The following is a 144,179-nucleotide window of genomic DNA, read 5'->3' as shown; positions in this document are numbered from 1 at the left end:
CCCTGCTTTGCTGAGGCAAAGTTTAAAGAAGACAGGGATTTAAACATTCAAAGCAGCCAGAGATAATCGGTGTTTATCCTCCCTCCCGATTGCAATGCTGTCTAGCCTCCCCAGTCGCTGGTCGTGTCAACTCACAGGGGCAGGCAAGTTAACAGAGCAAAAAAAAACTGGTGGCTAGTTTCTAGAAAATTCCTCCACAGCTTCCCTGAGGCGATGAAACATACTCCGGGAGACTATAGTTACCAATAGCACTTCACCAAGCATACTTCAGTTAACCCCATCCTCTCCCCACTTAACAAGAGAAGCAAAGAGGATAGAGACTTGCATTTCTATAGCGCCTTTCACAACCTCATAAGAACTAGGAGCAGGAGTAGGCCATTCGGCCCCTCGAACCTGCTCCAACATTCATGGCTGATCCGATCATGGACTCAGATCCACTTCCCTGCCCACTCTCCATAACCCCTTGTTCCCTTATCGGTTAAGAAACTGTCCATCTCTTGTCTTCATTTTATTCAATGTTTCAGCTTCCACAGCTCTCTGAGGACTACAATAAGATCATGGCTGATCTTCTACCTCAAATCCACTTTCCTGCACTGTCCCCATATTCCTTGATACACTCAATATCCAAAAATCTATCGATCTCTGTCTTGAATATACTCAAAGACTGAGCCTGCACAGCCCTCTAGGGTAGAGAATTCCAAAGATTCACCACCCTCTGAGTGAAGAAGTTTTCCTTCATCTCAGTTCTAAATGGCCAACCACTAATTCTGAGACTGTGACCCTTGGCTCTAGACTTCCCAGCATCCATCCTGCATCTACCCTGCCAAACCATGTAAGAATTTTCTTTGTTTCAATGAGATCACCTCTCAATCTTCTAAACTCTAGAGAATATAGGCTTAGTCTCCTCAATCTCTCCTCATAGGACAATCACCCCATCCCAGGAATCAGTCTCATGAACCTTCGTTGCACTCCCTCTATGGCAAGTATATCCTTCCTTAGGTAAGGAGACCAAAACTGCAAACAATACTCCAGGTGCGGTCTCAGCAGGGCCCTATATAACTGCAGTAAGATGTCTAAGGATAAGGGGTAAGCCATTTTGGACCGAGATGAGGAGAAACTTCTTCACCCAGAGAGTGGTGAACCTGTGGAATTCTCTGCAACAGAAAGTTGTTGAGGCCAATTCACTAAATATATTCAAAAATGAGTTGGATGTAGTCCTTACTACTAGGGGGATCAAGGGGTATGACGCGAAAGCAGGAATGGGGTACTGAAGTTGCATGTTCAGCCATGAACTCATTGAATGGCGGTGCAAGCTCGAAGGGCTGAATGGCCTACTCTTGCAACTATTTTCTATATTTCTATGTTTCTATGTCTTTACTCATACTCAAATCCTCGGGACGTCCCAAAGCGCTTTTCAGCCAGTGGAGTACTTTCATACTGTTGTAATGCAGGAACTGAGCTTCAGACTCCTGAGCTAATGTCCTTATTTTGTGCTCGATAACTTTTTGCAGGGTATTTGTTCTCCTTGGAGCAGAGATGGTTAAGAGGAGATTTGACAGAGGTGTTCAAAAATCCTGAAGCGTTTCGATCGACTAAATAAGGAGAAACGGTTTCCAGAGGCAGTAGGACCGGTAACCAGAGGCTGCACAGATTTAAGGTGATTGGTAAAAGGACCAGAGGACGAGATGAAAAATCTTTTTCTTTTTAGGCAGCGAGTTGTTGTGATCTGGAACGTGCTGCCTGAAGGGCGGTGGGAGCAGATTCAATAGTGACTTTCAAAAGGAAGTTGGATAAAGACTTGGGGCCTGACTTTTGGCTTCATTGTCGGTGATTTTCTCAGCTGGTACAGCTGGTTTCCTGCCCGGCGAGAGTTTCCACGTAAGTTCTTGAACATTATCGCCCACATCTGAAGTCGCCCGCCTGGACCAAACCGCCCGCGTGCAAAGCCGAGAAAAACCACCAGGGGGTAAGTTTGGGCTCAACCGCCGGTTGTCCAGATCGACGAGAGATCCGCTCTGTAAAAGCTGCTTAAACAGGGCGGTAAGGGGGAACACTGCAAAGAAAGGTCAGTGAAAGGTTCTCTATTTATTTTTTTTTTAAATTTTAACACGGCAGTTAAGTTTAAAACTGTCTTGGGAATGCTTTGTAAGTTCTTATTTGTTTTTAATGAAATCTTTTTTTTTTAAGTTTTCCCCCCTCCCTAGGCCCAACCGCAGCCTCGGACTAAATTTTACTACTTACCGTCCATTCTGGTAACGACCGCCCATGTTGCTAACTTTCCACTTACCCGTCGAGAAAACCACTGACAATGAGTGTGCAACGCCCATTTCCAGCTCTACTTATTGTTACCTTCAAAATGTAAATTCTCGCCAGGTTTTCCGGCCGAATGTTAGCGATCCTTCTCAGCGGGCAATCGGGCGTTGAGGGCCTTGAGGGAACGTCAGGCCCTTGAAGGGGAAAATATGCAAGGCTATGGAGAAATAGCGGGGGGGCAGTGGGGCTGATTGGAGAGCTCTACCAAGGTGACAGCACAGGCCCGATGGACCGAATAATCTCCTTCTGTGCTGTGTCATTCTATGATTCTATGATTTTAAAACCATCTCCACTTCCTGTCCGGACAGTAATGGGTCGGATGTCGTGGGAGCTGTAAGATTGCACAATCAACCCAGAGATAGCCAGCCATCGCTCTAAGCGGGAAACACATCGAGCGCATACATAATGTTAATTGCCCATCCAGCCCGCATGGAAAACCCAGGCCTAGGCAGACATCGCAAATACCAAAACTAATTTTCCCGATCAAGAAACAAATTCGACAGATTGACACATCCGAGACAGGTTACCATTAACGAGCCCGCCAAAGTATGACAAAGAAATATCAAGCCCGCCAAAATTAACACAAAGAATCGGGGCTGATTTGGCGCATAGATTAGAACGGCTCCCAAAGTATAACCTGTTTTTAACGTGTTAGGAGAGGAAAAGGAGAGAGAGCAGTTTTAACGAGCCTGCCAGAGAGCTTGCTACACAGCCTTCTATGCAGCTCTTCTGAGCATCAACACCTTCAGCCTCGAGGCACTCATGGGCTAGGAAGAACATCATCAAGGCAGAGAAAAGCAGTTCCAGTGACTTCGGACATCGCCATCGCGGCAGCAACTGACCACAACCAACGTGGTAACATCGAAACCACCGCGATCGATAAATTCTAAGAACAAAACTCCTCGAGAATAAACCGAAGATTGGAAAGTTTCCACTCTACAATCTGTTCCTAGCTACCAACAGGTGAAACATTACCTAAAGAACTTTAAAACCTACTGCTGACGGAAGAAAAGTGGGTACTCACCCCATAAGCGGACACCACCCAACTGAAGACTATGCAGTCAGAAGTCTTCCACGATGTTCGGGGTACGGCAAGCAGAACCTACAGAGTTCAGCGAACCACCGCTAACTGACAATAAGAGGATTGGTGAGCATAATCCCTGTTTGCCCTGGAGTCCAACCTAGTCAGAGTTAGGCATTGGGAGGTGGAAGGTGTATTATTTTCTGTAACCCCTTGTGAACGTGTGATAAAGTGTTCTTTATTCTAGTGATAGCAAGCTTTGACATTGTACTTTCTTGTCCTTAATAAAATCAAAGTTCTTGGCACCAAAACCGTTGTCTCTTGCAATTTGTCACATCCCCAAATAAATCCAAAATTTCTAACCCAGGGAGTGGGAGCAATTCGAACCGCTCAGAAGGTCAGAAGTAAACCTGACCCCTGAGACCACCCCTACAGAATGGCGACCACGGCAGGACTTTGATACAAAGGATGTGATGCAGAGAGTGCTGTTTTGGAGGAAAGAACCAAGATGGAAGAGAGGATTTCCTCCTATGTGTATAAGAAAGTGAATGTCACTAAGGAATGGATGCTTGGTCTGTTGCGCACTGAGCATCCGGGAGACGCTATGGCCCAGTGGACTGCGAGCAAAGACCATAAGGAATCAGTAGAAAAGGCAATTTGGTTGGCCTGCTTACAATGACAGGTCCAGCTCCTACACTGCAGGCAGAACTATGGGAATGTGCAGTATGAATGGGCTATGGCAGGAGAAAGGTTGTGGGGAGAACTCTGTAAGCTGAAGCATGGAAAGGCGCAGCTAATGGAAAGGTTCAAGAACAGCCAGGACTATTTTCAGTGTCAGGCTACAGAGGCTAAGAATAACGAAAAGGTACTGCAGGAGGAAAATACCCTTCAAGTAAAAGAGCAGGAGGAGAAGTTAAGAGACGTACAGGCAGCTTACAAAGTAGCCAGCACATAGAAACATAGAAACATAGAAAATAGGTGCAGGAGTAGGCCATTCGGCCCTTCTAGCCTGCACCGCCATTCAATAAGATCATGGCTGATCATTCCCTCAGTATCCCTTTCCTGCTTTCTCTCCATACCCCTTGATCCCTTTAGCCGTAAGGGCCATATCTAACTCCCTCTTGAATATATCCAATGAACTGGCAGCAACAACTCTGCGGGAGGGAATTCCACAGGTTAACAACACTCTGAGTGAAGAAGTTTCTCCTCATCTCAGTCCTAAATGGCCTACCCTTTATCCTAAGACTGTGTCCCCTGGTTCTGGACTTCCCCAACATCGGGAACATTCTTCCCGCATCTAGCCTGTCCAGTCCCGTCAGAATCTTGTAAGTTTCTATGAGATCCCCTAACATCCTTCTAAACTCCAGTGAATACAGACCCAGTCGATACAGTCTCTCCTCATATGTCAGTTCTGCCATCCCGGGAATCAGTCTGGTGAACCTTCGCTGCACTCCCTCAATAGCAAGAACGTCCTTCCTCAGATTAGGAGACCAAAACTGAACACAATACTCTAGGTGTAGCCTCACCAAGGCTCTGTACAACTGCAGTAAGACCTCCCTGCTCCTATACTCAAATCCCCTAGCTATGAAGGCCAACATACCATTTGCCTTCTTCACCGCCTGCTGTACCTGCATGCCAACTTTCAATGACTGATGAACCATGACACCCAGGTCTCGATGTACACCCCTTTTCCTAATCTGCCGCCATTCAGATAATATTCTGCCTTCGTATTTTTGCCACCAAAGTGGATAACCTCAAATTTATCCACATTATACTGCATCTGCCATGCATTTTCCCACTCACCTAACCTGTCCAAGCCACCCTGCAGGCTTTTAGCATCCTCCTTACAGCTCACACCGCCACCCAGTTTAGTGTCATCTGCAAACTTGGAGATATTACACTCAATTCCTTCATCCAAATCATTAATGTATATTGTAAATAGCTGAGGTCCCAGCACTGAGCCCTGCGGCACTCCACTCGTCATTGCCTGCCACTCTGAAAAGGACCCGTTTATCCCGACTCTCTGCTTCTCTCTGCCAACCAGTTCTCTATCCACGTCAGTACATTACCCCCAATACCATGCGCTTTGATTTTGCACACCAATCTCTTGTGTGGGACCTTGTTAAAAGCCTTTTGAAAGTCCAAATACACCACATCCACTGGTTCTCCCTTGTCCACTCTATTAGTTACATCCTCAAAAAATTCTAGAAGATTTGTCAAGCATGATTTCCCTTTCATAAATCCATGTTGACTTGGACCGATCCTGTCACTGCTTTCCAAATGCGCTGTTATTTCATCTTTAATAATTGATTCTAACATTTTACCCACTCCTGATGTCAAGCTAACCGGTCTATAATTACCCATTTTCTCTCTCCCTCCATTTTTAAACAGTGGTGTTACATTAGCTATCCTCCAGTCCATAGGAACTGATCTCGAGTCGATAGACTTTTGGAAAATGATCACCAATGCATCCACTATTTCTAGGGCCACTTCCTTAAGTACTCTGGGATGCAGACTATCAGGCCCCGGGAATTTATCGGCCTTCAATCCCATCAATTTCCCTAATACAATTTCCCGCTTTATAAGGATATCCTTCAGTTCCTCCTTCTCACTAGACCCTCGGTCCCTTAGTATTTCCGGAAGGTTATTTGTGTCTTCCTTCATGAATGAGTTGCGGGGCGGACGGGGATAGCAGACCACCACCACTTGTGGTGCCGAGTTTCAGCTCGGTTTGGCAGCAGGAAGAGTTGGGCGAGCCAGAGCAGGAAGAGCCAGAGCCGGGGCCGATGTGCCTGGTCCGGCATCAGAAGTTTGGCCCGCCCACCAGTGCTGGGGGTCAGGGGCCCCTGGAAACTCAATTTGTGGTTCTCCACAATACCCAACAGCTTAGGGTTATTAAAGCTCATCCCAACGAGAGGCCCCTCGGTTCACTTTATGGAAGTGGAACAAGCAGGGGATATTAACGGGTGCGATGATGCCGAGGTAGCAAAGATGCTCCTCCTCTCACTGGACGGCAAGCTGTACCAGTCCTTCTCTGCCGAGAGCAAAAGGGGGCAGAGGATATGTGCTGCCATCCGGGAGAACATCCTGGAAGCCATGGGCTGTAATGACGGGAGTCCCTTCTCCAGAGTGGAGGAGACTGTGCAGCTCACGGGGGAAACCCCACAGGCCTTCGCAAACAGACTGTGGCCTGTGTACCAGAGCGCCTGTGGTGGGGACCTCAACCGGAATCTCCTACCCCGGGACGAAAGAGCCCGCTGACTCCGAAGCCTGGTGGCAAACAGTTCACCAAGAATCAAAGCAAAGGCTGAGGCTTGGTTTGACCCGAGAGATCCTAGGGTTGCATACATAACATCACTCCCTCATCAAGTCAATCGTACACTTATTTACAGGGTGAGACGATCTGGGGCTTTTCGCTCCCTTGTCAATCGTCTCGGTACAAATGCAGGTGTGGGTGAGTTGGTTGGTTCTTCGCTGGGCTGCTGGGCAGCTGGGGATGGGGAGTTCAGCTTCGTGGTCGACCGTGATGTCGGTTGCCACCTGTGTGTGTGTTGGAGGGTCGAAGTTGGTGGTGTCCTCTTCGGGTTGCTCGTGGCTGTTTGTGAATCGCAGTTTGGTTTGGTCCAAATGGTTTCTGCAAGTTAGTCCATTAGCAAGTTTGACCTGAAACACCCTACTCCCTTATTTGACTACGACGGTGCCAGCAAGCCATTTGGGACCATGTCCATAGTTGAGTACAAATACAGGGTTATTGACTTCAATATTGCGCGATCATGGTACATGCTTTGTTGATGCCGCCTGCCATCGACGTGATCATGGAGATCAGGATGGACAAGAGAGAGCCTTGTTTTGAGTGCCCTTTTCATGAGCAGCTCGGCTAAGGGAACCCTGGTAAGCGAGTGGGGTCTGGTGCGGTAGCTGAGCAGGACTCGGGACAGGCAGGTCTGCAGGGAGCCTTCCGACACACGTTTCAAGCTTTGTTTGATGGTTTGGACTGCCCGTTCTGCCTGACTGTTGGATGCAGGCTTGAACGGTGCAGATGTGACGTGCTTGATCCCATTGCGGGTCATGAATTCCTTGAATTCAGCACTGGTGAAGCACGGCCCATTGTTGCTGACAACGACATCAGGCAGGCCGTGCGTGGCGAACATGGCTCGTATGCTTTCGATGGTAGCAGTGGACATGCTTACAGACATTATTAAACACTCAATCCATTTTGAATAAGCATCCACAACAACCAAAAACATTTTGCCTAGAAACAGGCCCGCAAAGTCAATGTGGATCCTAGACCACGGTCTGGAGGGCCACGACCACAAACTCAGCGGTGCCTCTCTGGGTGCATTGCTCAGTTGAGAGCAAGTGTTGCATTGGCGCATCATGACTCCAAATCTGAGTCGATGCCGGGCCACCACACATGGGATCTGGCTATAGCTTTCATCATTACTATGCCTGGGTAGGTACTGTGTAGGTTGCGTATGAACATTTCCCTGCCTTTCTTAGGCAAAACCACACGATTGCCCCACAAAAGACAGTCCGCCTGTATGGACATTTTGTTTTTGCACCGCTGGAACGGCTTGATCTCTTCATGCATCTCCGCTGGGACGCTGGACCAACCCCCATGGAGGACACAGTTTTTTACAAGGATCCTGGCTGGTCCAGGTCCTGATCTGGCGGGCCGTAATGGTGACTTTTCGTTTTCAAATGCATCCATCACCAAGAGCAAGTCTGCAGGCTGTGCCATTTCCACCCCAGTGGTGGGCAATGGTAGCTGACTGAGAGCATCAGCGCAGTTTTCTGTGCCTGGCCTGTGGCGGATTACATAGTTATATGCAGACAGCGTGAGTGTGCATCTTTGGATGCGAGCAGAGGCATTGGTATTAATCCCTTTGCTCTCTGAGAGCAGCGATATGAGCGGATTATGGTCAGTTTCTAACTCAAACTTGAGACCAAACAGATACTGGTGCATTTTTTTCACCCCGTAAACGCATGCCAGAGCTTCTTTTTCAATCATGCTGAAGGCTCTTTCAGCCTTGGACAAACTCCTGGATGCATAGGCGACCGGTTGCAATGTTCCCAATTGATTTGCTTATTGTAACACACACCCGACCCAATACGAAGACGCATCACAAGCTAGCCCTATATGTTTACAGGGGTCATACAGAACAAGCAGTTTGTTGGAATATAACAGATTTCTGGCTTTCTCAAAAGCAGTGTTTTGTGATTTCCCCCATACCCAGTCATCTCCCTTGCATAGCAGCACATGTAAGGGTTCTAGCAAGGTGCTTAACCCGGGTAGGAAATTAACAAAATAGAAGAGGAGTCCCAGGAACGACCGTAGCTCTGTCACATTCTGTGGTCTCGGGGTTCTTGATGGCCTCTGTCTTGGTGGGTCTGATACCATCTGCCGCGATTCTTCTCCCTAAGAACTCGACAGGAAAACACTTCGAGCATTTCAATCTGAGTCCCACACGATCTAGCCGACTTAGAACCTCTTCCAGGTTCTTCAAGTGTTCGATGGTGTCCCGACCTGTGACCAGTATGTCGTCCTGGAAAACCACGATGCGAGAAACTGACTTTAGCAGGCTCTCCAAGTTCCTTTGAAAGATAGCCGCGGCCGATCGAATCCCAAACAGGCATCTATTGTAGATGAACAGACCTTTCTGTGTGTTGATGCAGATGAGGCCTTTCAAAGATTCCTCCAGCTCCTGCGTCATGTAGGCCGAGGTCAGGTCCAACTTGGTGAACGTCTTCCCTCCTGCCAGCGTCGCACATAGGTCGTCTGCCTTGGGTAGCGGGTAATGGTCCTGCAGTGAAAAACGGTTAATCGTTACTTTATAGTCCACACAAATTTTGACTGTGCCATCGCCTTTGACAATCAGACAATCGGACTGGTCCACTCATTGAACTCCACCGGCGCGGTGATGCCTTCTCGCTGCAGCCTGTCCAGCTCAATTTCCACTTTCTCCCGCATCATATATAGCACCGCCCGTGCCTTGTGGTGGATGGGTCGCGTACTGGGAACCAACTGGATCTGCACCTTCGCCCCCAAGAAACTTCCGATGCCTGGCTCAAACAACGACGAGAACTTGCTCAGAACCTGGGCACGTGAGGCGTCGTCAATGGATGAAAGCGCTCGGATGTTGTCCCAGTTCCAGTGGATTTTTCTCAGCCAGCTTCTGCCTGAGAAAAATCCGCTGGAACTGGGGGCCATCTCCTGGTACAATCCACAGTGGGAATTCGTGCATTGCTCCATCATAGGAGACTTTTACTGCTGCGCTGCCAATAACAGGGATCAGCTCTTTAGTGTAAGTTCTTAGCTTGGTATGAATGGGGCTAAGGTTGTTGCACCACAGCCTGTCGAAGGTCTTTTTGCTCATGATAGACTGACTCGCACCTGTGTCCAGTTCCATGAATACTGGAATTCAACCCACCCAAGACATATTAGCTTTTAACGAGCCGGCCAAAATATCAGAAAGAAATGTCAAGCCCGCCAAATTTAAACAAAGAATTCTGGACTAATTTGGCGCGAAGATTAGAACAGCTCAAACCGTATAACTGGCCCCTGTTTTTAACAGAGGTTAGGTTGCTAGGTAGCTACAAGGTTGCTACTACCTCAGGAGACACTGTATGCCATACTACACCAGGTGCTATACTGCGAGTATTCCATCAAGAAGGGAGAGAAACCAACGCGTCAGTTGAAAACTAACTTCTCCAGCCTTGAAGTTCTGAATTCCTCAAGGAAGGATGAGCATCACCATCGCAGCAGCAACCGACCACAGCCAACATGGTACCAAGGAAAAACCACCACAATCGAACAAACTCGAAACAAATTCCAACAGGAAGAAACCGAAGAATCGAAAGTTTCCACTCTACAATCTAAGGCCTGACAACCAACAGGTGAAAACCTTACCTAAAGAAACTTTGAAACTATTTCTAAAGAGAAAAAAAGGTACTCACCCCATAGATCCAAAACGCACCTTATCGCATCAGCGGACTCAACCCAACTGAAGATTGCACAGTATAAAGTCTTCTCCGACGTTCGGGGTACGTTAGCAGAACCTACAGAATTCAATGAACCCCAAAATCGTAAATTACCGCTAACTAACCAGAAAGGATTGGTAAGCATAGTACCTGCCCGCCCTGGAGTCTAACCTAGCTAGGATTAGATATTGGAAGGTGGGAGGTATAATTTTTACTGTAACCCCCCACTTTGAATGTGTATTGTATTGTTTTTTATTAGAGTGATTGTAAGTTTGACATTGTATTTTCTTGTCTGCAATAAAATCAAAGTTCTTTTGCATCAAACTAGTTGTCCTTTACACTTTATCACATCCCCCAAATAAATCCAGAGTCTAGAACCCAAGGGAGTGGGAGCGATTCGAACTGCTCAAGTAGGTCAGAGGTGAACCTGACCCCCGGGACCACCCCTTACAATTCCCACTTCCTGCCTGGCACTTTTCTCTAAATCATCGAAAGAACTCAAAGATGTTCTTCTATGAAAGAGCGATCCAATTAGTCCCACTCCCCCTGCTCTTTTCCCAAAGCTCTGCAAATGTTTCCTTTTCAAGTATTTATCCAATTCCCTTTCAAAAGTTACTACTCAATCAGCTTCCACCGCCCTTTTCATTCGAGGTCATAACAACTCGCTGCGTAAAAAAATATTTCTCTTCATCTCCTCTCTTATTCTTTTGCCAATTATCTAAATTTGTTTCCTTTGGCCATTACCAAAAACCTTCTGCCATAAAACACTGGTCCGGCCTCAACTGGATTATTGTTGTAATGTCTTTACTCAATGGCACAAAACCCACACGAGGCACATTCTATGACCTGAACCTTTATTCACAGGACCAAGAAGTGATGACCCTGCGTGGGACCTCCATTTATATACCTGGATGACCAGGTAAGGAGTGTCTCCCAAAAGTTCACCCCTGTGGTCAAGGTGTGCATTGCTTAAGTATATACAGTATTGCAGTGGTGTTACATAGAGGTTGCATACATGAAATTACCTCCCCCCCAAAGTCTTATTGGCATCATAGGTTAAGTCTTTCAGGTGGTCAACGCTCCCTTGTGGAGCGCCGCAGTTGGGGCTCTAGTTGTTGAGCCTTGGCGTGTGTGTCTGTCCCCTGTGGTGATTCCGGCCAGTCCGGGCTGGCCGCAGGGACTGTGCATGCTGCTGAATGTTCTTGTTACTCGTTCACTGGTGGTGGTGTGAGCACCATCTCATGATCTTCCTCGGGTTCCTCAGTGTCCATGCTGAACCTTTTTTTTACTTGGTCCAGATGCTTACGGCATATCTGCCCATTGTTAAGTTTAACCACGATGACCCTGTTCCCCTCTTTGTCTATTACAGTGCCCTCAAGCCATTTGGGCCCCACGGCGTGATTGAGGACAAATACGGGGTCATTTATTTCTATACATCTCCCCCTTGAATTTCGGTCATGGTACTCGTTTTGGGACTGATGCTTGCCCTCAACTATGTCGGCCAGGACTGGGTGAATGAGGGACAGCCGAGTTTTGAGTGTTCGTTTTATAATTAGCTCAGCGAGCGGGATCCCTATGAGCGAGTGTGGTCGGGACCTATAGGCCAGCAGGAGGCGCGATAGGCGGCATTGAAGGGAGGGTCCTTGAATCCTGAGCATGCCTTGTTTAATGATTTGGACCGCACGTTCCGCCTGGCCATTAGAGGCCGGCTTGAACGGTGCTGTCCTGACATGGTTGATGCAATTGCTCGACATGAACTCCCGGAATTCGTAGCTCATGAAACATGGGCCATTATCACTAACCAGGATGTCCGGCAGCCGTGGGTTGCAAAGACCGCACGTAGACTCTCCACGGTGGTGGATGTCATGCACGAATTCAAAATGATGCACTCGATCCATTTACGCATCTACCACAATGAGAAACATTTTTCCCATGAACGGGCCCGCGTAGTCTACATGAATACGTGACCATGGCCTGGTGGGCCAGGGCCATGGGCTGAGCGGGGCCTCTCTGGGGACATTACCCAGCTGGGCACATGCCGTGCACCTGCGAATACAGTGTTCCAGGTCTGAATCAATTCCCGGCCACCTAACATGTGACCGGGCAATGGCCTTCATCAGCACGATGCCTGGATGCTCGCTGTGGAGTTCCCTGATGAATGCCTCCCTGCCCCTCTGGGGCATGACTACCCGGCTGCCCCATAGTAGGCAGTCGGCTTGGATGGAGAGCTCATCCATCCGCCTGTGAAACGGTCTGACCTCCTCAGGGCATGCTCCGTGTGTGGGCGCCCAATCCCCAGTCAGGACACATTTCTTAATCAGAGATAGGAGGGGATCTCTGTTGGTCCAGATTTTGATCTGGCGGGCTGTGATGGGGGAGCCTGTACTGTCAAAGGCATCGACAGCCATGACCATCTCAGGGTTTTGTCCGCTGCCCCCTCAGTGGTGGCCAGTGGAAGCCTGCTGAGCGTGTCAGCGCAATTTTCGGTGCCAGGCTGGTGCCAGATGGTGTAGTCATAAGCAGCCAGCATGAGAGCCCATCGCTGTATGCGAGCTGACGCGTTGGCATTGACAGCCTTGCTGTCTGACAACAGGAATGTTAACGGCTTGTGGTCTGTTTCTAATTCGAACCTCCTGCCAAAAAGGCACTGATGCATTTTTTTTACACCATAGACACATGTGAGTGCCTCCTTCTCAACCATCCCATATCCCCGTTCTGCTTGAGAGAGCGACCTCGAAGCATAAGCCACAGGTTGTAGTTGACCCTCAGCATTACTCTGCTGCAACACGCACCCAACCCCATAGGACGATGCATCACATGTCAGAACCAATTTCTTACAGGGGTCGTACAGGGTCAATAACTTATTTGAACAAAGTAGGTTCCGCGCCCGATTGAAAACCCGTTCTTGACAGTCCCCCCAAAACCAATCGCAACCCTTACGCAGGAGCACGTGTAGCGGCTCCAACAACGTGCTTAAGTTCGGCAGAAAGTTCCCGAAATACTTCAAGAGTCCCAGAAATGAACGCAACTCCGATGTGTTGCCGGGCCTGGGCACTCGTTGAATCACCTCTTTTTTGGATTCGGTGGGCCGAATCCCATCTGCAGCAACCCTCCTACCCAGGAACTCAACCTTAGGAGCCAAAAACACACATTTAGACTTCTTGAGTCACAGGCCTACCCGTTCCAGTCGGCGTAGCACCTCCTCCAGGTTGTGGAGGTGTTCCTCGGTGTCACGACCTGTGATGAGGATCTCGTCCTGGAATACGATCATTCCAGGAATGGATTTGAGCAGGCTTTCCATGTTTCTTTGAAAAATCGCGGCCACTGATCGAATGCCAAACGGGCACCTGTTGTAAACGAACAGTCCCTTGTGCGTGGTGATGGTGGTCAGTCGTTTAGATTCGTCGGCCAGTTCTTGGGTCAGGCAGATTGAAGTGAGATCCAACTTGGTAAACAGCTTGCCGCCTGCCAGCGTGGCGAAAAGATCCTCAGCTCTCGGGAGCGGGTATTGGTCTTGTAGGGACACCCGATTGATAGTGGCTTTGTAGTCGCCACAGATCCTGACAGAACCATCTGCTTTTAGGACGGGAATGATGGGGCTTGCCCAACTGCTGAATTCAACAGGCGAGCTGATGCCCTCCCTCAGCAAACGGTCCAATTCACTCTCAATTTTCTCCCACATTACATATGGCACCGCTCTGGCTTTGTGGTGCATTGGTCTGGCATCCTGGGTGATGCGTATCACTACTTTGGTACCTTTGAACGTCCCGACGCCAGGTTGGAATAGTGATTCAAATTGTTGTAGGACTTGTGAGCATGAACTTCGCTCCACAGATAACATTGCGTGCACATCCCCCCATTTCCAGTTCATCTCAGCTAACTAGTTCCTCCCCAACAGTGCGGGACCATTGCCCGGGACAATCCAGAGCGGCAGCCGGTTCACTGATCCATTGTGTGTGACCGCCAACATTGCACTGCCTAGTACTGGAATGATTTATTTGGTGTACGTCCGTAGTTGTGTCTCAATGTGTTCTAGTTTGGGTATACTGGCTTTGAGTGGCCATAGCTTTTCGAATTGTTGAATCCCCATGAGTGACTGGCTGGCCCCCGTGTTCAGCTCCATGCATACAGGGATGCCATTAATAAAACCTTTATCATCATTGGTGGCGTTTTGGTATATGAGCTGTGAATGTTTGCCACATGAACCCGCTGAACTTCAGCGTCCATTGATTTGCCCCAAGAGTCATCCTGCCTCACACACCCTTCTTCTGGTCCATCCACCTCGTAAATTAGCCTGATTACAGGCTTCCTGCACATTCGAGCTAAATGGCCACTAAGGTTGCAATTTCTGCAGACAAATTGTTGAAACCTGCAAGTCCTGGCAGAATGTTTGCTCCCACAACTCCAGCATGAGCTGAGATTCCCATTGTTGTGAACAAAGGAGCTATGACCTGGCATTCCTCGCTGATTGTCCCTTTGACTGCTCTTGAGTACCCTGTTAGTGGGTGTCAATGGCCCCATCCTGGACAGCATTGTCCACTGTGATGGTGTAAATGTCCGTTCAGCCTGCCATTGTCTCTGTTGAAAACCTGCTCTGGGGTCTATTGCTGCCTGGGGTGTGTTGAACTGCCCTTGCCTGCCTGCGGGGCTCTGAGTCGCGTTTATGAAATTGACTCCCTGATCCCCCGCCGCGTTGGAGGCAGAATTGCGCGCGTATATTATTTTGGTTTCCTCCTCCCCCGCCATAAAAGTCTGAGCCATCAATGCTGCTGCTTCCAAAGTCAAGTCCTTGGTCTCAATTAACTTTTGGAAAATCCCCGCATGACCGATGCCCTCAATAAAGAAGTCCCTTAACATCTCCCCCCTGCAGGCGACTATGAGCTTACAGAGGCTGGCCAAACGCCAGAGGTCCGCAATGAAGTCCGGTATGCTCTGTCGATGTCGGTGGGTATAGAATCTGTGTCAGGCCATGTGTATGCTGCTCGCCAGTTTGAGGTGCTCACCGATTAGTTTACTGAGCTCTTCAAAGGTTTTGTCTGCCGGATTTTCGGGTGCTAGTAGATTCTTCATGAGCGCGTAAGTCTTAGATCCGCAGCTGGTCAGCAGATGGGCCCTTCGCTTCTCGGCCGTTGCATCTTCCAGCCATTCTTTCGTGACAAAGCTTTGCTGGAGCCTCTCAATGAAATTGTCCCAGTCCTCACCAACACAGCACCGTTCCTTTGTGCTACCGGTGGCCATTCTCGTGGGTCGTTGATTCCCGTTTCTCGTCGCCAATGTAATGTCCTTACTCAATGGCACAAACTGACACAAGGCACATTCAATGGACAAGGTCACTCTGTGACCTGAACCTTTATTCACAGGACCAAGAAGTGATGACCCTGCGTGGGACCTCCCTTTATATACCTGGATAACCAGGTGAGGAGTGTCTCCCACAAGTTCACCCCCTGTGGTCAAGGTGCTTAAGTATATACAGTATTGCAGTGGTTACATACATGACAATTGTGTCCAATTCTTGGCACTGCACTATCTTCTTCTTACACAGTCCCTCGGAGTCGAGGATGACTTGCTTCCACACTAATTTGCGTGTTAAGTTGACTGATGAGACCAATGCGCGCCAGGTCCAGACCTTCATTTTAAAGGGTAGAAGATGCCCTGTGCGTGAATTCTTTTAACGTGTGTTGGCCGGTGCATAACAGCCACCACACGGACTTGACAGAGCTAGGTCTTGGTCCAATGACAAGGGGATCTGAGACGATTGGAGACCAGGCTCTGCTGTATGGGCCTAACACAGACACACACATACGGACAAATACACAAGCTGAAAAACAGGGAGAGAAGACCCGAGGGACAGTAAATGGAAGATTGGGGAGGGGCTCCAGTAAATGGGGGAGATAGGGGAGGGGCTCCAGTAAATGGGGGATAGGGGAGGGGCTCCAGTAAATGGGGGATTGGGGAAGGGCACCAGTAAATGGGGGATTGGGGAAAGGCACCAGTAAATGGGGGGATAAGGAAGGGGCCCAGTAAATGGGGAATAAGAGAGGGGCCCAGTAAATGGGGGGATAAGGAAGGGGCCCAGTAAATGGGGAATAAGGGAGGGGCCCCAGTAAATGGGGGGATAAGGGAGGGCCTCCAGTAAATGGGTGATAGGGGAGGGGCACCAGTAAATGGGAAATAAGGGAGGGGCCCAGTAAATGGGGAATAAGGGAGGGGCCCCAGTAAATGGGGGGATAAGGGAGGGCCTCCAGTAAATGGGTGATAGGGGAGGGGCACCAGTAAATGGGAAATAAGGGAGGGGCCCAGTAAATGGGGAATAAGGGAGGGGCCCCAGTAAATGGGGGGATAAGGGAGGGCCTCCAGTAAATGGGTGATAGGGGAGGGGCACCAGTAAATGGGAAATAATGGAGGGGCCCAGTAAATGGGGAATAAGGGAGGGGCCCCAGTAAATGGGGGGATAAGGGAGGGCCTCCAGTAAATGGGTGATAGGGGAGGGGCACCAGTAAATGGGGAATAAGGGAGGGGCCCAGTAAATGGGGGATAGGGGAGGGGCACCAGTAAATGGGGAATAGGGGAGGGGCACCAGTAAATGGGGGATAGGAGAGGGGCACCAGTAAATGGGGGATAGAGGAGGGCACCAGTAAATGGGGCAATGGGGAGGGCTCCGGTAAATGGTGCCAACTTGCAATGATGTTGTGAGTGAAAGAAGATCAGAATGTTTTTATTGGTTAAAAAATGAAAAAACAAAAAAATGATGGCTAAGTTGGTCAGGCCCAGGCCAGCATCGAAGCACTGACTACACTCGACCAGCTCTGCTGAGCGGGTCACATTGTCCACATGCCCGACACGAGACTCCCAAAGCAAGCGCTCTACTCGGAACTCCTTCACGGCAAATGAGCCAAAGGTGGGCAGAGGAAACGTTACAAGGACACCCTCAAAGCCCCCCTGATGAAGTGCAATTAAAAAAGATATCAGGAAAGCAAAGAGAGAGCATGAAAAAATGTTGGAAAGTTAAATCAGTGAAAACCCAAAGATGTTTTGTAAATACATTAAGAGCAGGAGGATAACTAGAGAGAGTGGGGCCTATTAGAGACCACAAAGGAAATCTATGTGTGGAGGCAGAAGATGTGCGTATGATTCTTAATGAATACTTTGCATCTGTTTTCACAAAAGAGAGGGGCGATGCAGACTTTGCAATGAGGGAGGAGGAGTGTGGAATATTAGACGAGATAAGCATAGAGAGAGGAATTATTAAGGGGCTTAGCAGCTTCGAAAGTGGAAAAATCCTCAGGCACGGATTAAATGTATCCCAGGATGTTAAGAGAAGCAAAAAAGGAAATATCTGATGCTCTGACCATCATTTTCCAATCCTCTCTGGCTTCAGGTGCCAGAGGACTGAAGGACTGCTAATGTACCTTTGTTTAAAAGGGAAGAAAGAGATAGACCAAGTAATTACAGGCCAGTCAGCCTAACCTCAGTGGTGGGAAAATTATTGGGAAAAATCCTGAGGGACAGGATAAATCTTCATTTGGAAAGACATGGATTAATTAAGTACAGTCAACATGGATTTGTTAAGGGAAGGTCGTGTCTGACTAACTTGATTTAATTTTTCGAAGATGTAACCAGGAAGGTCGATGAGGGCAGTGTGTATGATGTAGTGTATATGGATTTTAGCAAGGCTTTTGATAAGGTCCCACAGGGCAGACTGGTCACGAAAGTAACAGCCCATGGGATCCAGGGCAAAGTGGCAAGTTGGATCCAAAATTGGCTTAGAGGCAGGAAGCAAAGGGCAATGGTTGATGAGTGTTTTTGTGATTGGAATCCAGTGGGGTTCCGCAGGGCTCAGTGCTGGGTCCATTGCTTTTTGTGGGATATAGCAATGACTTGGACTTGAATGTTGGAGGTATGATTAAAGAAGTTTGCAGATGACTCTAAAATAGGTTGCGTGGGTGATAATGAAGAAGAAAGCTGTGGATTGCAGGAAGATTTCAATGTACTGGTCAGGTGGGCAGAACAGTGGAAATAGAATTCAATACGGATAAGTGTGAGGTAATGTATCTGGGGAGATCTAACAAGGCAAAAGAATACACATTAAATGGTACAACACTGAAAAGTGTAGAGGAACAAAGGGACCTTGGAGTGAAGGTCCACAGATCCCTGAAGGTAGCAAGCCAGGTAGATAAGGTAGTTAAGAAAGCATATGGAATTCTTGCCTTCAAGGCATGGAATACAAGAGCAAGGAGGTTAAGCTTGAACTGTATAAAACACTGGTTAGGCCACAGGTGGAGTACTGTATACAGTTCTGGTCACCACATTGCAGGAAAGATGATTGCACTGGAAAGGGTGCAGAGGTGATTTACAAGAATGTTGCCTGGACTGGAGAATTTGGGCTATGAGGAAAGATTGGAGATGCTGGATCTGTTTTCTTTGGAACAGGGGAGGCTAAGGGGAGACCTGGTTGAGGTGTATAAAATTATGAGGGACCTGGATAGAGTGAATAGGACGTACCTGTTTCCCTTGACAGAGGGGCCAACAGATTTAAAGTGATTCGTAGGAAGTTTAGAGGGGATATGAGGGAAAATGTCTTCACCCAGAGGGTGGTGCGGGTTGGGAACTCATTGCCTGAGGCAGAGGCCCTCACCACATTTAAAAAGTACTTGGATATGCATTTGAAGTGCCGTAACCTGCAGGGCTACGGACCAAGAGCTCAAAAGTGGGATTAGGCTGGGTAGCTCTTGATCGGCCAATATGGTCTTGATAAGGAGGCCGAAATGGTCTCCTTCCATGCTGTAAATTTCTATGGTTCTATGATTCTATAGATCAAATTCCCTTTGGAAGACTAGTCGCTGAGAGTGAAACATCAGAAAGTGATCCCCAGGCTACCTGACCGTGAACTTCTTGTGCTTAAGATGAGGGATGGTACTGTTGGGAAAAGTTAGTTTGCAGGTACAGCAAGTAATCAGGAAGGCAAATAGAATGTTGGCCTTTATTGCAAGAGGAATGGAGTATAAAAGTAGGGAAGTCCTGCTACAATTGTACAGGGTGTTGGTCTCCTTATTTAAGGAGGGATATACTTGCATTGGAGGCTGTTCAGAGAAGGTTCACAAGGTTGATTCTTGAGATGAAGGGGTTGTCTTCTGAAGAAAGGTTGAGCAGATGGGCCTATACACATTGGAGTTTAGAAGAATGAGAGATGATCTTATCAAAATGTATAAGATTCTGAGGGGGCTTGACAGGGTAGATGCTGAGAGGATGTTTTCCCTCTTGGGGAATCTTGAACTAGGGAGCATAGTTTCAGAATTAGGGATCACCCATTTAAAATGGAAATGAGAAGGAGTTTCTTCTCTCAGAGGGTCATGAATCTTTGAAATTCTCTACCCCAGAGAGCTGTGGAGGCTAGGTCATTAAATATATCTAAGCTGGAGATAGATAATTTTTCAAACTATAGGGGAGTCAAGGGTTATGGGGAGCAGGGGGGGAAGTGGAGTTGAGGCCAAGATCAGATCAGCCATGATCTTATTGAATGGTGGAGCAGGCTCGAGGGGCCAAATGAGCTACTTCTCTTCCTATTTCTTATGTTCTTATACCTCCATTTCAGGATACCCAGTGATGGTATACCACGATTGGATGTGTTGTGTATGCAAAAACTCAAAAGACTGAATACTGTAAACTCCGAACAGGTATAAACCTGGCTCTACTTTATTAGGGCCCGAAGTGGTCACATTACAAGATGGCTGGCCTTTTATACCTGGGCCGCACACACGTGCACATAGCCCAATGACCTCCGACAGTGGTGCCACCTGGTGGCTAGTAAATCCAAGCATACATACATGACAATATCCCCCTTTAAGATATTAGTAACAGTCTTTTTACAAATTGAGACGGTCGGGGGCTTTCCGCTCTCGAGTTGATCGTCTCAGTTCAACTCCAGCCTTGGGCGAGCGTTCTGAGTCTGTTATGACTGGGGGCTGGATAGCCGATCTGATGGGAGTGGCAATGACCAGGTCAGGGATTGAAAGTCCAGATTCATTGACCAGGTCAGGGATTGAAAGTCCAGATTCATTGATGACAGCGGAGTCCTCTGATGACTGAGGGTAGGTTGGTTGGTCACTGATTGTGTCTTCCTCCGACTGTTCCGGTTCATCCGTGTGCCGCAGCTTTATCTGATCGACATGTTTCCTGCATGTCCGCCCATTCTGGAGCTTAACGATAAACACTCTGTTACCCTCCTTGGCCGTAACAGTACCAGCAATCCATTTGGGACCTTGACCATTCAGTACATACACCGGATCATTGATGGAAATGTTGTGTGACACAGTAGCGCGATCATGATACCCTTGCTGACTTTGACATCTGTATTTGACATGATTATTCAAGTCAAGGAGGACAAGAGAGACCCTGGTCTTGAGACCTCTCTTCATCAATAGTTCAGCAGGAGAGACCCCAGTAAGTGAATGGGGTCTTGTCCTGTAACTAAGCAATATGCGTGACAAGCGAGTTTGCTGTGAACCTTGAGTTACACATTTCATTCTTTGCTTGATGGTTTGGACCGCACGCTTTGCTTGTCCATTGGATGCGGGTTTGAATGGTGCTGACTTCACATGTTTGATACCATTGAGTTTCATGAACTCTTGAAACTCCATACTGGTGAAGCAAGATTCGTTGTCGCTTACAACGATGTCAGGCACACATGACACGAAGGCTCTCAATGGTAGCTGTGAATGTGCTGGATGACACGATTGTACATTCTATCCACTTGGAATAAGCATCCGCCACAACTAAAATCATCTTTTCCAGGAAAGGACCTGCAAAGTCGATGTGGATCCTGGACCATGGTTTAGAAGGCCACGACCACAGACTCAGCAGTGATTCCGCTGGTGCTTTACGAAGCTGCATGCAAGTGTTGCACTGATGCACACATGACTCCAGATCAGAGTCAATTCCAGGCCATCATACATGAGACCTGGCAATGGCTTTCATCATGATAATACCGGGATGCATGCTATGTAGATCATGCACAAATTTCTCTCTGCCTTTCTTGGGCATAACAACACGACTACCCCACAGTATACAATCTGATTGAATGGATAGTTTGTCTTTGCAACGGAGATAAGGTTTGGTCTTCTCACACATTTGCTTGTTATGGCAGACCAATCACCACTAAGGATACAATGTCTCACAACCGATAATATCGGGTCTTGGCTGATCCAGGTCTTAACTTGTTGGGCCGTGACAGGGGTTCATTCATTTTCAAAAGCATCCATGACTAACAGTAGGTCTGCCAGTTGTGGCGTTTCCACCTCCGGTGTGGGCAAATTCTCAGTGCCAGGTCTATGGCGAATGACATCATCATAGGCAGATAATGTCAGCGCCCACCTTTGGATGCGGGACGATGCATTGGTATTGATACCTTTGTTTTCCGAAAGCAATGAAATGAGTGGCTTGTGATCTGTTTCCAATTCAAAACTAAAACCAAACAGGTACTGATGCATCATTTTAACCCCATATACACAGGCTAGTGCTTCTTTCCCTACCATGCTGTAGGCTCTTTCCACCTTTGACAAACTTTTTGAAGCATATGCAACAGGTTGTAATTTGCCCGACTCATTAGCTTGTTGGAGCATGCAACCAACTCCATACGATGAAGCATCACAGGCCAATACTAGATGTTTGCACTGATCATAATGTACCAGCAGCTTGTTCGAGCAAAGCAGATTAGTAGCTTTCTCAACAGCTCCATCTTGAGATGCACCCCAAACCCAGTTGTCGTCTTTTCTTAGCAGCATGTGCAGTGGCTCTAATAAGGTGCTCAATCTGGGTAAGAAATTACCAAAGTAGTTGAGTAGACCAGGGAGCGAATGCAGCTCCATCACATTCTGAGGCTTGGGTGCATTTTTGATGGCTTTGGTTTTCGAGTCCATAGGCCTGATACCGTCAGCAGTAATTTTCCTCCCCAGGAATTCGACTTCCGGTGCCATGAAGACACACTTCGAGCGTTTCAATCTGAGTCTCATTTTGTCCAGGTTGTTCAGATGTTCGGCGGAGTCACGACCTGTGAGCAGGATGTCATCTTGGAACAAGACGGTTCTGGGGACGGACTTCAGTAGACTCTCCATGTTCCTCTAAAATATGGCTGCAGCCGAGCGAATTCCAAAAGGGCATCTGTTGTAGATAAACAGTCTTTTATGAGTGTTGATGCACGCAAGTTTCTTCAATGTATCAACTAGCTCCTGTGTCATGTAGGCCGACATCAAATCCAGTTTTGTGAACGACTTCCCCCCTGGCTAGTGTTGCAAACAGGTCATCAAGGTACGCAGAGTCAGAGGAAATGTATTAGCATGGATCGAGAATTGGCTGGCTAACAGAAAGCAGAGAGTCGGGATAAATGGGTCCTTTTCGGATTGGAAATCGATCGTTAGTGGTGTGCCACAGGGATCGGTGCTGGGACTACAACTATTTACAACATACATAGATGACCTGGAAGAGGGGACAGAGTGTAGTGTAACAAAATTTGCAGATGACACAAAGATTAGTGGGAAAGCGGGTTGTGTAGAGGACACAGAGAGGCTGCAAAGAGATTTGGATAGGTTAAGCGAATGGGCTAAGGTTTGGCAGATGGAATACAATGTCGGAAAATGTGAGGTCATCCACCTTGGAAAAAAAACAGTAAAAGAAAATATTATTTGAATGGGGAGAAATTACAACATGCAGAAGGTGCAGAGGAACCTGGGGGTCCTTGTGCATGAATCCCAAAAAGTTAGTTTGCAGGTGCAACAGGTAATCAGGAAAGCGAATGGAATGTTGGCCTTCATTGCGAGAGGGATGGAGTACAAAAGCAGGGAGGTCCTGCTGCAACTGTACAGGGTATTGGTGAGGCCGCACCTGGAGTACTGCATGCAGTTTTGGTCACCTTACTTAAGGAAGGATATACTAGCTTTGGAGGGGGTACAGAGACGATTCACTAGGCTGATTCCGGAGATGAGGGGGTTACCTTATCATGATAGATTGAGTAGACTGGGTCTTTACTCGTTGGAGTTCAGAAGGATGAGGGGTGATCTTTTAGAAACATTTAAAATAATGAAAGGGATAGACAAGATAGAGGCAGAGAGGTTGTTTCCACTGGTCGGGGAGACTAGAACTAGGGGATACAGCCTCAAAATATGGGGGAGCCAATTTAAAACCGAGTTGAGAAGGAATTTCTTCTCCCAGAGGGTTGTGAATCTGTGGAATTCTCTGCCCAAGGAAGCAGTTGAGGCTAGCTCATTGAATGTATTCAAATCAGAGATAGATAGATTTTTAACCAATAAGGGAATTAAGGGTTATGGGGAACGGGCGGGTAAGTGGAGCTGAGTCCACGGCCAGATCAGCCATGATCTTTTTGAATGGCGGAGCAGGCTCGAGGGGCTAGATGGCCTACTCCTGTTCCTAATTCTTATGTTCTTACGAATTACAGTCTCTGTCACAGGTGGGACAGACAGTGGTTGAAGGAAAGGGTGGCTGGGGAGTCTGGTTTGCCGCATGCTCCTTCTGCTGCCTGCACTTGTTTTCTGCATACTCTCGGCGACGAGACTCGAGGTGCTCAGCGCCCTCCCGGAATGCAGGCAGTGACTACTGGGGTGCCGCAGGGCTCAGTGCTGGGACCCCAGCTTTTTACAATATAGATCAATGATTTAGATGAAGGAATTGCGCGTAATATCTCCAAGTTTACAGATGACACTAAGCTGAGTGGCGGTGTGAGCTGTGAGGTGGACGCTAAGAGGCTGCAGGGTGATTTGGACAGGTTAGGTGAGTGGGCAAACACATGGCAGATGCAGTATAATGTGGATAAATGTGAGGTTATCCAGTTTGGGGGCAAAAACACGAAGGCAGAATATTATCTGAATGACGGCAGATTAGGAAAAGGGGAGGTGCAACGAGACCTGGGTGTCATGGTACAACAGTCATTGAAAGTTGGCATGCAGGTACAGCAGGCGGTGAATAAGGCAAATGGTATGTTGGCCTTCATAGCTAGAGGATTTGAGTATAGGAGTAGGGAGGTCTTACTGCAGTTGTATAGGGCCTTAGTAAGGCCTCACCTGGAATATTGTGTTCAGTTTTGGTCTCTTAACCTGAGGAAGGACGTTCTTGCTATTGAGGGAGTGCAGCGAAGGTTCACCAGACTGATTCCCGGGATGGCAGGACTGACATATGAGGAGCGACTGGATCGACTGGGCCTGTATTCACTGGAGTTTAGAAGGATGAGAGGGGATCTCATAGGAATCTATAAAATTCTGACTGGACTGGACAGGTTAGATACAGGAAGAATGTTCCCGATGTTGGGTAAGTCCAGAACCAGGGGACATAGTCTAAGGATAAGGGGTAAGCCATTTAGGACTGAGATGAGGAGAAACTTCTTAACTCAGAGAGTTGTTGATGCCAGTTCATTGGATATATTCAAGAGGGAGTTAGATATGGCCTTTACGGCTAAAGGGTATGGAGAGAAAGCAGGAAAGGGGTACTGAGGTGAATGAGCAGCCATGATCTTATTGAATTGTGGTGCAGGCTCGAAGGGCCGAATGGCCTACTCCTGCACCTACTTTCTATGTTTCTATGTTTCTATGCACTTCCTCCACTTAGGGCGGTCTTTGACCAGGGACTCCCAGGTGTCAGTGGAGATGTTGCACTTTATTAAGGAGGCTTTGACGGTATCTTTGTACCGTTTCCTCTGCCCATCTGGGGCTCGCTTGCTGTGTAGGAGTTCCATGTAGAGCAATTGCTTTGGGAGTCTCGTGTCGGGTATATGGACAATGTGGCCCGCCCAATGGAGCTGGTCGAGTGTGGTCAGTGCTTCAATGCTGGGGATGTTGGCCTGGTCGAGGACACTGACTTTGGTGCATCTGTCCTGCCAGGGGATGTGCAGGATCAACTCTTACAGCAAAGCTAGGAGCTGGAGAACACATCACGGCTAAAATCCAAGATTCATCTAAGCATTCTCATATCTTTCAGCGTGCTCGTGAGGGGCCCGTGAGGCACAAGGACCAAAACGTAAGAACATAAGAACAAGCCGAATAGCCTACTCCTGCTCCTAATTCTTAAGTTCTTATCTTATGTAACCACAAGCTCAGTCGATGCCAAGAATCCCGCCCTCCCAACATACTGGTTCCCTGAAGCCTTCTCTCTACACAGCTCACTTCACTGGCAATGCCAGTAGGGCTGCCACTTGCCCACCCTCTAGGATTCTCCTCGAGTGTCCAGTAATGGAAGCTTATCTTGGGTAACCAATGGCGGTGAGGTCCAATGATTAAGGAAGAAGGTCCTGTGATGAAACCTCCAGGAATACAGGCAACCAAGGTTGGCAACCCTTTTGGCCAGCCTTCGTGGCTCGACCAGCTCCACTGGGCAGGCCACATTGTCCTCATGCCAGACACAAGACTCCCAAAGCAAGCGCTCTACTCAGAACTCCTTCACGGCAAGCGAGCCCCAGGTGGGCAGAGGAAACGTTTCAAGGGCACCCTCGAAGCCTCCTTGATAAAGTGCAACATCCCCACCGACACCTGGGATGTCGCTGGCCAAAGACCGCCCTAAGTTGAGGAAGAGCATCCGGGAGGGCGCTGATCACCTCGAGTCTCATCACCGAGAGCGTGCAGAAATCAAGCGCAGGCAGCGGCAGGAGCGCGCGGCAAACCAGACTCCCCACCCACCCTTTCCCTCAACGACTGTTGGTCCCACCTGTGACAGGGACTTAATTCCCGCATTGGACTGTTCAGTCACCTGAGAACTCACTCTTAGAGTGGAAGTAAGCCTTCCTCGATTTTGAGGGACGGCCTATGATGATGACAATGATGGATCCCCATTGGATCAGATGCCAACTCAGTATAGTATAGGGCTTCCTCCAGAACCCAAGGATAGCCCAGGATACACTTTCGGTGGGGTTTGCCAACCCTCCATGGATGACCTGGAGTCTCCAGGAATTGAGAATCCATCTCCATGACACTGCTGGAACCAGGGACGGAAATCATAAGGGAGGCCATTTTGATTGAACACTGTGTTGTCTGGTCAGCTCTGTGGAGTAATGGATAGTGCATTGGGCTTCTAGTTAATGGTCGAAAAGCCGTTCTAAGGTTGTGGGTTCGAGTTCCACCAGAGTCGTTGTGTAGTCATGTATCGGTGGTAAACTTTAGTTCACTAGATTGATTCCGGAGATGAGGGGGTTGACTTATAAGGAAAGGTTGAGTAGCTTCGGCCTATACTCATTCAGAAGAGTTCAGAAGAATGAGAGGTGATCTTATCAAAATGTACAAGATAATGAGGGGGCTCTACAAGGTGGATGCAAAGAGGATGTTTCCACTGATGGGGGAGACTAGAACTAGGGGACATAATCTTAGAATAAGGGGCCGCCCATTTAAAACTGAAATGAGGAGGGTTGTAAATCTGTGGAATTCGCTGCCTCAGAGAGCTGTGGAAGCTGGGTCATTGAATAAATAGACAGAGATAGACAGTTTCTTAACCGATAAGGAAACCATGGGTTATGGGAAGCGGGCAGGGAAGTGGAGCTGAGTCCATGATCGGATCAGCCATGATCGTATTAAATGGCAGAGCAGGCTCGAGGGGCCGTATGGCCTACTCCTGCTCCTATTTCTTATGTTCTTATGTTCTAAAGACATTGGAGATGGGAAAAAGCTGCCTGACTATCAGTCAAGCATCATCCTATTGGGTAACGAAGCGTGTTTGTTTTCCAATTGGTGGAGCGTCGTGAGGTCGGGCATGTCTGACAATCAATGGTGGGCGCGTTGGGGGCGGGGCGATTGAAGACAGCAGGTCATGTGATGGAACCTCCAGAGACACGTCCAACCAGGCTTGCATCGTAATTTGGTGCCTTTCTACAGTAAGCCATTAGTCTGTGCGTCTGCACAGTTCAAGTTCCTTGCCCAGGGAGGTTTACTCAAAATGTGCCTTGTTTTTTCATTTTAATTAGGGCTAGTGGGATTAGGAGTAATGTACTAGCATGGATTGATGATTGGTTACCGGACAGAAAATCGAGAGTAGGAATAAACGAGTCATTTTTGGGTTGGCAGGCTGTAACTAGTGGGGTGCCGCAAGGATCAGTGCTGGGGCCCCAGCTTTTCACAATCTGTATCAATGATTTGGATAAGGGGAACAAATGTAATATATCCAAGTTATGCACAGCCAGGTGGGAATGTAAGTTGTGAGGAGGATACGAAGACACTTCAAGGGGCTATAGACAGGCTAACTGAGCGGGTAAAGACATGGCAAATGGAATATAATGTGGGGAAATGTGAAGTTATCAGGTAGGATATTGGTAGGAAACATATAGAGTATTTTTTAAATGGTGAGAGATTGAGAAATGTTGAGGTGTCCTTGTACACAAATCTCTGAAAGTTAACATGCAGGTACTGCAAGCAGTTAAGAAAGCAAATGGTATGTTAGCCTTTATTACAAGAGGATTTGAGTATAAGAGTAAAGATGCAATTATACAGGGCCCTGGGGAGACCACACCTGGAGTATTGTGTACAATTTTGGTCTCCTTACCTGAGGAAGGATATACTTGCCAGTGAGGAAGTGCAACGAAGGTTCACCAGACAGATTCCTGGGATGGGGGGATTGTCCTATGAGGAGAGATTGAGTAGACTAGGCCTATATTCCCTAGAGTTTAGAAGAATGAGAGGTGACCTCATTGAAACATACAAAATTCTTACAGGGCATGACACGGTAGATGCAGGGAGGATGTTTTATCTAGAACCAGGGGGTCACAGTCTCAGAATAAGGGGTCGGCCATTTAGGACTGAGATGAGGAGAAACTTCTTCGCTTATAGGATGGTGAATCTCTGGAATTCTCTACCCTCGAGGTCTGTGGAGTCTTTGAGTATATTCAAGACAGAGGTCGATAGATTTTTGGATATTAAGGGAATCAAGGGATATGGGGATAGTGCAGGAAAGTGGAGTTGAGGTAGAAGATCAGCCATGATCTCATTGAAGAGCAGGCACCTGGAGAAGTACCACCAACGCTGCCTCCGCAAGATCCTGCAAATCCATTACAATTGTACAGGGCCTTGGTGAGGCCACACCTGGAGTATTGTGTACAGTTTTGGTCTCCTAACCTGAGGAAGGACATTCTTGCTATTGAGGGAGTGCAGCGAAGGTTCACCAGACTGATTCCCGGGATGGCGGGACTGACCTATCAAGAAAGACTGGATCAACTGGGCTTGTATTCACTGGAGTTCAGAAGAATGAGAGGGGACCTCATAGAAACGTTTAAAATTCTGACGGGTTTAGACAGGTTAGATGCAGGAAGAATGTTCCCAATGTTGGGGAAGTCCAGAACCAGGGGTCACAGTCTAAGGATAAGGGGGAAGCCATTTAGGACCGAGATGAGGAGGAATTTCTTCACCCAGAGAGTGGTGAACCTGTGGAATTCTCTACCACAGAAAGTTGTTGAGGCCAATTCACTAAATATATTCAAAAAGGAGTTAGATGAAGTCCTTACTACTAGGGGAATCAAGGGGTATGGTGAGAAAGCAGGAATGGGGTACTGAAGTTGCATGTTCAGCCATGAACTCATTGAATGGCGGTGCAGGCTCAAAGGGCCGAATGGCCTACTCCTGCACCTATTTTCTATGTTTCTATGTTTCTAGGATAGGCGCACCAACGTCAGTGTTCTCGCTCAGGCCAGCATCACCAGCATCGAAGCATTGACTGTGTTTCACCAGCTCCGATGGACAGGCCACATCGTCCGTATGCCCGATACAAGACTCCCAAAACAAGCGCTCTACTCAGAGATCCGACACGGCAAGCGAGTCCCAGGTGGACAGAGGAAACGTTTCAAGGATACCCTCAAAGTCTCCTTAAAAAAGTGCATCGTCCCCACCGACACCTGGGAATCCCTGGCCCAAGAACGCTCAAAGTGGAAGAGAAGCATCCAGGAAGGCGCCTAACACTTCGAGTCTCTTCACCGGGAGCACGTGGAAGCCAAGCGCAAACAGCGGAAGAAGCGTATGACAACCCAAGCACCCCACCCACCCGTCCCTCCAACCACCTGTGACAGAGATTGTAGGTCCCGCATTGGATTCATCAGTCACCTGAGAACTCATTTTAGTGTGGAAGCAAGTCATCCTTGACTCTGGGGGACTGCCTAAGAACAGTGGAGCAGGCTCATAAGAACATAAGAAATAGGAGCAGGAGTAGCCCATTTGGCCCCTCGAGCCTGCTCCGCCATTCAATAAAATCATGGCCTACTCCTGTTCCTAATTCTTATGTTCTTATGTTATGTTCTTAATTGCGCGTTAGCTAGGAAGGGGTTAACCAGAGATTGTCATGTTAGCTTCTTCGATGGAAGACAATCCTCCGGACAAGGGAAGTTGCTGATAAACGGACAGGTTTTACTGCGTTCACCATGGCAACCAATTGTTCTGGCCTTCTGCCCTTTTGAACTTAGGGGGGAGGAGCCAGAAGGCTTTGGTGTTTTCAATATGTGAAGGGAGAAGTCAGATGTGACCTAAGTTGGAGCTCGCGGGGTTTTTCTTGGGACGAGTAGTTGGCTGGAGGGCGAAAGCATGATGTTTTATTTTGTTAACAAGAAGCTGACTTGATGGAAAAGGGTGAGAAATCTTGCCCCGGACTGGAGAGTATCCAGTGAAGACTACCTTGAACGGCTGGAGGCTGGGCAGCTCACACTGAAGAAGAAAGACTTGCATTTACGTACTGCCTTTTAACGACCTCAGGACATCCCAAAGCGCTTTGCAGCCAACAAAGTACTGTTTGAAGTGTAGCCACGGTTGCAAAGTAGAAAACAGCCAATGAAGTACTTTTCAGATGTAGTCACTGTTGTAATATAGGAAATGCGGCAGCAATGAGATAATGATCAGATAATGTACAGTAGGCACCTCAAGATACTGGAGAAATACCACCAACGATGTCTCCGCAAGATCCTGCAAATCCCCTGGGAGGACAGACGCACCAACGTTAGCGTCCTCGACCAGGCCAACATCCCCAGCATTGAAGCACTGACCACATTTGATCAGCTCCGCTGGGTGGGCCACATTGTTCACACGCCAGGCACGAGACTCCCAAAGCAAGCGCTCTACTCGGAACTCCTTCACGGCAAATGAGCCAAAGGTGGGCAGCGGAAACGTTACAAGGACACCTTCAAAGCCTTCCTGACAAAGTGCAACATCCCCACCGACTGCTGGGAGTCCCTGGCCAAAGATCACCCTAAGTTTTATCGCCGAGAGTGTTATGTATGTAAACTTTACTAGTGTATTAGACTTGCCACCAGGGGGGGCGCATCTGTGGGAAACCCAAGGGTCACCTGCACACTCCGGGCAAGCAGGTATAAAAGGCAGTCTACCATGCTGCATACAGCATACAGTCTTGTGGTATTATTCTGAACATAACAGAGAATATGCAGAGATCAAGCGCAGGCAGCGGAAGGAGCATGCGGCAAACCAGTCCCACCCTCCCTTTCCCTCAACGACTGTCTGTCCCACCTGTGACAGAGACTGTGGTTCTCATATTGGACTGTTCAGTCACCTGAGGACTCATTTTTAGCGTGGAAGCAAGTTTTTCTCAATTCCGAGGGACTGCCTATGATGATGATGATGATGATGACGATGAATGATCAGATAATCTGTTTTAGCGATGTTGGTTGAGACATAAATATTGACCAGAACACCGGAGAGAAGTCCCCTGCTCTTCTTCGAAATAGTGCCCTGGGATCTTTTACGGCCACCTGAGAGAGCAGGCAATTTTTCACACAGCCAGAACCCACAAATGGCAATGAGACAGATGACCAGATAATCTGTGTTTTGCTGATGTTGGTTGAGGGATAAATATTGGCCCAGGACATCAGGGGAGAACTCCCCCTGCTCTTCTTCGAAATACTGCCGGTGAATCCTTTAGCTCACATTGAGAAGCGGACAAGACAGGAAAAGGGGCCTTGTTTATTTAAAGGTCTCTGCCGTGGCTCAGTAGGTAGCACTCTTCTGAGACAGAAGGTCGTAGGTCAAGCCCCACTCCAGAGACTTGAGCACATAAACCAGGCTGACACTCCAGTGCAATGCTGAGGGAGTGCTGCACTGTCGGAGGTGCCATCTTTCGAATGAGACATTAAACCGAGGCCCCGTCTGCCCTCTCAGGTGGACATAAAAGATTTCGAAGAAGAGCAGTGGCATTATCCCCCGTGTCCTGGCCAATATTTATATCTCAACCAACATCGCTAAAGCAGACTATCTGATCATTTTCTCATTGCTATGTGTGGGAGCTTGCTGTGTGCAAATTGGCTGCAGCGTTTCCCACATTACAACAGTGACTACATCTCAAAAGTACTTTATTGGCTGTAAAGTATTTTGAAACGCCCAGTGGTCGTGAAAGGCGCTATATAAATGTGAGTCTTTCTTTTCACTGAACTTTCCCTGTTTTCCGAGCACACGGGGATATCGGACGGATCAGTCGCCCATTATACATCTCTCCCGGTTTTCAAGACAGATGTGGAACGGGCGGCTAAACGAGTGTCGCCCGTTTAACGGTATCACCCAAAGTCAAAATCAGCCCCATGCATTTCCGAGCAGGGGTTCCAACAGTGCAGCACCCCCTCAGCACTGCACTGGAGTATCAGCCTGGTTTATGTGCTCAAGTCTCTGGAGTGGGGCTTGACCTATGATCTTCTGTCTCAGAAGAGTGCTACACACTGACACTGTCTTGTCCTGTCTTGTCCACTTCTCAATATGAACGCAAAGGGTGACTGCTTCCACCCCCAGTCAGGCAGTCGCAAGTATCACCACCATCCTGGCCAAGATGCAGCCCAGCACTGAGCGGGTTTAATTGCCTAATTGAGAACGTTTACCATACTATGCTATCAGTAACCTCCGCCCCCATTTTTTTCAGAACTCACTGTTACTGATGATTCTAACATTGTCAGCTGTGGCTCAGGGGGTAACACTCTGAGTCAGAAGTGGTTTCGAATCCCACTCCAGGGATTTGAGCACATAAATCTCGGCTTACACTCCCAGTGTAGTGCTGAGGGATCGCTGCACTGTCGGAGTTGCCTTCTTTCGGATGAGACGTTAAACCGAGGCCTCGTCTGCTCTCTCAGGTGGATGTAAAAGATCCCATGGCACTATTTCGAAGAAGAGCAGGGGAGTTATTCCCGGTGTGCTGGGCCAATATTTATCCCTCAATCAACACAACAAAAAAACAGATTATCTGGTCATTATCACATTGCTGTTTGTGGGGGCTTGCTGTGCGCAAATTGGCTGCTGCATTTCCCACAGTGACTACGCTCCAAAAGTACTTCATTGGCTGTAAAGCGCTTTGAGATGTCCGGTGGTCGTGAAAGGCGCTATATAAATGCAGGTCTTTCTTTCTTTCCATTTACTCCTCCTCTAGACCCATCTTTTGTTTCTTAACTTGTACCATTACCATCTCCTTTATCCTCGCAACCTCATCCCTTTTGTCATTCAATCTCTCCTGCCTCCCACCCTGTCACAGACCTTCCCTTTTGTTCTTTTCTCTGCTCCCTACTTGGCCTGCCCCTGCACTTGCTTAAAAACCTGGTACAGCTCTAACTTTCCAGCATTTTCTGTTTTTATTTCAGCATGTTAACAGTTTAACAATAACTCCTCAGTATTTGTGCTAATCCAAACGTGAGTGAGACAATAGCAGACTATATTTTTGTTACTCCGATGTAACTGGAGTGTACAATTTGACTTGGTGGAGAATCATCACATAGTAATTCAGCAACAACCACGTGTACTTATATAGCACCTTTATCGTAGTAAAACGTCCTAAGGCACTTCACAGGAGCGTTATCGGACAAAAAACTGACATCGAGCGGCATGAGGAGACATTAGGACAGGTGACCAAAAGCTTGATCAAAGAGAAAGGTTTCACGAAGTGTCTTGAAGCAGAAGGGAGAGGTGGAGAGGCTTAGGGAATGAATTCCAGAGCTTTGGCCAATATGGCTGAAGGCACGGTCACTAATGGCGGGGTGAAGGAAGTGGAGGAATTCACAAGAGGCCAGAATTGGAGGAGCGCAGAGATCTCGGATGGTTGTAGGGCTGGAGCAGGTTAAGAAGTAGGAAGGAATGAGGCCATGGATGAGAATTTCTTAAATCGAGTCGTTGCCGGACCGAGAGCTGATGTCGGTCAGCGAGCACAGAGGTGATGGGATTTGGTGCGAGTTAAGGTAAGGGTAGCAGAGATTTGGATGAGTTCAAGTTTATGGAGGATGGATGATGGGAGGCCAGCCAGGAGAGCTCTGGAATCTAGAGTCAACAAAGGCATGGATGAAGGTATCAGAAGCAGATGAGCTGAGACAGGGGTAGAATCAGGCGGTGTTGTGGAGATGGAAGTAGATGGCATGATTTAGGATACGGGCAGCAGAGTTTTGGATGAGCTTAACTTTACGGAGGTAATTCCTAACCTGTATGAAACACTAGTTCGGCCCCAGCTGGAGTATTGTGTCCAATTCTGGGCACCGCACTTTAGGAAGGACATGAAGAGATTTACTAGAGGCGTTCCGGGGTGAGGGATTACTGTTACGTGGATAGACTGGAGAAGCTAGGGTTGTTTTCCTTTGAGCAGAGAAGGCAAAGAGTAGAGTTGATGGAGATGTTTAAAATCATGAAGGGTTTAGATAGGGTAAATGAAGAGAAACTGCTTCCATTGACTGAAGGGTCGGATAACGAGAGGGTACCGATTTAAGGTGATTGTCAAAAGAACCAGAGGCAACATGAGGAACAACCTTTTTTGGCATTTGGCAACAGGTTCAATAGCAGTTTTTGAAAGGGAATTGGATCAATACTTGAAGGAGAAAATGTATAGGGAAAGAGCTGAGGTGGTGGGACTAACTGGACTGCTCTTCGAAATAGCCAGCACGGACTACATGGGCCGAATGGCCTCCTTCTGGGCTGTACTATTCTATGATTCTATGAATTCAATGAAAGGGTATGGCGCTCCTTGGCGGGAGTGGTAGAACATGGGAACCACACGCAGTGAGTCCACTGGGCTTTCGGTTCAGTGGGTCATATCCTCTTGCCCCACTGTGGGGATTGCACATGCCTGTGAACTGGAATGGCAAGGGAATGCCACAGTGCTCAGGTTATCCCACCGTTCACTGCCATAGCAGGTACAGCAAGTAATCAGGAAGGCAAATGGAATGTTGGCCTTTATTGCAAGGGGGATAGAGTATAAAAGCAGAGAAGTCCTGCTACAACTGTACAGGGTATTGGTGAGGCCACACCTGGAGTACTGTGTACAGTTTTGGTCTCCGTATTTAAGGAAGGATATACTTGCATTGGAGGCAGTTCAGAGAAGGTTCACTAGGTTCATTCCTGAGATGAAGGGGTTGACTTATGAAGAAAGGTTGAGCAGGTTGGGCCTCTACTCATTGGAGTTTAGAAGAATGAGAGGTGATCTTATTTGAAACGTATAAGATTCTGAGGGGGCTTGACAGGGTTGATGTAGAGAGAATGTTTCCCCTCATGGGGGAATCTAGAACTAGGGGGCATAGTTTCAGACTAAGGGATCGCCCATTTAAAATGGGGATGAGGAGGAATTTCTTCTCTTAGAGGGTCGTGAATCTTTGGAATTCTCTACCCCAGAGAGCTGTGGAGGCTGGGTCATGGAATATATTTAAGGTGGAGATAGACATATTTTTGAATGATAAGGGAGCCTAGGGTTATGGGGAGCGGGCAGGAAAGTGGAATTGAGGCCAAGATCAGATCAGCCATGATATCATTAAATGGCGGAGCAGGCTCGAGGGGCAAAATGGCCTACTCCTGCTCCTATTTCTTAGGTTCTTATCGTGAAAGCCCTCCATTTAAAGTATGGCCCTTACAGATTTAATGGAAAACTTTTACTATCGTTGTAGATATTACAATAGCACCGACCCCCCTCCCCCACCCACCCACCATTTCCACCCCCCTTCCCCATTTGATGATACAAGAACTGAGAGGATATTCTTATCAAAAAACAGAAAGAGAGAGGGGTGACCTAATAGAGGTATTTACAATTATGAAGAGGTTTGATAGGGGAGAAATAGAGAAGGTGTTTGCACTTGTGGGGGGAGACAAAAACTGTTGGCGATAAATATAAGACAGTCACCAATAAATCCAATCGGAAATTCAGGAGAAACATCTTTACCCAGAGAGTGGTGAGAATGTGGAACTCGCTGCCACAGGGAGTGGTTGAGGCGAATAACTCGATAAACACATGAGGGAGAAAGGAATAGAAGGATATGCTGATAGGATGAGGCAGGAGGCTCGTGTGGAGCATAAATGCATACATGCATGGGCAAATGCATGGCAGATGCAGTATAATGTGAATAAATGTGAGGTTATCCACTTTGGGGGCAAAAACACGAAGGCAGATTATTATCTGAATGGTGACAGATTAGGAAAAGGGGAGGTGCAACGAGACCTGGGTGTCATGGTACATCAGTCATTGAAAGTTGGCATGCAGGTACAGTAGGCGGTGAAGAAGGCAAATGGCATGTTGGCCTTCATAGCGAGAGGATTTGAGTATAGGAGCAGGGAGGTCTTACTGCAGTTGTACAGGGCCTTGGTGAGGCCACACCTTGAATATTGTGTTCAGTTTTGGTCTCCTAATCTGAGGAAGGACATTCTTGTTATTGAGGGAGTGCAGCGAAGGTTCATCAGACTGATTCCCGGGATGGCAGGGCTGACATATGAAGAAAGACTGGATCGACCAGGCTTATATTCACTGGAATTTAGAAGAATGAGAGGGGATCTCATAGAAACATATAAAATAAAATTAAAAATGGCCTACTCCTGCACCCATTTTCTATGTTTCTATGTTTCTATAAACACCAGAACGGACCAAATGGCCTGTTTCTGTGTTGTAGATTCTATGTCATCACAACTTTCATGACCTCCAGTAGTACCAAAACACTGACGGATTCCACTGTGAAGAAAGAAAAAAAATTAGTGAAGAAAGAGGAGGCAGGGATAGAGTGAAAATGGAAAAGAGAGTAAGAGAGATTTACCTCAACACCACTTAACCCTGCTTGCCACCTTCCACCATATTTATGTTCTGTGGCCGACGCGGTGTCTGGGTTACACAGTTCCGCAGACTGAAGATCTCACGCTCAGGGCTTGTCCAGTGTCAAATAGTTTCGGCTGGAGGGGCACCTGGCCCTCAAGGCAAAACTATTTGACACTGGACAAACCCTAAGCATGAGAGAGAGAGCACAGCGAGAGAGGAAACGTCAGGAGCTCGTGTATACACCCGCTAACAGCGGGTTGCAGAGCTGTCTTGACTGAGGCTGGGGAGAAGGTTACATTGCAAACCCACACACAGCAGGGGAGGGTGAATGCTGCAAGGGGTGGGGGCCAGAATGGGGATGGTGGGGGGAGGGGGGGTTGCTTAAAGAGTGGGAAAAATAATGAAGGAAAGAATGTGAGTATTATAAAAGAAAAATATTGTGATATGGTTGGAACAGCAGGAATATTGATATTAAATGAGTATTGATGTCAGTCATTTTTCGTCCTTTCGCACATGCTGAATGGGATGAAGTCACTGTGGTTGCTCTGTGTGTGTAAGGCTCAACTTTAACCTTCTTTGCCCGCACATTGAGACCGGTACTCAGGATATTTTCCACAGCCCCAGCAAATGTCTGCCTTCGCCTGCTTGAATTAATACAACTCGGAACTCCTACACGGCAAGCGAGCCCCAGGTGGGCAGAGGAAACGTTACAAGGACACCCTCAAAGCCTCCCTGATAAAATGCAACATCCCCACCGACACCTGGGAGTCCCTGGCCAAAGACCGCCCCAAGTGGAGGGAGAGCATCCGGGAGGGCGCTGAGCACCTCGAGTCTCGTCGCCGAGAGCATGCAGAAATCCAGCGCAGGCAGCGGAAGGAGCGTGCGGCAAACCAGACTCCCCACCCACCCTTTCCTTCAACCACTGTCTGTCCCACCTGTGACAGAGACTGTACAGTCACCTGAGAACTCACTTTTAGAGTGGAAGCAAGTCTTCCTCGATTTCAAGAGACTGCCTATGATGATGAAATTACTAGTGATTCTGGACTCATCTTTTGTTTCTTTACTTGTCTCCATTAACCCCCTTTGCCTTGTATCATAGAAATTTACAGCACGGAAGGAGGCCATTTCGGCCCATCGTGTCTGCGCCGGCCGACAAAGAGCTATCCAGCCTAATCCCACTTTCCAGCTCTTGGTCCGTAGCCCTGCAGGTTACGGCACTTCAGGTGCACATCCAAATACTTTTTAAACGTAGTGAGGGTTTCTGCCTCTACCACCCTTTCAGGCAGTGAGTTCCAGACCTCCACCACCCTCTGGGTGAAAAAAATTCCCCTCAAACCCCTCTAAACCTTCTACCAATTACTTTAAATCTATGCCACTTGGTTGTTGACCCCTCTGCTAAGGGAAGTAGGCCCTTTCTATCCACTCTGTCTAGGCCCCTCATAATTTTATACACCTCAATCAGGTCTCCCCTCAGCCTCCTCCGTTCCAAAGAAACCCATTTGTCGTTTAATCACTGCTGCCTACCTCCCTATCACAGACCCTCCCTTTTGTTCTTTCCTCCCCCACCGTTTTTTTTACTGGCTCTGTAATTGCTCATAAACTGTGAAATTTCCAACTTCTTCCAGTTATGACGAAAGGTCATTGATCAGACACGCTAACTCTGTCTCTCTCTCTCCACAGGTGATGCCTGACCTGCTGAGTGTCTTCGGTATTCTCTGTTTATATTTCAGATTTCCAGCATCCACAGTATCGTGCTTTTGTTTCAGCGATTGGCCAGTATTGTGCTGCATTGTTTTTTGATTGGCCAGTGTTGTCTAGCAACCTTTTTGAATTGGCACTATTCGAAGAAGAGCACGGGAGTTCGTCCTGATGTTCTGGCCTACATTTATCCCTCAAACCAACATCATTTAAACAGATGATCTGGCCATTTATTCTATTGCTGCTTGTGGGAGCTTACTGTGCGCAAATTGGCCACCGCATTTCCTACTCTTCTTCTTAGGCAGTCCTTCGGAGACGAGGATGTCTTGCTTCCACACAAATATGAAAGAAAAATTGTTCAGAAATGCCCATTCCGCTTGCGGTTTATTAGCTCCTGGATCTCCTGGTCGTTCTCGTCAAACCAGTCTTGGTGTTTTCTGGTTGAGTGACCGAGCGTCTCTTCGAAGGCGCTGGTTATGGTGGCCTGGAGGGCAGACCAAGCGCTGTGGGCACTCTGCATCTCAGGGTCATCGAGGGTCACCAAGTTAGCAGTGAGGCGCTGGCTGTATAAGGCTCTCTTAGCTGGGTCTTTGAGTGTCCCCACCGTTGATTTTTCTGCGGCATTGCTTCTGTTGCCGCTTTGGGGCTATGTTAATACTGATGATGGAAAGGATCAGGCAGTGGTCCACTTGACTGATGAGTCCAATGTGGGACCTACAGTCTCTGTTACAGGCAGGGCAGACGGTGGTTGGAGGGACGGGTGGGTGGGGTGCTTGGTTTGTCGTACGTCCCTTCCGCTGTCGACGCTTGGCTTCCGCTTGCTCCCGGCAAAGAGACTCGAGGTGTTTGGCGCCTTCCCGGATGCTCTTCCTCCACTTTGGGCGGTCTTGGGCCAGGGATTCCCAGGTGTCGGTGGGATTGTTGCACTTTTTCCAAGGAGGCTGTGAGGGTGTCCTTGAAGTGTTTCCTCTGCCCTCCTCGGGCTCGTTTGCTGTTTTGGAGCTCGGAGTAGAGCGCTTGTTTTGGGAGTCTTGTGTTGGGCATGCAGACGTTGTGGCCCGCCCAATGGAGCTGGTCGAACGTGGTCAGTGCTTCGAGGCTGGGAATGTTGGCCTGAGCAAGAACACTGACGTTGATGCGTCTATCCTGCATTTCCTGCAACAGTGACTACACTTCAAAAGTACTTCATTGGCTGTAAAGTGCTTTGGGACATCCTGAGGTCGTGAAAGGCGCTATATAAATGCCAGTCTTTCTTTACTTACTTCCAAACTCATGCCTCTGAGCCATCCACTCCCTGTTCTTCTATCTCTCATTCTCCTGGTTCTCACCTCATTGCGCTTATCCTTCCCCGCCATTTGAAAACTGCCCATGCGTGGGTTTCTGGGAGGTGAGGCGACAATTGGATTTAGATTTAGTGCCAACAACCACCAGTTATGTTCCCCATTGAAGAATGGCCATTCGGAGGAGTTAAATAAAACCATAAGAACATAAGAAATAGGAGCAGAAGTAGGCCATTTGGCCCTTTGAGCCTGCTCCGTCATTTAGTAAGATCATGGACTCAGCTCCACTTCCCTGCCCGCTCCCCATAACCCTTCACTCCCTAATCACTCAAAAATCTGTCTATCACCACCTTAATTATATTCAATGACCCAGCCTCCACAGCTCTTTGGGGCAGAGAATTCCACAGATTTACAACCCTCTGAGAGAAGAAATTTCTCCTCACCTCAGTTTTAAATGGGCGGCCCCTTATTCTAAGACTACGTCTCCTAGTTTTAGTTTCCCCTGAGTGGAAATATCCTCTCTGCATCCAACTTGTCGAGCCCCGTCATTATCTTATAAGTTTCAATAAGATCACCTCTCATTCTTCTGAATTCCAATGAGTAGAGGCCCAACCTACTCAACCCCCTCATCTCCGGAATCAACCTAGTGAACCTTCTCTGAACAGCCTCCAAAGCAAGTATATTCTTCCTTGTTCCTGGATGCCAGCATTGATGATGCCATTCTCAATGTGAGTCAGAAACTGAGGAGGAGAAAATAAAAAGTAAAGTTCTAGTATTGTATTACTGCAGGGAATTTAATGGCCAGAGTGATCTTCTGGGCTAGTTTCGATGGCCTAGATGGGTTGGAAAGGAATTTCCCAGATTTTTTTTCCCAAATTGGCCTGTGTCTTTTTAATCTGTATTTTGCCTCTCCCAGGAGATCACATGGTTTCGGGTGGGGTGTAGAGCGTATACATTGTGACACACAAGGTTTTGCAATTGTGTGGGATAGGCTTGATGGACCAGATGGTCATTACTTGTCCATCATTGTCCGTATATTCGTAGTAGCCCATTAAGGCTTTTGTACCTGAGTCAGGTACACTTACCTGAGTTCGTCCAATCTTTTGGTTCCCGTGGCTGTTGTGCTATTGTTTTCTCTTCATTGCAAACATAAGAGTGATGGAGGTGGAGCTGTCCCAGCATCCTTTGCGATAGTGAAAGTCCCCTATTTAATCTACAGGGCTGATAGGACTTTCACTGAAGCAACAAAGGCTGAGATAGCTCTAGCTTCAAAACATTCTCTTGTCCTGTGTAATAAATACCCGAGATAGTTCAGCACTTTTTTTTTTAAACCATCCCCATCACAAAGAGACTATACTCTCGGGAAAATTAATCAAATAACCCTGGAATGCAACCTTTAGAGGGTTGGTAATCCGAGATGCAGTTCAGGAGCCTCCATGTTGAGACTGCTGCAACGTTGTCGCAGTCTAAGAACATCCACGGACAGCTTGCAGCTTTAGTCAGTCGTGGCGCAAAAATGTGCTCAGCCGAATCTTCAAATGTTTGGGCCCAATGCTCGCACTCTCGTCAGAAGGTCGTGGGTTCAAGTACCACTCCAGAGCACTGTGCCCCTATCCCAGGCCGGCACTCCCAGCGCAGTGTTGAGGAAGCTGTGGTGCCATCTTTCAGGTCAGACATTAAACCGAGGGCCCCCCCCCTCCGCCCCTGCCTCCACCCCCCCCCCCCCACGCACCCCCCCACAACTGTCTGCCGTCTCGGGTAGATGCAATGCATCCCACCACCACTATTTCGCAGAAGAGTTCACCTCGGTGTCCTGGGGGCCAACATTTAACCCCATCACCCAACATCACTAAAACAGATTATCTGGTCATTACCACACTGCTGTTTTCGTGGGAGCTTGCTGTGCGCAAATTGGCGGCCGCTTTTCCCACATTGACTACACATCAAAAGTACTTCATTGGCTGTAAAATGCCTTGCAACGTCTCGAGGTCGTGCCAAAGGCGCTATAGAAATATAAATTATTTCTTTAGCCACTCTTCCCTTCGTCCTGCAATCTGCAAGCCATCAAAAGTCAAGCTTGGCATTCCCTTATGATTTATCTCAAACTCTTTTCAAGCCGAGGATGTCCTCCACTGTGGATCTGAGACCTTTACTTAGTTTCTCAGTTGCATTCAGCGTTCCCACACCACATGTGATGATGGTATTTTTCTTTGCAGCTGCTTTTATCTTGCACACACGCACCCTCTGTCTCCTCCACTCACTGCTGAAAGCTATAATTCAAAAGTCATCAAGAAATAAGTTTTTTTTTTAAAGTACGTTTATAATGACATCCTTTTGCTTGCCAGGAATAATACTCCAAGTTTGAAGCTGTAATAAAGCACATAGTATTTGGGCAGATTCAGCAAAAAAAAAAAGAACATGTTTAAGCTGCCCTGGTATTCAAAACTGATTACTAGTGCTGTCTTTTTTACATCTTTTCTGTTAAAATACCAGGTTTAGCTCAACCACCAGACGCTTAGTGAATGCAAACGGCGCCCTCTGCAGTACCTCCAGGGAACAGCCACGCCAACTCAACAACCCGAGGGCTAGATTTTCGGGTTTCTCTGTTTCAGGCCGAAAACGGAGGCGTTGGGCACGGGAAATTTACCGCTTTTGCTCCATTAGCGATTTAAGGCCTAACTTTCGGTAGTTGGGGTCTGCGCCAGGAGTGCAGCGCAAATGGAGCCTTGTGCATGAAACACAAAAAGTGAGTGTGCAGATACAGCAAGTGATCAGGAAGGCAAATCGAATGTTGGCCTTTATTGCAAGGGGGAATAGAGTATAAAAGCAGAGAAGACCTGCTACAACTGTACAGGGTATTGGTGAGGTCACACCTGGAGTATTGCGTACAGTTTTGGTCTCCATATTTAAAGAAGGATATACTTGCATTAGAGGTTGTTCAGAGAAGGTGCACTAGGTTGATTCCTGAGATGAGAGTGTTGACTTATGAGGAAAGATTGAGTAGGTTGGGCCTATACACATTGGAATTCAGAAGAATGAGAGGTAATCTTATTGAAACATATAAGAAGATGAGGGGGCTTGACAAGGTGGATGCAGAGAGTATATTTCCACTCATGGGGGAAACTAAAACTAGGAGAACATAGTCTCAGAATAAGGAGCCGCCCATTGAAAACTGAGATGAGGAGAAATTTCTTCTCTCAGAGGGTTGTAAATCTGTGGAATTCTCTGGCCCAGAGAGCTGTGGAGGCTGGGTCATGGAATATATTTAAGGTGGAGATAGACAGATTTTTGAGCGATAAGGGAGTAAAGGATTATGGAGAGCAGGCAGGGAAGTGGAGCTGAGTCCATGATCAGATCAGCCATGATCTTATTGAATGGCGGAGCAGGCTCGAGGGGCCAAATGGCCTACTCCTGCTCCTATTTCTTATGTTTAACCCATTTACTCCCTCTTAGTGATTGGTGCCTCTGTTGATTCTCTCCCCTCCCTTGTTCTATTGCTCTATCGAATTTACAGCACAGAAACAAGCCATTCTGCAAAATTGGTCCAATGCCTGCGTTTATGCTCCACACATGACTCCTCCCACCCCCTCTTCATCTCACCCTATGAGCACAACCTTCATTTCCTTTTGCCCTCATCAACTCCCGCTCCAGAGAATTGAGCATAAAATCCTTGGTTGACCCTCCAACAACACCAACTTATTTATATAGCGCCTTTAACATAGTGAAACATCCCAAGGCGCTTCACAGGAGTTCTATGCGATAAAAATTTGACACCGAGTATAAATTAGCGCAGGTGAGCAAAAGCTTGATCAAAGAGGTAGGTTTTAAGGAGCATCTTGAAGTTGGAAAGGGAGGTAGAGAGGCGGAGATGTTTAGGGAGGGAGTTCCAGAGCTTGGGGCCGAGGCAACAGAAGGCACGGCCACCGATGGTTGAGCGATTATAATCAGGGATGCTCAAGTGGGCAGAATTAGAGGAGCGCAGACATCTCGGGGGGTTGTGGGGCTGGAGGAGATTACAGAGATAGGGAGGGGCGAGGCCATGGAGGGATTTGAAAACAAGGATGAGAATTTTGAAATCGAGGCATTGCTTAACCGGAAGCCAATGTAGGTCAGCGAGCGCAGGGGTGATGGGTGAACGGGACTTGGTGCGAGTTAGGACACGGGCAGCCGAGTTTTGGATCACCTGTAGTTCACGTAGGGTCGAATGTGGGAGGCCAGCTAGGGGTGTGTTGGAATAGTCAAGTCCAGAGGTAACAAAGGCATGGATGAAGGCTTCAGCAGCGGATGAACTGAGGCAAGAGCAGAGACGGACAATGTAACGGAGGTGGAAATAGGCGATCTGGTTCAGCCTCGGACAGAAGTTGGGTAGAGGGATGGAGTTTGTGACAGGGACCGAAATCAATGGCTTCGGTCTTCCCAATATTCAATTGGAAAAGATTTCTGCTCATCCAGAACAGGATGTCGGACAAGCAGTCTCCAGCGCAGTACTGAGGGAGGTGTTGCGTTTCGGAGGAGATGTTAAACCCTGGCCCTGTCGGTCTGTTCAGGGGAAGTATAAAAGTTCCCATGTTACTACTCAACGAAGAGCAGGGAGTTCTCCGAGTGTCACGGCCAATGTTTCATCATCATCATCATCATAGGCAGTCCCTCAAAAGTGAGGAAGACTTGCTTCCACTCCAAAAGTGAGTTCTCAGGTGACTGAACATCCCAATACAGGAATTACAGTCTCTGTCACAGGTGGGACAGACAGTGGTTGGAGGAAAGGGTGGGTGGGTAGTCTGGTTTGCCGCACGCTCCTTCCGCAGCCTGTGCTTGATTTCTGCACGCTCTCGGCGACGAGACTCGAGGAGCTCAGCACCCTCCCGGATGCTCTTCCTCCACTGAGGGCAGTCTTTGGGCCAGGGATTCCCAGGCGTTGGTGGGGTTGTTGCACTTTATCAAGGAGGCTTTGAGGGTGTCCTTGAAACGTTTCCTCTGCCCACCTGGGGCTCGTTTGCCGTGTAGGAGTTCAGAGTAGAGCGCTTGCTTTGGGAGTCTCGTGTCGGGCATGTGGATGATGTGGCCTGCCCAACGGAGCTGGTCGAGTGTGGTCAGTGCTTCGATGCTGGAGATGTTGATCTGAGCGAGAACACTGATGTTGGTGCGTCTATTCTCCCAGTGGATTTGCAAGGATCTTGCCGAGGCAGCGCTGATGGTACTTCTCCAGTGCTTTGAGATATCTACTGTATATGGTCCACATCTCTGAGCCATATAGGAGGGCAGGTATCACTACAGACTGTAGACCATAAGCTTGGTGCCAGATTTGAGGGCCTGGTCTTCAAACATTCTCTTCCTCAGGCGACCGAAGGCTGCGCTGATGCACTGGAGGTGGTGTTGGACATCGCCATCGATGTCTGCCCTTGCTGATAGTAGGCTCCCGAGGTATGGAAAGTGGTCTACGTTGTCCAAGGCCACGCCGTGGATTTTGATGACCAGGTGGCAGTGCTGTGTGGTGGGGTCAGGTTGGTGGAGGGCCTTTGTCTTATGGATGTTTAGTGCAAGGCCCATGCTTTCGTACGCCTCAGTGAAGATGTTGACGATGGCTTGGAGTTCGGCCTCCGAATGTGCGCAGACGCAAACGTCTTCCGCATACTGTAGTTCGATGACAGAGGATGGGACTACCTTGGATCGAGCCTGGAGGCGATGAAGGTAGAACTTTGGTTCCATAGTTTACTTCCATTTCACTAACCTGGGAAACAGCTCTCCAAGTGCTCCCTCATCTGAAGAAGCATCACTAATATAATAGCCTGAATGTGAAATCCAATCAAAATGCAAGCAACTTACATTAAAGCTAAATCATAATATTGTTATAAGAACATAAGAACATAAGAAAGAGGAGCAGGAGTAGGCCTTATGGCCCCTCAAACCTGCTCCGCCATTTAATATGATCATGGCTGATCTGATCATGGACTCAGCTCCACTTCCCTGCCCGCTCCCCATAACCCCTTATTCCCTTATCATTTAAGAAACTGTCGATTTCTGTCTTAAATTTATTCAATGTCCCGGCTTCCACAGCTGTCTGAGGCAGCGAATTCCACAGATCCACAACCCTCTGAGAGAAGAAATTTCCCCTCATCTCAGTGTTGAATGGACGGCCCCTTATTCTATGATCGTGCCCCTCTAGTTCTAGTCTCCCCTATCAGTGGAAGCATCCTCTCTGCATCCACCTTGTCAAGCCCCCTCACAATCTTATACATTTCGATAAGATCACCTCTCATTCTTCTGAATTCCAACTATCTCTGTTGATTAAACAGCGCATGTCCTGCAGTACCTACTGATCGCAGAAGGGTGATGAGTTATCTGTAGGGTTTTTTTTTTAATGGGATAGATGAGCCATGATGTCCTCCTATCCTTCTTCTTAGCAGTCCCCCGGAGTCGAGGATGACTTGCTTCCACACTAACATGAGTTCTCAGGTGACTGATGACCAATGTGGGATCTACAGACTCTGTCACAGGTGGGGCAGACGATGGTTGGAGGGACGGGCGGGCGGGTGGGCTGCTTGGGTTGTCGCACGCTCCTTCCGCTGCTTGCGCTTGGCTTCCGCGTGCTCCCGGCGAAGAGACTCAAAGTGTTCGGCGCCTTCCCGGATACTTCTCCTCCACTTTGAGCGGCCTTGGGCCAGAGATTCCCAGGTGTCGGTGACGATATTACATTTGTCCAAGGAGGCTGTGAGCGTTTTCTCTGCCCTCCTGGTGCTCGCCTGCCATGACGTAGCTCTGAGTAGAGCGCTTGATTCGGGAGTCTAGCATCGGGCATGCGGACAATGTGGCACGTCCATCGTAACTGGTCAAGCGTGGTCAATGCCTCGATGCTGGGGATGTTGGCCTGAGCGAGAACGCTGACGTTGGTGCACCTACCCTACCAATGGATTTGCAGGATTTTGCGGAGGCAGAATTGGTGGTACTTCTCCAGTCCTCCTATATCCATTATAGTGTCACAGAGTGACGGGATCAGAGTCCGTGCCTACAATTCTCCACGCAATAAGCTCCTAATTCCAATCACATCACAAGGGGCAGCTGCCATCTGAAGGATGGGTAGTTCCAACAAGAGGGATAAGAAACCATGGGGCTAATGAAGTATTCGGGGCCCTTTCTGTTGCTTATATGAAGGTTGGGACAACCCTGCCTCTTGATGGCATTCAATGCCAGGGGGAGAAGTGAAGGAGAGTGGACCTCAGTCGATGTCCGACAACTGGGCGTAAAATGAGTGGACTGCTGGAGGGACATAGTGCAGCAGTTCCAACAAGGTCCATGGTCAAAGGCAAGAGGGGCCACCCATGGACCCCTGGATATATTAGGAGTCCCCTTACCCAGGCCATTCAGGACTGAGATGAGGAAAAATGTCTTCACTCAGAGGGTGGTGAATCTTTGGAATTCTCTACCCCAGAGAACTGTGGATGCTGTCTTTGAGTATAGTCAAGACAGAGATCGATAGATTATTTTGTATTGAGGGAATCGAGGGATATGGGGATCGGGCGGGAAAGTGGAGTTGAGGTAGAAGATCAGCCATGATCTCATTGAATGGCGGAGCAGGCTCAAGGGACCGAATGGCCTACTCCTGCTCCTATTTCTTATGTTCTTATGCCTGTCCTCTCCTTTTAAGTAAGGTTAATCACTTCATCAAATGAGTTTGTCAAGCCTTTTATTTGTCCAAAAGAGAACACAGTGACTATTTGTACTGTGCTTTAGCTGTGGAATCCCCAGCCCCCGATCCTCCCTCCACCCCCTCCAATCCTCCCGCCTGGACTGGAAGTACGGCCCTGAACCTGAAGCAACACTGACCCTGCGGACGGCTGAGAGGGAGGAGGAGGGGTTGCGGGGGTGAAAGAGGGAGAGCCCTGGGGGGGTAGAGAGAGACTGGGGGGAGAGGGAAAGAAAGCATGATGGGGAAGGCAGGGAGAGAGAATCTTAGCGTGGGAAGAGAGAGAGTCTGGGGGGAGGGAGGGAGGGAGGGAGAGTCTGGGGAGGGAGGGAGTGAGAGAGAGTCTGGGGTGAGAGGGAGGGAGAGTCTGGGGGGCAGGGAGGGAGAGAGAGTCTGGGGTGGGAGGGAGGGAGAGAGAGTCTGGGGTGGGAGGGAGGGAGAGAGAGTCTGGGGTGGGAGGGAGGGAGAGAGAGTCTGGGGTGGGAGGGAGGGAGAGAGAGTCTGGGGTGGGAGGGAGGGAGAGAGAGTCTGGGGTGAGAGGGAGGGAGAGTCTGGGGGGTAGGGAGGGAGAGAGAGTCTGGAGTGGGAGGGAGGGAGGGAGAGTCTGGGGTGGGAGGGAGGTACGGAGGGAGAGAGAGTCTGGGGTGGGGGGGGAGTGAGGGAGGAAGAGAGAGTCTGGGGTGGGAGGGAGGGAGAATCTTGGGTCTTGAGGGGGGTACGGAGGGAGAGAGAGTCTGGGCGTGAAGAGAGAGAGTCAGGAGGGGAGGGAGGAAGAGAGAGTCTGGGGTGGGAGGGAGGGAGAGTCTGGGGTGGGAGGGAGGGAGAATCTGGGGTCTCGAGGGAGGTATGGAGGGAGAGAGAGTCTGGGCGTGAAGAGAGAGTCGGGGGGGAGGGAGGGAGCGTCTCGGGGGGGAGAAAGAGAGAGACTGGAAGGGGGGAAAGAGGGACACGGGTGGAGGGGTGGGATCGGACGGGAGAGAGGGAACTCAGAGAAGACGGATAAGAACATAAGAAATAAGAGCAGGAGTAGCTCACACAGCCCATCGAGCCTGCTCCGCCATTCAATACGATCATGGCTGATCCGATCATGGACTCAGCTCCACTTCCCTGCCCGCTTCCCATAACCCCTTATCCCTTATCGGTTAAGAAACTGTCTATCTCTGTCTTAAATTTATTCAATGTCCCGGCTTCCACAGCTCTCTGAGGCAGCGAATCCCACAGATTTACAACCCTCGGAGAGAAGAATTTCCTCCTCATCTCAGTTTTAAATGGGCGGCCCCTTATTCTAAGATTATGCTCCCTAGTTCTAGTCTCCCCCATCAGAGGAAACATCCTCTCTGTATCCACCTTGTCAAGCCCCCTCATAATCTTATACATTTCGATAAGATCACCTCTCAGTTTTCTGAATTCCAATGTGTAAAGGCCCAACCTACTCAACCTTTCCTCATATGTCAACCCCCTCATCTCCAAAATCAACCGAGTGAACCTTCTCTGAACTGCCTCCAAAGCAAGCACCATCGGAGCAGGCCAGGGAGCAGAAGGAGCAGCGAGGTGGCATACCGCTCCAGGGAGCAGCACATGCTGGAGCAGGAGAGCAACGGCAGTGAAGAGGGACGTCACCAAGATCCAGGTCGGTGATTGGAGCGTGGGCAGGTACAGCAGGAGCGGCGAGGTCGGGGCGAAGGAGCGGTGAGAGATTGTAGAGCGATGTGATCGGGCCCAGGAGAGGCCCAGGAGAGCCAGGGGCTCAGGGGCAACACGGGCCAGCCCACACTGCGATATGTGTGCGCACTAGGTCCGTGCAGCAGAGCTGGTCTCCAGTCGTCCTGGTTAACCCTGGCCACTGGACCAGACCTAGCTCTGTCAAGCCCGTGTGGTGACTGGTGTGCAACGGTCACCACACGTTAAAAAAATCCACGCACAGGCATCTTCCACCCTTCAGGATTTCGTTCGGGACCTAGAATATTAGGTCCTTCATTGGAACACCTGTGAACATTTTGACATGGAAGCAAGTCATTCTCGACTCGAGGGACTGCCTTTGATGATGATGATGATCCTTCCATAAATATGGAAACCAAAACTGTACACAGTATTCCAGGTGTGGCCTCACCAATACCCTGTACGACTGTAGTAAGACTTCCCTGCTTTTATACTCCATCCCCTTTGTAATAAAGGCCAAGATTCCATTGGCCTTCCTGATCACTTGCTGATCACTCTCTTACAACCCCCTACTAGGGACGGAGTGGATGAAATCCGGAAGTCACGACACTGTCATTATTCACTTCATACCCAATAAACCTGTTAACAATCTGCACACAATGCCCCATCTTTTGGGGGAGGGGGGGGGGGTAAGGTCATGTGCTGGTGTAAAGAGCAAGTTCGACTGGGGGATGCAGCACTTGTGCTGGAGGAAAGGGACTTTAGCTGGGGGGAGAGCGAGAGAGAGTCTGGGGGGAGGGAGGAGAGAGAGTCTGAGGGTGTAAAGTCCTGTCCCCTCAGTACAGATTCACACGAGGCATGTAGTGAAGTCAAGGTCACTCTGGACCTGCACCTTTATCACAGCTCTGGAATGCTGCACTTGCCTGAGACCTATCCTTATATACCTGTCTCTTGCAAGTGCACCCTTGGTGGTAAGGTATGCTGGTGGTTACAGGTCATATCTTATTACACACATTTATAGCATGTTAGGATACAGTTATATATAATAATGTAAGATACATGACATCACCCTCCCCCAAGGTCTTATTGTCTTTATAGGTCCAGTCTCTCAGGTGGTCTACGCTCTCGCGCGGAGCGTCTGAGTTGTGGTTCAGTTGTTTGCCTGGGCTGTTTGTTTCGATTGGTGTGATTGTTGTTGACTCGCCTGGGCTGTCTGTTGGGATTGCACTTTCCTCAGGTTGTTCCCTCTGTCTGTCCACCAGGTGTGGTGCGAGTTCCACATTGTAGTCTGCCTCTGGTTCCACAGTGTTGTTGGTAAATCTGCTTTTGACTTGGTCTACATGCCTCCGTCAGGTTTTGCCATTGTCCATTTGTACTACCAGTAGCCTGTTTCCTTCTTTGCCCATTACTGTCCCTGCAAGCCATTTGGGACCCCTGCCATAGTTTAGTACAAACACTTTGTCCCCTATTTCATTCCATCTCCCCCTCGAATTTCTGTCATGGTACTCAGTCAGCTTACGGCGCTTTACCTCAACGATTTTGTGCATGTCTGGGAGGATTAATGAGAGCCTTGTTTTTAACGTCCTTTTCATCAACAGTTGCGTGGGGGGAATCCCAGTCAGTGAGTGCGGACGAGATCTGTATGCCAGCAGCAGTCGTGACAGGCGACCCTGCAGCGTGGGACCTTGGATTTTAAGCATGCCTTGTTTAATGATTTGCACTGCTCTCTCCGCCTGGTCGTTGGAGGCCGGCTTGAACGGTGTCACCTTGACGTGATTTATGACGTGATCAATTATAAAGTCTTGGAATTCTGCGCTGGTGAAGCACGGACCATTGTCACTGACCAATATGTCAGGGATTCCGTGCGTTGCAAACATGGTTGCGAGGCTCTCCACCAGTGGTGGAGGTTGTGCTTGAGTTTAAAATGGTGAATTCGATCCACTTTGAAAATGCATCTACAACTACGAGGAACATTTTGCCCATGAATGGGCCCGCATAGTCTACATGCACCCGCGACCACGGTTTGGTAGGCCAGGGCCAGGGGCTCAGTGGAGCCTCCCTGGGGGCATTGCTGAGTTGGGCACAAATGGTGCACCTTCAGACGCAGAGCTCCAGTCCGCGTCAATACCAAGCCACCAGACGTGGGATCTGGCTATGGCCTTCATGAGAACGATCCTCGGGTGCTCGCGTTGGAGCTCCCGGACAAATGTCTCTCTGCCTCACAGAGGCATGACTACTCGGCTGCCCCACATCAGGCAGTCTGCTTGTAGTGATAGCTCATGCATGCGCCTGTGAAAGGGTTTTAATTCCTCGGGGCATGAAATCGCGAGCCTCTGCCCAGTCACCGGTTAGGACACATCTTTTTACTAAGGATAACGTGGGGTCGCTAGCCGTCCAGGCTCTGATTTGGCGAGCCGTCATGTGCGAACCTGTGGACTCAAAGGCATTGATTGCCATGACTATCTCACAGTCCTGTTCGTCAGACCCTTCCGTGGTCACCAGGGGTAGCCTGCTGAGCGCGTCGGCACAGTTGTCTGTGCCTGGTCTGTGCCTTATTGTGCAGTCATAGGACGCCAGCATGAGTGCCCACCGTTGAATTCACGCCGAGGCGTTGGCGTTTATTGCCTTGCTCTCGGATAGGAGGGACGTGAAGGGCTTGTGGTTGGTTTCTAACGCGAACTTGGCCCCAAAAAGGTATTGATGCATCTTTTTGACACCGTACACGCACGCGAGTGCCTCCTTCTCTAACATTCCGTACCCGCATTCCGCCCGCGAAAGTGACCTGGAGGCATAAACTATGGGTTGTAATTTGCCCGCACTATTGACATGTTGCAAAACGCACCCGACCCCATACGCTGTTGCATCGCATGTGAGAACTAGCTTTTTACCTGGGTCAAAGAAAGTCAAAACACTGTTGGAACACAGAAGGTTGTGTGCCTTATTGAAGGCACATTCCTGAGCGTCCCCCCAAAACCAATCGCACCCCTTCCTGAGTAGCACATGGAGAGGCTCCAACAGCGTGCTTAAGTTCTGCATAAAGTTCCCAAAGTAATTGAGTAGCCCGAGAAAGGCGGCAGTTCTGAGACATTCCGGGGCCTGGGTGCCAGGAAAATTGCTTCTGTTTTGGACTCTGTTGGGCGGATTCCATCAGCGGCAATCCTTCTGCCCAAAAATTCAACCTCGGGTGCGAGAAACAGGCACTTGGATTTCTTGACTCGTAGGCCTACCCGATCCAACCGCTTTAGTACTTCTTCCAAATTACGGAGATGGGAGTCGGTGTCCCTGCCCGTGATAAGTATGTCGTCTTGAAATACAACCGTCCCCGGGATGGACTTGAGCAGACTCTCCATGTTGCGCTGAAATATGGCAGCTGCCGACCTGATGCCGAATGGGCATCGATTGTACATGAAAAGGCCTCGATGTGTGTTGATGGTGGTGAGTAGCTTGGATTCCTCGGTCAATTCTTGCGTCATATACGCAGATGTGAGGTCTAATTTTGAGAAAAGTTTACCTCCAGCCAATGTGGCAAATAAGTCCTCCACTCTGGGCAGCGGGTACTGGTCCTGTATGGAGACTCTGATTATGGTAGATTTGTAGTCCCCACAGATTCGTACGGATCCATCAGGCTTCATGACTGGGACGATGGGACTTACCCAGTCGCTAAATTCCACAGGTGATATAATGCCTTCCCGCAGAAGCCTGTCTAGTTCATGTTCAATCTTTTCCCTCATCACATAGGGTACAGCTCTGGCCTTGTGATGGACTGGTCTAGCATCCTGTGTGATGTAGATTTTGACTTTGGCCCCTTTGAAAGTGCCCACACCTGGCTGAAAGAGATGTTCAAATCGCTTTATAACTGTTGAGCAGGAGGTCCGTTCCTCCAATGACATGGCATGGACATCATCCCATTTCCAGTTTTGTTTTGCCAGCCAGCTTCTCCCCAGCAGTGCTGGGGGGTCTCCGGGGACAATCTACAGGGGAAGTCGGTTCACTGTCCCTTTGTGTGTGACAGAGAGCATGGCGCTGCCGAGGACTGGTACGATTTCTTTGGTATAGGTCCTTAGTGTGGTGTCGACCCTTGTGAATTTTGGTCTGTCTCTTTTATGCGGCCACAGTTGTTCAAATTGTTGAGCACCCATGAGAGATTGACTCGCTCCCGTATCCAGCTCCATGTTGACAGATATCCCGTTGAGTAGGACCCTCATCATTATAGAAGGCGTCCTGTTGTAGGAGCAGCGGCCATTGATCGTGTTGACCTGCTGTACATCGGTGTCCTGGGTACTGTCCCCACCATCTTCTGGTCCGCTTTCCGACCCATCCGATTCGTATACCGGCCGAGCTGCCGTTTTTTTGCACATGCGGGCCAAATGCCCTGTATATTCACAATTTCTGCAAACAGCCTGCTGAAATCGACATCCCCTTGACGAGTGCCCACCCCCACACCCCCACAGACCTGTTCTATTGTTTAAAGTGTTCCCAAAGAATGAGCTGCGTCTGGCTGATTTCTCTTGAGCTTCTCTCAGTTTGTAGTTGATTGCTCGCATTGTGGGTTGATGAGGTGTGAACGGCCGTTCCTGTGGCCCTTGATGGCTTCTGCCTGCTGTCGAGAGCCTGTTCTCCCGGGTTTGTCTGTGTGTGGGGGTAGCAGCTTGTTTAGTGCTGTGAACTTCTTGTTCCAATATTTCGTTAGTTGTCATACCTACATTGTAAATCCCCTACCAAGAATGTCTGTGCAACCAGTGCTGCTGCCTCTAAGGTCAGATTCTTGGTCTCTATGAGCTTTCGGAAAATGCCTGCGTGGCCTATTCCTTCAATGAAAAAGTCTCTCAGCATTTCTCTCCTCAGTTCATCGGAGAACTCACATAAACTAGCCAACCTCCGAAGTTCCGCCACAAAGTCGGGTATGCTCTGGCCCACACAGCGTCTGTAGTTGTATAACCTGTGTCTGGCCATGTGTAGACTGCTCGCTGGCTTCAGGTGGTCTCTTACCAGTGTGCTCAATTTTTCAAATGACTTGCTTGCTGGTTTCTCGGGTGCCAACAGATTCTTCATTAAAGCGTATGTTTTCGAGCCACAGCTGGTCAAGAGATGGGCTCTTCTCTTGTCTGCCTTATCGTCGCCTAATCAGTCTTTGGTTACAAAGCTTTGCTGGAGCCTTTCTATAAAGTCATCCCAATTGTCTCCCGCATTGTACTTTTCATCTGATCCGTTGTTCGCCATTCTGTGGATTCTGTAATCCCGTAACTCGTTGCCACTGTAAAGTCCTGTTCCCTCAGTACAGATTCACACGAGGCATGTAGTGAAGTCAAGGTCACTCTGGACCTGCAACTTTTTTTCACAGCTCTGGAATGCTGCACTTGCCTGAGACCTGTCCTTATATACCTGTCTCTTGCAAGTGCACCCCTGGTGGTAAGGTATGCTGGTGGTTACAGGTCATATCTTATTGCAGTCATGTATAGCATGTTAGGATACAGTTATATATAATAATGTAAGATACATGACAGTGGGGAGGAAGAGAGAGAGTCTTGTGAGGGAGAGAGCGAGAGACTGGGGGGGAGAGAGAGACTAGTGGGGGGGGGAGAGAGGGAGACTGGAAGGGGAGAGAGAGAGACTGGTTGGGGAGAGAGACTGGGGGGGGCGGGGGGAGAGAGAGAGAGAGAGACTGGGGGGGAGAGAGACTGGGAGGGGAGAGAGAGAGACTGGGAGGGAGAGAGAGAGACTGGGGGGGAGAGAGTGAGACTGGAGGGGGGAGAGAGTGAGACTGGGGGGGGGGAGAGAAAGACTGGGGGGGGGGGAGAGAGACTGGGGGGTAGAGAGACTGGGGGAGGGGAGAAAGACTGGGGGGAGAGAGAGACTGGGGTGGAAGAGAGACTGGGGGAAGGGAGAAAGACTGGGGGGGAAGAGAGACTGGGGGGGAGAGAGACTGGGGGAGAGGGACAGAGACTGGGGGGGAAGAGAGACACAGAGACTGGGAGTGGGGGGGAGAGAGACACGGGTGAGGGGAATCGGAGGGTAGAGAGGGAACTCAGGGAAGATGGATCACGTTCTTACAACCCCCTACAAGGGATATCTTTGGAATGGATGAAATCCAGAAGTCATGACACTGTCACTATTCACTTCATAACCAATAAACGTGTTAACAATCCGTACACAATGCCCCATCTATGGCGGGGGTGTCGGCGGGGAGCTGTAAGGCACTTCGGCTGGGCGAGGAAGCACTTGCACTGGTGTAAGGATGGACTTCAGTAGGGGAGGGATGCAGCTGCGCTGGGGTAAGGGACTTCGGCTGGCACTTGGTGGCTTCTGGGGAGATCTATCCTCTATGGCTTCTGGTTGTAATTTACCAAAATTCCCTGGATTCTGGGGAGGTCCCAACAGATTGTAAAACTGCAAATGTAACACCCCTATTTAAAAAAGGAGGCAGACAAAAAGCAGGAAAATATAGACCAGTTAGCCTAACATCTGTGGTTGGGAAGATGTTGGAGTCCATTATTAAAGAAGCAGTAGTAGGACATTTGGAAAAGCAAAATTTGGTCAGGCAGAGTCAGCATGGGTTTATGAAGGGGAAGTCATGTTTGACAAATTTGCTGGAATTCTTTGAGGATGTAATGAACAGGGTGGATAAAGGGGAACCAGTGGATGTGGTGTATTTGGACTTCCAGAAGGCATTTGACAAGGTGCCACATAAAAGGTTACTGCACAAGATAAAAGTTCACAGGATTGGGGGTAATATATTAGCATGGATAAAGGATTGGCTAATTAACAGAAAACAGAGAGTCTGGATAAATGGTTCATTCTCTGGTGGGCAATCAGTAACTAGTGGGGTGCTGCAGGGATCAGTGCTGGGACCCCAACTATTTACAATCTATATAAATGACTTGGATGAAGGGACTGAGTGTAACGTAGCCAAGTTTGCTGATGATACAAAAATGGGAGGAAAAGCAATGTGTAAGGAGGACACAAAAAATCTGCAAAAAGACATAGACAGGCTAAGTGAGTGGGTAAAAATTTGGCAGATGGAGTATAATGTTGGAAAGTGTGAGGTTATGCACTTTGGCAGAAAAAAATCAAAGAGCAAGTTATTATTTAAATGGAAAAAGATTGCAAAGTGCCGCAGTACAGTGGGACCTGGGGGTCCTTGTGCATGAAACACAAAAGGTTAGTATGCAGGTACATCAAGTGATCAGAGAGGCCAATGGAATCTTGGCCTTTATTGCAAAGGGGATGGAGTATAAAAGCAGGGAAGTCTTGCTACAGTTATACAGGGTATTGGTGAGGCCACACCTGGAATACTGCGTGCAGTTTTGCTTTCCATATTTACGAAAGGATATACTTGCTTTGGAGGCAGTTCAGAGAAGCTTCACTCGGTTGATTCAGGAGATGAGGGGTTTGACTTATGAAGATAGGTTGAGTAGGTTAGGCCTTCACTCACTGGAATTCAGAAGAATGAGAGGTGATCTTATCGAAACGTATAAGATTATGAGGGGACTTGACAAGGTGGATGCAGAGAGACTGTTTCCACTGAAGGGGGAGACTAGAACTAGGGGACATAATCTTAGAATAAGGGGCCGCCCGTTTAAAACTGAGATGAGGAGGAATTTCTTCTCTCAGGAGGGTTGTAAATCTGTGGAATTCGCTGCCTCAGAGAGCTGTGGAAGCTGGGTCATTGAATAAATGTAAGACAGAGATAGACAGTTTCTTAACTGATAAGGCGATAAGGGAAGTGGACCTGAGTATTAAATGGCGGAGCAGGCTTGAGGGGGCGTTTGGCCTACTCCTGCTCCTATTTCTTATGTTCTTATTTAAGTCAAAGTGGATCGAGTTATAATTTGCGAAGTCAATGAGAACTTAGGCTGGGCAGTCCCAGTTACACACTCCAGAGAAACTTCAGGGTGTGATTTATCCTCCAAGGGTGCCAATCAGAGTCAAAGGCCGGCCATTTTTACAATACAGATGCAGCGTTAAGAATATGGAGTTCTGGAATCTGGAATGTTCCGGAATCTGGACTCCGGGGTCATTCGGAATCCATAAAATGTCCTGGAATCCAGACCCGATGACCTGTCGACCTCAGGGCCGCACCGTTGGCTGACCTCGGGCCTCGCCTCACCGCCACTGCCCTTACCTTGGGGCCTCCTCTCCGGCCTGCCCGACGACCTCCTCGGTGGGACCCTGCCCGAACAGTTCCTTGGCAGAATCATCCCCTCATCTTTCTGACGTTCCGAAATCTAGAAATACCCGAACCTGGGCTCGGGTGTTTCCGGATTCGTGACGTCAGAAAGCAAATCGAAAGTCCGTAAAAGCCCGGAATCCAGAACTGCCTCGGTCCCGAGGGTTCCGGATCTTTGGCACTGCACCTGTACAAATAAATGCGTCCAAAAGAGAAATAACTTGCATTTATATGACGCCTTTCACAACCTCAGGATGTCGCAAAGGGCTTTACAGCCCAATGAAATACTTTTGTAATGTAGGAAACGCGGCAGCCAATTTGCGCACAGCAAGCTCCCACAAACAGCAAGACCAGATAATGACCAGATAATCTGTTTTAGTGATTTTCATTGAGGGATAAATATTAGCCAGGACACCGGGAAGAACTCCCCTGCTCTTCTTCAAAATAGTGCCATGCGATCTTTTACGTCCACCTGAGAGGGCCGACGGGGCCTCGGTTTAACGTCTCATCCGAAAGTCGGCACCTCCAACAGTGCAGCACTCCCTCAGCACTGCACTGGGAATGTCAGCCTAGTCCAGATTGTGCAGTCAAGTATCTGTAGTGGGGCTTGAACCCACAATCTTCTGACGCAGAGATGAGTGCGCTTCCCACTGAGCCAAGGCTGTCTGAAAGCAAATGACACAATTATGTAAATCATGCAGAAGTTGATCACTGTGCGGTTTGTCAGCAATGAACATGACCAACTGCCCAACTCCCGTCGGTTTGCCAAACACTTTTCCGTGAAGGAGGCAGCCATTTCAATAATAATTGCACAGCCGTGCAACTTTTGTGAGTTAAGTAGGTACAGATTCAATGAGAGTACAAAGGATAGGCTTCACTGCTCCACAGGGCCACGCCAGAAAGTAGTGTCAGCTTGAGATACAGCTAGAACTCTATAGCCCCAATCATCCAACCCACAGTCACCACCAACACGGCTCCACTGCCAACGCAGAATTACCCCTTCCATATAACGCCAGAGTAGTAAATAATGCATATTAAAAAAAGATGCAAAGACAGCTTCACAACATCCCAAAGCTCGATGTTAAGCTTCTGCATGGTTACACTTGACCAGCAATGGTTGTACCTCTCGCTTTCCCGTCTAGCTCTTTCGCCCATTCCCACTTCTGTCTCTGTTATGTTCAAAATAACCCCACAAGACTGTATTGTAAGCTCAAACTGTTGCGACCTCGGTCTCTTTATTCAGACTCCAGAGTGAGGAAGCAGCATGGTGCATCACCTTTTATACCTGCTTGCCCAGGGTGCACAGGTGATCCTTAGGTCTCCCACAGGTGTGCCCCTTGGTGGCAAGTCTTACATATTGGTGAGGTTTACATACATACATAACAGTCTCCACTCACTCAGTGTTTCTCTGTCTCCCACTGCTAGCCTCTCCAACCTCTCCCTCTCCCTGCTGTCTCTGTATGCCATCTATCGGCTTATGCCCTCCTCTTTGCCTCTGCTCTCCAACTGTTCCCTTCTCCACGAATAAGAATATAAGAAATAGGAACAGGAGTAGGCCATACAGCCCCTCGAGCCTGCGCCGCCATTCAATAAGATCATGGCTGATCTGATCTTGGCCTCAACCCCACTTTCCTGCCCACTCCCCATAACCCTTGACTCCCCTGTAGTTCAAAAATCTGTCTATCACCACCTTAAATATATTCAATGACCCAGCCTCCACAGCTCTCTGCGATAGAAAATTCCAAAGAGTCACGACCCTCTGAGAAAATAAATTCCTCCTCATCTCCGTTTTAAATGGGCGACCCCTTATTCTGAAACTATGTCTAGTTCTAGATTCCCCCACGAGGGGAAACATCCTCTCAGCATCTACCCTGTCGAGCTCCCTCATAATCTTATACGTTTCAATAAGATCACCTCTCATTCTTCTAAACTCCAATGAGTACAGACCCAACCTGCTCAACCTTTCCTCATAAGACAATCCCTTCATCTCAGGAATCAGGGTTCAGTGAACCTTCTCTGAACTGCCTTCAATTCAGGTATATCCCTCCTTAAATAAGGAAACTAAAACTATACGCAGTGCTCCAGGTGTGATCTCACCAATACTCTGTACAGTTGTAGCAGGACTTCCCTACTTATATATTCCATCCCCCTTGCAATAAAGGTCAACATTCTATTTGCCTTCCTAATTATTTACTGTACCTGCATGCTAACTTTTTGTGTTTCATGTATGAATACACCCAGATCCCTCTGTATTGTAGCATTCTGTAGTCTCTCTCCATTTAAATAATATTTTGCTTTTCTACTCTTCCTACCAAAGTCAATAACCTCCCACTTTCCCACATTATACTCCCTGCAACATTTTTGCCCACTCACTCAACCTGTCTATATCCCTTTGCAGACTCTTTGTGTCCTCCTCACAACTTGCTTTCCCACCTTTCATTGTATCGTCAGCAAACTTGGCTACATTCCACTCGGTCCCTTCATCTAAGTCATTAATATAGATTGTAAATAGTTGAGGACCCAGCACTGATCCCTGCGGCACCCCACTAGTTACTGATTGCCAACCGGAAAATGACCCATTTATCCCGACTCTCTGTTATCTGTTAGTTAGCCAATCCGCTATCCATGCTAATATATTATGTTGCTGCTCCCCCAGTTGTTCTCCTCAAACCCTGGTTAGCTGTTCCAACCTCCCCACCCTTGCACTCTGTTGGCTGTTTTCTCCCTCAATTGTCACCCCACCTCCCAATTCACAGCTTCCTCTGCACTTCCCAGTTGTCACTTCCTTTCTCAGCTGTCACTCTCCCATCGCCCTTGGCTGGATATTCCTCGTACCTGTTCCTGGCACCTCCCCATTGGTCTGTTCCTGGCACTTCCCCATTGGTCTGTTCCTGGCCCCTCCCCATTGGTTTTGTTATGTATGTAAACCTGTAAATACCATGTCTAACCATCAGAGGGCTTATCCCCTGGAGTCCCAAGGGTGGAGAGCGAACTGGACAGGCTGCAACGAGAGGACATCATTTCGCCGATCGAATTCGATGAGTGGGCCAGTCCGATTGTTCAAGTCCTTAAGGGAGATGGCACCGTAAGAATCTGTGGTGATTACAAAATAACTATCAATCGTTTCTCACTGCAGGATCAATACCCACTACCAAAGGCAGACGAACTATTTGCGACGCTGGCGAGAGGGAAAACATTCACGAAGCTGGACTTGACCTCAGCCTACATGGCGCAGGAGCTGGAGGAATCATCAAAAGGCCTCACCTGCATCAACACGCACAAAGGTCTTTTAATTTACAACCGGTGCACGTTTGGGATTCGATCGGCCGCGGCGATATTCCAGGGGAACATGGAAAGCTTGCTGAAGTCGGTCCCGTGCACCGTGGTCTTCCAGGACGACATCTTGGTTCCAGGTTAGGACACTGTCGAGCACCTGCAGAACCCGGAGGAGGTTCTTAGTCGGCTCAATCATGTGGGGCTCAGGCTAAAATGCTCGAAGTGCGTTTTCCTGGCGTGTGAAGTGCAGATCCTGGGGAGAAGAATCGCGGCGGACGGCCCACCGATTCGAAGATGGAGGCAATCAAGAATGCACCGAGACCACAGAACGTGATGGAGCTGCGGTCGTTTTTAGGACCCTTGAACTATTTTGGTAACTTCTTACCGGGTCTTAGCACATTGTTAGAACCCCTGCACTCCGTACTGCGATGGGGTAAAAGCCAAGAAAATGCCTTTGAGAAAGCTAGGAAGCTGTTATGTTCAAACAAATTGCTTGCGTTGTACGATCAATGTAAACGGTTGGTACTAGCATGTGATGCATCGTTGTACGGGGTCGGGTGTGTATTGCAACAAGGATAGTGTTAAATCCAAGGAAGAGGCATATAAATTGGCCAGAAAAAGCAGCAAACCTGAGGACTGGGAGAAATTTAGAATTCAGCAGAGGAGGACAAAGGGTTTAATTAGGAGGGGGAAAATAGAGTATGAGAGGAAACTTGCCAGGAACATAAAAACTGACTGCAAAAGCTTCGATAGATATGTGAAGAGAAAAAGATTAGTGAAGACAAACTTAGGTCCCTTGCAGTCAGATTCAGGTGAATTTATAATGGGGAACAAAGAAATGGCAGACCAGTTGAACAAATACTTTGGTTCTGTTTTCACGAAGGAAGACACAAATAACCTTCCGGAAGTACTAGGGGACTGAGGGTCGAGTGAGAAAGAGGAACTGAAGGATATCCTTATTAGGTGAGAAATTGTATTCGAGAAATTGATGGGATTGAAGGCCAATAAATCCCAGAGGCCTGATAGTCTGCACATCAGAGTACTTAAGGAAGTGGCCCAAGAGGCATTGGTGATCATTTTTCAACAATCTATACACTCTGGATCAGTTCCTATGGACTGGGGGGTAGCTAATGTAACACCACTTTTTAAAAAGGGAGGGAGAGAGAAAGTGGGTAATTATAGATCGGTTAGCCTGACATCAGTAGTGGGGAAAATGTTGGAATCAATTATTAAAGATGAAATAACAGCGCATTTGGAAAGCAGTGACAGGATCGGTCCAAGTCAACATGGATTAATGAAAGGGAAATCATGCTTGACAAATCTTCTGGAATTTTTTGAGGATGTAACTAGTAGAGTGGACAAGGGAGAACCAGTGGATGTGGTGTATTTGGACTTTCAAAAGGCTTTTGACAAGATCCCACACAAGAGATTGGTGTGCAAAATTAAAGCACATGGTATTGGGAGTAACGTACTGACGTGGATAGAGAACTGCTTGGCAGACAGGAAGCAGAGAATCGGGATAAACGGGTCCTTTTCAGAATGGCAGGCAGTGACTAGTGGGGTGCCTCAGGGCTCAGTGCTGGAACCCCAGCTATTTACAATATACATCAATGATTTGGATGAAGGAATTGAGTGTAATATCTCCAAGTTTGCAGATGACACTAAACTGGGTGGCGGTGTGAGCTGTGAGGAGGACGCTAAGAGGCTGTAGGGTGACTCGGTCAGGTTAGGTGAGTGGGTAAATGCATGGCAGATGCAGTATAATGTGGATAAATGTGAGGTTATCTACTTTGTGGGTAAAAGCACGAAGGCAGAATATTATCTGAATGGCGGCAGATTAGGAAAAGGGGAGGTGCAACGAGACCTGGGTGTCATGATACATCAGTCATTGAAAGTTGGCATGCAGGTACAGCAGGTGGTGAAGAAGGGAAATGGTATGTTGGCCTTCATAGTTAAAGGATCTGAGTATAGGAGCAGGGAGGTCTTACTGCAGTTGTACAGAGCCTTGGTGAGGCCTCACCTGGAATATTGTGTACAGTTTTGGTCTCCTAATCTGAGGAAGGACATTCTTGCTATTGAAGGAATGCAGCGAAGGTTCACCAGACTGATTCCCGGGATGGCTGATCTGACATATGAGGAGAAACTGGATCGACTGGGCCTTCATTCACTGGAGTTTAGAAGGATGAGCGGGGGTCTCATAGAAAAAGCAGGAAAGGGGAACTGAGGTGAAAGATCAGCCATGATTTTATTGAATGGTGGTGCAGGCTCGAAGGGCCAAATGGCCTACTCCTGCACCTATTTTCTATGTTTCTATGTTGCTAAGCTAATGAATTTGGGAAATTGCAACCGGTTGCTTATTCATCCAGAAGTCTGTCTAAGGCTGAGAGGGCCTACAGTATGATCGAAAAAGAAGCGTTAGCTTGTGTTTACGGGGTAAAGAAAATGCAACAATATCTGTTCGGGCTCAAATTTGAATTGGAAACCGACCAGAAGCCACTTATATCCCTCTTTTCTGAAAGCAAGGGGATAAATATGAATGCATTGGCCCACATCCAGAGATGGGCGCTCACGTTGTCCGCATACAACTACACCATCCGCCACAGGCCAGGCACAGAAAACTGCCGATGCTCTCAGTAGGCTGCCATTGTCCACCACAGGGGTGGGGATGGCACAGCCCGCAGATATAGTTATAGTAATGGAAGCATTAGTAAGTGAGCAATCACCTGTTACCACCCGACAGATTAGAACCTGGATGAGCCAGGACCCCTTACTGTCCTTAGTAAAAAACTGTGTGCTCATGGGAGTTGGTCAAGTGTCCCGTTAGAGATGCAGGAAGAAATAAAGCCGTACCAGACTGCCTCCTATGGGGTAATCGGGTAGTGGTTCCTAAAAAAGGTAGGGACACCTTCATTAGTGACCTCCACAGCATCCACCCAGGCATCGTAATGATGAAATCGATAGCCAGATCCCACGTACGGTGGTCCGGTATCGATGCAGACTTAGAGTCCTGCGTGCACAAATGTAATACATGTTCACAGTTAAGCCATGCACCCAGGGAGGCGCCACTAAGTTTATGGGTCCTGTCCCTCCAAACTGTGGTCCAGGGTCCATGTCGACTATGCAGACCCATTCTTGGGAAAAATGTTCTTAATGGTTGTAGATGCATACTCCAAATGGATTGAATGTGTGATAATGATGGCAAGCACGTCCGCTGCCAACATTGAAAGCCTGCGGGCCATGTTTGCCATGCAGGGCCTGCCTGATGTCCTTGTGAGTGACAATGGACCGTGCTTTACCAGTGCTGGGTTTAAGGAGTTCATGACCCGCAATGGGATCAAACATGTCACATCTGCCCAGTTTAAACCAGCGTCCAACGGTCAGGCAGAACGAGCAGTTGAAACAATCAAGCAGAGCTTGAAAAGGGTAACTGAAGGTGTTATGTATGTAAACCTGTAATTACCATGTCTAACCACCACAATCCCTTGGGAGCACCTGTATATAAGGAGGCCTCACAGGCTGGAGAGGGACTCTGAGATCTGTAATAAAGGACTATGATCATACTTACTTTGAGCCTGCAGCATCTAGTCTGATTCTTTATCCAAGACATAACAACTGGCGATGAGATACAGATGACGAACCCCAACGCAACAATGCAGAGAACTGTGGGCATCCTGGAAAAATTTTCGGAGGGAGATGATTGGGAAACCTTCGTGGAGCGACTTGACCAATACTTCGTGGCCAACGAGCTGGAAGGAGAAGGGAACGCTGCCGTTTGCGGGGCACCAACATATGGCCTCATGAAAAACCTCCTCGCTCCAACAAAATAAGTCGTACGATGAGCTGTGCTCACTGGTCCGGGAGCATCTAAACCCGAAGGAAAGCGTTCTGATGGCGAGGTATCGGTTCTACACGTCCAAGAGGTCTGAAGGCCAGGAAGTGGCGAGCTGAGGCGCCTTGCAGGACATTGCGAATTTGAAGGACACTTGGAGCATATGCTCAGGGACTTCTTTGGACTTGGCATTGGCCATGAAGTAATACTTCGCAAACTTTTGACTGTAGAGACCCCAACCTTGAGTAAAGCCATAGCGATAGCCCAGGTGTTTATCTCCACCAGTGACAATACCAAACAAATTTCCCAGCAAACTAGTGCTGCTGCAAGTACTGTGAACAAAGTAACATTGTTTTCGAATCGAAATGTGCATGGCAGGACTTACACACCTGCAGCTGCACGTCCGCAGATGACTCAGAGTCCGCCATCAAAGGTGGTGAATACAAGGCTATTAACACCTTGTTGGCGCTGCGGGAGTGATCATCGATTCCATTCATGCTGCTTCAAAGGATACATTTGCAAGGGCTGTGGAACAATGGGACACCTCCAACATATGTGCAGGCGAGCTGTATACCCTGCTAATCCTGCAAACCACATGTTGCAGAGGAAGACAGATCCACGGTGGATCATGATAAACCAGAGCCTCAGACCGAGGAGGCAGAGGTATATGGGGTGCACACATTTACCACAAAGTGTCCCCCGATAATGCTGAAGGTTGAATTAAATGGACTCCTGGTGTTCATGGAGCTGGACACGGGTGCAAGCCAGTCCATAATGAGCAAAAAGACTTTCCATAAGTTGTGGTGCAACAAGGCTTCAAGGCCAGTCCTGACTCCCATTCATACCAAACTTAGAACGTACACAAAGGAACTGATTCCCATAATTGGCAGTGTTACCGTAAAGGTCTCCTATGATGGAGCGGTGCAAGATTTACCACTCTGGGTGGTACCATGCGATGGCCCCACTCTGTTTGGCAGGAGCTGGCTGGGAAAGATATGATGGAACTGGGACGATGTCCGAGCGCTTTCATCCATCGACGACACCTCATGTGCCCAGGTCCTAAGCAAGTTCCCCGCTCTGTTCAATCCAGACATCGGGAAGTTCCAAGGATCAAAAGTGCAGATCCATTTGATTCCGGGGGTGCGACCCATCCATCACAAGGCGAGAGCGGTACCGAACATGATGAGAAAGAGGGTGGAGATCGAGTTGCAACACGAGGGCATCATTTCGCCAATCGAATTCAATGAATGGGCCAGTCTGATTGTTCCAGTCCTCAAGGGAGACGGCACTGTAAGAATCTGTGGTGATTACAAAGTAACTATCAATCGTTTCTCACTGCAGGATCAATACCCGCTACAAAAGGCAGAGGACCTAGTTGCGACACTGGCGGGAGGGAAAACGTTCACGAAGCTGAACTTGACCTCGGCCTACATGACGCAGGAGCTGGGGGAATCTTCGAAAGGTCTCACCTGCATCAAACATGCACAAAGGTCTTTTTGTTTACAACAGATGCCCGTTTGTGATTCGATCGTCCGCGGCAATATTCCAGAGGAACTTGGAAAGCTTGCTGAAGTCAGTTCCGCGCACTGTGGTCTTCCAGAACAACATCTTGGTTACAGGTCAGGATACCGTCGAGCACCTGCAGAACCTGGAGGAGGTTCTTAATCGGCTTAGTTGTGTTGGGCTCAGGCTAAGACGCTCGAAGTGCGTTTTCCTGGCACCTGAAGTGGAGTTCCTGGGGAGAAGAATATGGATGAGCCAATGTTACTTGGCATCAGTCCCACCGATTCGAAGACGAAGGCAATCAAAAACGCACCAAGACCACAGAACATGACGGAGCTGCGGTTGTTTCTAGGACTCCTGAACTATTTTGGTAACTTCTTACCGGGTCTTAGCACATTGTTAGAACCCCTGCACTCTTTACTGCGTAAAGGAGATGAATGGGTATGGGTAAAAGCCAAGAAAATGTCTTTGAGAAAGCTAGGAAACTGTTATGTTCAAACAAATTGCTTGTGTTGTACAATCCATGTAAACGTTTGGTACTAGCATGTGATGCGTCGTCGTACGGGGTCGGGTGTGTATTGCAACAAGCTAATGAATTTGGGAAATTGCAACTGGTTGCTTATGCATCCAGAAGTCTGTCTAATGCTGAGAGGGCCTACAGTATGATTGAAAAAGAAGCATTAGCGTGTGTTTACGGGGTAAAGAAAATGCATCAATATCTGTTCGGGCTCAAATTTGAATTGGAAACTGACCATAAACCGCTTATATCCCTGGTTTCTGAAAATAAGGGGATAAATACGAAAGCATCGGCCCGCATCCAGAGATGGGCGCTCACATTGTCCGCATACAACTACGCCATCCGCCACAGACCAGACACAGAAAACTGTGCTGATGCTCTCTGTAGGCTGCCATTGCCCACCACCGGGGTGGAGATGGCACAGCCTGCAGATTTAGTTATGGTAATGGAATCATTCGAGAGTGATTACCTGTTACCGCCCAACAGATTAGAACCTAGATGAGCCAGGAGCCCTTACTATCCTTAGTAAAAAAAACTGTGTGCTCCACGGGAGTTGGTCTAGTGTCCCGTTAGAGATGCAGGAAGAAATAAAGCCGTACTAGCGGCGCGAAGATGAAATGTCCATACAGGCAGACTGCCTCCTATGGGGTAATCGGATAGTTGTGCCAAAAAAGGGCAGGGACGCTTTCATTAGTGATCTCCACAGCACCCACCCAGGATTCGTAATGATGAAAGCGATAGCCATATCCCACGTGTGGTGGCCCGGTATCGATGCAGACTTAGAGTCCTGTGTGCACAAATGTAATAGATGTTCCCAGTTAAGCAATGCACCCAGGGAGACGCCACTAAGTTTATGGTCTTGGCCCTCCAAACTGTGGTCGAGGGTTCATGTCGACTATGCAGGCCCATTCTTGGGAAAAATGTTTTTAATGATTGTATGGATTGAATGTGTGATAATGTCGGTAAGCACGTCCGCTGCCACCATTGAAAGCCTACGGGCCATGTTTGCCATGCACGGCCTGCCTGATGTGCTTGTAAGTGACAATGGGCCATGCTTTACCAGTGCTGAATTCAAGGAATTCATGACCCGCAATGGGGTTAAACATGTCACGTCTGCCCCGTTTAAGCCAGCGTCCAACGGTCAGGCAGAATGAGCAGTTCAAACAATCAAGCAGAGCTTGAAAAGGGTAAACGAAGGCTCACTGCAGACTCGCTTATCCTGAGTCTTGTTTAGTTACCGCACAAACCCCACTCACTCACCGGGGTCCCTCCTGCTGAACTGCTCATGAAGAGGGCACTTAAGACAAGGCTCTCGTTAGTCCACCGTGATCTTCACGAACAGGTAGAGAGCAGGCAGCTTCAACTGAATACATATTATGATCGCGCAAATGTGTCACGCGAAATTGAAGTAATTGATCCTGTATTTGTGTTGATCTATGGACAAGGTCCCAAGTGGATTGCTGGCACAGTTTTGGCCAAAGAGGGGAGTAGGATGTTTGTGGTCAAATGGAATCACCTGCTGAAAACACTTGTATCAAACCAAACCCATATTTACAGACTATCCAGGACAAACCACAATAGACTTCACCTTTGTCGACCCTCCAACATATATGCAAGTGGCAACCGACCCAGCGGTTGATCACGAAGCAGAACCCATCACCCGCAGCAGCCCAGCAGGACTCACCACCCCCAGCAGCCCAGCAAGACCAGCTGCGTAGCAGCCCAGCGAGGGCCCAATAAACAACTCAACAAAACCAACATTTGCACCGAGATGATCAACCAGGGAAAGGAAGGCCCCAGATCGACTCACATTGTAAATAGTTACACTGTTGACTTTGGAGGGGGGGGGGGGGGTTGCTGTTGCTATGTATGTAAACCTGTAATTACCATGTGTAACCACCAGAGAGCTTATCCCCTGGAGTCCCAAGGGATCCCACAATCCCTTGGGAGCACCTGTATATAAGGACAGCCTCACAGGCTGGAGAGGCACTCTGAGATCTACAATAAAGGACTACGGTCACACTTACTTTGAGCTTGCAGCATCTAGTCTGACTTTTATCCAAGACATAACAGAAGGCTCACTGCAGACTCGCTTATCCCGAGTCCTGCTTAGTTACTGCACAAGACCCCATTCGCTCACTGGTGTCCCTCCCGCTAAACTGCTCATGAAAAGGGCACTTAAGACAAGGCTCTCGCTAATCCACCTTGATCTACACGAACAGGTAGAGAGCAGGCGGCTTCAACAGAATACATATCATGGTCGCGCAAATGTGTTACGCAAAATTGAGTTAAATGATCCTGTATTTGTGTTGAACTATGGACAAGGTCCCAAGTGGTTTCCTGGCACTGTTTTGGCCAAAGAGGGGAGTAGGGTGTTTGCGGTCAAACTCTCAAATGGACTCACCTGCAAGAAACACTTGGACCAAACCAAACTCAGATTTATGGACTATCCAGAACAACCTACAATAGACTCCACCTTTTACGACCCTCCAACAAACACACAAGTGGCAACTGACCCAGCGGTTGACCATGAAGCAGAACCTATCACCTGCAGCAGCCCAGCAGGACTCACCACCCCCAGCAGCCCAGCAAGGCCAGCTGCGCAGCAACCCAGCAAGGGCCCAACAAACGACTCACCAAAACCAGCATTTGCACCAAGACTATCAACCAGGGAAAGGAAGGTCCCAGATCGACTCACATTGTAAATAGTTACACTACTGACTTTTTTTTGGGGTGGGGGAGTGTTATTATGTATGTAAATCTGTAAATACCATGTCTAACCACTAGAGGGCTTGTTCCCTGGAGTCCCTGGAGTCCATTGTGGGATCCCTTGGGAGCACCTGTATATAAGGAGGCCTCACAGGCTGGAGAGGCACTCTGAGATCTGTAATAAAGGACTACGGTCACAACTTACTTTGAGCTTGCAGTATCTAGTCTGACTCTTTATTCAAGACATAACAGGTTTGTTCCTGGCTCCTTCCCATTGGTTTGTTCCTGGCTCACAATCCACCCATTGGTCTGTTCCTGCCCCCTTCCCATTGGTATGTTCATCATTTGTCCCCATTGCTGTTCCTGGCCCCTCCCCATTGGCTTGTTCCTGGCCCCACCACATTGCTGTTCCTGGCCCCTCCCCATTGGCTTGTTCCTGGCCCCACCACATTGCTGTTCCTGGCCCCTCCCCATTGGTCTGTTCCTGGCCCCACCCTATTGGTTTGTTCCTGGCCCCTCCCCATTGGTTTATTCATGGCCCCTCCCCATTGGTCTGTTCATGACCCCTCCCCATTGGTATGTTCATCATTTGTCCCCATTGCTGTTCCTGGCCCCTCCCCATTGGCTTGTTCCTGGCCCCACCACATTGCTGTTCCTGGCCCCTCCCCATTGGTCTGTTCCTGGCCCCACCCTATTGGTTTGTTCCTGGCCCCTCCCCATTGGTTTATTCATGGCCCCTCCCCATTGGTCTGTTCATGACCCCTCCCCATTGGTATGCTCATCATTTGTCCCCATTGCGGTTCCTGGCCCCTCCCCATTGGTTTATTCATGGCCCCTCCCCATTGGTCTGTTCATGACCCCTCCTCATTGGTATGCTCATCATTTGTCCCCATTGCGGTTCCTGGCCCCTCCCCATCGGTTTGTTCCTGGCCCCTCCCACATTAGACTTGTCCCGCCCCTCCATGGCCCCACGCCCTCCCGTGTGGCCACGCCCCCTCCCTCCTGTCCCCCCGTGGCCCCGCCCCCCTCTTGGTCCCGTCCTTCCCCCCTCCCTTTTGGCACCGTCCTTCTCCCCCTCCCTCTTGGCCCCGCCCCTCCATGGCCCCGCCACCTCCCCTGTGGCCCTGCCCCTGCCCCTCCCTGCCCTCCCGCTGTGGCCCCGCCCCCAATTGGCCCCACGCCCCCGTTCTCTCGTCACGCCCTCTTTGACTCCTCCCCCTGCCCGCGGCCCCGCCCCGCCGTTGCTGGGACGAAGATGGCGGACTGGGTGGACTCGCTCTTTGACTCGCGCAGCTTCCCGTGCTGTGGGCGGCAGGAGTTCAGTGTGAGTGTCCGCCCGCACCCCGCCCCCGGCCCCCGGCCCGCCTGCGCCGCCCGCCCGGTTCCCGGGCTCCCTGCCTCACCCTCTCCCCGGGCCCGACCCCCGCCTCACCCTCTCCTCGGGCCCGGTCCCCGCCTCACCCACTTCCCCCGGGCCCGCTCCACCTCTCCCTCACCCTGCCCCCGGGCCCGCTCCCCGCGCACACACCGGGCCTCGGGCTGGCGTCGAGCCGCTGCCGGCACTCAGCTCCGCCGGGCGAGGAGCTCCAGCGCGGGGCTCGGGAGGCTGGGGGTGACGCCGGTGATAGTTACCCAGTTTAGTTATTGTATAACATTTTAATGTAAGGCTGTTGATTTTTCATCTCTTCAAATGTGGAAAGGGCGGGGTGGGGAGTCAGGAATGAAAGACTTGCATTTATATAGCGCCTTTCACGACCACTGGATGTCCCAAAGCGCTTTACAGCCAATGAAGTACTTTTGGAGTGCAGTCACTGTTGTAATGTGGGAAACGCGGCAGCCAATTTGTGCACAGCAAGCTCCCACAAACAGCAACATGATACTGAGCCGGATAATCTGTTTTTTAGTGATGTTGATTGAGGGATAAATATTGGCCCCAGGACACCGGGGATAGCTCTTCTTCGCAATAGTGCCCTGGGATCTCTTACATCCTGAGGGCAGACGGGGCCTCGGTTTAACATCTCATCCGAAAGACAAGATGAGCTGGGAGAGGGAATGGAGGGGCCGCCCCAGGGTACAGGTTGGACTCGGCGGGCAAGGAGAAGGGGTTTACCTCGGTCACAAACCAGTTCACGAAGGTTGACTTGTCTGAGGTGAGAGTAGAGAGATCAAGCCGAAAGAAGAAAGACTTTCATTTCTGCAACACTTTGCCTTTCACGGCCACCAGACATCCCAATACTCTTTAAAACAACTTGTATTTATATAGCGCCTTTAACCTAGTGAAACGTCTCTAGGCTCTTCACAGTAGTTTTATGTGATAAAAATTTGACACCGAGCCACATAAGTAGAAATTAGCGCAATGGACCAAAAGCTTGCTCAAAGAGGTATGTTTTAAGGAGCGTCTTGAAGGATGAAATAAAGGTAGAGAGGTGGAGAGGTTTGGCAGGGAGTTCCAGAGCTTGGGGCCCAGACACCAGAAGGCAGCAGACATCTCTGGGAGGGTGGCTTTGTGGGGCTGGGGCAGATTACAGAGATAGGAGGGGCGGGACCATGGAGTGATTTGTAAGCAAGGATGAGAATTTTGAAATCGAAGCATTGCTTAACCAGGAGCCAATGTAGGACAGCGAGCACACAGGGGTGATGTCAACATCTTCACCGAGGCGTACGAAAGCATAGGCTTTGCACTAAACATCCGTAAGACAAAGGTCCTCCACCAACCTGACCCCGCCACATTGCACTGCAACCCAAGTCATCAAGATCCATGGTGCAGCCGTGGACAACATGGACCAGCTTCCATATCTCGCGAGCCTATTATCAGCAAGGGCAGACATCGACGACGAGGTTCGAACACTCTCTTCCTCAGGCGGCCTTTGGCCGCCTGAGGAAGAGAGTGTTCGAAGCTCAGTCCCTCAAATCAGCCACCAAGCTCATGATCTACAGGGCTGTAGTGATTACCCGCCCTCCTGTATGGCTCAGAGACGTGAAGCATATACAGTAGACACCTCAAATCGCAGAGAAATGCCACCAACGACGTCTCCGCAAGATCCTGCAAATCCCCTGGGAGGACATGTGCACCAACGTTAGTGTCCTCGATGAGGCCAACATCCCCAGCATCGAAGCACTGACCGCGGTCGACCAGCTCCGTTGGGCGGGCCACCTTGTTCGCATGCCTGACACAAAGCAAGCGCTCTACTTGGAACTCCTATATGGCAAGCGAGCCCAAGGTGGGCAGAGGAAACGCTTCAAGGACACACAAAGCCGCCTTGATAAACTGCAACATCCCCACCGACACCTGGGAGTCCCTGGCCAAAGACTGCCCTAAGTGGAGGATGAGCATCCAGGAAGGAGCTGAGCACCTCGAGTCTTGTCGCCGAGAGCATGCAGAAATCAAGCGCAGGCAGCGGAAGGAGCGTGTGGCAAACCAGTCCCACCCACCCTTTCCTTTAACGACTGACTGTCCCACCTGTGACAGAGACTGTAATTTCCATATTGGACTGTTCAGTCACCTAAGAACTCACTTTTAGAGTGGAAGCAAGTCTTCCTCGATTTCGAGGGACTGCCTATGATGATGGGTGAGCGGGACTTGTTGCGAGTTAGGACACGGGTTGCCGACTTTTGGATGACCTCAAGTTGCCAATAAAGAGGTGTTTACGCAGACGTTTGGTGGCAGAGAAGACAAGCTGGGGGTTATCCTTGCACCACAGGATTATCCTAGAATACTGCGCAGTGTGGCAGGTGAGTGGCAGAACTGGTGGCGGACGGTTAATCTCCCGCTGTGAGCCAGATATGCTCAAGTCGGTGTTCTTTGGACTTGGAAAGAACAAAGATGGTGGCTAGACCAAGGAGAAGGGATGGGAAACAGTTCAGGATTTGGCTGGGAACAAGGGTGTCAAAGGAAGGCAGAAAAGATTGAACAAATTAGCAGATGTAAAGGTGCATGGACAGCCAAAGTCTAGGTAATTGAGAGATTGAAAGTGTAGTTGTATCAATCAGCTGTGGCTCAGTGGGTAGCACACTCACCTGAGTCAGAAGGTTGTGGGTTCAAGTCCCACTCCAGGGCGCACAAATCTAGGTTGACACTCCAGTGCAGTGCTGAGGGAGTTCTGCATTGTAGGAGGTGCCATCTTTCAGATGAGCCATTAAACCGAGGCCCTGTCTGCCCCCTCAGGTGGACGTAAAAGATCCCATGGCACTATTTCGAAGAAGAGCAGGGGATTTATCCCCGCTGTCCTGGGCCAATATTTATCCCTCAATCAAGATAAAACAAACAGATGATCTGGTCATTATCACATTGCTGAATGTGTGAGCTTGCGCAAGCTGGTTGCCACATTTCCCACATTACAACAGTGATTATACTCCAAATTTACTTCATTGGCTGTAAAAGCGCTTTGAGATGTCCGGTGGTCGTGGACAGGATAGATGCAGGAAGAATGTTCCCGTGCTGGGGAACTCCAGAGCCAGGGGTCACAGTCTAAGGATATGGGGTAAGTCATATAAGACCGAGATGAGGAGACACTTTTTCACCCAGAGAGGGTGAACCTGTGGAATTCCCTACCACAGAAAGTTGTTGAATCCAGTTCGTTGGATATATTCAAAAGGGAGTTAGATGTGGCCCTTATAACTAAAGGGATCAGGGGGTATGGAGAGAAGGCAGGAGTGGGGTACTGAAGTTGCAGGCTTGAAGGGCCGAATGGCCTACTCCTGCACCTATTTTCTATGTTTCTATGAAAGGCGCTATATAAATACAAGTCTTTTCTTTATTAATGATGGATTTCCTAATTGTATTGTGTATATGTTTTATAGTGTCACTATTTTATATGGCAGTGTGGGTGTAGTTATACTGTTACTAGTGTGTTGCTGTGAAGTGATTTCATTTAAGAGTTGTGACCCCAATTTGATCAAGAAGTGCTCCTCAAACCACTTCGACTTGACATCCTAGTGTGGTATCAAAATGGGCCTCGAGTGGGAGGGAGCGGTTAGATTTGCTGGGACTTAAATGAACCGGAGCAGGGTTTTTTTTGTACACGTTCAGAATGTCAACACTCCTTGTATTTTCAAAAACACTCACAAATTGCTGAGTAGGGAGCAGGCCTTTCTGCCAAAGTTCTTCTGCAGCTTGAGACCATTCGTGCGGAATGACCCCAGCCCCAGAGGCCCCTTGTTGAGCCAGGCTGAAGTTGAAATGTTTAGCGATTGGGGGGAAAAAAAAAATAACCTGTCACTTGCCCCTCGGGCAGCCAAAGAAAAGTTTGCCGGGCGCACACAGGCCTTCCAACCTGATGAAAATTTTATGAGGATGCAAATTCAGCCAAATGTCACCGGTGTGAGGTGGAGTCACAGCTGGGGATTCGCTGGCTTGCTTTATGCACCCAACAGTTCTCTGAGCTAGCATAAAGCATTTATACAAACCATACCAGCAAGCATAAGTAAGGAGGGAGCAGCATGTGTGAAATACAATTAATTAGAAATAATGCTGATTTGGAACCTCTGAACATATTTTTTCGTAGATAGTTAGGAGTTTTGAGGCAAATCAAGGGAAACTGCTTGCAGTGATTGATGAGTCGGTAACTAGAGGCCATTTATTCACGAATGAGGGAGAGGTGTGGAGTGGAGGAATTTTATTTTACCTTTTTTAATCATCATAGGCAGTCCCTCGAAATCGAGGAAGACTTGCTTCCACTCCAAAAGTGAGTTCTCAGGTGACTGAACAGTCCAGTACAGGAATTACAGTCTCTGTCACAGGTGGGACAGACAGTCGTCGAGGGGAAGGTGGGTGGGACAGGTTTGCCCCGTGCTGCCTGCGCTTGTTTTCTGCATGCTCTCGGCGACGAGACTCGAGGTGCTCAGCGCCCACCCGGATGCTCTTCCTCCACTTAGGGCGGTCTTTGGCCAGGGACTCCCAGGTGTTGGTGGGGATGTTGAACTTTATCAGGGAGGCTTTGAGGGTGTCCTTGTAACGTTTCCTCTGCCCCTTTGGGGGGGGGGGGGTGCTCGCTTGCCTGCCATGTTGCAGCTATCAGAAGCAGAATCCATAACTGCTTTTCAAAGGGAGATATGGATAAATATTTACAGACAATGGATAGCACAGGAACCAATGCAACTGGTCCATGCTGGTGGTTATGCTCCACACTAGCCTCCAATACTGTACTTCATCTCAACCCATCACTATATCCTGTTCATTTCTCCCTCAGCTTCCCCTTAAATGATTATTTCAAAAAATATTTTCAGGGCAGGAGAATAGGACTACAACTTAATAGGACAGAATGTATAAACACAAGTGTATCAGAAAGTGGAGTCAAAGCAGGAAAAAATGGTTTAAAAAAAAAAAGCACATTTAAAAGCTCTTTATCTGAATGCACGCAGCATTCGTAACAAAATAGATGAGTTGACGGTACAAATAGATATAAATTGGTATGATCTGATAGCCATTGCGGAGACGTGGTTGCAAGGTGACCAAGGCTGGGAACTAAATATTCAGGGGTATTTGACAATTCGGAAGAACAGACAAAGGAAAAGGAGGTGGGGTACGAATAAAGGATGAGATCAGTGCGTTAGTGAGAAACAATATTGGCTCAGAAGATCAAGATTTTGAAACAGTTTGGGTGGAGATAAGGAATAATAAGGGGAAAAAGTCGCTGGTAGGCGTAGTCTATAGGCCCCCCAACAGTAGCAACTCTGTTGGATGGAGCATGAATCAAGAAATAATGGAGGCTTGTAATAAAAGAACGGCAATAATCATGGGCGATTTTTAATCTTCATATTGATTGGACAAAGCAAATTGGCCAGGGTAGCCTTGAGGAAGAGTTCATAGAGTGTATCTGGGATAGTTTCCTTGAAGAGTACGTTGCGGAACCAACCAGGGAGCAGGCTATCTTGGATCTGGTCTTGTGTAATGAAACAGGATTAATAAATGATCTCGTAGTAAAGGATCCTCTAGGAATGAGTGACCATAACATGGTTGAATTTCAAATTCAGTTGGAGGGTGAGAAAGGTGGATCTCAAACCAGTGTCCTAAGCTTAAATAAAGGAGACTACAAAGGTATGAAGGCAGAGTTGGCTAAAGTGGACTGGGAAAATAGATTAAAGTGTGGGATGGTTGATGAGCAGTGGCAGCCATTTAAGGAGATATTTCATAACTCTCAACAAAAATATATTCCAATGAGAAGGAAAAACTGTAAGAGAAGGGATAACCATTCGTGGCTAACTAAGGAAATAAGGGATCATCATCATCATAGGCAGTCCAGTGGAATCGAGGAAGACTCTTAAAATGAGCTCTTAGGTGGCTGAACAGTCCAATACGAGAGCCACAGTCGTTGTCACAGGTGGGGCAGATTGTCGTTGAGGGAAAGGGTGGGTGGGACAAGTTTGCCGCACGCTCTTTCTGCGACCTGCGCTTGATTTCTGCATGCTCTCGGCGACGAGACTCAAGGTGCTCAGCGCCCTCCCGGATGCACTTCCTCCACTTAGGGCGGTCTTTACCAGGAACTCCCAGGTGTCGGTGGGGATGTTGCACTTTTTCAGGGAGGCTTTGAGGGTGTCCCGTAGCGTTTCCTCTGCCCACCTTTGGTTCGTTTGCCATGAAGGAGATTCGAGTAGAGCGCTTGCTTTGGGAGTCTTGTCTGGCATGCGAACGATGTGGCCTGCCCAGCGGAGCTGATCGAGTGTGGTCAGTGCTTCAATGCTGGGGATGTTGGCCTGGTCGAGGACGCTAATGTTGGTGCGTCTGTCCTCCCAGGGGATTTGTAGGAACTTGCGGAGGTATCGTTAGTAGTATTTCTCCAGCGACTTGAGATGTCTACTGTACATGGTCCATGTCTCTAAGCCATACAGGAGGGTGGGTATTACTACGGCCCTGTAGACCATGAGCTTGGTGGCAGTTTTAAGGACCTGGTCTTCAAACAATCTTTTCCTCGGCGACCGAAGGCTGCACTGATGCACTGGAGGCGGTGTTGAATCTCGTCGTCAGTGTCTGCTCTTGTTGATAAGAGGCTCCCGAGGTATGGGAAATGGTCCACGTTGTCCAGGGCCGCGCCGTGGATCTTGATGACTGGGGGGGGCAGTGCTGTGTGGCGAGGACAGGCTGGTGGGGGACCTTTGTCTTACGGATGTTTAGCGTAAGGCCCATGCTTTTGTATGCTTCAGTAAATACGTCGACTATGTCCTCGATTTCAGCCTCTGTATGTGCGCAGATTGTAAGAGAAGGGATAACCATCCATGGCTAACTAAGGAAATAAGGGATGGTATCAAATTGAGAACAAGGGCATACAAAGTAGCCAAGACTAGTGGGAGTCCAGAGGACTAGGAAACTTTTAAAAGCCAGCAAAGAACGACTTACAAAAATAGCGAGGGAAGATAGATTATGAAAGCAAACTAGCACAAAATATAAAAACAGATAGTAAAAGTTTCTGCAGGTACATAAAAAGGAAAAGAGTGACTAAAGTAAATGTTGGTCCCCTAGAGGATGAGACTGGGGAATTAATAATGGAGCACAGGGAAATGGCAGAGACTTTGAACAAATATTTTGTATCGCTCTTCACGGTAGAAGACACTAAAAGCATCCCATGGGGCAATAGGGAGGGAGGAACTCAATACAATCACTATCACTAAAGAAGTAGTACTCGGTAAAATAATGGGACTAAAGATGGACAAGTCCCCTGGACCTGATGGCTGCAGGGATAGCGGATGCATTGGTTGTAATCTACCAAAATTGCCTGGATTCTGGGAGGTCACAGCTGATTGGAAAACCGCAAATGTAACACCCTTATTTAAAAAAATAAGGCAGACAGAAAGCAGGAAACTATAGACCAGTTAGCCTAACATCTGTCGTTGGGGAAAATACTGAGTCCATTATTAAGGAAGCAGTAGCAGGACATTTGGAAAAGCATAATTCAATCAAGCAGAGTCAACATGGTTTTATGAAAGGGAAATCATGTTTGACAAATTTGCTGGAGTTCTTTGAGGATGTAACGAGCAGGGTGGATTAGGGGGGACCAGTGGATGTGGTGTATTTGGATTTCCAGAAGGCATTTGATAAGATGCCACAAAGGGTTACTGCACAAGATAAAAGTTCACGGGGTTGGGGGCAATATATTAGCATTGATAGAGGATTGGCTAACTAACAGAAAACAGAGAGTCGGAATAAATGGGTCATTTTCTGGTTGGCAAACAGTAACTGATGGGGTGCCGCAGGGATTGGTGCTAGGCCATCAACTATTTACAATCTATATTAATGACTTGGATGAAGGGACCGAGTGTAATGTAGCCATTTGCTGATGATGAAGATCAAATTGGGAGAGCAAATTGTGAGGAGGACACAACAAATCTGCAAAGGGATATAGACAGGCTAAGTGAGTGGGCAAAAATTTGGCAGATGGAGTATACTATGGGGAAGTGTGAGGTTATCCACTTTGGCAGGAAAAATAAAAAAACTATTATTTAAATAGAGAGAAATTACAAAATGCTGTAGTACAGAGGGATCTGGGCGTCCTTGTGCATGAAACACAAAACATTAGTATGCAGGTACAGCAAGTAATCAGGAAGACAAATGAAATGTTGGCCTTTATTGCAAGGGGCATAGAGTATAAAAACAGAGAAGTCCTGCTACAACTGGACAGGGTATTGGTGAGGTCATGGGAGTACTGCGTACAGTTTTGGTCTCCGTATTTAAGGAAGAATGTACTTGTATTGGAGGCTGTTCAGAGAAGGTTCACTCAGTTGATTCCGCAGATATGGGGATTGACTTATGAGGAAACGTTGAATAGTTTGGGCCGCTACTAATTGGAGTTCAGAAAAATGAGAGGTGATCGTATTGAAACGTATAAGATAATGAGGAGGCTCAACAAGGTGGATGCAGAGAGGATATTTCCACTCATGGGGGAAAGTAAAACTAGGGGACATAGTTTCAGAATAAGGGGCCGCCCACTTAAAACTGAGATGAGGAGAAATTTTTCTTTCAGAGGGTTGTAAATCTATGGAATTCTCTGCCCCAGAGAGCTGTGGAGGCTGGGTCATTGAATATATTTAAGGTGGAGATAGACAGATTTTTGAGCGATAAGGGAATAAAGGGTTATTGGGAGCGGGCAGGAAAGTGGAACTGAGTCCATGATCTGATCAACCATGATCTTATTGAATGGCGGAACAGGCTCGAGGGGCCAAATGGCCTGCTCCTGCTCCTATTATGTTCTTATGTAACAACAACAACTTGTATTCATATAGCACCTTTTAGGAAGTGAAACGCCCCAAGGCGCTTCACAAGAGTATTATGATAAAAATTTGACACTGAGCTGCATAAATAGAAATTAGCATAGGTGACCAAAAGCTTGGTCAAAGAAGTAGGGTTTAAGGAGCATCTTGAAGGAGGAAAGAGGTTTAAGCAGGGAGTTCCAGAGCTTGGGGCCTAGGCAACAGAAGGCACGGCCACCAATAGTTGAGTGATTATAATTAGGGATGCTGAAGAGGGCAGAATTAGAGCAGCGCAGACATCTCGGCGGGGTGGTGTGTGGGGCTGGAGGTTGTTACGTAGATATGGAGGGGTGAGGCCATGGAGGGATTTGAAAACAAGGATGAGAATTTTGAAATCGAGTTGCTTAGCCGGGAGCCAATGTAGGTCAGCGAGCATGGGGTGATGGGTGAGCGGGACTTGGGTCAAGTTAGACATGGGCAGCCGAGTTTTGGATCAACTCTAGTTTACGTAGGGTAGAATGTGGGAGGCCAGCTAGGAGTGCGGTTGAATAGTCAAGTCTAGAGGTAACAAAGGCATGAATATGAGGGTTTTAGTAGCAGATGAGCAGAGGCAAGGGCGGAGATTGGCGATGTTACGGAGGTAGAAATAGGCGGTCTTAGTTATGCTGCGGATATGTGGTCGAAAGCTCATTTCAGGGTCAAATACGATACCAAGTGACTAAGTGGATAGTTCTTTCTGAGAGCCAGCACAGGTGCGCAATGGGCCAAATGGCCTCCTGTATTTTGAAATCAATGATTTTAATGGCTAGGTGCCACTTTACGAATGGCCCATCTATATTCAGTCTGACATTTAGTTTTTCCTGTCACCGTCACATGATGGATTAGCCAGATTTGGACAAATCACAAAGGTCTATTGTTACTGTTTAAAGGGTTGGTTAGATCCCATCCGGAGTGCCGTGTGCCATTCCGGACATCTAATCTCCGGAAGGATAGTGTTGCTCCTGCGAGTGTGCAGAAGGTGATTCCAGGTATCGGGAATGTTAACTTATTGCAAAAGGTTGCAGAAGTTGGGCGCTCACTGTTTGCAGAAGAGGAGACGTTGAGATAAGTTTTTAAGATTGTGAAAGGAATTGACAAAGTTGATTCAGGCAGTTTTTTCACTGCGGCCAAAGGTTGAAATAACGGGTAGCGGCAGTTTAAAAACTGGCAAATTATGAGTAAGGCGATCCAGGGCGAAACAGAAGCAGAATGCGTTACCAGCAAAAGTCACTGGAGCAGGCTATACGAATGAGTTCAAGAGGCAATGAGGTTTGTTTCTGGAGAGAGGTGTTTGATGGACAGAAAGAGACTTGTATGGAACACTTACTAGCAAGACAATAGGGGGATACTTTCTGTACATAGTATTCTTCCATTTCTCTTTTTAGAATTGCTCAGTCAGAACAGCGAGTCTTGGGCCAAATAGCCATTTTCTGTTCCTGAAAATTCTGAAGCTCAAAGGTGGTGTTGCCAGAGCTGCTACTCTTCATTGTAATCTTATGACTCTGGTAAACAGATAAAAGTGACAGTTGTGTCTCAGTGGGTAGTGTTAGCGTTAGTGTTTTCTCAGAAGAATCACTCAACACTCAGAGTCGGTTCCAATGCTGATGCGGCTTTTATTACGCTCAGCGGGGAGGAAAAACTCAGGACCGTATCCAGGTTTCTCTCCACCGAACAAAGGGTTACATGCACCTTTATATGTTTCACAACAGTTACAAAACAGTTTACTACAGCTACACAGCCCATCACGGCTGGACACAAGCCAATCACAACGATTATAGATTACATATAGGTTCTTTTAACCCAATAGAATTCCCCTAGTATCCAGGGAACCATATGTTCGGTTATTGTCAGCTTGGGCTGATCGATGACTTTATAGGTTCTCTCCCTAGTTCTTTCATCTGGGAGAAATAATTGGTTTATAACCTTGTTTACAAGAGATGGTTTCCCTCTTATCTTTCTTCCTGGGGAATTAATTGGTTTATGACCTTGTTCACAGGAGATGGTTTCCTTCTTATCTCTGTCTTCCCGCATCCCAGGCATTCCTACAGTGGGCCTCACAGGGTTATTGCTTGGTCATTGAACGTTCAACAGTTCACAGCTTGACTTCCTGATTTCCCATCATGCCTGGGCAGCCATTTTATGTGTGTGTCCACTTTAAACTTATATGCGTTTAGATATATCTAGCAGGTGCCTAATGCCTAGTATTCTGGTATATTCTAAAGGTGCCTACCTCCTACAACAGGTAGCACACTCACCTCGAGTCACAAGATTGTGGGTTGAAGTCCTACTCCAGGGACAAACATCTAGGCTGCCCCTTCCAGTGCAGTGCTGAGGGAGATGTCGGCTTTCAGGTGAAATGTTAAACTGAGGCCCTGTCTGCTCTCTCAGGTGGATGTAAAAGATCCCATGGTACTATATCGAAGAAGAACAGAGTTCTCCCCGGTGTCCTGGCCAATATTTAGCCCTCAATCAAAATCGCTAAAACAGATGATCAAATTGCTGTTTGTGGAAGCTTCCTCTGCTCAAAATTGGCTGCCGCGTTTCCGATCTTACAACAGTGACTACACTTCAAAAGTACTTTTTAAAAATAAAGTTAGTTCCTGGGATGTGGGCGTCACTGACCAGGCCAGCATTCATTGCTCAACCCAAATTGCCCCTCGACAAGATGGTGGTGAGCCGCCTTCTTGAACCGCTGCAGTCCGTGTGGTGAAGGTGCTCCCACGGTGCTGTTAGGGAGGGAGTTCCAGGATTTTGACCGAGCGACGATGAAGGAACGGCCGATATATTTCCCAGTTGGGATGGTGTGTGACTTGGAGGGGAACTTGAAGGTGATGGTGTTCCCATGCGCCTGCTGCCCTTGTCCTTCGAGGGGATAGAGGTCGAGGGTTTGGGAGGTGCTGTTGAAGGCATTGGCTGTAAAGTGTTCTGGGATGTCCTGAGGTCATGAAAGGCGCTATAGAAATGCAAGTCTGTCTTTTCTTTTGGTTAACTCAATACTCTCCGGCAACCTGTATGGAACAGTTCCTAATAAGACGATCGCGGAATGCTTTCTGTACAAATTCTCCCATTTGTCTTTTAAGAATTATTCTGTTTTTATAAAATATTATCCTTTAGATTGGAAAGTGGCCTCCATTTAGGGCCATGGAGCATTTTCCCATTATGTCCTCAGACAATGGGTTACAGGGCTGGACTGTATGCATTTCAGGCTGGTTCCATTCACTTTAATGGGATCTGGGGCTTTGAACAAAAGGTCTTTATCGAGAGCGACCTGAAATCATAAGGTGGGCATGAGTGCAAACAGCTGAAGCTAATAGAGAGTGCAGTGCCAGCTGTGGCTCAGTGGGCAGCACACTCACCTCTGAGTCAGAAGGTTGTGGGTTCAAGTCCCACTCCTGAGACTTGAGCACAAAAAAAATCTAAGCTGACACTCCAGTGCACTGAGGGAGTGCTGCACTGTCGGATGAGACATTAAACCGAGGCCCCATCTGCTCTCTCAGGTGGACGTAAAGGATCATAGCACTATTTCGAGGAATAGCAGGGGAGTTATCCCTGGTGTCCTGGCCAATATTTATCCCTCAATCAACATAACAATAGAACAGATTATCTGGTCATTATCACATTGCTGTTTGTGGGAGCTTGCTGTGTGCAAATTGGCAGCCGTGTTTCCCACGTTGCAACAGTGACTACACTCCAAAAGTACTTCATTGGTTGTAAAGCGCTTTGAGTGAAAGGTGCTATATAAATCCCAACTCTTTCTTTAGAGACGCGATCTGGGGTTAGAGATGATGGGGTTAGAGTTAGAGATAAATAACCAGCTAAATTGCAACACTTAAATGATGAGATACAAATATAAGAAGGAAAGATTTGCATTTCTGTCACGCCTTTCACAACCTCAGGATGTCCAGAAGCAGATGTTCCCTCTAATTCTTTCTCCTGCGGCCGTGTGTGGGCGGTTTTCTTCCAGTGGCAGCAGTTGACGAACGCAGCTTGCTCTGCCAAGCACCTTCGGGGGAAAAGCGCTTTACAGCCAAGTACAATCGCTGTTGTAATGTAGGAAACAGAGGAGCTAATTTATGCGCAGCAAGGTCCCACAAACAGCAATATGATGATGCCCAAACAATCAGATTTTTAGTGATGTTAGTTGAGGGATAGATGCTGGCGCAGGATACTGAGGAGAACTCCCTATTTACAATATACCTCAATGATTTGGATGAAGGAATTGAATGTGATATCTCCAAGTTTGCAAATGACACTAAGCTGGGTGGCAGTGTGAGCTGTGAGGAGGACACTAAAAGGCTGCAGGGTGACTTGGACAGGTTAGGTGAGTGGGCAAATGCATGGCAGATGCCGTATACTGTAGATAAATGTGAGGTTATCCATTTTGGTGGAAAAAAACAGGGAGGCAGAATATTATCTGAATGGTGACAGATTAGGAAAAGGGGAGGTACAACGAGACCTGGGTGTCATGGTACATCAGTCATTGAAAGTTGGCATGCACGTACAGCAGGTGGTGAAGAAGGCAAATGGCATGTTGGCCTTCATAGCGAGAGGATTTGAGTATAGGAGCAGGGAGGTCTTACTGCAGTTGTACAGGGCCTTGGTGAGGCCACATCTTGAATATTGTGGACAGTTTTGGTCTCCTAATCTGAGGAAGGACATTCTTGCTATTGAGAGAGTGAAGCAAAGGGTTCACCAGACTGATTCCCGGGATGGCAGGACTGACATATGAAGAAAGACTGGATCGACTAGGCTTATATTCACTGGAATTTAGAAGAATGAGAGGGGATCTCATAGAAACATATAACATTCTGACGGGACTGGACAGGTTAGATGCAGGAAGAATGTTCCCAATGTTGGGGGAGTCCAGAACCAGGGGTCACAGTCTAAGGATAAGGGGTAAGCCATTTAGGACCGAGATGAGGAGAAACTCTGTGGAATTCTCTACCACTGAAAGTTGTTGAGGCCAGTTCGTTAGATATATTCAAAGGGAGTTAGATGTGACCCTTACGGCTAAAGGGATCAAGGGGTATGGAGAGAAAGCAGGAATGGGGTACTGAAGTTGCATGGTCAGCCATGATATTGAATGGTGGTGCAGGCTCGAAGGGCCGAATGGCAAACTTCTGCACCTATTTTCTATGTTTCCCTTGCTCTTCTTACAAAATAGTGCCTAGTGCCTTGGGATCGTTTATGTCCATCCAAGAGGGCTTTGTGACACTTATAGGAAATGCTTGTTGTGCACAAGACTTTTAGAATACCAATAGATAGGTACGGGCTCCATCATTATGACGTTGTGTCTGTTACCGCTGTGCACTAAATTGTTATGCAGGATGTGGTAAGAGGAAGCTCTCTGTGCATTCTTTGCACTCTTTTTAAACAGCCCTAAGACAGCTCAGCAGCAAGTGGGTCAGGACTGGATTTGTAATGATCCTGCCATCCTACAGATAATCTGAATGGCTAGACTGTGTAATGCTTTATGGGCAGTGCCTGCAGAGACTGGCTTTACTGCTTTTTAAAACCATATCAGGATTTGAATGACATTTTAAAATCCAGTAGCGACTGCTGTCACTTCTTGGGCGCTAACCGCAAGGCCTGAATTTCATCCACAAAGCGAACTTTGCAACTTTTGAAATATTCCAATGCACCGCTTATTCTTTTGATGATGCATTGCCGTTGCAGCTTTACACTTGAAAGCACTGACCACACTCGACCAGCTCCGTTAGGCCGGCCACATTGTCCGCATGCCTGACACAAGGCTCCCAAAGGAAGCGCTCTACTCTGAACTCCTACATGGCAAGCGAGCCCCAGGTGGGCAGAGGAAACGTTTCAAGGACACCCTCAAAGCCTCCTTGATAAAATGCAACATCTCCACCGACATCTGGGAATCCCTGGCTCAAGACCGTCCTAAGCGGAGGAAGAGCATCTGGGAGAGCGCTGAGCACCTTGAGTCTCGTCGCCGAGAGCATGCAGAAAAAAAGCGCAGGCAGCGGAAGGAGCGTGCGGCAAACCTGTCCCACCCACCCTTTCCTCCAACCACTGTCTGTCCCACCTGTGACAGAGACTATGGTTCTCGTATTGGACTGTTCAGTCACCTGAGAACTCAATTTTAGAATGGAAGCAAGTCTTCCTCGATTTCGAGGGACTGCCTATGAGTGTGACACTTCAGAAGGTGTCGTTGCAGAAACCCTGGTGTGTGCTGCATGTGGTATGGATTTATGTTGATGGATTGATTGTGGCAGAAGCACTACAAGTGGACGCTGTTGATACTGGATTCTTTTCCCTTCAATCTGTTTCAGCGAATTCACTGACACACGAACACTTTTAGTCTGAGCAACATAAGACCTTTATTAGAGATTCTCCGGCCGGGACCTGTTAAGATAAAGGGAACACCCTCGATTTGAGCTTGTCCCGTAACAGTACAAAAGCTCAATATTTATACATTGTTACAGCAGAACACATTTGAGTGACACTCAGTCTATACAATCATTGGTCGACCTCCCCCATAGCATACCTAATTGCAAGCTAACAACTCTCCAAATAGGGCGTGCTCCAGGGATGTGTTTACAGTTTCGTTTTACATAACATTTCCCTATTTTACGGCTGGTTATAGCAGCCCCTCGTCTGACTCATGCCTGACTTTGCTTTTTCGCGTAACTCGTGTTTGACCACAACTCTGAGTAACCCCTTTTTGTGTCGACATTGCAAATATCGCAGCTTGACATTTTCTTTTAGCTATCTTCCCATGATCCTTTTCAACTGACACATTCACAATCTGTTCTATTCACATTCTCAACGTGATAAGAACATAGAATCATAGAAATTTACAGCTCGGAAGGAGGCCATTTTGACCCATCGTGTCGGCGCCGGCCGACCAAGAGCTATCCAGCCTAATCCCACTTTCCCGCTCTAGGTCCGTAGCCCTGTAGGTTACGACACTTCGAGTGCACATACAAGTACTTGGAAATAATGCTGGATTATTTGGAAATAACATACATTGTATGGTATCAGCACAGTCCTGACATTTATATAACCATTACGTTTTTGTCCTTTATATTTTACTTGGTAAACTCTTACTGATGTCATTAGCTGTGCTAGCAGATCTATGCCCCTGGTCTGCAGGTACCTGACAGGATAATGAGGTTCTCATCTCTTGTTCTTGTCCTGTGTATTGTCTGCAAATGATGCTCATTTATGAAGTGTTTTTTTTTATAACTATGGTCACAGAATTTAAAGATTATGCTGAAACGCAATCGTAAGGCTCCCCCAAATCTGGTCTCTTGCGCATCCCTATTTTTCATCACTCCACCATTGGCGGCCGTGCCTTCAGCTGCCAGGTCCTAAGCTCTGGAATTCCCTCCTGAAGCCTCTCCTTTCTCTCTCTGACCAAGCATTTGGTCATCTGCCCTGATTTCTCCTTGTGTGGCTTGGTGTCACATTTTGTTTGACAATCGCTCCTGTGAAGTGCCTTGGGGCCTTTTACTACGTTCGCAACCTAGGCATCATGTTTGGTCCTGACATCCGCGGTCTAACTAACACCGCCTATTTCCACCTCCGTAACATCGCTTGGCTCCGTCCACCCCTGCCTCAGCTCATCCGCTGCTGAAGCCCTCATCCATGCTTTTGTTACCTCTAGACTTGACTATTCCAACTCACTCCTGGCTGGCCTCCCACACTCTACCCGACGTCAACTAGAGATGATCCAAAACTCGGCTGCCCCGTGTCCTAACTCGCACCAAGTCCCGCTCACCCATCACCCCCTGTGCTCACTGACCTACATTGGCTCCCGGTTAAGTAACGCCTCAATTTCAAAATTTTCATCCTTGTTTACAAATCCCTCCATGGCCTCGCCCCTCCCTATCTCTGTAATCTCCTCTAGCCCCACAACCCTCCCCCCACCCCCCACCCACCGGAGATGTCTGCCCTCTTTAGCATCCCTGATTATAACTGTTCAACCATCGGTGGCCGTGCCTTCAACTACTTGGGCCCTAAGCTCTTGAATTCCCTCCATAAACCTCTACCTCTCTTTCCTCCTTTTAAGATGCTCGTTAAAACCTACTTCTTTGACCAACCTTTTAGTCTTCAGCCTTAATTTCCTATGTGGCTCTGTGTCAAATTTATCTGTTTTGCCTTATAAAACTCCTGTGAAGCGCCCTGGGACGTTTTACTACGTTAAAGGCGCTATATAATTGTTGTTAAAGGCACAATATAAATGCAAGTTGTTGAGCTGCCTGGCTGCAACTGTTGTGGTCTTTTTGTTGGCGTCCTGAGATTTATTGTGAAAACGATTGGCTCTGAAATTCAGGTCAGAGGCTTCTTTCGGACGAACGCCTCCAATCGGAGAATTTTTACGAATTTACCTGGTGGTCCGGGAGGAGTGTGGGATTGTGGTGGGGGAGGCCTTCTCTTCCCATACTGCGAAGCGCGCTCCCGTCCTCCAGGTTCCCACGCAGAAGGTGCAGTCACATGTGACTGCTCAGCCAATCAGGTTCAGTATTCCACAGCTTTCTCATTAGCAGCAATGGGAACTCCGTATCTACAAGTTCTCATTGCTATTAATGAGAAAAAAAAACAAATACACTAAACACACTCATTAAAAAAATAAACACCTCACATCATTAAAATTCATTGAAATTAAAGTTAATAAATGCCTTAGGAAAAATTATATCGTCTGATTTTTTTTAAAGTTTTGTAATTAGAGTTAAAAAATAAACTTGCCTTAGTGGGCAGGGGTGTTAAACAATAAAATGTGTTTTTTTATTTTATTTATATTTTAAAACTCTTACACCTGTAAAGGTGGGCTATGCGCCTGCTTTTATCAGGCACAAGAGTTTTGAGGAGATTTGCTGGACAAGATATGGGTAAATCCTGCAATCTTGCCCTTGCAAATGTCCTCGCTCCCGAGATGCATTGGATCTGTCCAGCTCCAGCTCGACAGATTGGAAAAGCCGGTTTTCAGCGCATGCGCATTGTGCGCTGAAAACCGGCTTTTGCGATGCCTTCCCGGGTCCGTACACACTCCGTACGGACCCAAGGAGGCCGGGATATCCAGGCCAATATTTTTAAGTCCCACTTTAAGACAGAAAAGGTCAATAACGGTTCTTTCAGCTAATACTTGACATTATTTCTGCTCCCTGCAGCTCCTTCCTGGCCACAGCAAGCTGGCAGAGAGAGTGAAAAAGCGACTCTACTATGCTCGAGATGTGGACTACAACATGGATGCTCTGTCCTGCCCTGTCACCGGTACGTTGGTACATTGTCATTTTTGTGCAAGATTTTGCTTATTTCCTTGATCAGTGACCGCTGTGGCTCAGTGGGCAGCACTCTCGCCTCGGAGTCAGAAGGTTGTGGGTTCAAGTCCCACTCCAGGGTCTTGAGCACATAAAAACATTTAGGCTGACACTCCAGTGTAGGGAGCGCTGCACTGTCTGAGGGTGCCATCTTTTGGATGAGATGTTAAACTGAGGCCCTGTCTGCTCTCAAGTGGACATAAAAGATCCAATGGTACTATTTCGAAGAGTTATCCCGAGTGTCCTGGCCAATATTTATCCCTCAATCAACATAACAAAAATCCAGATTATCTGATCATTATTACATTGCAGTTTGTGGGAGCTTGCTGTGCGCAAATTGCCCGCCACGTTTCCCACATTACAACAGTGACTACACTCCAAAAGTACTTCATTGGCTGTAAAGCGCTTTGAGACATCCGGTGGTCGTGAAAGGCGCTATATAAATCCAAGTCTTTCTTTCTTGATGGAAACTTATAAGATAATAAGGGGGCTCGTCAAGATGGATGCAGAGAGGATATTTCCACTCATTGGGGAAACTAAAACTAGGGAACATAGTCTTAGAATAAGGGGCCGCCCAGTTAAAACTGAGATGAGGAGAAATTTCTTCTGAGGGTTGTAAATCTGTGGAATTCTCTGGCCCAGAGAGCTGTGGAGGCTGGGTCACTGAATATATTTAAGGTGGAGATAAACAGATTTTTGAGCGATAAGGGAATAAAGGGTTATGGGGAGCAGACAGGGAAATGGAGCTGAGTCCATCATCAGATCAGCCATGATCTTATTGAATGGTGGAGCAGGCTTGAGGAGCCTAATGGCCTACTCCTACTTTTATTTCTTATGTTCTTATGTACCTCGAGTACTAATTTACTGGCGGTCCCGGGAACATCTGATGTGGGCAGATTTCTGAGTGCTGACAGCTACACAAGAGCCTTGGGACGTTTAAAGACGCCATAGAAATACAAGTTTTACATGTGCAGTTGTTTGAAAGTTGTGCTTGCATCCTCAGTTTACTGATCGTAGTTTTTCCTACTGTCAGGGGAAGCACTGTGCAGGGCAGCAATTCAGAACCCACATTTAGCAGCCTGTTTAGGCCACCGGAGTGCCAGCTCGGTTAGAAAAATCTAGCAGGCAGAGGTGCCAGTTTATTGGTGATAGCGACAACGTTGTAACTCCTGCAGTGCGAATACTGCCTTGAGGTAGCATTGTGCACTGCTTCAATTGCAGTAATATAAATGCAGCATTCGTTTTTATTTTAGTCATTCATGGGACGCGGATGTCGCCAGCAAGGCCGGCATTTATTGCCCATGCCCAATTGCCCTCAAGAAGAAAGAAAGACTTTGATATATACAGCATCTTTCACGACCACCGGACGTCTCAAAGCGCTTAAAGCCAATGAAGTGCTTTTGGCGTGTAGTCACTGTTGCAATGTGGGAAATACGGCATCCAATTTGCGCAGAGCAAGCTCCCACACACAGCAAAGTGATAATGACCAGATAATCTGTTTTTGTTATGTTGATGGGGGGGGATAAATATTGGCCAGGACACCGGGTGTAACTCCACTGCTCTTCTTCGAAATAGTGCCAGAGGATCTTTTGCGTCCACTTGAGAGAGCAGACGGAGCCTCGGTTTAACGTCTCATCCGAAAGGCGGCACCTCCGACAGTGCAGCGCTCCCTCAGCACTGCCCTGGAGTGTCAGCCTAGTTTTATGTACTCAAGTCTCTGGAGTGGGACTTGAACCCACAATCTTCTGAAGCAGAGGCGAGAGTGCTATCCACTGAGCCACAGTTGACACTGAGAAGGCGGAGGTCAGCTGCCTTCTTGAATAAGTGGCATACTGGGCCATTTCAGAGGACAGTTAAGAGTCAACCACATTGCTGTGGGTGTGGAGTCACTTATAGGCCAGACCCGGTAAGGGCAGCAGATTTCCTTCCCTAAAGGACATTAGTGAACCAGTTGGGTTTTTACGACAATCTGGTAGTTTCATGGTCACCATTACTGATGCTAGCTTTTTATTCCAGAGTTACTTAATTATTTGAATTTAAATTCCCCAGCTGCACTGGTGAGATTTGAATTGATGGCTCCAGATCCTTTGTCCAGGTGTTTGGATTATGCGTCCAGTACCATAACTACTGTGATACCGTACCACCTAGTGCTTACCCAGTGACCAGTTGCTGAGGTCACACTTGGCTTAAGGGGTGAGACAGTTTCTTCCAAACAGACTTGCCGTTTGTTTTCTCAGATTTGAGCATGTAAGTCTAGTTGTACCTTTGGAAAAAGAGAAAGAATTTGCATTTAAAAGCGTCTTTCGTATTCTTGAGACACCTTGGCGCACTTCACGGCTATTGAATTACTTTTGAAGTGTGATCTGTTTTGCCACGTGGGCGGACACAGCAAGATCCCACAAACTGGCGTTGTTGGTTGCGGGATGAATGTTGGCCAAGGCACAGGGAGAACTATCGTTCCTGTGCGATCTTTCACAGCCACCCTAGCAAGCAGACATTGCCTCCGTTTCACGTCTCATCTGAACGTTGGCACCTCCGACATGACAGCACTCCCTCAGTACTGCACCCTGAAAGGCGATTGTAATTATATGTACATTTGTGCCACTTGAACAAATTACGAGCCACTGATGGGTCCCCCGTGATGATGCTCATAGTGATTCTGAGCATATGCTAATATATGATGGCCGAAGTGTGACAAAGAAGTAAACTAGATGCTTCCAGGTAGTGTGCACTATAGTTTATAGCACTATACACCAGACTTTTAACATGTTCTGGATAATGTGGAAAACATAAAGCAGAATTCTAAAAATACAGTCAAATTGTTTTTATACTTAAGTGCTTTCTTGAAATAGAAGAGTGGTTACATTTTTTTTACATGGAACCAAAGAAAATAGTTGCGGGAGTAGGCCATTCGGCCCTGCGAGCCTGCACCACCATTCAATATGATCATGGCTGACCATGCAACTTCAGTACCCCATTCCTGCTTTCTCTCCATACCCCTTGATCCCTTTAGCCGTAAGGGCCACATCTAACTCCCTTTTGAATATATCTAACGAACTGGCCTCAACAACTCTCTGTGGTAGAGAATTGCACAGGTTCACAATTCTCTGAGTGAAGAAGTTTCTCCTCATCTCGGTCCTAACTGGCTTACCCCTTATCCTTCGACTGTGACCCCTGGTTCTGGACTTCCCCCAACATCGGGAACATTCTTCCTGCATCTAACCTGTCCAATCCGTCAGAATGTTATATGTTTCTATGAGATTCCCTCTCATCCTTCTAAATTCCAGTGAATATGACCCTAGTCGATCCAGTATTTCTTCATATGTCAGTCATGCCATCCCAGGAGTCTGGTGAACCTTCACTGCACTCCCTCAATAGCAAGAATGTCCTTCTTCAGATTAGGAGACCAAAACTGTACACAATATTCAAGGTGTGGCCTCACCAAGGCCCTTTACAACTGCAGTAAGACCTCCCTGCTCCTATACTCAAATCGCCTCACTATGAAGGCCAACATGCCATTTGCCTTCTTCACCTCCTGCTGCACCTGTATGTCAACTTTCAATGACTGACGTACCATGATACCCAGATCCCGTTGTACCTCCACTTTTCCTAATCTGTCACTATTCCGATAATCTGCCTTCCTGTTTTTGCCACCAAAGTGGATAACCTCACGTTTATCTACATTATACTTCATTTGCCCACTCACCTAAACTGTCCAAGTCACCCTGCAGCTTCTTAGCATTCTCCTCACAGCTCATACTGCCACCCAGCTTGGTGTCATCTGCAAACTTGGAGATATTACATTCAATTCCTTCATCTAAATCATTAATGTATATTGTAAATAGCTGGGGTCCCAGCACCGAACCTTGCGGTACCCCACTAATCACTACCTGCCATTCTGAAAATGACCCGTTTATTCCTACTCTTTGCTTCCTGTCTGCCAGCCAGTTCTCTATCCACGTCAATACATTACCCTCAATACCATGTGCTTCAATTTTGCACACTAATCTCTTGTGTGGGACCTTGTCAAAAACCTTTTGAAAATTCAAATACACCACATCCACTGGTTCTCCCTTATCCACTCTACTAGTTACATCCTCAAACAAATTCCAGAAGATTTGTCAAGCATGATTTCCCTTTCATAAATCCTGTCACTGCTTTCCAAATGGGTCCCAGTGTCCCAGTGTCGCGGTGTCGCGTACATCTTTAATAATTAATTCCAACATTTTCTCCACTACCGATGTCAGGCTATAATTCCCTGTTTTCTCTCTCCCTCCTTTTTTTAAAAGTGGGGTTACATTAGCTATCCTCCAATCCATTGGAACTGATCCAGAGTGTTGGAATAAAGTATTGCTATTAAAATTCTCAAAGGACTTGAAAAAGCATTATTTTATTTGGAGTTCCAAAGCTGCCAAAGGTTATTTAGAATCCAATTTACCGTTTACCGACACCAGCATTCGGGGTCCCCCGGGCCATGTTAAAGAGGGCACGAGAGGGAGCATTTCAATGTCCTGATAGATTCATTTTGCATCCTTGGTCGGATTAGACACTGAAAATATTGGGAAATACTTTATTGTTCCCCAACAACATCAGTGGGTAGCACACTTGCCTCTGCATCAGAAGGTTGTGGGGTCAGGTCCCACTCCAGAGATTTGAACATAATTATCTAGGCTGACACTCCAATGCAGTACTGAGGGAGTCGTCGTCATAGGCAGTCCCTCGGAATTGAGTAAGACTTACTTCCATTCTTAAAAATGAGTCCTTAGGTGGCTGAACAGTCTAATACGAGAACTATCGTCCCTGTCTAAGTTCCCGGGCAACTCTGGCGGTGCGGCGTTCCGGCCTGTCACTGTTGGAGTTGCCTATGAGGGTTCTGACGTTCCAGGTCCCGAACTTCATGTTATAGGAGTGGAAGATGCCTGTGCGTGAGTTCTTTTAATGTGGGGTGGCCATTGCACACCGGCTACCACACGGGCTTAGCTGAGCAAGTTTTGGTCCAGTGACTGGAGACCAGGCACTGCTGCATGAGCCAACTGAGGGAGCGTTGCACTGTTGGAGGTGCCGTCTTTTGGAGGAAACGTTAAACCGAGGCCCCGTCTGCCCCCTCGAGTGAATACAAAAAATCTCACGGCACTATTTCAAAGAAGGGTAGGGGAATTCTCCCCGGTGTTCTCAATCAGCATCATTAAAACAGATTATCTGGTCATTATCACATTGCTGTCTGTGGGAGCTTGCTGTGCGCAAATTGGCTGCCCTGTTTCCTACATTACAACAGTGACTGTGCTTCAAAAGTACTTTATTGTCTGTAAAGCGCTTTGGGGCGTCCTGAGTTCGTGAAAGGCGCGATATAAATGCATGTTCTTTCTAATAGATTCTGGCACCTGTTGTGGCCGGCAAGCTGCTACCTCTGGAGAAGCTGTGTTACTTCCTGAACTCATCTGAAGGCAGCAACATACCTGGCATAGAATAAAAACACAGCACTGGTAGTGCCAGCCACCACCTTTTCTTTTTAGGAGACGGGCAGGTCGAGCACTTGGCCAGTGCATCTTGGCCGGCGATACTCGAGTCTTTAGCCAGAAACGAAAGGCGTTATAAGGAACATGTCGTTGCACCATTCTCCCACATTACAGCAGTGACTACACTCCAAATAGTACATCATCGGCGGTAAAGCACTTTGAGACGCCTGGTGGTTATGAAAGGCGCTATATAAATGCAAGTCTTTCTTTCTTGCAACTATGTACTGCTCAAAAAAAGAACAGGGTGTCCTTTCCAATATTCATCCAAAACCACCCAAAAAACATTGCCTGCTCATTCATTCATTTGCTGTTTGTGGGACAAAGTGGGTATCATGTTGCAGTGACTGCACTTCAAAAGTAATCTGTGAGTTGTAAAGCATTTTGGATGTCCTGAGGACATGAACATGATCTATGAATGCAAGCTCTTGCTCATTTCTTCGTGTTGCGTTACACTGTCTCCGAAAGAAAAGAAAGACTTGCATTTGTATGGCGCCTTTTACGAGAGCGGTAGCATAGTTAAATGTTACTGGACTGGTAAACTCGTAAACCTGGACTAATAATCCAGAGACAGGAGTTCACATCCTACCACGACATCTGGGGAATTTAAGTTCAGTTAATTAAATAAATGTGGAATAAAAAGGCTAGAATCAGTAATGGTGACCATGAAACTACTGGATTGTCGTTAAAACCCATCTGGTTCACTAATGTTCTTTAGGGAAGGAAATCTGCCATCCTTACCCGGTCTGGCCGATATGTGACTAATGTAGTTAACTCTTAACTGCCCTCTGAAATGGCCTAGCAAGCCACTCGAGGGCAATTAGGGATGGGCAATAAATGCTGGCCTTGCCAGCGATGCCCACATCCTGTGAACGAATTTTTTTAAACGACCAGGTGTCCCAAAGCGCCTTACAGCCAATGAAGTACTTTTTGAAGTGTAGCCATTGCTGTAATGCAGAGAAAGCAGCAGCCAATTTCCGCACAGCAAGCTCCCTCAAACAGCAATGTGATAGTGACCAGATAATCTGTTTTTGTAATAGAAACATCGAAAATAGGTGCAGGAGTAGGCCATTCGGCCCTTCGAGCCTGCACCGCCATTCAATGAGTTCATGGCTGAACATGCAACCTCAGTACCCCATTACTCCTTTCTCGCCATACCCCTTGGCTACATTTAACTCCTTTTTGAATATAGTGAATTGGCCTCAACAACTTTCTGTGGTAGAGAATTCCACAGGTTCACCACTCTCTGGATGAAGAAGTTTCTCCTCATCTCGGTCCTAAATGGCTTACTCCTTATCCTTAGACTGTGACCCCTGGTTCTAGACTTCCCCAATATTGGGAACATTCTTCCTGCATCTAACCTGTCTAAACCCGTCAGAATTTTAAACATTTCTATGAGATCCGCTCTCATTCTTCTGAACTCCAGTTAATACAAGCCCAGTTGATCCATTCTTTCTTCATCTGTCAGTCCTGCCATCCCGAGAATCAGTCTGGTGAATCTTCGCTGCACTCCCTCAATAGCAAGAATGTCCTTCCTCAAGTTAGGAGACCAAAACTGTATACAATACTCCAGGTGTAGCCTCACCAAGGCCCTGTACAACTGTAGCAACACCTCCCTGCCCTTGTACTCAAATCCCCTCACTATGAAGGCCAACATGCCATTTGCTTTCTTAACCGCCTGCTGTACCTGCATGCCAACCTTCAATGACTGATGTACCATGACACCCAGGTCTTGATGCATCTCCCCTTTTCCTAATCTGTCACCATTCAGATAATAGTCTGTCTCTCTGTTTTTACCACCAGAGTGGATAACCTCACATTTATCCACATTATACTTCATCTGCCATGCATTTACTCACTCACCTAACCTATCCAAGTCACTCTGCAGCCTCATAGCATCCTCCTCGCAGCTCACACTGCCACCCAACTTAGTGTCATCCGCAAATTTGGAGCTACTACATTTAATCCCCTCGTCCAAATCATTAATGTACAATGTAAACAGCTGGGGCCCCAGCACAGAACCTTGCGGTACCCCACTAGTCACTGCCTGCCATTTTGAAAAGTACCCATTTACTCCGACTCTTTGCTTCCTGTCTGACAACCAGTTCTCAATCTATGTCAGCGCACTACCCCCAGTCCCATATGCTTTAACTTTGCACATTAATCTCTTGTGTGGGACCTTGTCAAAAGTCTTCTGAAAGTCCAAATATACCACATCAACTGGTTCTCCCTTGTCCACTCTACTGGAAACATCCTCAAAAAATTCCTGAAGATTTGTCAAGCATGATTTCCCTTTCACAAATCCATGCTGACTTGGACCTATCATGTCACCTCTTTCCAAATGCACTGCTATGACATCCTAATAATTGATTCCATCATTTCACCCACTACTGATGTCAGGCTGACCGGTCTATAATTTGCTGTTTTCTCTCTCCCTGCTTTTTTAAAAAGTGGGGTTACATTGGCTACCCTCCACTCCATAGGAACTGATCCAGTGTCTATGGAATGTTGGAAAATGACTGTCAATGCATCCGCTATTTCCAAGGCCAGCTCCTTAAGTACTCTGGGATGCAGTCCATCAGGCCCTGGGGATTTATCGGCCTTCAATCCCATCAATTTCCCCAACACAATTTCCCGACTAATAAGGATTTCCCTCAGTTCCTCCTCCTTACTAGACCCTCTGACCCCTTTTATATCCGGAAGGTTGTTTGTGTCCTCCTTAGTGAATACCAAACCAAAGTACTTGTTCAATTGGTCTGCCATTTCTTTGTTCCCCATTATGACTTCCCCTGATTCTGACTGCAGGGGACCTACATTTGTCTTTACTCACCTTTTTCTCTTTACATATCTATAGAAACCTTTGCAGTCCGTCTTAATGTTCCCTGCAAGCTTCCTCTCGTACTCTATTTTCCCTGCCCTAATCAAACCCTTTGTCCTCCTCTGCTGAGGTCTAAATTTCTTTCAGTCCCCAGGTTCGCTGCTATTTCTGGCCAATTTGTATGCCACTTCCTTGGCTTTAATACTATCCCTGATTTCCCTTGATAGCGATGGTTGAGCCACCTTCCCTTTTTTATTTTTACGCCAGACAGGGATGTACAATTGTTGTAGTTCATCCATGCGGTCTCTAAATGTCTGCCATTGCCCATCCACTGTCAATCCCTTAAGTATCATTCGCCAATCTATCCTAGCCAATTCACGCCTCATACCTTCAAAGTTACCCTTCTTTAAGTTCTGGACCATGGTCTCTGAATTAACTGTTTCATTCTCCATCCTAATGTAGAATTCCACCATATTATGGTCACTCTTCCCCAAGGGGCCTCGCACAAGGAGATTGCTAATTAATCCTCTCATTACACAACACCCAGTCTAAGATGGCCTCCCCCCTAGTTGGTCCTTCGACATATTGGTCTAGAAAACCATCCCTTATGCACTCCAGGAAATTCTCCTCCACCGTATTGCTTCCAGTTTGGTTAGCCCAATCTATATGCATATTAAAGTCACCCATGATAACTGCTGCACCTTTATTGCATGCACCCCTAATTTCCTGTTTGATGCCCTCCCCAACATCACTACTACTGTTTGGAGGTCTGTACACAAGTCCCACTAACGTTTTTTGCCCTTTGGTGTTCTGCAGCTCTACCCATATAGATTCCACATCATCCAAGCTAATGTCCTTCCTAACTACTGCATTAATCTCCTCTTTAACCAGCAATGCTACCCCACCTCCTTTTCCTTTTATTCTATCCTTCCTGAATGTTGAATACCCATGGATGTTGAGTTCCCAGCCCTGATCATCCTGGAGCCATGTCTCCGTAATGCCAATCACATCTTTTCCGTTAACATCTATTTGCACAGTTAATTTATCCACCTTATTACGGATACTCCTTGCATTAAGACACATTTCCTTCAGGCTTGTTTTTTTAACACCCTTTGTCCTTTTATAATTATGATGTAGTGTGGCCCTTTTTGTTTCTTGCCTTTGTTTACTCGGCCTTCCACTTTTGCTTTTTACCTTTCTACCATCTGTTTCTGACTCCATATTACTTCGCCCTATCTCGCTGCATAAGTTCCCACCCCCCTGCCATATTAGTTTAAACACTCTCGAACAGCATTAGCAAATGTTACCCCTAGGACATCAGTTCCAGTCCTGCCCAAGTGCAGACCGTCCCTTTTGTACAGGTCCCACTTCCCCCAGAACTGGTTCCAATGTCCCAGGAATTTGAATCCCTCCCTCTTGCACCACTGCTCAAGCCACGTATTTATTCTAACTATCCTGCTCCCTCTACTCTGATTAGCACGTGGCACTGGTCGCAATCCAGAGATTACTACCTTTGAGGTCCTACTTTTTAAGTTAACTCCTAGCTCCCTAAATTCAACTTGTAGGACCTCTTCCCACTTCTTACCTATATCGTTGGTACGTACATGTACCACGACAACTGGCTGTTCACCCTCCCTCTCCAGAATGCTCTGCAGCCGCTCCGAGACATCCTTGACCCTTGCACCATGGAGGCAACATACCATCCTGGAGCCTCGGTTGCGGCCGCAGAAACGCCTATCTATTCCCCTTACAATAAAGTCCCCTATCACTATAGCTCTCCCGTTCTTTTTCCCTGTTGGTTGAGGGATAAATATTGGCCAGAGCACCAGGGATAACGCCCCTGCTCCTCTTCGAAATAGTGCCATGGGATCTTTTACGTCCATGTGGGAGAGCAGACGGAGCCTCGGTTTAACGTCTCGTCTGAAAGACGTTGCCTCAAAGTACTGCAGTCGCTCAGCACTGGACCGGAAGTGTCAGCCTAGATTTTTGTGCTCAAATACCTCACTGAGCCACAGCTGACATTCCGACTCTACCTCATTCTTCCCTATCACATGAAGATTGTTTAACTCCCTCAGTCCTCCTTTTGCCTTACTATATACAGGCTTAATTCATCTCATCTTCGTTTTAACTCTTTCTCAATCACTCAGTTTAGTCCTGCACTATAGGCTTTGGACCTTCACTTAGATTTCTCAACAGCAAATAAAACTACAATCCTGCATTCAGTAACTTTATTTTAATAATTAATGGTGGCAGTTGTACCTTCCAGTTGGCTGTTTCTAGTTCCTAGTGCTTCTCGGATCAGATTAGTAAACATTTAGCAATGCGTGGGTTTATTGAGGATAGGGAAGTGGTGTTTAGAGTTTTTTTAAATAAATGACTGATTGGATAGTTAAAGGGTTTGCAGTAGATGTAGTGTAAATGGATTTTCAGAAGATGTCTCAAGATGCTTATTAGGAATAGAAATAGTTACACACACCATAGCCTCACTTGGAAATATATCGCCGTTCCTTCATCGTCACTGGGTCAAAATCCTGGAACAAACTCCCGAACAGCAGGAATACCTTCACCACACGGACTGCAGTGGTTCAAGAAGCCGGCTCACCACCACCAAGGGCAATTAGGGATGGACAATAAATATTGGCCTTGCCAGCAACGCCCACACCCCGTGAATATAAAAACAAATTCAGGAGCATAGCACAGGTACAACATCTGAAATCTGGCAACCTCGGGACCGAGTCCGTGCCGGTTTTCGAGTTTTGCTTCTCCGTCATATTTTAGTGCTTCGGCGGAGATTCCATCTGCTCCTGATGACTTGTCCTTCAGTTGCCGGATGGCCTTTTCAACCTCGTGCCGGGCTGGGGTTGTCCTGAGGTGGTGGCGGGTGGCATGCTGTGGGATGGAGTCAACACTCACGTTGAAGACAGAGTCTCGGTTGAGGAGGTCCTCGAAGTGCACTGACTGCCTCTCTGTGCTTGATGAGTACCTGTCCGCTCTTGGCCAGTAGTGGGGGAGAGCCTTGGGTGCTTGGGCTGTAGGTCGTCTTGACTGCGCTGAAGCAACCTCGCATGTCAGGACCTTCATGGACAACCCTAACAGTAACAGACCGGACTGCCGCACCACTATTTTTGCCTGGGAACTCGGGCACTTCGACATTGACATCGCCGCCCTAAGCGAGACCTGGCGGGCAGGGGAAGGCCAGCTCAAAGAACAAGGTGATGGTTACACCTCCTCCTGGAAAGGCAAACCAGAAGTAGAACGCCGCCTCCATGGAGTTGGCTTCGTTGTAAAAACGGAACTAGTGGGCCATCTCAGAGACTTCCTCCTGCGGGATAAACGAACGCCTCATGACTCTTCAGCCTCACCCTAGCCCGGAACCGGTGCGCTATGGTCTTCACAGCGCATATGCCCCAACACTGGAAGCTATAGACGAGACCAAAGAGGAGTTCTATTCCAGCCTCGAACAATACCTATCCCAAGTACCAATGAACGACAAGTTGATCCGCCTTGGCGACTTCAACACCAGAGTCGGAAAGGACACTGACTTCTGGGGAGGTGTGATCGGCAGAGATGGGTTAGGTAAAAATAAAAAAGGAAAGGTGGCTCAACCGTGGCTATCTAGGGAAATCAGGGATAGTATTAAAGCCAAGGAAGTGGCATACAAATTGGCCAGAAATAGCAGCGAACCTGGGGACTGGGAGAAATTTAGAACTCAGCAGAGGAGGACAAAGGGTTTGATTAGGGCAGGGAAAATGGAGTACGAGAAGAAGCTTGCAGGAAACATTAAGGTGGATTGCAAAAGTTTCTATAGGTATGTAAAGAGAAAAAGGTTAGTAAAGACAAACGTAGGTCCCCTGCAGTCAGAATCAGGGGAAGTCATAATGGGGAACAAAGAAATGGCAGACCAATTGAACAAGTACTTTGGTTCGGTATTCACTAAGGAGGATACAAACAACCTTCCGGATATAAAAGGGGTCAGAGGGTCTAGTAAGGAGGGGGAACTGAGGGAAATCTTTATTAGTCGGGAAATTGTGTTGGGGAAATTGATGGGATTGAAGGCCGATAAATCCCCAGGGCCTGATGGACTGCATCCCAGAGTACTTAAGGAGCTGGCCTTGGAAATAGCGGATGCATTGACAGTCATTTTCCAACATTCCATTGACTCTGGATCAGTTCCTATGGAGTGGAGGGTAGCCAATGTAACCCCACTTTTTAAAAAAGGAGGGAGAGAGAAAACAGGGAATTATAGACCGGTCAGCCTGACCTCAGTAGTGGGTAAAATGATGGAATCAATTATTAAGGATGTCATAGCAGTGCATCTGGAAAATGGTGACATGATAGGTCCAAGTCGGCATGGATTTGTGAAAGGGAAATCATGCTTGACAAATCTTCTGGAATTTTTTGAGGATGTTTCCAGTAAAGTGGACAAAGGAGAACCAGTTGATGTGGTATATTTGGACTTTCAGAAGGCTTTCGACAAGGTTCCACACAAGAGATTAATGTGCAAAGTTAAAGCACATGGGATTGGGGGTAGTGTGCTGACGTGGATTGAGAACTGGTTGTCAGACAGGAAGCAAAGAGTAGGAGTAAACGGGAACTTTTCAGAATGGCAGGCAGTGACTAGTGGGGTGCCGCAAGGTTCTGTGCTGGGGCCCCAGCTGTTTACATTGTACATTAATGATTTAGACGAGGGGATTAAATGCAGTATCTCCAAATTTGCGGATGACACTAAGTTGGGTGGCAGTGTGAGCTGCGAGGAGGATGCTATTAGGCTGCAGAGTGACTTGGATAGGTTAGGTGAGTGGGCAAATGCATGGCAGATGAAGTATAATGTGGATAAATGTGAGGTTATCCACTTTGGTGGTAAAAACAGAGAGACAGACTATTATCTGAATGGTGACAGATTAGGAAAAGGGGAGGTACATCGAGACCTGGGTGTCATGGTACATCAGTCATTGAAGGTTAGCATGCAGGTACAGCAGGCGGTTAAGAAAGCAAATGGCATGTTGGCCTTCATAGCGAGGGGATTTGAATACAGGGGCAGGGAGGTGTTGCTACAGTTGTACAGGGCCTTGGTGAGGCCACACCTGGAGTATTGTGTACAGTTTTGGTCTCCTAACTTGAGGAAGGACATTCTTGCTATTGAGGGAGTGCAGCGAAGATTCACCAGACTGATTCCCGGGATGGCGGGACTGACCTATCAAGAAAGACTGGATCAACTGGGCTTGTATTCACTGGAGTTCAGAAGAATGAGAGGGGACCTCATAGAAACGTTTAAAATTCTGACGGGTTTAGACAGGTTAGATGCAGGAAGAATGTTCCCAATGTTGGGGAAGTCCAGAACCAGAGGTCACAGTCTAAGGATAAGGGGTAAGCCATTTAGGACCGAGATGAGGAGAAACTTCTTCACCCAGAGAGTGGTGAACCTGTGGAATTCTCTACCACAGAAAGTAGTTGAGGCCAATTCACTAAATATATTCAAAAGGGAGTTAGATGAAGTCCTTACTACTCGGGGGATCAAGGGTTATGGCGAGGAAGGGGGTACTGAAGTTTCATGTTCAGCCATGAACTCATTGAATGGCGGTGCAGGCTAGAAGGGCTGAATGGCCTGCTCCTGCACCTATTTTCTATGTTTCTATGTTTTCTAACACCATGTTCCGCCAGAAGGACAAATATAAAGCTTCATGGCATCACCCTCACTCCAAGCACTGGCATCTGCTAGACTACGTCATCGTCCGAGCGAGGGACCGCAAAGACGTACGCATCACCCGCGCCAAGATAGGAGCTGACGACTGCTCGACGGACCACCGCCTAATTCGCTGTCATCAACATTGCCCAAAAAACATTACGTCAACATAAACAATGCAACAGGAAAATCAATGCCGGTGCACTCAAAGATCCTAAGAAAGCCCTATTCAGCCAGCACCTCGCTACTAACCCTGACGGTTCCCAGAGACGTAGTGTGTCCACAGAGCCTGGTCAGCCCTCAAGCCTTCCATAACCAGCGTCTGCGAAGAGACGCTCGGTCACTCGACCAGGAAAACACCAAGCCTGGTTCGACGAGAACGACCAGGAGATCCAGAAGCTAATATGCCATAAATGCAAGGCATTCTTGGACTGGAAGCAGCAACACAACTCGAGGGCAAGAAAGCAGCTCTATAGATGTCTGATGGCCGAGGTCCAACAAAAAACTCGTGATCTAAAGAACAGATGGTGGCTGGAGAAAGCTCGAGAACCTCAACCAACAGCACTGACCCAGATTATCTGGTCATTATCGCATTGCTGTTTGTGGGAGCTTACTGTGCGCAAATTGGCTGCTGCGTTTCCCACATTACAACAGTGACCACACTTCATAAGTGCATCATTGGCTGTAAAGCACTTTGGGATGTCCTGAGGCTGTATAACTGCAAGTCTTTCTTCTTTCTTAAACATTGGTTGGGTACTGTGTGAAGTTTTGAATGCCCTCTCATAAAAAGGACATTAAATCCATTGAGGCGTGCAGCCTAGATCACCAGGATGATGCCAGGGAGGCTATAGTTATGAGAGGAGGCTTAAGATACTGAGACTATTTCCGCTGTGGCAGAGAAGGCCAGTAAGAGATTAAATAGACTTTAAAAAAAATTTTGTTAGGTTGAATACGAAAACATTTTTCCTCTGGTTGGGGAGTCAGTAATGAGGGTTTAACAAGGATTGAAAATTACTAAACGTGTGAGGGAGCATCCTCCTCGGATTCTGCTGCCCTCAAAAGTTTGTCACCATCCTCCAGATGACATGCAAGCCGTGATCCTGAATGAATTTACACAAGGTTTGCTGCTGCATAGATTGCGTGGTTGAGGCACAGCATGCTGCGTGTTTAAGGGAAAATTGGATAACTATTTGAAGCACGAGGTGATTGGGAGAGAGCAGTGCCGTGAGATTAGTTTTGATTGCTCTAGCAAAGAGCCAGTATAGCAAATGGTCTCTTTCTGTGCTGTTAACCTCTATGGTTCAGGTGAAGGTGACAATACTATAGTGGGGAAGTTAGAGGTATAACAGGTTTTTAGCAAGTACAGAGCCTGGGAAAGCAGGGAGGGGATAAGAAACAAAAGGGAAAGATCTATGATCAGGTGGAAGACAGGAGAGATTAAATGACAAAGGGTATTGTACAAGGCAAAAGAAGATGGTAATGGGACAAGTAAAGAAACAAAAGATGGGTCTAGCAACGGTCATCGACCTGAAACGTTAATTCTGTTTCTCCCTCCACAAATGCTGCCTGACCCGCTGAGTATTTCCAGCATTTTCTGTTTTTATTTCAGATTTCCATCATCCACAGTATTTTGCTTTTGTGAGTGCTAATGCCACACATTCTGTATAGAATCATACATCTCAGAAGGAGGCCATCCGGCTCATCGTGCCTGTGCTGGCTCTATGAAAGAGCGATCCAATTAGCCCCCACTCTCCCGCTCTTTCTCCATAGCCTTACAATATAAGTGACTGCTATTAGCAGCAGGAAGAGAAAAAGGTTAGTGACGATAAATGTAGGTCCCTTGTAGTCAGATTCAGGTGAATTTATAATGGGGAACAAAGAAATGGCAGACCAGTTGAACAAATACTTCGGGTTCTGCCTTCACGAAGGAAGACACAAATAACCTTCCGGAAATACTAGGGAACCGAGGACCTACTGAGAAGGAGGAACTGAAGGAAATCCTTATTAGGCGGGAAATTGTGTTAGGGAAATTGATGGGATTGAAGGCTGATAAATACCCGGGGCCTGATAGTCTGCATTCCAGAGTACTTAAGGAAGTGGCCCTAGAAATAGTGAATGCATTGGTGATCATTTTTCAAAAGTATATCGACTCTAGATCTATTCCTATGGACTGGAGGGTAGCTAATGTAACACCACTTTTTAAAAAAGGAGGGAGAGAGAAAACGGGTAATTATAGACTGGTTAGCCTGACATCAGTAGTGGGGAAAATGTTGGAATCAATAATTAAAGATAAACTAGCAGCGCATTTGGAAAGCAGTGACAGGATCGGTCCAAGTCAGCATGGATTTATGAAAGGGAAATCATGCTTGACAAATCTTCTAGAATTTTTGAGGATGTAACTACTAGAGTGGACAATGTGGTGTATTTGGACTTTCAAAAGGCTTTTGACAAGGTCCCACACAAGAGATTGGTGTGCAAAATGAAAGCACATGGTATTGGGGCTACTGTAGTGACGTGGATAGAGAACTGGTTGGCAGACAGGAAGCAGAGAGTCGGGAAAAACGGGTCCTTTTCAGAATGGTAGGCAGTGACTAGTGTGGTGCCGCAGGGCTCAGTGCTGGGACCCCAGCTATTTACAATATAGATCAATGATTTAAATGAAGGAATTGAGTGTAATATCTCCAAGTTTGCAGATGACACTAAACTGGATGGCAGTGTGAGCTGTGAGGAGGACGCTAATAGGCTGCAGGGTGACTTGGCCAGTTTAGGTGAGTGGGCAAATGCATGGCAGATGCAGTATAATGTGGATAAATGTGAGGCTATCCACTTTGGGGGCAAAAACACGAAGGCAGAATATTATCTGAATGGTGACAGATTAGGAAAAGGGGAGGTGCAACGAGACCTGGGTGTCATGGTACATCAGTCATTGAAAGTTGGCATGCAGGTACAGCAGGTGGTGAAGAAGGCAATGGATATGTTGGCCTTCACAGCTAGGTGATTTGAGTATAGGAGCACGGAGGTACGACTGCAGTTGTACAGGGCCTTGGTGAGGCCTCACCTGGAATATTGTGTTGAGTTTTGGTCTCCTAATCTGAGGAAGGACATTCTTGCTATTGAGGGAGTGCAGCGAAGGTTCACCAGACTGATTTCCAGGATGGCAGGACTGACATATGAGGAGAGACTGGATCGACTGGGCCTGTATTCACTGGAGTTCAGAAAGATGAGAGGGGATCTCATAGAAACATAGAAAATAGGTGCAGGAGTAGGCCATTCGGCCCTTCGAGTCTGCACCACCATTCAATAAGATCATGGCTGATCATTCCCTCAGTACCCCTTTCCTGCTTTCTCTCCATACCCCTTGATCTCTTTAGCCATAAGGGCCATATCTAACTCCCACTTGAATGTATCCAATGGACTGGCATCAACAACTCTCTGCGGCAGGGAATTCCACAAGTTAACAACACTCTGAGTGAAGAAGTTTCTCCTCATCTTGGTCCTAAAATGGCCTACCCCTTATCCTATGACTATGTCCAATGGTTCTGGACTTCCCCAACATCAGGAACATTCTTCCCGCATCTAACCTGTCCAGTCCCGTCAGAATCTTATACGTTTCTATGAGATCCCCTCATCCTTCTAAACTCCAGTGAATAAAGGCCAAGTTGATCCTGTCTTTCTTCATATGTCAGTCCAACCATCCCTGGAATCAGTCTGGTGAACCTTCGCTGCACTCTCAATAGCAAGAACGTCCTTCCTCAGATTAGGAGACCAAAACTCGACACAATACTCCAGGTGAGGCCTCACCAAGGCCCTGTACAACTGCAGTAAGACCTCCCTGCTCCTATATTCAAATACCCTCGCTATGAAGGCCAACATACCATTTGCCGCCTGCTGTACCTGCATGCCAACTTTCAATGACTGATGAACCATGACACCCAAGTTTCATTGCAACTCCCCTTTTCCTAATCTGCCACCATTCAGATAATCTGTCTGTGTTTTTGTCCCCAAAATGGATAACCTCACATTTATCCACATTATACTGCATCTGCCATGCATTTGCCCACTCACCTAACCTGTCTTAGTCACCCTGCAGCCTCTTCGCATCCTCCTCACAGCTCACACCGCCACCCAGTTTAGTGTCATCTGCAAACTTGGAGATATTACACTCAATTCCTTCATCCAAATCGTTAATATATATTGTAAAGAGTTGGGGTCCCAGCACTGAGCCCTGCGACACTCCACTAGTCACTGCCTGCCATTCTGAAAAGGACCCGTTTATCCCGACTCTCTGCTTCCTGTCTGCCAACCAGTTCTCTATCCACATCAGTACATTACCCCCAATAACGTGCTTTGATTTTGCACACCAATCTCTTGTGTGGGACCTTGTCAAAAGCCTTTTGAAAGTCCAAATACATCACATCAACTGGTTCTCCCTTGTCCACTCTGCTAGTTACATCCTCAAAAAATTCCAGAAGATTTGTCAAGCATGATTTCCCTTTCATAAATCCAGGCTGACTTGGACCGATCCTGTCACTACTTTCCAAATGCGCTGCTATTTCATCCTTAATGATTGATTCCAACATTTTCCCCACTACTGATGTCAGGCTAACCATCTATAATTACCCATTTTCTCTCCCTCCTTTTTTAAAAAGTGGTGTTACATTAGCTACCCTCCAGTCCATAGGAACAGATCCAGAGTCGATAGACTGTTGGTAAATGATCACCAATGCATCCACTATTTCTAGGGCCACTTCCTTAAGTACTCTGGGATGCAGACTATCAGGCCCTGGGGATTTATCGGCCTTCAATCCCATCAATTTCCCGCTTTATAAGGATATCCTTCAGTTCCTCCTTCTCACTAGACCCACTGTCCCCTAGTACATTCGGAAGGTTATTTGTGTCTTCCTTCGTTAAGACAGAACCAAAGTATTTGTTCAATTGGTCTGCCATTTCTTTGTTCCCCATTATAAATTTACCGAATCCGACTGCAAGGGACCTACGTTTGTCTTCATGAATCTTTTTCTCTTCACATATTTATAGAAGCTTTTGCAGTCAGTTTTTATGTTCCCTGCAAGCTTCCTCTCGTACTCTATTTTCCTCCTCTTAATTAAACCCTTAGTCCTCCTCTGTTGAATTCTAAATTTCTCCCAGTCCTCAGGTTTGTTGCTTTTTCTAGCCAATTTATATGCCTCTTCCTTGGTTTTAACACTATCCTTAATTTCCCTTGTTAGCCACGGTTGAGCCACCTTCCCCGCTTTATTTTTACTCCAGACAGGGGTGAACAATTGTTGAAGTTCAGCCATATGATCTTTAAATGTTTGCCATTGTTTATCCACCGTCAACCCTTTAAGTATCCTTTGCCAGTCAATTCATGTCTCATACCGTCGAAGTTACCTTTCTTTAAGTTCAGGACCCTAGTTTCCGAATTAACTGTGTCACTCTCCATCTCAATAAAGAATTCTACCATATTATGGTCATTCTTCCCCAAGGGGCCTTGCACAACAAGATTTCTAATTAGTTGCTTCTCATTACACATCACCCAATCTAGGATGGCCAGCTCTCCAGTTGGTTCCTCGACATATTGGTCCAGAAAGCCATCTCTAATACACTCCAGGAAATTCTCCTCCACCACATTGATGCAAGCTTGGATAGCCCAATCGATATGTAGATTGAAGTCGCCCATGATAACTGCTGTACCTTTATTGCACACATCCCTAATTTCTTGTTTGATGCCATCCACAACCTCACGACTACTGTTTGGTGGTCTGTACACAACTCCCACTAGCGTTTTCTGCCCTTTGGTAGTCCGCAGCTCTACCCATACAGATTCCACATCATCCAGGCTAATGTCCTTTTTTCTTATTGCGTTAGTTTCCTCTTTAACCAGTAACGCTACTCCACCTCCTTTTCCTTTCTGTCTATCCTTCCTGAATGTTGAATACCCCTGGATGTTGAGTTCCCAGCCTTGGTCACCCTGGAGCCATGTCTCCGTAATCCCAATTATATCAATCGTTAATAGCTGCCTGCGCAGTTAATTCATCCACCTTATTACGAATACTCCTCGCATGGAGGCACAGAGCCTTCAGGCTTTTCTTTTTAACATTCTTTGTCCCTTTAGAATTTTGCTGTAATGTGGCCCTTTTTATTTTTGTTTTTTGCCTTGGATTTCTGTGCCCTCCACTTTTGCTATTCTCCTTTCTATCTTTTGCTTCTGCCTCCATTTTATTTCCCTCTGCCTCCCTGCATAGGTTCCCAACCCCTGCCATGTTAGTTTAACTCCTTACTATTGCATTAATTTCCTCTTTAACCAGCAGCATTTAAACATATAAAATTCTGACGGGACTGGACAGGTTAGATGCAGGAAAAATGTTCCAGATGTTGGGGAAGTCCAGAACCAGGCGACACAGTCTAAGGATAACGTGTAAGCCATTTAGGACTGAGATGAGGAGAAACTTCTTCACTCAGAGTTGTTAACCTGTGGAATTCCCTACCGCAGAAAGTTGTTGATGCCAGTTCATTGGATATATTCAAGAGGGAGTTAGATATGACCCTTATGGCTAAAGGGATCAAGGGGTATGGAGAGAAAGCAGGGAAGGGGTACTGAGGTGAATGATCAGCCATGATCTTATTGAATGGCGGTGCAGGCTCGAAGGTCGAATGGTCTACTCCTGCACCTATTTTCTATGTTTCTATATTCCTGACCTCTTGCCACATCTGCGAGTGTCCTCTACAGTAGTGGTCACTGGATGGGGACGAGGAGCAGGAATCCCGAGTGATAATTCACTCTCCTTGGCCCAGAGGCGGGGGCCATCCTTACCGACAGCTCGGACTGAGATCAGTGAACTCGACACATAACAGGGGTCAATCCTGGAGCCCCTCGGCCTGAGCGTCTCACTGTTACAATCAGGCTCGCGCTGCACAAAATATCTACATTTATTCACAGGATCCAATAATTCCCATTTATGTTTTTTTTGGCATAAACTAAAACAGGCAACTTGGCTAGTCCTCAGAGGGATCATCATCATAGCCAGTCCCTCAAAATCGAGGAAGACTTGCTTCCACTCAAAGTGAGTTCTCAGGTGACTGTACAGTCCAATACGGGAATTACAGTCTGTCACAGGTGGGACAGACAGTGGTTGAGGGAAAAGGTGGGTGGGGAGTCTGGTTTGCCGCATGCGCCTTCTGCTGTCTGCGCTGCTTTCTGCATGCTCTCGGCGACGAGACTCGAGGTGCTCAGCGCCCTCCCGGATGCTCTTCCTCCACTTAGGGCGGTCTCTGGCCAGGGACTCCCAGGTGTCGGTGGGGATGTTGCACTTTATCAAGGAGGCTTTGAGGGTGTCCTTGTAACGTTTCCTCTGCCCACCTGGGGCTCACTTGCCGCGTAGGAGTTCCGAGTAGAGCATTTGCTTTGGGAGTCTTGTGTCGGGCATGCGAACAGTGTGGCCCGCCCAGCGGAGCTGGTCGAGTGTGGTCAGTGCTTCGATGCTGGGGATGTTGGCCTGAGCGAGACCACTGACGTTGGTGCGTCTGTCCTCCCAGGGGATTTGCAGGATCTTGCAGAGGTGGTATTTATAAAGGTCGCATTGGTGCCCTCATAATGTCTCAAACAGCACGGCTGCAAACAAAATGGCGTTGCCTCCACCAGCCATGTTATTAATAAGCTCTTAAAGCACACCAACCTGTTGGGTGTGCTTTGTGAAGTTTCCAGGCAATGACATAATTCAAAAATCTTGTCTCTTTCAGACATTGCAGTCGAACTGCTTCAGAAATCAGCACCAAGTCCAATCAGAAAACTGCGGAAGAAATATGCAGCTCACGTGGCGAGGTAAGTTTAAATATTACGTGGGGGTGGAGGGTGGGAGAGGCACGCTGCATTTGGTGCAGGCTGTTAGTGAACTGTTTTGAGCTGAGCCTGTGAACTGCACGAGTTACCAATAACCATTGCACTCGCTCTCCAACACTCATTAATTGTGATAAGTATTGCAGTGTTTGTTCAATACAGCCTTGTCATCTTTTTCTTTCCTTTTCAATCCCTTGTAAATATTTTCTCCTAAAATCCTAATTTGCCTCGGTTGCTTTTGAGTCAGTTGCATGTCCGCTGGATTGGCTGTCAAAACTGCAACAAGCAAGTAGGCCCTTGAATTCCCTCACTCAGAGCTGGAGATACGGATATAGTGATCAGGATCACTCATGTCAATGACCCCTGCATTAATAAAGTCATTGTATGTTGTGGGGCCGGGGGACATGAATGACCCTTGTTCTATTGCACAGTGCCACACCATAGGAAATACTATCATCTCAGAGCCTCTTTTTGTAGTTATTCTTGGGATGTGCATGTCGCTAATTTTCCTTGAGAAGATGGTGGTGAGCTGCCGCCTGGAACCGCTAGGTTCGTGGGTGAAGGTGCTCCCAGTTTTTTTCAGGGGAGAAGAGTTCTGGGATTTTGACCCAGCGACAGTGAAGGAACGGTGATATATTTCCAATTCAGAATGGTGTGTGACTTGGAGGGAAGTTGGAGGTTGGTAGTGTTCCCATGCGCCAGCTGCCCTTGGCAACATAGAAACTAGGTGCAGGAGTAGGCCATTTGGCCCTTCGAGCCTGCACTGCCATTCAATGAGTTCATGGCTGAACATGCAACTTCAGTACCCCATTCCTGCTTTCTCGCCATACCCCTTGATCCCCCTAGTAGTAAGGACTACATCCAACTCCTTTTTGAATATATTTAGTGAATTGGCCTCAACAACTTTCTGTGGTAGAGAATTCCACAGGTTCACCACTCTCTGGGTGAAGAAGTTTCTCTTCATCTCGGTCCTAAATGGCTTACCCCTTATCCTTATACTGTGACCCCTGGTTCTGGACTTCCCCAACATTGGGAACATTCTTCCTGCATCTAACCTGTCTAAACCCGTCAGAATTTTAAACATTTCTATGAGATCCCCTCTCATTCTTCTGAACTCCAGTGAATACAAGCCCAGTTGATCCAGTCTTTCTTCATATATCAGTCCCGCCATCCCGGGAATCAGTCTGGTGAACCTTTGCTGCACTCCCTCAATAGCAAGAATGTCCTTCCTCAAGTTAAGAGACCAAAACTGTACTCAATACACCAGGTGTGGCCTCACCAAGGCCCTGCCCCTGTACTCTAATCCCCTCGCTATGAAGGCCAACATGCCATTTGCTTTCTTAACCGCCTGCTGTACCTGCATGCCAACCTTCAATGACTGATGTACCATGACACCCAGGTCTCGTTGCACCTCCCCTTTTCCTAATCTGTCACCATTCAGATAATAGTCTGTCTCTCTGTTTTTACCACCAAAGTGGATAACCTCACATTTATCCACATTATATTTCATCTGCCATGCATTTGCCCACTCACCTAACCTATCCAAGTCACTCTGCAGCCTCATAGCATCCTCCTCGCAGCTCACACCGCCACCCAACTTAGTGTCATCTGCAAATTTGGAGATACTACATTTAATCCCCTCGTCTAAATCATTAATGTACAGTGTAAACAGCTGAGGCCCCAGCACAGAACATTGCGGTACCCCACTGCCTGCCATTCTGAAAAGTACCCATTTACTCCTACTCTTTGCTTCCTGTCTGCAACCAGTTCTCAATCCACGTCAGCACACTACCCCCAATCCCATGTGCTTTAACTTTGCACATTAATCTCTTGTATGAGACCTTGTCGAAAGCCTTCTGAAAGTCCAAATACACCACATCAACTAGTTCTCCCTTGTCCACTCTACTGGAAACATCCTCAAAGAATTCCAGAACATTTGTCAAGCATGATTGATTTCCCTTTTACAAATCCATGCTGACTTGCACCTATCATGTCACCTCTTTCCAAATGCACTGCTATGACATCCTAATAATTGATTCCATCATTTTACCCACTACTGATGTAGGCTGACCGGTCTATAATTCCCTGTTTTCTCTCTCCCTCCTTTTTTAAAAAGTGGGGTTACATTGGCTACCCTCCACTCCATAGGAACTGATCCAGAGTCTATGGAATGTTGGAAAATGACTGTCAATGCATCCGCTATTTCCAAGGTGGCCACCTTAAGTACTCTGGGCTGCAGTCCATCAGGCCATGGGGATTTATCGGCCTTCAATCCCATCAACTCCCAACACAATTTCCCAACTAATAAAGATTTCCCTCAGTTACTCCTCCTAACTAGACCCTCTGACCCCTTTTTGTTTGTGTCCTCTTTAGTGAATACCGAACCAAAGTACTTGTTCAATTGGTCTGCCATTTCTTTATTCTCCGTTATGACTTCCCCCTGATTCTGACTGTAGGGGACCTATGTTTGTCTTTACTAACCTTTTTCTCTTTACATATCTATCGAAGCTTTTGCAGTCCGCCTTAATGTTCCCTGCAAGCTTCCTTTCGTACTCTATTTTCCCTGCCCTAATCAAACCCTTTGTCCTCCTCTGCTGAGTTCTAAATTTCTCCCATTCCCCGGGTTCGCTGCTATTTCTGGCCAATTTGTATGCCACTTCCTTGGCTTTAATACTATCCCTGATTTCCCTTGATAGCCACGGTTGAACCACCTTCCCTTTTTTATTTTTATGCCAGACAGGGATGTACAATTGTTGTAGTTCATCCATGCAGTCTCTAAATGTCTGCCATTGCCCATCCACTGTCAACCCCTTAAGTATCATTCGCCAATCTATCCTAGCCAATTCACGCCTCATACCTTCAAAGTTACCCTTCTTTAAGTTCTGGACCATGGTCTCTGAATTAACTGTTTCATTCTACATCCTCATGTAGAATTCCACCATATTACGGTCACTCTTCCCTAAGGGGTCTCGCACAAGAAGATTGCTAATTAATCCCCTCTCATTACATGATAATAGTTGGGAATTGTTTATATTGGTGGGCATTGTGATGTTATCTAGGATTGTTCCCAGTACCAAGGACCTCGTATTGCACTGATGCTGATAAGTAGAATTTATTTTCCTAACTCTTTTTAAAAATGTTGACATTCACATAATTTGCAAGATGGGGGAGGGTAAATGACTCCTCTCTGCTCACCCACCCAGAAAGAGCCTAAAATGCCTTTGTTGCAGTGTCGATCATTGCGTGTAAGGAAATTTCTGGCCCAAGTTTGCCCAGTCCTTTCCCATAACTGAGGCCTCGAAGACTGGCAACAGGCTTCATGGCTCTTCTCTGCCTCCAGTGCTCGATTGCCTCCCTGGTGTCTGAGTGCACAGAACTGGACACCGTACTGAATTGGGGATCCATTCCCATTCCTGGTGCAAGATGGGCCGAGTCTTGCTCGTATCTGTTCCTCCCAGCATAGAGCTCCATGCTATCAGCCCTCAACACCAGAGCTGCCCACAGTCACCCAGCGACAGCAGGCGAATCAGTGGTCAGTTGAGGCTGGAGTACAAACCCAAGATCACTGCTGAGAAAAAATCGCTTGCTTTTTTTAAACAGCGAATATTTTTTATATTCATCAGCTCCCCTGAACACTTGCTCACCCTGCATGAAACAGAAAAGGATAGTATGCAGGTACAGCAAGTGATCAGGAAGGCCAATGGTATCTTGGCCTTTATTGCAAAGGGGATGGAGTATAAAAGCAGGGAAGTCTTGCTATAGTTATACAGGGTATTGGTGAGGCCACACCTGGAATTCAGAAGTATGAGAGGCGATCTTATCGAAACATAAGAGATTATGAGGGGGCTGGACTAGGTGAATGCAGAGAGGATGTTTCCATTGATAGGGGAGACTAGAACTAGAGGGCATGATCTTAGAATAAGGGGCCGCTCATTTAAAACTGAGATGAGGAGAAATCTCTTCTGAGGGTTGTAAATCTGTGAAATTCGCTGCCTCAGAGCTGTGGAAGCTGGGACATTGAATACATTTAAGTCAGAGATAGACAGTTTATTAACCGATAAGGGGTTATGGGGAGCAGCAGGGAAGTAGACCTGAGTCCATGATCGGATTGGCCATGATTTTATTGAATGGCGCAGCAGGCTTGAAGGGCCAAATGGCCCACTCCTGCTCCTATTTCTTATGTTGTCGTCATCATCATAGGCAGTCCCTCAAATCGAGGATAACTTAATGAAGGACCTAATATTTCAGGTCCCAAACTACATCCTGAAGGTTGGAAGATGCCTGTGCTGGATTTTTTTAACGTGTGGTGGCCGTTGCACACCAGCCACCACACGGGTTTGACAGAGCTCGGTCTTGGTCCAGTAGCAAGGATTAACCAAGATGACTGGAGACCGGCTCTGCTGCACGGACCTAGTTCGTGCACTTATCACACTGTGGGCTGGCCCGTGTTACCCTGGGCCCTTGCCTCTCCTGGGCCCCGATCACATCCCTCTACAATCTCTCGTCACTCCTTTGCCCTGACCTCGCCGCTCTTGCTGTATCTGCCCACGCTCCAATTACCGACCTGGATCTTGGTGATGTCCCTTTTCACTGCCGTTGCTCTCCTGCTCCAGCACGTGCTGCTCCCTGGAGTGGTACTCCGCCACGCTGCTCCTTCCGCTCCCTGGCCTGCTCCGATGGTGCTCGCAGGCCGGGGGCCGCTCAGCCTGCTGGGCCAGGCTGCCACGCTGCCCAATAGTACAAGCAATGATGGGACAGGCAAAGGCCCTCCGATCCATTGAGCCTGCCCCACGCAATCGTGGAACCTTGTGAATCACAATGTCATCACTCTCCACCCCACCCGAGACCATGTGATCTCCCGGGAGAGGCGAAAAAACAGATTTTTTTTAAAAACTCAGACCAATTTGGGGGAAAAAATCTGGGAAGTTCCTCACCGACCCAACGAGGCGATCGAAACTAGTCCAGGAGATCACTCTGGGCCTGAATTCCCTGCAGTACCTACCCTTCTGTAAGAGGTGATCTCCGCCCAGAAAGAGGCCCAGCTCTTGCTTGAAGGAATTCAGCATCCACTGCTCGAGATGGTAGCCAGTTCCAGGAGGTCCACTATTCTCTGGGAAAAGAGCCACCTCCTGATTCTAACTAAACCTGGCTTTGTACAACTTAAATTTGTGACCCCTGGTCCTCCCAAACCTATTTAATTGGAACAAACTCAACTGGAACGCAATCTATTCCCTCCTTATAATCCTCAATCAGATCGCCTTAACTCTACGCTTCTCTAAAGTGTGAAGTCCCAACTCTTTTAGCCTATCTGATAACTAAGATGCTTTAACTTGGGAATTAGTCTTGTGGCCTCTTTCCCCCCACCCCCCCCTCCTCCCCCCCCGCACCCTTTCCAAAGCTTTCAACATCACCCACCATGTGAGGAGACCAAAATTCCAAGTGCAGCCTGACTAAAGTCTTATACGATGTATTTTTTTTAACGAAGGATACAATTTTGTCCTTGTACAAGTTAACTTAAGCTATAACCAAATTCTGAAGAGAGTTGAGCCACATCTTTTGGCACAAGAACTTTAATAGAAAGAAGAAATGAAGGTTGGAGATGTAGGGATAACAGGCCGGAGGGGGTACTTCACAGTTGGTAAGGCTGGGAAGTATGTCTCTTCCCAGACTAGTTAATAGGTTTATTTATTTAAAATTTTACTTGTTTCTGGGATGTATGTGTTGTAGTAACACCACATTAGTGCCCATCCCTGGTTGCCCCAAGGGGTAGTGGTGGGCTTCTCTTTGAACATAAGAATTAAAAGCAGGAGTAGGCCATTCGGCCCCTCGAGCCTGCTCCGCCATTCAATGAGCTCATGGCTGATCTTCCACCTCAACTCCACTTGCCTGCACTATCCCCATATCCCTTGACTCCCTTAGTATCCAAAAATCTATCGACCACTGACGTGAATATGCTCAAAAACTGAGCCTCCACAGCCTTCTGAAGTAGCGATTTCCAAAGATTCACCACCCTCTGAGTGAAGAAGTTTCTCCTCATCTCAGTCCTAAATGGCCGACCCCTTATTCTGAGACTGTGACCCCTGATTCTAGACTCCTCAACCAGAGGAAACATCCTCCCTGCATCTACCCTGTCAAGCTCTTAAGAATTTTGCATGTTTCAATGAGATCACCTCTCATTCTTCTAGAATCTAGAGAATATAGGCCTAGTCTCCTCAATCTTTCCTCATAGGACAATCCCCCCATCCCAGGAATCAGTCTGGTGAACCTTTGTTGTACTCCCTCTATGGCAAGTATAGGTAAGGAGACCAAAATTGTACACAATACTCCAGGTGTGGTCTCACCAGGGCCCTATATAAATCAACTTTCTAGCTTTGCTAAAGGCACTTCAGTTTACAAGTCTGGGGCATTACTGTGCTGCGAAAAATCTTGAGTAAAAAATGGCCATTGACTATACTGACTGAAATTTTACCAGTGATATTGGAAAAATCCATGTAATTTAAAGTAGTCCCTCAATCTATCCTCGTATCTCTCCCTTCCATCCCCAATCACCACCTAATGCACAAGATTATCAGCTCACACACACAAATCTGTTTTTTCCACAGGGAGGCCTGTATCTCGCCTTGTGCGATGATGCTCGCTCTTGTCTACATTGAACGGCTGCGACACCGAAATCCTGAGTACCTGCAACAGATCTCCTCATCTGATCTTTTTCTAATATCCATGGTGAGTGAAAACCTGCTCTGCTCTTTCAGGCTGCAATTGAGAACGAACGAAAGACTTGCATTTATATAGCGTCTTTCACCTCAGTGTCCCAAAGCGCTTTACAGCTTTTGGTTTATACATGGTTTTATGAAACATTTGACACATTTATTCGTGTTTTAAGGATGTAACTAGCAGGGTAGATAAAGGGGAACCAGTGGATGTAGTATATGGATTTGCAAAAGGCATTCGATAAGGCCACATAAAAGTTTGTTGAGCAAGATAAAGACTCATGGGGTTGGGGGCAATGTATTAACATGGATAAATAATTGGTTAACGAACAGAAAACAGAGTAGGGATAAATGGGTCATTTTCAGATCGGCAGGCTGTAACTAGTGGGGTGCCGCAAGGATCAGTGCTGGGGCCTCAGCTATTTACAATCTATATTAATGGCTTAAATGAAGGGACCGAGTGCAATGTGTCTCGTTTGCTGACGATACAAAGCTAGATGGAGAAGTAAGATCCGAGGAGGACACACAGAGCCTGCAAAGCGATATAGATAGGTGGGCAATAAGGTGGCAGATGGAGTATTACATGGGGAAATGTGAGGTTATTCATTATGGCAGGAAGAATAGGAAAACAATACGTTTTAAATGGTGAGAAACTATTAAATGTTGGTGTTCAGAGAGATTTAAGTGTCAATGTGCACGAAATTCAGTTGGAGGGAGAGAAAGTTGGTTCTCAAACCAGTGTCCTAAGCTTAAATAAAAGGGACTACAAAGGTATGAAGGCAGAGTTGGCTAAAGTGGACTGGAAAAATAGATTAAAGTATGGGATGGTTGAAGAGCAGTGGCAAACATTTAAGGGGATATTTCATAACTCGCAACAAAAATATATCTCAACAGAAGGAAAGACTAAGGGCCCAAGTTTCCACATGATTTGCGCCTGATTTTTAGGAGCAACTGGTGGAGAACGGACTATCTTAGAAATCGCAATTCTCCACATTTTTTATTCTGCAGTTCTAGTCAGGTAGAACAGTTCTACTTTGGAACAGAATTTTTTCTTCAAAAGGGGGTGTGTCCGGCCACTGACGCCTGATTTCAAAGTTTCCACAGTGAAAACGTACTCCAAACTAAAGTAGAATGGAGCAAGTGAAGATTTTTGTAGAACTGAAAAAACCTGTTCTACACATTAAAAAATCAGGCGCAGGTTACAAATTAGGCGTCCAGAACGAGGTGGGGGGGGGAAAGGGAACTCATTAAATTTTACAATAAATCCTTATTTATACTTCTACAAATATTATACAAATAAATCCAACCTGAATAAACATTTATAAGCAAAGAAAAGATTAAATAAACCATCTTCCTACCTGTGTGAAAGTGCTTCAGGCACGGAGAATTCTGCAGTCAGCCTGAGGCGCCCATTCTTCCCGTGGGGGTGGGTGAGGGGTGGGGAGGGAGGGGGAGGGGGAGAGAGGGGGAGGGAGAGGGAGAGGGAGGAGAGAGCAGGCGCCCGTTCTTTCCCGCGGCGGGGGGGGGGGGGCGCGCGTTCTTCCCGCGGGGGGGGGGGGAGGGGAGGAGACAGTGAGAAGGCTGCAAGTGCTGATGTGCTGATGGCAATGTGCTTTTATTAAAAAAAATTTCAAAAATCAAACAGCTACAAAGAACTACAAAAATGGCCGAGTGCCAATGTATTTTTCACACTGAGCATGCGCGACCGCTCCAACGCGCACGCGCAGCGTTGCCGGCAGGAAAAAAACTAATTTAAATAGTACCCGCCCCCTCCCACTTACAAAATCGGCGCGAGTGTCGGCTCCGCCCCCCTGGGCGCCGCGCCAGGCAGAGAAGGAGCTGCAGAACGCTCCAGAATCGCGATTTTTTTTTTTAGGCATGAAAAACGGGCGCCCAGCTCGGAGGGGCGCCTGTTTTTTATCGTGTGGAAACTTGGGCCCTAAGAGTGTACAATGTGGCCAAGACGAGTGGGAGGCCAAAGGATTCGGAAATTTTAAAAAGCCAGCAGAGAACAAGTAAAAAATGATTGAGGGGGAAGATAGATTTTGAAAGTAAACTAGCATGAAATATAAAAACAGATAATAAGAGTTTCTACAGGTCCATAGAAAGGAAAAGAGTGGCTTAAGTAAATGTTGGTCCCCTGGAGGATGAGACTGGGGAATTAATAATGGAGAACAGGGAAATGGCAGAGACGTTGAACAAATATTTTGTATTGGTCTTCACGGTAGAAGACATTAAAAACATCCCAATAGTGAATAATCAAAGAGCTATAGGGAGGGAGGAACTTAATACAATCACTATCACTATTAAAGTAATACCAGGTAAAATAATGTGACGACATGTGGACAAGTTCCCTGGACCTGATGGCTTATATCCTAGGGTCTTAAAAGAAGTGACAGCAGAGCTCGTGGATGCCTTGGTTGTAATCTACCAAAATTCCCTGGATTCTGGGGCAGTCCCAGCTGTTTGGAAAACCGCAAATTTAACGCCCCTATTTAAAAAAAGCAGGCAGACAAAAAGCAGGAAACGACAGACCAGTTAGCCTAACATCTGTCTTTGGGAAAATGCTGGAGTCCATTATTATGGAAGCAATAGCAGGACATTTGGAAAAGCATAATTCAATCAAGCAGAGTCAGCATGGTTTTATGAAAGGGAAATCAAGTTTGACAAATTTGCTGGAGTCCTATGACGATGTAACAAGCAGGGTAGATAAAGGGGAACCAGTGGATGTGGTGTATTTGGATTTCCAGAAAGCATTTGATAAGGTGCAACATAAAAGGTTACTGCACAAGATAAAAGTTCACGGGGATTGGGGGTAATATATTAGCATGGATAGAGGATTGGCTAACTAACAGAAAACAGAGAGTCGGGATAAATGTGTCATTTTCCGGTTGGCAAACAGTGACTAGTGGGGTGCCGCAAGGATCGGTGCTGGGTCCTCAACTATTTACAATCTATATCAACGACTTGGATGAAGGGACCCAGTGTAATGTAGCCAAGTTTGCTGATGATTCAAAGATGGGTGGGAAAGCAAATTGTGAGGAGGACACAAAACATCTGTGAGTGGGCAAAAATCTGGCAGATGGAGTATAATATAGGAAAATCTGAGGTTATCCACTTTGGCAGAAAAAATAGAAAAGCAAATTACAATTTAAATAGGGAAAAATTGCCAAATGTTGCAATATAGAGGGACCTGGGGGTCCTTGTGCATGAAACACAAAAAGTTAGTATGCGGGTACAGCAAGTAATCAGAAAGGCCAATGGAATGTTGGCCTTTATAGCAAGGGGTATAGAGTATAAAAGCAGAGAAGTCCTGCTACAACTATACAGGGTATTGGTGAGGCCACACCTAGAGTACTGCTAACAGTTTTGGTCTCCGTATTTAAGGAAGGATATACTTGCGTTGGAGGCTGTTCAAAGAAGGTTCATTAGGTTGATTCCGGAGATGAGGGGGTTGACTTATGAAGGTAGGTTGGGCCTATACACATTGGAATTCAGAAGAATAAGAGGTGATATCGAAACATATAAGATGATGAGGGTGCTCGACAAAGTGGATGCAGAGAGGATATTTCCACTCATAAGGGAAACTAAAACTAGGGGACATAGTCTCAAAATAAGGGGCCACCCATTTAAAACCGATGAAGAGGAATTTCTTCCGAGGTTGTAAATCTGTGGAATTCTCTGCCCCAGAGAGCTATGGAGGCTGGGTCATTGAATATATCTAAGGCAGAGCTAAACAGATTGTTGAGCGATAAGGGAGTAAAGGGCTATGGGGAGCGGGCAGGGAAGTGAAACTGAGTTCATGATCAGATCAGCCATGATCTTATTGAATGGCGGAGCAGGCTCAAGGGGCCAAATGGTCTAATTCTATTTTTTATGTTCTTATGAGGAGAGGATTACATTGATCGGGCCTAACATAAGAAATAGGAGCAAGAGTTAGGCCATTGGCTTATCGAGCCTGCTCCACCATTTAATACGATCATGGCTGATCTGATCATGGACTCGGGTCCACTTCCCTGCCCGCTCTCCATAATCCTTCGCTCTCATCCCTCAAAAATCTGTCTAGCTTCGCCTTAGATATATTCAATGACCCAGCTTCCACAGCTCTCTGAGGCAGCGAATTCCACAGATTTACAACCCTCAGAGAGAAGAAATTCCTCCTCATCTCAGTTTTAAATGGGTGGCCCCTTATTCTAAGATTATGCCCCCTAGTTCTAGTCTCCCCTATCGGTGGAAACATTCTCTCTGCATGCACCTGGTCAAGCCCCGTTATAATCTTATAGCTTTCGATAAGATCACCTCTCATTCTTGTGAATTTCAATAAGTAGAGGCACAACCTACTCTACCTTTCCTCATAAGTCAACCCCCTGATCTCCGGAATCAACCTAGTGAACCTTCTCTGAACTGCCTCCAAAGCAAGTATATCCTTTCTTAAATATGAAAACCAAAACTGTATGCAGTATTCCAGGTGTGGCCTCACCAGTACCCTGTGTAACTGTAGCAAGACTTCTCTGCTTTTATACTCCATCCCCTTTGCAATAAAGGCCAAAATTCCATTGGTATTCCTGATCACTTGCTGTACTTGCATGCTAACCTTTTGCATTTCATGCACCAGAACCCCCAGGCCAATCCCCCCCTGGAGTTTAAAAGAAGGTGATCACATTGAAACATACAAGATTCTGAAGGGGATTGAGGGGATAAATGCTGAGAGATTGTTTCCCCTGGCTGGAGAATCGAGAACTAGGGGGTCACAGTCTTTCGGTAACCCCGTTAAAAAGGCCGACCTTTTAAGACTGAGATGAAGAGGAATTTCTTCACTCAGAGGGTTGTGAATCTTTGGAAATCTCTGCCCCAGAGGGCTGTGGATGCTTAGTTGTTGAGTATATTCAAGGCTTAGATAGATAGATTTTTGGACTCGAGGAATCAAGGGGAGCGGGCAAGAAAGTGGAGTTAAGATGGAAGATCAGATATGATTTTATTGAATGACAGAGCCAAATGGCCTCCGACTCCTAATTATTATGTTCTTAAATCTGTGTCCTCTGGTGACCCACCCTCCTGCCAGTGAAAATGGTTTCTCCTTATCTGCTCTATTAAAAGCCTTCATAATTTTGAACACAGTTACTGCACTTCAAAGCAATTAATTGTATGTGAAGAGCGCAAAGATGTTTCCAAGACTTAAGATAAGACACTGTACAATTGCAAGTTAAGTCTTTGCTATTCAATGCTTGAAGGCTGGCCAGGGCTTAGTTATAAATTTCTGCAACTTATTACTTCGAAAGTTGCGAAACCATTTAATGAGGTAAGATTATTTTTCGCTGGCGATCCCAGTACTGTGACTGTGCCCTGTTAGTGTTTTCATGCTTGTTTGGCTTTGCCGCAGATGGTTGCCAGTAAGTATTTGTACGATGAGGGAGAAGAGGAGGAGGTATTTAATGACGAGTGGGGAGCTGCAGGAAAGCTGGACGTCCAAGTGGTCAACACTCTGGAGATGAACTTTCTGCGAGCAATCGTAAGTTATCTGGGCCGTCCGGTCGATAGGGTTATTCGGGCTTGGCAAAGGTGTTTTTTTTCCCCCATCAAGAAATGCTGTACACTACCGCAGAAAATTGCAGAATCACTTATGGAAACATGTAAAAGAATATTAAAAGATGCGCATAATTCGCACTTCCGCTAAACATCACGCTCACTTGTAACACTTTGTCTAACACACTTGATTAATGTCACATAGCAGCGTAGCCAACTCGTCCTGAGCAATTCATGAGAGGCCTGACTTAACACAGTTATATACAGTGTAATGGTGTGGAGCTTCTCCTGTGGTAGTACCGGTCAGAGATGGCACTGTAGTCCTGGGTGTCCCAGCCCTGCTTGCTCCACAAGTCTCTGTGCCAGCAGCAAACTCTTCTGAAATACACCTTTTAGCATTCGTTCTGAAAGCCATTTTAATCCTGATGGGAACCTGGACCAGCAAACCATCTGTACGATTTCTGCTTGTAATCACAACGAATCATAGAGTGAATCCTCTGGTTACTGACCCTTCTACCACTGGAAACAGTTTCTCCTTTTTTTACTCTCATCAAAACCATTCATGATTTTGGACACCTTTATGAAATCTCCTCTTAACCTTCTCTGTTCTAAGGCAAACAATCCCAACTTCTCCAGCATAACTCTCAGCAAAGATATATTCCAGAAAGAAAGACTCTTAAGGGAAGGATGAGCCATCCGTGGCTAACTAAGGATGTAACGGGTTGTATCAAATTAACAACAAAGGCATACAGTGTTGCGAAGGATAGTGGAAGGCCAGAGGATTGGGAAATTTTTAGAAACCAGCAAAGGACAACTAAACAATAATAAAGCAAGAGAAGATAGTTTGTGTGTGTAAGCTAGCAAGAAATATAAAAACAGACAGTAAGAGTTTCTACAGGTATATAAAAAGGAAGAGTAGCTGAAGTAAACGTTGGTCCCTTAGAGGATGAGACTGGGGAATTAATAATGGGGAACAGGGAAATGGCAGAGACTTTGAACAAATATTTTGTGTCGGAAGACGACACTAAAAGCATCCCAATAATTGACAATCCGGGGACTATTGCGAGGGGGGAACTTAAAACAATCACTATCAATAGAGAAAAAGTACTAGGCAAACTAATGGGAATAAAGGTGGACCTGATGGCCTGCATCCTAGGGTCTTGAAAGAACTGGCTGCAGAGATAGTGTCTGCATTGGTTGCAATCTACCAACATTCCCTGGAGTCTGGAAAGGTCCCAGCGGATTGCAAAATCGTAAATGTAACGCCCCTGTTTAAGAAAGAAGTGAGACAGAAAGTAGGAAACTGTAGACCAGTTAGCCTAACATCTGTCATTGGGACAATGCTGGAGTCCATTATTAAGGAAGTAGTAGTGGGACATTTAGAATATCATAAAACAGTCGAGCAGAGTCAGCATGGTTTTATGAAAGGGAAATCATGTTTCACAAATTTGCTGGAGTTCTTTGAGGATGTAATGAACAGGGGAACCAGTAGATGTCGTGTATTTGGATTTCCATAAAGCATTCAATAAGGTGCCACATAAAAGGTTACTGCACAAGATAACAGCACACTGGGTTGAGGGTAATATATTAGTATGGATAGAGGATTAGCTATCTAACAGAAAGCAGAGTCGGGATAAATGGGTCATTTTCCGATTGGCAAACAGTAACTAGTGGGCTGCCTCGGGGATCAATACTGGGGCCTCAATTATTTACAGTCTATATTAATGACTTGGATGAAGGGACCGAGTGTAATCTGGCCAGATTTGCTGCTGATACAAAGATAGGTGGGAAAGCAAGTTGTGTGAAGGACACAAATAATCTGCAATGGGATATAGATAGACTCAGTGAGTGGGCAAAAATTTGGCAGATGGAGTATAATGTGGGATAATGTGAGGTTATCCACTTTGGTAGGAAAAATAAAAAAGCTAATTATTGTTTAAATGGGGAGAGATTGCAAAATGCTGAGGTATAGAGGAATCTGGGGGTCCTTGTACATGAAACATGCAGGTATAGCAAGTAATTCGGAAGGCAAATGGAATGTTGGCCTTTATTGCAAGGGGGGTTGCAGTATAAAAGTAGGGAAGTCCTACTACAACTGTAAGGACATTGGTGAGACCACACCTGCAGTACAGCGTGCATTTTTGGTCTCCTTATTTAAGGAGGGATATACTTGCATTGGAGGCAGTTCAGAGAAGGTTCACGAGGTTGATTCCTGAGATGAAGGGGTTGTCTTATGAATGGTTGAGCAGATTGGGCCTGTACTCTAATATTGGAGTTTAGAAAAATGAGAGGTGATCTTATTGAAACATATAAGATTCTGAGGGGGGCTTGACGGGGTAGATGCAGAGAGGATGTTGCCCCTCGTGGGAGGAATCTAGAACTAGGGGGCATAGTTTCAGAATAAGGAGTCGCCGATTTAAAACGGAAATGAAGAGAAATTTCTTCTCTGGGGGTCATGAATCTTTGGAATTCTCGGCCCCAGAGAGCTGTGGAGGCTGGGTCATTGAATGTATTTAAGGCAGAGATAGACAGATTTTTGAATGATAAAGGAGTCAAGGGTTTTGGGGAGCGGGCAGGGAAGTGGAGTGGAGGCCAAGATCAGATCAGCCATGATCTTATTGAATGGTGGAGCAGGCTCGAGGGGCAGAATGGCCCACTCTTGCTCCTATTTATGTTCTTGGTTCTTTTGCCAATTTCCTTAAATCTCTGCTTACTGACCCTTCTACCACTGGAAACAGTTTCTCCTTATTTACTCTATCAAAACCAGACATGATTTTGAACACCTCAATTAAATCTCATCAACCTTCACTGCTCTTAAGGAGAACAACCCCAGCTTTTCCAGTCTCTCTACATAACTGAAGATCCTGATCCCTGGTACCATTCTAGTAAATCTCTTCTGCACTTTGTCCAAGGTCTTGACATCCTTCCCAAAGTGTGGTGCCCGGAACTGAACACACTACATAGCTGGAAGCATTGCATCCCTTCCCGCCCTCATAAGAGGCAACTCTTATCCAAACAGCCTGTTCTCAGGTTGCCTCTGACCGATAGATTCCAAGGACGAGCACTGTAAGGGCTAAGGAGCTGTGTCCCTTACACTACCTTTTCAAAAAAAGTGAACCCTTGCTTCTGAGCTCTTCAGCCTCAGAACCTCTCTCAAGTCTCAGGTTTTATCTGGGTTTTTTTGGGCTCTCCCAGGAGATCACATGGTTCGGGTGGGGTGGAGTGCATATGTCGTGATACACAAGGTATCGCAATTGTGTGGGACAGGCTTGATGGACCAGATGGTCTTTACCTGTCCGTCATTGTTCGTATGGAACCCCAATCAGTAGCGAGATTTCACACGGTCTTCGGCCTGTTTGAAATTGCGGGGGGGGCCATTGTTTACGGTGAAACTAGAAAGGAACATGCCCTACCCAGTGAGACGTGTCACCACAGTCGCCTAGCATAGCGGGAGATCCAAATCCAGGGTCTCCAGGAAAGTTAGAAAGCTGTTTTGACAAAAAAAAATTCAAGAGAAAAATCTCTGGTCTATTTTTACTTGAAAATGGACGAGTACTTTGAACACGATATAGAATCGTGTAATAGAACAGAAGGAGGCGGCTTGGTCCATCGAGTGCGCCGGCTCTTTCGAAGAACAATCCAGTCAGTCCCACTGCCCCGCTCTTTCCCCATATCCCTACAATTATTTCTCCAAGTATTTATCCAATTCACTTTTGAAGGCTACTATTAAATCTGTATCCACCACCCTATCAGGCAGAGCATTCCAAATCCTAACCACTCATTGCGTAAAAATGTTTTTCCTCATGTCGCTGCTGATTCTTTTGCCAATCACCTTAAATCTGTGTCCTCTTGTTATCGTCCCTTCAGCCACTAGAAACAGTTTTAATCATGTAGCCCGCCCCCCAAACCACCTTTCACTTATGGCTGTTTGAATGATTGAAAAAAAAGTCAAACTCAATGAACTATTTTAAGATTACTGCATTTGACCTTCTGGTTGTCTAGTAGGCTAAGGATTGAAAAGGAAGTTTATTGGTTCGATGTATACAGTGTGGCAATTTATACCCAATCTTTCTCTCTGTTTTTGACATTTCAGGATTGGAACTTGTATGTTAATACCCAGGAGTTCTTTGAGCTTTTGAGTCGATTGGAGGGAAGGTAGGTGTTTCCAGTGCTGGGCGTCGGTGAGAAACACTTGCTATGGTTACAGATTGGTGTGTTCCAGAGCTGTAATCGATAGTGGTAATATAAGATGCGCAGTCAGCCAGACATGAAACAAAAAGTACTGTGTTGTCACGACAAGACTTCTGGTATGTACAGATACTCAGGTCTCGGGTGTTGTACATCAGTATTGTCCCGTACAAATTGCTGGCCAGTCCTAGTTGTGGCTATGGTGACAGTCTTTTAGCCGCATGCACTAATTATTGGAAGAAAACACCTTACTTACACTCACACAATGCAGGTAAATGTAGTTCACGTGTATATTCACTTGAGAAGCATCTACCACCATTCAATAACCGAGGAAGTAAAGCTCACACAACAACATATGCCCGTCTCCCACAGCCAAACCTGACGACCAATATCCATTAGACATTCGACATTATCCAGCTTCCAGCTGTCCCAAAGAACTTTACAGCCACTGAAGTACTTTTGAAGTGTAGTCACTATTGTAATGTAGGAAACGTGGCAGCCAATTTGCGCACAGCTAGCTCCTATAAACAGCAATGTCATAATGACCAGATAATCTTTTTTTTTTTTAGTGATGTTGATTAAGGGATAAGTATTGGTGAGGACACCGAGGCTTATCATAGGCAGTCCCTCGAAATCGAGGAAGACTTGCTTCCACTCTAAAAGTGAGTTCTCAAGTGACTCTACAGTCCAATACAGGAATTACAGTCTCTGTCACAGGTGGGACAGACAGTGGTTGGAGGAAAGGGTGGGTGGGGAGTCTGGTTTGCCACACGCTTCTTCCGCTGCCTGCGCTTGTTTTCTGCACGCTCTTGGCGACGAGACTTGAGGTGCTCAGCACCCTCCGGATGCTCTTCCTCCACTTTGGCCAGGGACTCCCAGGTGCCGGTGGGAATGTTGCACTTTATCAAGGAGGCTTTTTGAGGGTGTCCTTAGAAACATAGAAACATAGAAAATAGGTGCAGGAGCAGGCCATTCAGCCCTTCTAGCCTGCACCGCCATTCAATGAGTTCATGGCTGAACATGAAACTTCAGTACCCCCTTCCTGCTTTCTCGCCATAACCCTTGATCCCCCGAGTAGTAAGGACTTCATCTAACTCCCTTTTGAATATATTTAGTGAATTGGCCTCAACTACTTTCTGTGGTAGAGAATTCCACACGTTCACCACTCTCTGGGTGAAGAAGTTTCTCCTCATCTCGGTCCTAAATGGCTTACCCCTTATCCTCAGACTGTGTCCCCTGGTTCTGGACTTCCCCAGCATTGGGAACATTCTTCCTGCATCTAACCTGTCTAAACCTGTCAGAATTTTAAACGTTTCTATGAGGTCCCCTCTCATTCTTCTGAACTCCAGTGAATACAAGCCCAGTTGATCCAGTCTTTCTTGATAGGTCAGTCCCGCCATCCCGGGAATCAGTCTGGTGAATCTTCGCTGCACTCCCTCAATAGCAAGAATGTCCTTCTTCAAGTTAGGAGACCAAAACTGTACACAATACTCCAGGTGTGGCCTCACCAAGGCCCTGTACATCTGTAGCAACACCTCCCTGCCCCTGTATTCAAATCCACTCGCTATGAAGGCCAACATGCCATTTGCTTTCTTAACCGCCTGCTGTACCTGCATGCTAACCTTCAATGACTGATGTACCATGACACCCAGGTCTCGTTGCACCTTCCCTTTTCCTAATCTGTCACCATTCAGATAATAGTCTGTCTCTCTGTTTTTACCACCAAAGTGGATAACCTCACATTTATCCACATTATACTTCAACTGCCATGCATTTGCCCACTCACCTAACCTATCCAAGTCACTCTGCAGCCTAATAGCATCCTCCTCGCAGCTCACACTGCCACCCAACTTAGTGTCATCCGCAAATTTGGAGATACTGCATTTAATCCCCTCGTCTAAATCATTAATGTACAATGTAAACAGCTGGGGCCCCAGCACAGAACCTTGCGGCACCCCACTAGTCACTGCCTGCCATTCTGAAAAGTACCCGTTTACTCCTACTCTTTGCTTCCTGTCTGACAACCAGTTCTCAATCCACGTCAGCACACTACCCCCAATCCCATGTGCTTTAACTTTGCACATTAATCTCTTGTGTGGGACCTTGTCGAAAGCCTTCTGAAAGTCCAAATACACCACATCAACTGGTTCTCCTTTGTCCACTTTACTGGAAACATCCTCAAAAAATTCCAGAAGATTTGTCAAGCATGATTTCCCTTTCACAAATCCATGCTGACTTGGACCTATCATGTCACCATTTTCCAGATGCACTGCTATGACATTCTTAATAATTGATTCCATCATTTTACCCACTACTGAGGTCAGGCTGACCGGTCTATAATTCCCTGTTTTCTCTCTCCCTCCTTTTTTAAAAAGTGGGGTTACATTGGCTACCCTCCACTCCATAGGAACTGATCCAGAGTTAATGGAATGTTGGAAAATGACTGTCAATGCATCCGCTATTTCCAAGGCCACCTCCTTAAGTACTCTGGGATGCAGTCGATCAGGCCCTGGGGATTTATCGGCCTTCAATCCCATCAATTTCCCCAACACAATTTCCCGACTAATAAAGATTTCCTTCAGTTCCCCCTCCTTACTAGACCCTCTGACCCCTTTTATATCCGGAAGGTTGTTTGTATCCTCTTTAGTGAATACCGAACCAAAGTACTTGTTCAATTGGTCTGCCATTTCTTTGTTCCCCGTTATGACTTCCCCTGATTCTGACTGCAGGGGACCTACATTTGTCTTTACTAACCTTTTTCTCTTTACATACCTATAGAAACTTTTGCAATCCACCTTAATGTTCCCTGCAAGCTTCTTCTCGTACTCCATTTTCCCTGCCCTAATCAAACCCTTTGTCCTCCTTTGCTGAGTTCTAAATTTCTCCCAGTCCCCAGGTTCTCTGCTATTTCTGGCCAATTTGTATGCCACTTCCTTGGCTTTAATACTATCCCTGATTTCCCTAGATAGCCACGGTTGAGCCACCTTCCCTTTTTTATTTTTACGCCAGACAGGAATGTACAATTGTTGTTATTCATCCATGCGGTCTCTAAATGTCTGCCATTGCCCATCCACAGTCAACCCCCTAAGTATCATTCGCCAATCTATCCTAGCCAATTCACGCCTCATACCTTCAAAGTTACCCTTCTTTAAGTTCTGGACCATGGTCTCTGAATTTACTGTTTCATTCTCCATCCTAATGCAGAATTCCACCATATTATGGTCACTCTTCCCCAAGGGGCCTCGCACAATGAGATTGCTAATTAATCCCCTCTCATTACACAACACCCAGTCTAAGATGGCCTCCCCCCTAGTTGGTTCCTCAACATATTGGTCTAGAAAACCATCCCTTATGCACTCCAGGAAATCCTCCTCCACCGTATTGCTTCCAGATTGGCTAGCCCAATCTATGTGCATATTAAAGTCACCCATTATAACTGCTACACCTTTATTGCATGCACCCCTAATTTCCTGTTTGATGCCCTCTCCAACATCCCTATTACTGTTTGGAGGTCTGTATACAACTCCTACTAACGTTTTTTGCCCTTTGGTGTTCTGCAGCTCTACCCATATAGATTCCACATCATCCAAGCTAATGTCTTTCCTAACTATTGCATTAATCTCCTCTTTAACCAACAATGCTACCCCACCTCCTTTTCCTTTTATTCTATCCTTCCTGAATGTTGAATACCCCTGAATGTTGAGTTCCCAGCCCTGATCATCCTGGAGCCATGTCTCCGTAATCCCAATCACATCATATTTATTAACATCTATTTGCACAATTAATTCATCCACCTTATTGCGGATACTCCTTGCATTAAGACACAAAGCCTTCAGGCTTGTTTTTTTTAAACACCCTTTGTCCTTTTAGAATTTTGCTGTACAGTGGCCCTTTTTGTTCTTTGCCTTGGGTTTCTCCGCCCTCCACTTTTCCTCATCTCCTTTCTGTCTTTTGCTTTTGCCTCCTTTTTGTTTCCCTCTGTCTCCCTGCATTGGTTCCCATCCCCCTGCCATATTAGTTTAAATCCTCCCCAACAGCACTAGCAAACACTCCCCCTAGGACATTGGTTCCGGTCCTGCCCAGGTGCAGACCGTCCGGTTTGTACTGGTCCCACCTCCCCCAGAACCGGTCCCAATGCCCCAGGAATTTGAATCCCTCCCTGCTGCACCACTGCTCAAGCCACGTATTCATCTGCGCTATCCTGCGATTCCTACTCTGACTATCACGTGGCACTGGTAGCAATCCCGAGATTACTACTTTTGAGGTCCTACTTTTTAATTTAGCTCCTAGCTCCTTAAATTCATTTCGTAGGACCTTATCCCTTTTTTTACCTATGTCGTTGGTACCAATGTGCACCACGACAACTGGCTGTTCTCCCTCCCATTTCAGAATGTCCTGCACCCGCTCCGAGACATCCTTGACCCTTGCACCAGGGAGGCAACATACCATCCTGGAGTCTCGGTCGCGGCCGCAGAAAAGCCTATCTATTCCCCTCACCATTGAATCCCCTATCACTATTGCTGTCCCACTCTTTTTCTTGCCCTCCTGTGCAGCAGAGCCAGCCACGGTGCCATGAACTTGGCTGCTGCTGCCCTCCCCTGATGAGTCATCCCCCTCAACAGTACTCAAAGCAGTGTTTTGCAGGGGGATGACCACAGGGGACCCCTGCACTACCTTCCTTGCACTACTCTTCCTGCTGGTCTTCCATTCCCTAGCTGGCTGGGGACCCTTTCCCTGCGGTAAGACCAACTCACTACACGCGATACTCACGTCATGCTCAGCATCGTGGATGCTCCAGAGTGAATCCACCCTCAGCTCCTTGAAACGTTTCCTCTGCCCACCTGGGGCTCGCTTGCCGTGTAGGAGTTCCAAGTAGAGCGCTTGCTTTGGAAGTCTGTGGACGATGTGGCCCGTCTGACTCCTCTGCTCGTGTTAGAAATAGCGCCATGGGATCTTTTACGTCCACCTGAGAGGGCTGATGGGGCCTCGGTTTAAATGTCTCATCCGAAAGACGGCAGCTCCGACAGTGAAGGGCTCCCTGGGAGTGTCACGACGGTATTTTTGCACTCAATTCTCTGGAGTTGAGCTTCAACCCACAGCCTTCTGACTCAGAGGCAAGGATTCTAGCCACTGAGCCACAGCTGAAACATAATTGAGAAGATGTGTTTTGTCATTAACTACAGATTTGGACCTCTCTGGCCCGGCACCGTCGGGACCTGACTAGTGCCAGAATAGAGAGTTTTCCAAACCACAGGAGGTCACGCCAAGCCTAGGGCTCCTGAACACCTCTGCCACTCTCTGATTCCGGCTCGGGCTGCGAAACTCGGGCCTCGCTCGCTCTCTCCATGTAGAAATCTCCCAGCCACATTTGTTAATTAACGTGCTGGTTTGGTGCTCTTTTTTTTTAATAACCCTCCTCTCCCTCAGGCCCAGCTTCGGAGCCTCAGTCAGCCACCTGCCCTTTCCTTTTTTTGCCCGGCCATCTCACTGAAGCGCGGGAAACCTGGACGCCATGCACGCACACAGCGCGGCAGTTGCGTACCTATCAGAGAGCCAGGAAGTGCCGGGAAACCGATGCCGATCCACGCATGTTTCCGGACAAGAGAATACCGGACTATAGAGGTCCACACCTGCATTGTAATTGCAGTGGTGTACTCTGGTGTGCATTCTTGCTGCACATCACTTGAGCAGCTCTGGCTGCATATCACAGAACGTTGAGCAGCTTTTCCGACCCCGTTCCTTTGGCAGGGAGTCACAGAGGCTAAACACACTCTACCAAGCTGCTCTGGTTTTAATCTTGTGCCTCCATTGTTTGCAGGGTCGCTGAGTCGCAGGGACTGAAACGCGGCTGGTTCACATACACAGACCTGTGTGTGTTACTGGAGCAGGCGCTGTGGCAGCAAGCGTTTACCGAACTCTACCAGCATGTTGTCAAGGTAGTGTGCAGTCACACCCATATTAATAGCTTGATCCTTCATAAAAGGAAAGGAATGTAGGGGATATGATTAAGAAGTTTGCAGATGATACAAAAATTGGCCGTGTGGTTGTTAATGAAAAAGAAAGCTGCAGACTGCAGGAAACTTATCAATGAACTGGTCAGATGGGCAAATGTAATTCAATCCAGAGAAGTGTGTGGTAATGCATTTGGGGAGGGCTAACAAGGCACCGGAATGTACATTAAATGGTGGGACACTGAGAAGTGTACATACACAAAGGGACCTCAGAGTGCATGTCCACAGATCCCTGAAGGTAGCAGGCCAGGTAGATAAAGTGGTTAAGAAGGCATACGGAATACTTGCCTTTATTAGCCGAGGCATAGAATGCAAGAGCAGGGAGGTTATGCTTGAACAGCATAAAAACACTAGTTAGGCCACAGCTAGAGTACTGCGTACAGTTCTGGTCACCACATTATGGGGAAAATGCGATTGCACTAAAGAGGGTCCAGAGGAGATTTACAAGGATGTTGCCTGGACTGGAGAATTTTAGCTATGACGAAAGATTGGATAGGCTGGGGTTGTTTTCTTTGGAACAGACGGGAGACCTTATTGAAGTGTAAACAATTATGAGGGGCTTAGATGGAGTGGATAGGAAGGACCTATTTCCTTTAGCAGAGGGGTCAACAACCAGGGAGCATAGATTTAAAGTAATCGGTCGGAGGTTAATGGGGATTTGAAGGGAAATTTCTTCACCCAGAGGGTGGTGGGGGTCTGGAACTCACTGCCTGAAAGGGTGGTAGAGGCAGAAACCCTCACCACATTGAAAAAGTACTTGGATGTGCACTTGAAGTGGGGTAACCTATAGGGCTACGGACCAAAAGCTGGAAAGTGGGATTAGGCTGGGTAGCTCTTGGTTGGCCGGTACCGTTACGATGGGCCAAATGGCCTCCTTCCCTGCTGTAAATTTCTAAGATTCTATGAAGCTGCAGATCAACAAGATATATATGTTCGGTTTGCATTTAGCAGCAGCAGAATGTAGAGTCGATTCCCAGTATGACATCTAACAAGATGTAAGTCATTGGAGCGAGGACAACCCTGGAACAACTGCAGATGTCTTATGAAGCCAAAGGATGCACTTTGGCCATCATTTTATAATTCATTTTTGCTCATTCCTGGGAAGTGGAAGATGCTGGTACAGCAGCATTTATTGGAGTCACAACTAGGTCTGACTAGGTAGGATTGGCATGCACACATTACCACAGTCTGGTGGCTTTCACAGTCATTTTTCTGGACATCATCCCAGAAATTGCCAGATTTATTCAACATGGAAAGAAAGAAAGACTTAGATTTATATAGCGCCTTTCACGACCACCGACCGTCTCAAAGCGCTTTACAGCCAATGAAGCACTTTTGAAGTGTAGCCGCTGTTGTAATGTGGGAAACGTGGCAGCCAACTTGCGCACAGCAAGCTTCCACAAACAGCAATGTGATAATGACCGGCTACTCTGGGATTTTTTGTTATATTGACTGAGGGATAAATATTGGCCCAGGACACCGGGGATAACTTCCCTGCTCTTCTTCGAAATAGTGCCGTAGGATCTTTTGCGTCCAGCTGAGAGGGCAGACGGGGGCTCGGTTTAACGTCTCATCTGAAAGACGGCACCTGCAACAGTGCAGCATTCCCTCAGCACTGCACTGGAGTGTCAGCCTAGATTTATGTGCTCAAGTCCCTGGAGTGGGACTTGAACCCACAACTTTCTGACTCAGAGGCAAGTGTGCTCCCCACTGAGCCACAGCTGACAAGATACACAAGTTGCCACAGTGGGATTCAAACTCATGACCTCCAGCGTGCTAGTCCGACACCATCGCTACCACATCACCGATCGGCATGGGAGTCTGGATAGGGACCTCCAGATCTGATTCAAATCTGTACTCGTGGCCCTCCACGCCAATAAGTGAACAGCCACAGGTAGCCACGTTAGAGATGATTGTCATCAATTCACCAATCTGGGTAGCGATCTGCTTTTGAAATAGCTGGTCGCCATTTTTGCCCAATATTAAACGGCAAGGTTTAATCTTAAATAAAAGCAGAAAATGGTGGAAATACTCAGGAGGTCAGGCAGCATCCGTGGAGAGAGAAACAGAGTTGACGATTCAGGTCGGTGACCCTTCATCAGAACTGAAAAAAGTTAGAGATGCAACAGGTTTTAAGCACGTGCAGTGGCAAGGAACGGGGGTGCAGAGGGAGGGGGCTGGCCGGTTGTGTGGGGGGGCGGGAGGGTGGCCACGAAGAACAAAAGGGAAGGTCTGTGACGGGGTGGCAGGCAGGAGAGATTAAATGATCAAAGGGATGATGGTGCGAGGCAGAAGGAGATGGTAATGGGACAAGTAAAAAACCAAAAGATGAGTCTCGAGGAGGTGTAAATGGGGATGGCAGAATCATCAAACGTTACCATGTGAAAAAATGAAGACCAAGGTTATGATGTGAAATCATTGACCGCAATGTTGAGCCTGGAAGGCTGTAAAGTGCCTAATTGAAAGATGAGGTGCTGCTCCTTGAGCTTACGTTGAGCTTCATTGGAACAGTGTAGTTGGCAGAGGTCAGAGTGGGAGTGGAGCGGAGAATTAAAGTGACGTGCGGACTGAACGTGAAGTGGTCACCCAATCTGCGTTTGGTCGCCCCAATGCAAGGTTTAATCTCGGCTACTTTTCAGACAATTTCTGGGGCATCCCTATGTTTGCCAGTATTACTAGTTCAAGGTTGTCAGCGTTCCTGCAAAATAAACTGTACCTTTTAAACGGAATATTCAGAAGTCCCACGGTTTTGACAGAAGCATTAGTTAATGTACTTCTCTCTGCTCCAGGTTACATTGGGTCAGACCTATCGCTTGAGCTAACCAAGTTAAGTTATGAGCCAGTTGTGTGCCGTCCTCCAGTAAAGACTCCACTGGGACAAACCGTCATTCCCAGATGTCTCCCGTATTTCTCAACAACCAATTAGTACTCTCAAAGAGACAACAACTTGTATTGATATAGCGCCCTTAACATAGTAAAATATCCCAAGCCACTTCACAGGAGTATTATTTTAAAAATTTGACACCGAGCCACATGAGGAGAAATTAGGGCAGGGGTCAAAGAGGAAGGTTTTAAGGAGCATCTTAAAGGACGAAAGAGAGGCGGAGAGATTTGGGGAAGGAATTCGAGAGCCTAGGGCTTAGGTAGCTGAAGGCATGGCCAACAATGGTTGAGCAATAAAATCAGGGATGCTTAAGAGGCCGGAATTAGAGGAGCGCAGCTATCTTAGGGGGAGGAGGACTACAGAGATAGAGAGGGGTGAGGTCATGGAGCGATTTGAATTTTGAAATCGAGGCGTAGCGTAACCAGGAGCCAATGTCGGTCAGCGAGCCCAGGGGTGATGGGTGAGCAGGACTTGGTACGAGTTAGGAATAACCCTAAGTTTCCGTAGGGTAGAACGTAGATGGCCAGCCAGAGTGCGTTGGAGTAGTCCAGTCTAGAGGTTAGGTGCCAACCTTTTCCCACTGCCATCATCAGGTACTTTTTGCTACGTCTTCCAGTATAAAGTCACATGCAGCTAGTATCAGCCCACTATTCAGATGGAGGGAATCGTGAGACGCAACATAAAGAACCAACGCCTCATCACTGACCCAGCAGCAGAAGTCTCTGGCTTCGACTACCCTTGAAGACAATGGGCAGCGCTCAACCCAGTCCACACAGGGCATGGATGATGCGGCCACCTGCCCCACAAGTGGACGATGAGGGACGACCCGAGCTGCAAACTGGCCATGACTCCCAGACAATGCAACACATCACACCTGCCCACTGAGACCTGTTGCAGGGGGCACCTCTTTTCTCCACTTGGCATCTCGGGAGGCCATCGAATGGATAGCCAAACTAGACAATAAGCTTTTCCCGTCATCCGAAGGTAGCAGCATGACTCGTGGTTAGTTGTGGGAAGAGAAAATGTAACCAATTTCCCCCCCTTCCCCCACCACCGCCACCACCATATTGGAACATAAGAATTAGGAGCAGGAGTAGGCCATTCGGCCCCTCGAACCTGCTCCGCCATTCAATAAGATCATGGCTGATCATCGACCTCAACTCCACTTTCCTGCCCGATCTCCTAACCCCTTGATTCCCCTAGAGTCCAAAAATCTATCTATCTCAGCCTTGAATATACTCAACGAATCACCATCCCCAGCCCTGTAAAGATTCACAACCCTTGTGTGTGAAGAAATTCATCTTTATCTCGGTCTTAAATGGCCTACCCCTTATTCTGAGACTGCACCCCCTGGTTCTAGACACTCCGGTCAGGGGGAACATCCTCTCAGCATCTACCCTGTCAATCCCCCTCAGAATCTTGTATGTTTAAATGAGAACACCTCTCATTCTTCTAAAGTCCGGAGAGTTTAGGCCCAATGTACTCGCGCGCTCCTCATGCACATGATTTTTCAGTTGTGGAAACACTCTGGCTATCAGCGATAACCTTTCTGGTATGGGAATGTGGGCAGCAGGGGTGCTTTGGATAATTAGTCTGGGACCTTGGGCCCAAGTTTCCACACGATAAAAAACGGGTGCCCCTCCGAGCTGGGCGCCCGTTTTTCGCGCCTAAAACGGCGCCTAAAAAAAAACTCGCGATTCTGGAGCGCCCTGCAGCTCCATGTCTGCCTGGCGCGGCGCCCAGGGGGGCGGAGCCTACACTCGCGCCGATTTTGTAAGTGGGAGGGGGCGGGTACTATTTAAATTAGTTTTTTTTCCTGCTGGCAACGCTGCGCGTGCGCGTTGGAGCGTTCGCGCACGCGCAGTGTGAAAAAAACATTGGCACTCGGCCATTTTTGTAGTTCTTCGTAGCTGTTTAATTTTTGAACATTTTTTTAATAAAAGCACATTGCCATCAGCACTTGCAGCCTTCTCACTGTCTCCTTCCCTTCCCTCCCCCCCCCCGCGGGAAGAACGGGCGCCTCCTCCCTCCCCCCCCCCCCACTCCCCGCGGGAAGAACGGGCGGTTCCTCCCGCCCCCTCCCCCCCCCCCCGCGGGAAAAACGGGCGCCTCAGGCTGACTGCAGCATTCTCCGTGCCTGAAGCACTTTCACACAGGTTGGAAGATGGTTTATTTAATCTTTTCTTTGCTTATAAATGTTTATTCAGGTTGGATTTATTTGTATAATATTTGTAGAAGTATAAATAAGGATTTATTGTAGAATTTAATGACTTCCCTCCCCCCCCCACCTCGTTCTGGACGCCTAATTTGTAACCTGCGCCTGATTTTTTAATGTGTAGAAGAGGTTTTTTCAGTTCTACAAAGATCTTCACTTGCTCCATTCTAACTTAGTTTGGAGTACGTTTTCACTGTGGAAACTTTGAAATCAGGCATCAGTGGCCGGACACGCCCCCTTTTGAAGAAAAAATTCTGTTCCAAAGTAGAACTGTTCTACCTTTCTAGAACTGCAGAAAAAAAAATGTGGAGAATTGCGATTTCTAAGATAGTCCGTTCTCCACCAGTTGCTCCTAAAAATCAGGCGCAAATCATGTGGAAACTTGGGCCCTTTGTTTCTTCATCACTGACTTTGCTTTGTGTACTGCCATTGCTTATATCGGTGGGTAAGTGCAGCTTCTAAAGGCAGCAAGTAGGGAAGTCTTGCTACAACTGTACATGGTACTGGTGAGACCTCACCTGGTGTACTGCGTACAGTTTTGGTCTCCGTATTTAAGGAGTGATTTACTTGCATTGGAGGCAGTTCAGAGAAGGTTCACTAAGTTGATTTCTGAGATGAAGGGCTTGACTTATGAAGAAAGGTTGAGCAGGTTGGGCCTGTACTCATTGGAGTTTAGAAGAATGAAAGGTGATCTTATTGAAATGTATAAGATTATGAAGGGATTTGACAGGGTAGATGCAGAGAGGATGTTTCCCCTCGTGGGGGAACCTAGAACTAGGGGCCATAGTTTCAGAATAAGAGGTCGCCCATTTAAAATGGAGATAAGGAGGAATTTCTTCTCTGAGGGTCGTGAATCTGTGGAATTCTCTACCGCAGAGAGCTGTGGAGACTGGGTCATTGAATATATTTAAGGTGGAGATAGACAGATTTTTGAATGATAAGGGAGTAAAGGGTTATGGGGAGCGGGCAGGGAAGTGGAGTTGAGGCCATGATCAGATCAGCCATGATCTTATTGAATGGCAGAGCAGGCTCGAGGGGCCAAATGGCTGAATCCTGCTCCTATTCCTTACGTTCTTTGGCACATCGACAGGCTTGGTTAGTGTGCTGGCGGTATCGCAGTGCTGCGTTAGCCAGTCCAGTTGATGTTTCACTGGTGACACCAATATGTTTCAACAGTGAATTTAACGTGTTGTAGTAGACCTGTGTAGATTTAACTGATTTTAAAATGTAGCCGGGTTTGACGGATTCTTAAATCTCTGGTATCTTTTCTCACCGTAGATCACCTGCATGCTGGGACTCGTGTACCTGACCGGCGTTGCAGGGATAATCGCTGGTACCGCTGTCGTCCGGCAGGCCATGTGCTCCAAGGGCCAGATACATGTCCTCTCCCAGACCGAGGAGTCCGCTTTGAGCCGAGGGGTGATCCCGGACCCGGTGGAATGCGCGCAGGAGGCCAAGTCTTTTCCCTCGACGCCGTTCAACCCGGCAGCCGTGAACCCGGCCCGGTCCCGAGGCCCACCCACCGGCCTTCACTGCTGCCTCCTGGAGAACGACACCAGCCGGAGAAACTCGGGCGTGGCCATGACGGCGCTGTGCCTCTGGGGCACGGTGCTGACCTCCCTCACCTACGTCACCGACCCGCGGGACGTCCCGGAGCAGCCCGGGATCCCGCCGCCCATCCCCTGCTCAAACTGCTGCAGGCTGCAGAGCGGCGCTGGGCTGGCGGTCCGGTGTGGCGCGTCGAACCAAACGTCCGTCAAGATCGCCTTCCGCCGCACTCCCTCGGAACTGTACACCTCCTTCAGCTCGCGCGGCGCCCGCCCTCCTTTCGGGTGCCGCGGCTGCACAAAGGACCGGCCGGCAAGCGGGAACCCGCCTCCCTCGGTTCACAGCATCGAGCGGCTGATGGACATCCTGTGTCTCCCCGGCTCCCTGAGGATGAGAAGATGCCCCGTGGAAGCAGCGATGGCGTTCAACCAGCTCGCAATGCCGGTCTTACCCAGTTAGGGGAAACCGATCTCCCTTCCGGCAGCCTTTGGAATTGATAGTTACGGCTATGATGGACTAAACTTGTTTTTTCCCGCCCTCCTCCCCGATCCCAGTTACGAACACTGAAGTAATCTTAAATCCAGCAGTCAGATCATCGAAACGGCTGTTAAAATCACAACGCGGTCGACAGTCAAACCACAAACGCTGCTGGCCAGAATTGGCTGCTGTGCGTAACCTGCACCATTCACCAACTGGTGCGCTTGGGAGCCAGTTGGTCACTGTATCTCCCAAGATAAAATTGTAAACCTAGGGGGCTGCGTTCCTCTCTGCGAACATGAGCAATAAATTCGATTTATAAAAAAGAAACTTCCATTTTATAAAGAGCCTTGTCGTATCCGACGTCTCAAAGCGCTTCACCCACAACAAATCACTTTGAAGTTTTAACGGCTCGTTCCGCAGGCAAAAATGGCCGTGGTTTTGTGTGCAGCAGATCCCACAAAGAGCGACAAAGCGGAAGGATCTCTCTTTTGGTGCTGTTGGTTGAAGGACGAATGTTGGCCAAGGCAACAGAAGAACATGTGAGCTGTGCCGTGGGATTTCTATTTTTAACGTCCACCTTAACGAACGAGGACAAGCAGACAAGGAGCTCTGATTGACACCTTACCTGAAGGGCAGCACTCCCTCAGTGTTGTGCCACAGCATCAGCCTAGAGTATGTGCTGAAACGCATTGAGCAGAGCCTCGTGCTGGATCTTTTTCACTTGACGGCAAATGAAGGAAAATGTAACCCAAACACCGGCGGCAAGTTGCATTTTATTGACCGCTTACTTTCGAGACACAGGGCTCAATAAGTGCAGTATTTGTAGATTCTGAAATCTTAATTTTTTTTTTTATTATTATGGCAATTGAAGGGCTTTTGTAACTATAGACAGTTTGATGAAAGTGGCTAAGAATTGGACGCGAGATCCAAAAGTCACACATTTCTGAAACGTTAGCGGTGCGGAGATCTCTGACATTGGGAAACATGGAAAAAGGAGACACCACTTGTATCTTTGAGGACTTGCACATAACTGTAAATTTACTTTAAAAAATTGCGCCTCATGCTGTATGAATATCGATTATATTGTGCGTTGTATTTACAAGGCAGGTTGAGCCTTGGAGAATACCAGGAAGCTAGGTTGGCGTCCCAATGTGTATTTTTTTAACAGGGGAGGTTTCAGTTTTGTTACCTGTAATGCAGCAGTTAGAGAGATTATAAAAGTCTCGCACAGACGTTATAACGAAAACATTTTTTGAAATTTTTCTTTGTTGGGGGAGGGGGGGGGGGAGGGGAAAGAAACAGTACCTCATATCATCATCATCGGCAGTCCCTCAGAATCGAGGAAGACTTGCTTCCACTCTCAAAATGAGTCCTTAGGTGGCTGAACAGTCCAATACGAGAGCCACAGTCCCTGTCACAGGTGGGACAGATAGTCGTTGAGGGTAAGAGGTGGGTGGGACTGGTTTGCAATGAAGGGCACGGCGCCATTTAAGTGACGAAGTTGATGGTTACCAGGCTGCTCTGCAGCACTCGCTGTGCGGTTGGGATAAGGTGATTTTAGTTCAGTTGCTGAGCAATAAGCACCTGGACAAAGGGAGCATGGAAGGACTGCGCTAGGTTTTATAATTAGCATTTGGTTTTAATAGGTCATCACTTGGTTGCAAAGATCACCATTTCGTTACTCCCAAAAGAATTTTACGCATCAAATAGTGCGCTGGTGCTTGTAGAACATGCAGTCAAAATGTAACCAGATTCCTCTTGCTCCACCGATAAGGGGTTATGGGGAGCGGGCAGGGAAGTGGACCAGCCATGATCTTATTAAATGGCAGAGCAGGCTCGAGGAGCCGTACGGCCAACTGCTCCTAATTCTTATGTTCCCCTTCCCGCCAAAATGAGTGACTTGCAGTTTTGAAACCCGTGAGTTTGCTGGACATCTGTGTTTTATAAGTGTTGGCCGTGTCTCGGTGGGTAGCACTCTCTCGCCTCGGAGTCAGAAGGTTGTGGGTTCAAGTCCCACTCCAAAGACTTGAGCACAAAAATCTAGGCTGACACTCCAGTGCAGTGCTGCACTGTCAGAGGTGCTGTCTTTCGCAAGAGACGTTAAACCGAGGCCCTGTCTGCTCTCAGGTGGTCCTAAAAATCCCACGGCACTATTTTGAAGAAGAGCAGGGGAGTTCTCCCCCATATTCATCCCTCGTTCAACATCACAAAAACAGATTATCTGATCGTTACAACCATGACTACACTTCAAAAAGTACTTCATTGGCATGCAGGGAGTGCAGCGAAGGTTCACCAGACTGATTCCTGGGACGGCAGGACAGTCGTATGAGGAGAGATTGGGTCGACTAGGCCTGTATTCATTAGAGTTGAGAAGAATGAGAGGGGATCTCATTGAAACATATAAAATTCTGACTGGGTTGGACAGACTGGATGCAAGGAGAATGTTTCCCCTGGCTGGGAAGTCTAGAACAAGGGGTCACAGTCTCAGGATATGGGGTCGGAAATTTAGGACCGAGATGAGGAGAAATGCTTTCACTCCACGGGTGGTGAACCTGTGGAATTCTCTGCCACAGAAGGCTGTGGAAGCCAAATCACTGAATATATTTAAGAGGAAAATAGATACATTTCTAGAAACAAAAGACATCAAGGGGTATGGGGAGAAAGCAGGAATATGGCGTTGAGATAGAGGATCAGCCATGATCATATTGAATGGCGCTGCAGACTCGAAGGGTAGAATGGCCTACTACTGCTATTTTCTATGTTAAAGCGGTTTTGGGACATTCGGTGGTTGTGAAAGACGCTGTATAAATGCAAGTCTTTTTTTATAATGACGAGTAAACTTCCCTCTATCCCCGCTCCTCCCCTTGGGTCCTGGGTCACTCTGGCTTGTGAGAACGCACGAGTAACCATGCTGGTGCCACTCTGAGCTGGCTGCTTCACCCGGCAGTGCGGCCGAGATCAGTAACACAGTGCCGTGTGTGGGAACAGTCTACTTCCCAAGCCTCCTGTTATTTGGTGGGCTAATACAGTGAATATCTGCGCTGACCAGACCAAGAAGGTCCCAGGCTCGGTCACTGATCTACATAAGAAATAGGAGCAGGCCATTCGGCCCCTCGAGCTGCTCCGCCATTCAATAAGATCATGGCTGATCCGATCTTGGCCTCAGCTCCACTTTCCCGCCCGCTCCCCATAATCCTTTACTCTCTTATCGTTCAAAAATCTGTCTATCTCCACCTTAAATATATTCAATGACCCAGCCTCCACAGCTCACTGGGGCAGAGAATTCCAAAGATTCACGACCCTCAGAGAAGAAATTCCTCCTCCATCTCCGTTTTAATTGGGCGACCCCTTATTCTGAAACTATGCCCCCTAGTTCTAGATTCCCCCACGAGGGGAAATATCCTCTCTGCATCTACCCTGTCAAGCCCCCCTCAGAATCTTATACCTTTCAAATAAGATCACCTCTCATTCTTCTAAATTACACTGAGTACAAGCCTAACCTGCTCAACCTTTCTTCATAAGACAACCCCTTCATCTCCGGAATCAACCTTGTGAACCGTCTCCGAACAGCCTCCAATGCAAGTATATCCCTCCTTAAATAAGGAGACCAAAACTGTGCGCAGTACTCCAAGTGTGGCCTCACCAATACCGAGTACAGTTGTAGCAGGACTTCCCTACTTTTATATTCTATACCCCTTGCAATAAAGGTCAACATTCCATTGGCCTTCCTGATTACTTGCTGTTCCTGCATATTAACTTTTTGAGTTTCATGCACAAGGACCCTCAGTACCGCAGCATTTTGTAATCCCCCCCCCCCCCCCCCCCCATTTAAATAATAATTTGCTTTTTTATCTTTTCCTACCAAGGTGGATGACCTCACATTTTCCCCACAGTCTAGTGCCGAGTTTCCTGATTGCAGCCAAGGGTGTTGGTAGAGGGACTGGGGAGGGGAGGTTAGGGGAAGGAGAAATCAAATAGGGCTGCCGCTTCTCATTGCTATCTAATGGGTCTCCCTGCAAGCTTACATGTGTGTAGAGGCAAGGACAGGATTGGACCTGACCCCTGCCCGCCCTTTACGGTTGAATAGTCAACACATGCCGTCAAGGCTTACACATTAGCCTCTTGGGTGAGGTGCAGCATAACAGCCGGTAGCCTGAGAAACCTCAGCCCAACGAAGGAGACTGCGTCTCGGGAGAGAGGAGAAAATTGGCAAGCTGCGAGGGGGCGGGGGGAAGTTTTTAAAAAAAAAAAAAGACCCCAGAAGAGGCGAGGGCCCAGGGGCAGCACAGGCCAGCCCACACTGCGATATGTGTGCGCACTAGGCCCGTGCAGCAGAGCTGGTCTCCAGTCATCTTGGTTAACCCTTGCCATTGGTTAAAGGCCGAGCTCTGTCAAGTCCATATGGTGGCTGGTGTGCAACGGCCACCACACGTTTTTTTTTTAAATCCACACAAAGGTATCTTCCACCCACTCAACATGCAGTTCTGGACCTGGAATATTAGATCCTTCATTGAAAGACCTGTGAACTCATTGAACTCATCCCGTTTTGGCGTGGAAGGAAGCCATCCTCGATTTGAGGGACCGCCTCACAAGAACAAGAAAAAAAACTAAAGTCCCTCAATATGGCTTCTCATGACACAG

At 47.4% G+C, this 144,179-nt stretch overlaps 1 protein-coding gene across 1 annotated transcript; it reads left to right on the top strand.

The window, feature by feature from the left end:
- The first annotated feature begins 69,868 nt into the window (after nt 1-69,868).
- On the top strand, nt 69,869-143,978 carry cnppd1 (cyclin Pas1/PHO80 domain containing 1). The gene is made up of 8 exons (XM_070875238.1): nt 69,869-69,950; nt 87,979-88,081; nt 109,883-109,964; nt 116,582-116,702; nt 122,070-122,198; nt 126,306-126,367; nt 132,219-132,336; nt 138,789-143,978. Exons 1-8 carry the CDS (start codon nt 69,882-69,884, stop codon nt 139,515-139,517), a joined length of 1,413 nt encoding a protein of 470 aa, XP_070731339.1. The 5' UTR covers nt 69,869-69,881; the 3' UTR covers nt 139,518-143,978.
- Nucleotides 143,979-144,179: the final 201 nt, after the last annotated feature.

The sequence above is a fragment of the Pristiophorus japonicus genome, chromosome 3, assembly GCF_044704955.1.
Source record: "Pristiophorus japonicus isolate sPriJap1 chromosome 3, sPriJap1.hap1, whole genome shotgun sequence".
NCBI classification, from domain to species: domain Eukaryota; kingdom Metazoa; phylum Chordata; class Chondrichthyes; family Pristiophoridae; genus Pristiophorus; species Pristiophorus japonicus.
This window is presented reverse-complemented; position numbering and strand designations above follow the sequence as displayed.

Bases quoted from the DNA above. Each gene is read 5' to 3' on its own strand.
- cnppd1 (XM_070875238.1), top strand. From the start codon at position 69,882: ATGGCGGACTGGGTGGACTCGCTCTTTGACTCGCGCAGCTTCCCGTGC. The intron at 69,951-87,978 runs GTGAGTGTCCGC...TGCTCCCTGCAG, and splicing joins GTGGGCGGCAGGAGTTCAGT to CTCCTTCCTGGCCACAGCAA. The intron at 116,703-122,069 runs GTGAGTGAAAAC...GCTTTGCCGCAG, and splicing joins ATCTTTTTCTAATATCCATG to ATGGTTGCCAGTAAGTATTT.